Source organism: Miscanthus floridulus, chromosome 6, assembly GCF_019320115.1.
Source record: "Miscanthus floridulus cultivar M001 chromosome 6, ASM1932011v1, whole genome shotgun sequence".
Taxonomy (NCBI): domain Eukaryota; kingdom Viridiplantae; phylum Streptophyta; class Magnoliopsida; order Poales; family Poaceae; genus Miscanthus; species Miscanthus floridulus.
Genome location: NC_089585.1, coordinates 21497828 through 21628030, shown reverse-complemented (window position 1 = coordinate 21628030; position 130203 = coordinate 21497828). Strand labels below are relative to the sequence as shown.

Genomic DNA, 130203 nt, shown 5'->3' with positions numbered 1-130203 from the left:
TGGTGATTTATCTAGATGGGCCTAACACAAGCCTCTTAATGGTCTCTGTATCTTCATTAGGGCATCCTTCAAGGGGTATGTGTTGCTCTTTGAGCCACTCTATGAAATTGCTCTTGTGATGGTTCTAGACCCATGCCTCCGTGCGCTGTCCGTCATTAGCGGCGCGGATCTCTTCCAGGTGCTTTTCAATGTATTTCTCCATGCTCACTAACTGATGGAGGATGTTGTAATGAGCTTCTTGCACCGTTCGGTTTGCCACATCGATGCGTACTTTTCGGCCTGTGCACCCCATCCCTGAGGTTTTGCCTTCGTGGTGATGGACAGGCAGCCCAATCACCCTCCCATCTCTTATGTACCTCATACACCAGTTCACGGCCTCCTCTGTTGTGTATGCCTCGATCATAGAGCCCTTCGGGTAAGTGCGGTTATGGACGTATCTATTGAGGGTGGACATGAACCGCTCGTACGTCCACATCTGGTCTAGGTACATGGGGCCCAGTTGATGGATCTGATCGACCATATGCATTATTAGGTGTGGCATAATATCAAAGTAAGATGGTGGAAAGCACATCTCGAGCTGGCAAAGGGTCTCCGCGATGAACTCCTTCAGGGCAAGCAGCTCAGCCTTATCAATGACCTTCTGGGTGATGCGGTTAAAGAAGTATGACATCCATGTGATAACCATCTTCACGTACTCTGGATAGATAGCCCTAATCGCAATTGGTAGGAACACCGTCAGCATGACGTGGCAGTCGTGTGAGTTGTAGACGGTCATTATGAGGTCTTTCATGGAGATCAGGCTCTTGATGTTGGAAGAGAAACCAGTCGGCACCTTGATACCCCTAAGCAACTTAAGAAAAGCCATCCTCTCGTCTTGCGTTAGGTTGTAGGCCGCACCCGGGATATCGACTTTACTGTTCTAAGGCGGTCCCGGGTGAAGGTCCAGCCTGATGCCCAGATTAACAAGATATGTCCGTGACTTGATACCATCCTTTGTCTTGCCCTTGATGTCTAGTAGGACACCGATCGTGCTTTCGAAGACATTTTTCTCCAAGTGCATGCAGTCGATGGCATGGGGTGTATTTAGTGTTTTCCAATACGATAGGTACTTGAAGAAAATTGACTTCTTCTTGAAAGGAATGGTGGTGGGGACTTCCTCCGTCTGGTCCTGCTTTCGCTTCCTTGTCTGCTTGGTCCCCTCTTCAGGTGGCTTCTTCTTCTTTCCAAACTCCACTTGATCCATATCCTTGACCATCTCATACACCTTTGTCCCCCAACTAGTCTGCATCGGTTGATCACGCTGCGGCTCGTCCTGATTGTCAAAGTATTTGTTCATAATACTTCTTCTATACCTGTGATTTTTGGTGAGGAACCGTCTGTGCCTCGTGTACACCATCTTATTGGATCCCTTAAGGTAAGTGTAGCAGGTCCTATCGATGCAAATTACATAGCCGGTCTTCCCTTTGATCTGCCTCGATAGTGAGAAGAGACCGGGGTAATCGGTGATGGTGACAAAGATGATTGCTTTTAGTGTGAACTTCTCCTTGCGAGATGCATCCACCATCTAGACCCCCAACATCAAATAGTATCTTCATTTCCTCCATGAACGGCTCTAGGAACACATCTATATCATTGTTGGGCTGCTTCGGTCCGGAGATAAGCATGGTCAGCATAAGGTACCTATGCTTCTGACATAGATGGGGAGGTAGGTTGTACATGGTGAGCACGACGGGCCAAGTGCTGTGCGAGCTGCTAAGCTCACCGAATGGGTTCATCCCATCGGTACTCAGCGCGAACCTAACATGCCTGGGCTCCTTGCCAAACTCCGGATAGGCCTCGTCGAAATCCTTCCACTGCTTGCCATCGGATGGGTGCCGTAGCTTGCCATCGTCTTTTAGGCGGTCAGCTGATGCATGCTAGGACATGAGCTTGGCATCGTCTGGGTTCCCGAATATTGCACGTAGGCGATCGGTCACGGGTAGGTACCACACTGACAGTGCTGGACTTTTCCTGTGCGTGTAACCCTCTTCTTCATCGTCTTGCTGAGCCGAGATCTGTTTGGCCACACTGCTCTTCTTTGCCCCCTTCTTGTTCTTCTTCCGACCACCCCACAAGCCTCCCTCGTCTTCTGCATCCACGTGACAACCAGCATTTTTCTTGTACCGACTAAAGCCGTAGTGTGGACAACTCATCAAATTCTCATACTCATTGCCCCGATACAGTATGCAGTGGTTAGGGCATGCATCAAACTTTCTAAGCTTCATCACCACTGGCCGGATCAGCTTCTTGGCCTGATAAGTATTGGCGGGCACCTTGTTAGCCGTTGGGTACATGGTGGCAAGGTAGCTTAACAACTCATTGAAGCTAGTGTCAGACCAACCATGATGAGCCTTCAACATCAACATATGGAGGTTAAAACGGAGCGCCGTGCACTCCTTCGGACAATCGCCGCCGTCCTTATAGAGAGGATCAACTGCCGCCTGCTTCAACTCTCTAAAATTCTCCAACCACTTTGGGCAACCCAACACAACGTCGTCTTCATTGAAGTGTTTGACTAGATCTTCAACAAGCTGCACATCCTTGGGTTGGCTCACAGTATCCTAACCATCCCCACCATCGCTGGCTTCGTCGGCCATGTCTTGCATTAGATCATCCACCGTGATGTAATCACGACAACTGTTGTCACTGTCGGCTGGCGTAGCTACAGTAACTTGTTTGTTTTTATTTGGTACTAATTGTCCAAACATTGACTAATTAGGCTTAAAACGTTCGTCTCGCAAAGTACAACCAAACTGTACAATTAGTTTTTAATTTCGTCTACATTTAGTACTCCATGCATGTACCGCAAATTTGATGTGACGGGAAATCTTCTTTTTGCATAGTATCAAATTCTAGAATTTGGAGGAACTAAACACCCCCTAGACCTATCTGCTAGTGAGGCTGCTGCCGACGGGGTCTCTGTTGGTGCCAGCTGGCTATTTTAGCGGGCGTCGACTGCCACGCGTGGGCTACTTAATCCTATCGGTTAGTGAGGCTGCTGCTATATGTTAAATTTTTGTATAACGGCTTCTAAATTTGTAATTAATTATTAAAATATTATTTTAAAAAAAATTCACCACAATCCCACTTAACAAAATAAAGCTGTTATTTTCAGAATTGACGTGTTGCCTCGACGTTACGTTAGGTTGTGTGGCGCACAAGTGTGAATCCTATTCTGGGCCCGCACGCACGCGACTCCTAACTCCTGAGTCGATACTGACAAACGCTGCAATTATTTATGCGTTTTACGGAAATGAAGCTTATGACCGCCGGAATAGAAATGTGGACTATTCAACATTCACACAAAGTTGCTCGCGCAACGGTTCGTGAGCTACATCCATGGTCCAAAGCTCCATCCCGACCGTTGAAGGCTGCCCGGTCGTGTACGCTGTGACAAGTCACAAGTGCTCGGCGGAACTGTCCTGGGAACAAATTCCAGTCCATGTATCTGTCCGGCCGTCAGGCCGTGATGCCAACGCCCTTCTTCTTCACAACCTGCTGCGCAGACGCGAACAAAGAACCACCTATTCTTTCTCCTCCTCCCGATGCAGACCGCCGTGGTGGTGGTGTTGGCGGCGCTGCTGCTCCCCCTCTCCGCCTTGCTGCGCTTAGGCTGCTTAGCCACGGCCACCGCCGACGCCGACGCCAACCGGACCAGCAGCGGCAACGACACGAGCTGCGCGCCGGCGACATGCGGGAACCTGAACATCACGTACCCGTTCACGCTCGCTGGCGTGCATCCGCTGGAGTGCGGCTACCCGGCCTTCGGGCTGACATGCGACGCTGCTGCTGGCAGGGCCTACCTCAGCAGGACGTTCAGGATGAACCTGTACCGCGTGCTCAGCATATCCTACGACAACCGCTCCATGCTCGTGGCAGTGGAGACCGCCTTCTCCGGTGACGGGGCGTGTAGAATCCCGGACTTCAACGTGTCCTCTGGCCTCGGCCTCTTCCCGGTCAACACCAGCGCCACCAACTGGGAGCTCACGTTCGTCTACAACTGCAAGATTCCTCACAACGAGCTGCTGACAGGGCCATGTGCCAAACACCCAATTGGGGCTTACATCTCCAAGAGGCCCGGCGACGTGGAGAACAACCGGCCGCAGTGGGTTCAGGCGAACTGCAGCTCCGCGAGCGTGCCGGTGCGCGGGTTCCAAGATGGGATGAACCTGACTCGTGAGTCCGTGTACGACTCATTGATCAGCGATGGTTTCCTCCTGGACTGGCCGACGCTTGGAGACTGCGATGCGTGCAAACGGAGAGCAGGGCTGTGCAGGAACTGGGAGCTTTCCTTCCAATGCGTCAATTCGTCGACTTCTTCTCGTGGTAAGCATCGTCTACTACCTTGTGCTGCAGTACTTTGGATTGGAGAAGCGATACATTAATACATGGATTTTAATCTCACCACTGCTGATTTTTTTTTTGGGGTCTAGCTGGTGCCTCGTATTTTACCCGTTCTTGTGAATATGCATTAAACCTGAATATGCACTCGACGCGAACAAGACAAACCAATCAATGGCTGCTACAATTAAGACGCAGCCTCAAGTTTGACGCTTTTGCTATTAGGGAACGGGGTAACAAGGGCACTTTCAATGGGTATTTATGATAATTTCTATCTATATTAAATAACTTATCAGCTAAGCAAAATGTTGAGGTTACTTTGAGCTTAGTATATTGAACTAGTGTTTACCCTTAGATATCAGAACTATTTTACCATCTTATATATTCCAGTTTTTACTACGGTGCTAGATCGTAGACAAGTCGTATCGGATTACTCGGCGATTTGCGAATCAATATGTCTAGGTACCCCGAAACACACGCCCCGTTTGTACCCTAGGCACAAGCAGGACCAACCCACCACTCTCCTGTCAAGTGATCCAGGTCCCCGTCCAAACTGACTCGAATCCCCCACACCTAAGTCCCGGACTCAATGTGGTGCTTAGACCTCCACCATCCCCACCTCCGATCAGTCGGTCCGAAAAGAGCTGGAACCCACGACAAGAGAGCAACGAGCCTTCCCTGCTACCATAAACAAGTACATGCTCAGCATAATAAGTCTGTGACCTGACTAGAACCCAATGCAATGGCCGGTCCTTAACCGACACGGACAGGGAAAACAGTGTAACCAAGCTATGCCCCGTTGACCGCGGGACACAACCTCTTACACCCACCAATACCCATACCATATCCATGCCTAGTCTCCAATTATCATTCATATATATATTCCATGTGATATAATAACAATAATAATATATTTCCTATCTCTCGCGAGTGACAGACAATCACTCGACTTCTATCGGAGTCCTGTTGCATAGCAATCTACACGATCCTGTCATTCTAGTAAGACTCATAGGATAAAGATATATATATGCAAGTAGGTTTCATTCAACTCCTTAAACTTAATGCACAAGCATAAGATAAAGTGCAGAATAATAGAGGTTATACACCAGGGCCTGTCTGGGTAAGATATAATCAAAAGTTAGCATTCCATCGGGGTGACATGATCATCAGACACCATCTTTTCCGCTACTTTGAGCATCTCCCCGATCCATCGCTGTTCCTGTTATGATATTCGTGGATGTAATGCAGAGACGTAAATGATCACGGCAATTGCAACTCTAAAATACGATTACGTTGCTAAACTAACGAGCTGGCTCTAGCGACTAACGTACAAGGCTATGTATCCATATTGTGGAACAAGTCACCATTTTCTCACAAGTATTTTAGTCATACAAACCCAAGGTTTTTCTTTATCCATTTCATTGATTTAATATATAATCGAACTAGGGCTCATTAGCTACCTTAGCAAACTAATTATTCTGGAGCTACGAAAATTACAGAGAGCACATAACAAAACTATGAAACTGCTGAAAATTTTCCAAAGCTAGCACTATCATCATTTTATCACAAAAATTCTTACAAGTTCATGTCTTATTAAACTACGCATTTCAAAATAATTATGGCAACCCTACAAATAATACAAAACTATATGAACAAAATACACTAACAAGTAGACCATGATTTTAGAAACTTAAAAAAATCGGTTTCACAATTTTTTGTCAGCTACACAAATTGATATTGAATTTACAAGTTTACCCTAGAAACTAATTTGGAAACGCTTTAGAAAAAGGAAAGCCGGTGGCCAACGATTTTGGCCCAGCAACCTAAACGGCTCGCGATGGGGAACCCGCACGTGTAGTAGGCCGGCCCAACAAGCGGCCCGTGACGGGGAGCCTGCGAGCGCCCCCGCACCTTTTTTAGAAAAACCCTCAGTGTAACAGATTATCACGTGGCGTCACTGAGCACTATTACACCAGAGAAAAGCTTTGCACTAAGGACCCTGAATGTTTTCGCCCCCACAATGGGGAGGTCCCTGCTCTACCCCGCACTCGCCATCATGGTGACCAGCGGCATGGGCGGCTGCGCTGGGCACCCCGAGCTCGCTACCACAGGGGTAAGGAGCCAACCTTTGCCTATCGATAAGCGCGCACTCCTAGGTAGCGGTGGGGAGCTTAACGGTGCACTACCGAGGGCTAGCCCCGGCGACGGGCAGAGCCGTGCCATGGCGTGCTCGTTCCGGCGACCTAAGGCTCTACCGAGGTGGTGGCGGTGATGGATGAGCACTAGTAGTTCACCAGGGTTCGCGCTGCGGTGGTGGTTGAGGCAGAGGAGCGATGAGGCGACCCGGCCACGTGCGCCCGCACCTCACAGCGGCATGCCGAGCGTGACACTGGTGCGCCGCCGCTCCGATGGCGGACTCCCTTGACAAAACAACACGAGCACCACGTGGAGGGGGTCAAGGCGAGTTCAGGGACAACACCAATTGGAGCTCTCTCTCCCCACGTATTGGGACTTACCCCTAGCCGATCTGTTGCGGCGGCTTTCAAGGCCGGCGGCGAGAAAACGCCAAATTGGCCATCGATAACACTTGGCCGGGGATGAGGAAGATGGAGCGCCTAATTGACTTCCTAAGCCACTCTCATGCGTGAAGACCCGGGCTGTAAACGCCTAGAGCTAGGTGGACCGGTGGGCGGCGGTGCGGTGCTTTGGCCGGGCTATGCCTTGGACAAGGCGCACGAGCGGGTTAAAACAGAGCGGCACGGCTCGGTTAGCAGCAGCACGCACACACGAGCACAGGAGACGTGACCTATAAGATCGGCGCGACACGTTTGAACCGAAGTGACTGAACACGAGCGGGGCTCACCCATGGCGGCTAGCGAGTCAAAGCAAGGCGCGACAGGAAAATGTCGCCATCACCGCAGAACCCGAGGGCCAGATGGTCCTGTCGCGGCGGCAGCGGCTCCTACGCGCGGTAGGTAGAACGAGCGGCGGGGTGAGCGCCACGTCGACCAACGGCGGCCACCAAGGCACTGGCCTGGCCCTGCGTGCAGCGCAGCGGCACGGCGACGGTTGCAACGGCACAAACAGGGAGGGACAGCGCTGGGGCGACACGGCAGCAGCGACGGCGTCGGCCAGGCAGCAGCTAGCCAGGGCCGGCCAACGCTGGCGCGCGGAACAGCTGCAGCCGGCCCCTGCACGGCACAGCCGACGCACAGCGTGGCCGAACGCAGCGACACTAGGGCAAAGGGCGCGGTGACCGCGGCCACAGGGCCGAATGGCTGAACTAAGTTGTGCACGAATTTTAAAGCTCCGATCAAAACCAACCTAGTTCGGTTGAGACCAAACCAATTTGCCAAGGCTCAAGAGGGTCCTAAAGTCTATCCCAAGGAGCATCAAACATAAACTTAGATGAACTATCGAGAGAGATAGAGACACGACAAAACAGGTTCATCAAGCCAGACATTGATTCACGAACGGAGCACAAAAACCTGTCCGCAACACGTTCTAACAAAGTTAGGGCAATTTTAGAGCGAACAACGTGACATCCAACACAACATCGACCTATGCTGTGCTCAAGCACTCAATTTGATGCAATCAACAATACCAAAATATACAACTAGTGTTTAAACATTTATTAAATGCTAAAATAGCATTGTCTACCACCCTTCGTACTTAGAAAACGTTAAGGTTTTCAGTTAGAACTAAGTAACCATCAAATCTTTTGTCACAATTTTTAATAGATCTAAACCTTGCTAACCTCAACCGACAAATACTTCGTGCCATAGTCCATACCTTACACTAACCTGCGGGAGCAAAATTTTTAAGCACCATTTAACTAATTTGCTCAATATAATTCGCCAAAAATGGTATTTTAACGATCGTTCAAGTGCTTGCCGACTTAACGAAAAGAGCTTATCTAAACGTCAAGTTTGATTTTAGAGCTCCCAAAACCTTAGTTAACAACATCTATTTTCCAAAAGTTAAAGTTGCATTGTCATCTATCAAGTTTGTACTTTCAACTTTATTTAAGTGTCACATACATGTTTTATAGTACTTTTGCTTAATAAAAATTGGTTTTAAATCCTAAGTGATATAACATGACTATTGAATCGACTTTTGTTTAGCATTTCTGTTGATCGTTTCGAGTTACAGAAATTAATCTACACACTTTATCACAAGCATAGACACATAAACATGAGGCTCATGACATAGCTTAGCAAGTTGTTTAAGCGGTAACACCGAGGGTGTTACATCACGTACCCCGTTCCTCATACCTATGTACCAGGAATTTTAATGACTGGCAGCGCTACATGGTTGCATGGATGAGGCAGGCGTGTGCGGTGTGGCAGGGGCGAGGACAATAAGGTGCAGGGTGGATGAACTAGAATGGTACAATTATGCAACTTTAGGGAGTTGAGTGTGCAAAGCAAGTACTAGGACTGGGATGAGAACTCTGACATAAGTTTAGGGATCCTAACATGCAATTTTTAAGTACCACGATCAGAATGAGAACTCGATACAAGTTTAGGGAGCCAAAGTTGCTATTTTGCAAGTATCAGGGCCTGGATGCGAAGTCAGGATAAGTTTAAGGAGCACTAGTGAAATTTATTCTAGTTTTATTATGTATCTAGATGTAACCAATATGTAGTTGCATAGCAATAGAAAATCCAAAACTGATATATAATTTGAAACAGTGGGATAATTCATTAGTACATTTTAGAAGTGAGTGTGCGGAAATAACTTAGACTGTACTTGTCGACTTAAGTACTCCTAGCTTCCAAATTATGTCTACATTAGCAAGCACTCCCAAGGCAATCTCTGCGAGCTTTCAGCAACTGGGAGACTTGTCCAGATGTGTCAATGATGCTATTTAGACTTTAGAGGAACCTCTCTGTGTAAAAGAAACATATGATTCTCTCCCTCACACAATTAAAAACATAGAGAAATGATATATCATTAGTCAAGAGAACCATTTGAGCAGCAACAATTTTAAGCAAAGACGATAGTATTTTAATGGTATTATCCGGTGAGATTTAAGACACCAAAGTACCTATTAAATCTAAAATTATGAGGAATAAAATATGAATTCCAAGAGATTATCTCAAATAGTAGTCGACGTTGAATGAAAAAAGAACATGTTCTTTATATTATCAGTTTATCACCGTTGCAACTCTTGCTAACATTACATTTCCTCAATATAATAAAAAATAATTAACTTAGCCTTTTTCCTCAAAAAGAAAAAAACTCTTTTCAAATGTTTTTATGTCCTTCTCGATGGTTTGATACTATTTTATAATTTTTTAGCAGATGCAAAGAAGAAACAAAACTTGAAGTTAATTTTAATAGGTATGTTTTTTAACAGATCAATTTATTTGAGCATGTTATCACTGCTGCGTTCCTTTTTGCTACAGCACTATTCCATTTCCATATATATTTCTTGATTATTATTTACTTTCTCTGTCCCAGAATGATAAATGTAGTTTGTACAGGGCAAAGTCAAATTTACAAACTTTGACCAACAATAAGTCTAGTCAATGATATAAAACTTGTATCAATAGATTTGTGTTCAAAATGACTCGGAAATTCTATTGGTTCTTTAACAAGTGTTAACATATAGTAAGAGAAGCTAAGGGTCAAAATCTAATCAGTTGATTTTTCCCTGATCAAAATACACTTATTATTCCAGAACAAGGAGATTAGTATTGATGCCATTAACAAATAAGATAACCAAACATAAGAATGTGTGATGCATCTTATCATTGTAATGTTGATAAAACAAGCATTTGCGTTTTGCCAATACAAATTGGTGTGTAATAACATGATATATCCTGTTTCAGTTGCCTTCTCCTCTACAGCCAGCTTGATTCTTACGTCCCTTGTTTGGATAATGTACCGCCAGAAGAGAAAGGAAAAGCACATTACATCCAACCAAAAGTACAAAAGCTATGAATCAAATATAGAGGAAATACTAAAAGGATATGATTATCTCGTCCCAAAAAGGTACAAATACTCAGAGGTAAAGAAGATAACCGGATCTTTCAAAGATAAGTTAGGAGAAGGCAGCTATGGCACGGTATTTAAGGGGAATTTAGAAGATGGCCAGAAGGTTGCTGTGAAACTACTGAAAGGATCAAAAGGAAATGGAGAGGAGTTCGTGAATGAGGTTGTGAGTATCCGTAGGACATCTCATGTAAATATTGTCAATTTACTTGGTTTTTGTTTACATGGACCTAAGAGAGCACTTATTTACGAATACATGGCTAATGGTTCATTGGAGAAGTATATACAATCAGAAGAAACAAAAAGGGCCATTGGATGGGAAAAGTTGCGAGAAATAGCAACAGGAATTGCGCGAGGCTTGGAATATTTGCATCGGGGCTGTAATACACGGATCATCCATTTTGATATCAAGCCAAATAACATACTTCTAGATGAAGACTTTTGTCCCAAAATAGCAGATTTTGGATTGGCAAAACTGTGTCATCTTAAGGATAGTGCCCTCTCAATGGCTGAAGCAAGAGGTACCATCGGTTTTATTGCTCCAGAAGTATTTTCAAGGGGTTATGGAGTTGTGTCCACCAAGTCAGACGTATACAGCTATGGAATGATGTTGTTAGAAATGGCAGGAGGAAGGAAGAATCTTACAGAAGACACTGAGAATTCTAGTCAACAATATTTTCCAAACTGGGTTCATGACCGTTTGGTTAAAGATTTACAAAGTCATGAAGTCACATGCAAGACAGAAGAGATTGCAAAACAGATGACCCTTGTTGGCTTGTGGTGCATACAAACGACTCCAGAGAATCGTCCATCCATGAGCAGGGTTATATAAATGTTGGAGAAGAACCTAGATGAATTGGAAATGCCCCCGAAACCATTGCTTTCGTATCCCTCGGTGCCGCCTCATTTTTCATCTGAACTTGGATTGTTCTGCCGAGACTCAGGAGAGACCTCCCTTTCAACTATCTTCCACAATCCAACTCAAAAGCAAATGATTTGAAGAAGTGGCAGTCTGGCAGAGCCAGAAAAAGTTTGTACAGCCTGGGCAATCCTAAGGAGGACTTCACGTCCTCGCTGCTAATATGTAGAGCTTGCCGCCAAGATCCACCTTGGCCTGCCGATGACGAGCATGGGCAGCTGCCCTGGGTGGCTCCGCCACTAATTTGAAGTACAATCTATACCTTCGAATTCATCACACATAAAAAACCATTAAAAGGTTGTAAAACAATTTGTTGCGTCACATTTAGAAAAGGTGTATATATAATACATATTGTTTATGGACAGACCAATGCAGCCATTCCTATTGGCGTTCTGGAAAGCTAGCTCATGTCACTGACATTCTTGGTCAATTGCTATATGTTCGTGTAGATTACAGCTTTAGGAATGATGATGATGAATACTGTATCACTTATCTTCTATGGATATATGCAATTTCTTGACTGTTCAAGACGGAAGTTTGCATCAAGGACTGCCCTCATCCTATGTACTGGGATCTCAAGTGAGCCCATTTTATGCTTAAGAATTGACCTTAGAGATGGCAGTGTAGTTTATCAACATGTATTTGGCACTTACTGAAAATGTCACTTCAATTATCTTGCAAAATGAATTTCAGAGTGGCTTCTTCTGTCTGAATCTTCAGTTCAGTCTTGCAGATCAACATGTATTTGGCACTTTACTGAAAATGTCACTTCAATTATCTTGCAAACTGAATTTCAGAGTGGCTTCTTCTGTCTGAATCTTCAGTTCAGTCTTGCAGGATTTATTTGGTGTACACAATCTAGAGATCAACATTGATTCATTCCGAGTCAACTTACAACCTCCTCTACATTATTCTTAATTATCAGTGGTGCTCAGCAGTAGAGTAAATATGTACAACAATTTAATCGTTTTCATGCCTTTTGGGTAACCACAAAACCCAGTATCTTTTTTTGGGTCAACTCATTACCTAGATTTTCCACATTAAGTTGGAGTGGATTGGGCAGTAGTTGACTCAAAATTGACCTACTTACCGTTCATCGACCAGGAACTGGAAAACCAAATCCTTCCGGTCCGCAGCCATGTATGGACAAGGACAGCTACTGCAACGACTGTGCGGGGACACCTCATCTGAAATCTGATCCAGACCCTGTTCATATTTGACCGGTACTACTCTCTTGCGGCCGCAATGGTTGAACTCGTTTCGTCATCATTTAATTGCACTCTCTCGGCCTCACCTAAGTACTAACTTCCTGCATCTTCTTGCCTAGGAGTGCAGCAGTACTTCAGTGACCAATCGTGCAGCTGCTGCGATACTACTCTACTTTCTTAAAAGTGAATGGAACGAACAAGTTTTTGGGAACAACTACGGTTTCATTGATCTCTTTGAACTATATACAAATGAAGGGTCACGTTGTACGGACGTCGTATGGACGTGACTGTTCGGGAAAGTTAACTACTAATCTAATCTCTAATCCTAACTGCTTGTACGGACGAATGAGATCATCTGTAGAAGGACGTCGGTTGGTGTACTGGCGTCATTTCATAACACTCCCCCTTGATCGAATCTTTTTTGAGATCAATGCAGTTGTATGATTGGATTTCTCGAAAAACCCTGTGGGAAAAAACTGAGGAATATGTATGTATAGATATGCTATAAAAACTCCTTTAAACCTTATAGGGAAATAAGGAGAAAATAGCATATACGATTATGATTTAAATAAATCACTATGTCATTGGTATCCCATTAAAAACCCGAGTGGGGAAAAGTATTGGAGATACGACATATAGATTACTTTCCCAAAAACCATTTCAGAAAAAATATGAGGAGCAATATAAAGTAATATGTCGCTAAAACTCCTGTAAAAACCCAGTGAGAAAATTAGGAGAAAATATGACAATATATTATTGGTATTGCCTCTTGGATAACTCACATGAAAAATCTTTTCAGGGAAAAAACCATGGATGAGTTGTGAGGGCAATATATGTCTTTGATATTTTCTACAAAAACCCCGGTGGAGAAAATAGGAAATATGACACATGCTTATGTTAATATTATCTCATTAAAAACTTTAACAAGAAGCCTTATAAGTAAAACTTGTGAAAGAAAAGACTATAATATGATGCTGGTACAGGTCAACATTTAGGAGATGTCTCCCCCTGATTCTGGTAAATCTTGAAGTCGCCGCATACCAATTCCATGTACCAATTTTTGAAACACAGAAGTTGGTAAGGACTTAATAAATAGGTCAGCGAGATTATCACATGACTTGATTTGCAAGATGTTTATTTTTCCGCTTTCTTGTAATTCATGAGGATAAAACAGTTTAGGAACAATATGCTTAGTGAGATTGTTTTTTATGTAACCTGTTTGCATCTGTGTAACACAAATGAAATTATCTTCATAGATAATTGTAGGAGATTCAATTGAACCAATACCACATGACTGTTGTATGTGGTTAATCATTCTGCGAAGCCATACACATTCTCGTCATGCCTCGTATAGAGCAATAATTTCAGAATGATTAGTAGAAGTCGCTGTCAAAGTCTGCTTAGAAGACTCCAATGAAATAGCTGTACCTCCATGTAAGAATACAAATCCTGTTTGGGTTTTTTCGTTATGAGGATCAGATAAGTAACCTGCATCAGTATAACCAATCATATTGGGATCACAATTTTTTTTGAAGAACAAACCAAGATCCTTTGTGCCATTAAGGTATCTAAGGATACATTTCGCTCCCGTCCAATGACGGTGAGTTGGGTCCGTACTATGCCTAGCCAGTAAGTTAACTACAAATGCGATATCAGGCCTGGTGCAATTTACAAGATACATAAGTACGCCAATGACACTGAGATATGGGATTTCTAGTCCCAACACCTTTTCCCCAATATCCCGTGGTCTAAATGGATCTTTCCCTATTTCTAAGGAACGAACAACCATCGGAGTTTTATTAGGGTATGATTTATCCATATTGAATTTCTCCAATATTTTCTGGATATAGGCTGATTGATGCACTAAAATCCCTGAAGGATGGTGCTCAAGTTGTAAGCCTAGGCAATACTTGGTCTTACCAAAATCCTTCATCTCGAATTTCCTCTTTAGATGTTTGTGTGATTCATCTATATCCTTTGGGCTGCCAATGATATTTAAATCATCAACATACACGGATATAATACAAAATCCCGTTCGAGATTTCTTAATAAAAACACATGGGAAATCATCATTGTTAGTGTATCCTTTCTTTAGAAGGAATTTCCTCAGTCGATTGTACCACATTCGTCCCGACTGCTTCAAACCATATAATGACTTTTGTAGTTTTACACAATACATGTTGCGATTTGCGTTTGGATTCAGAATTTGGATTCCATCAGGAACCTTCATGTATATGTCCGAATCAAGTGGCCCATATAGATATGCTGTCACCACATCCATCAACTATATAGATAGATGATTTTAAACTGCCAATGATATTAAGTATCGGAAAGTAATTCCACTCATTACTGGAGAATAGGTTTCATTGTAATCAATACTGGGTCTCTGCGTGAACCCTTGTGCTACTAGCCTCGCTTTATATCTCACCACCTCATTGTTCTTATTTCGTTTTTGGACGAAAACCCATTTAAAGCCTACAGGAAAGACTTTGAAAGGTGTAGGTATTGCAGATGTGAATACCCCTCTTCTAGTGAGCAAAGCTATCTCAGCTTGAATTGCTTCTTTCCATTTAGCCCAGTCCGAGCGCTTTTTACACTCTGCCATGGTCTTTGGATCTGGATCATTGAGAAAGATTTCTGCAATTGCTGCGGAGAAGTACATGTCGACAACAGTAGTCTTACGATCGTATGATTCTCCAAAATCTATGTAATTGATGGAAATTTCTTTCACCCCATTATTTGACTCAACATTTCCTAAAACTATGGATTCAGGCTGTTTCGATATCCCAGGATCAGAATTTGGATGCACCGTTGGTCCGGGTTGTGGATTTGGTCCTGATGTTGGATTTTTATCCACTATTGGGTGTCTATCAACTTGAGGTTGGCTTGGATTTTCTGATTTGGAGGATTTAGCCCTCGATATCCTCGGACGCTTACTTATAGCATTATCCTTAGGAGCGGCCGTACTTCTCCCCCTCTTCTTTGGAAGTGGGAGTTGAATGGTTTTTATTGGTACCTCCACTCTTTCGGGCGCATTGCGAGCAGGATAAGAGGATTTAGTGATACCCTTATAATCAGTAAATATTTCTGGCAAGTTATTTGCAATATGTTGCAAGTTTATGATTTTCTGAACTTGTTGTTCAGTCTCTAGAGTACGTGGACCTGAGGGGAGAATGCCTTGGGCATTCCAGATGATTTCCTAGCATTCGTTTTGGTACTTGAAATCTTCCCCTAATGCCGGAAAATGGTCCTCATTAAATATGCAGTCAGCGTATCGGGCCGTGAACAAGTCCCCTGTAAGAGGCTCGAGGTAATTGATAATTGATGGAGATTGATATCCCATATAGATACCAAGTTTTCTATGTGGGCCCATAGAAGTACGCTTAGGTAGTGAGATCGGTACGTATATAGCGCAACCGAATTTTCGCAGATGAAAAATATTTGGCATATTCCCACGTACTAATTGCAATGGAGAGACTACGTGATATACAGTTGATCACAATTGAATTAAGTCAGCAGCGTGTAAGATTGCATGACCCCAACATGAAGTTGGTAGGTTGCAATTTTGTAATAACAGTATTGCAATGAGTTTAATTCTCTTAATAAGAGATTCTGCTAAACTATTTTGTGTATGGACATATGGGACAGAGTGCTGAACTTGAATTCCCAAAGCCATAAAATAATCGTTGAAATCCTTTGAGAAAAATTCAGCAGCATTGTCCATTCGAATTGATTGAATTTGATGTTCAGGACGATGTGCTCTAAGTCTAATAACTTGAGCAATAATTTTTGCAAATGCATGGTTACGTGTGGACAAAAGACACACATGAGACCATCTAGTAGATGGATTTATTAGAACCATAAAGTACCTGAACGGTCCAGGCGTTGGTTGTATGGGGCCATAAATATCTCCTTGAATGCGTTCAAGAAATTTTAGTGACTCATTTTGGATCTTAACGGGCGATGGCCGTACGATCAATTTTCCTATAGCGCATGAAGTGCACATAAAATCTAAAGATTTTAGGAATTTAGCAGTATTTAACTCATGACATTTAGAATTGCTGATAATTTTTCGCATCATCCCTATACCAGAATGACCAAGGCATTCATGCCAAATTTTGAATGCATCAACATTATGAAAAATTACCTTGTACGCAACATGCGGTACGGGTTTGATGTATGTGTAGTACAATCTAGACGGAAAAGTGAGAATTTTCTCAACAATTCGTTTTGCCATACCCGCTATTTTTAGTAACGAGGAGTATTTCCTCATTATTGTCATCACGGGTTTCAATATGAAAACCATGTTTACGGATATCTTTATAACTTAATAAGGTACGCTTTGAATCGGGATACAATAATGCATCCTCAATTGTAATTTGGGTACTCATGGGGAGTACAATAGTGGCACGACCAGAGCCAACTATTGTAGCATCGCGCACGGCGATTGTCAAAACATTTCCTTGTCTTTTTGTGTAAGAGTTTGGAAATATTTTGTTTCTCTAAGTATATAATTAGTGGTACCACTATCCACTATGCATAATTCCTCCTCCATCGGATTGACCCCGTAGAAACTATATATAAATAAAGAATTTGATATGAAAATCTTTGATGATATATAGAATACATACTTTATTTATTGAATATCAAATGTGTACAATACATCAAATGTGTACAATACATTTATTGGGTATTCAAACTAAATAGTGATGACATTATTAAATATTTACAACACATAGGACATAAATTATTTTAACTATTATAATCAGTAGGACATAAAGACATGAGAATATAAGGGATTCAGAGCCTATTCAAAGTCTCCAAATATGTCGTTGGATGTATATTCCACGATCATATTCCCCGTATCAGCAAGATTCTCGCCTCCTCGTATGTTGGTGTTGCTTGGTTCCATTGGAACTTGTTGTGAACAACCAACCTCATTCCTAGTGGTGTCAGGTCGAATGTTGAAGTGGGCTTCATACTTTTGTCCTAGTGCAGCACGTCCGTGACCCACATACTTTAAATAGAGATCAACAACATGACTTGGGGTATGACATTTCTTTGTAATATGATTATAACAACCACACTTCTGACACATAGGTTTGTCATTCCTGTGTTTGGAAATGTTCTTACCCTTGTTGGAAACACGAGTTTAGGATTTCTTATTGTGTCTACGTTGTTTTTTACCTTTCTTAGAATTTCCCTGAAGATGGGTCTTAGAAAGTCCACCATCAAATTTGGGTTTATTCTGAATGTAGGCATGTACTTCAGGCAATGGAGCAGACCCTATGGGGCGCTGCTGATTATTCCAAACCATAAGTTCAGATTGTTTTTCGGTCTCAAGTAAAGTTTGTATAAGCTCAGAATAAACCTGGAAACGCCTTTCACGGTATTGTTGTTGAAGAATTCTTTTAGAGAGAAGCATAGTAGATAGAGTCTTTTCTATTTTATCCGCATCTGTAGGTTCTTTCTTGTAGAATTACAACTTTGAGCAAATCCTATGAACAGCATGGTTGTAAGCACTCACAGTTTTGAAATCTTGTAAGCGAAGTTGCGTCCACTCATAGTTGGCCGCAGGCAGGACAAGTGCCTTTTGTTGTTTATAGCGTTGCTTAAGAGAATTTCATAGATTTCATGGGTTCTCTTCCAACAAGTATTTAGTCTTAAGGTCAAAATGAATATGGCTCCTAATGAGATATAGGGTCGTGTATACATGTTGATCTTCAAGTGGTGCAACACCCTCTTCTGGTGCTAACACAGCTCGATAAAGTCCACGGGATGCACGACTAACCTTTACGTCCACCGTCCATGTGGGATAATTGTGGCCGTCTAGAGCAAGCAAATCAAACTCTTTGACGGTCATTAATCCGGTGATGGTTCAGAGGCATTTGTTGCCTCAGCGTTCTCCTACTCTCTGTCCAGAAGAGCGAAAGCGCAGATTATCAGTGGCTCATGGAAGGAGGGTTTCTGCTTAATTACCTCAATGAGGACTTCTCCCAGTGCGACGCTTGCTCCGTCGGACACGGACACGGCCAGTGTAGGACAGTTGTCAGCGACGATGGGTTCCAGTGCTACTGCTCTGACGGCGTGTACTCGACGGCGGCCTGCGGTGAGTTCAGTTCCAAATTTTTTTTCTTCTTTTTTCTGATGAGGGGAACGCTCCTCTTTCTTTTGCTAAATATAATTCATTTCGTTGAGCATGACTACACCTACAATACTAATCTTGAGAAAATTCACACGTTTGTACTTTCCATCAAGCCTAACATATACCCAAACTAACTCAAAGGCACATATAGGCAAAAACGACATAATTTTCAATATTGAAAGGCAAGTATTTGGGAAAACACGCTATTAGAGAAATAGGAGTGTAACCCATGATCTAATCTAGTTAACGTAAACACATTAGTGGATTAATAGACTAACCATAGTCGTAAGGTAGTACGCCGCTGAAAGCATCTAGGCCCCTAGTTGGGTTTTAGTGATTAATGACAATACAAGATTACTATGACTAACGTGTGTTTTGCAGAGGCAATTAAGTTAGGTCATGGTAATGGAGATCTATTGGGCAAACAAGGTTGTCATGCCCCTACGATAGAAATCGTTTTGGTTTTCAAAGGATGGACGACAAGGTTAAGGATGACTAGTTTTAAGTGTCGATTGGAGTTAGAGAGACACTTAGAGTAGTTTAGGACTTTGTTTTTCCTTTGGCCATACTATTAAGGGGGGTATATGGACGGGTAGCTTGACCTAGGTGAGTCTAGTGAGTTAGGTGTGGTGCACACTAGTTAAAACTAGCTCTCGGTAGCTCCTATGAATGCCTAAGATCCTTTGGAGCAAACTTCATTCACATATGATCGAGAGTTGGAAGTGAATGGAGGGTCAAATGCTGACCGGACGCTGGCTCCGGTGCGACCGGACGCTGGCCGCAGGGTCCGGTCAGTTCATTTGATCAACAGTCTGCGTTCGGTGTGACCGGACGCTGGAGAGGTCAAGTGACCGAACGCTGAGAGGCAGAGTCCGGTCGACTCCAGTAAGGTTCCAGAGAAGGGAATCTGTGACCGGACGTGTCCAGTCAGTACTGACCAGACCCTAGGGGTTCAGCGTCCGGTCGAGTATAGTACGAGTATAGTAAGGTTCCAGTAAGGGTTTAATGCGACCGGATGCGTCCGGTCAGTGGTGACCGGACCTTGCCAGCGTCCGGTCAACACATTTTCACTAGATTGCGGGTTGAACTGACCGAAGCGTCCGGTCAACCTGACCGGAGTGTCTGGTCACCCCATAGAAGCTCATAACGGTTCGTTTTTTAGGCTGCCTTATAAATAGAAGCTCCACTCGTGTGTGAAGCCACTTTTGCTCATTTCAACAGCTGAGAAACACGTTTGTGAGTGCCAAGAAGAGAAAGGTCCTAGTGAGGTGATTGAGATTCGTGAATCCAAGAGAGTAGCTTCATTAGTGAATCAAGAGTAGACAAGTGTGCATCCATCTTCTCATTAGGCTTCACGTGGTCAAGTGAGAGTTCATGCTTGTTACTCTTGGTGATCGCATCACCTAGACGGCTTGGTGGTGATTGGGAGCTTGGTGATCACCCAGCGGAGCTTGTGGGTGACCCAACTCAAGTTGTGAGCAGCTTTGGGTGATTCACCGCGACGAAGTGTCGAAGAATCAACCCATAGAGAGCACTTGATCCTTGCGCGGATCAAGAGAGAGCTACACCCTTGCGCGGGTGCTCCAACGAGGACTAGTGGGGAGTGGCGACTCTCTGATACCTCGGCAAAACATCACCGTATTCCTCTCTCTCTCTCTCTATTTACTTTGAGCATTTACCTTGAGCATTTACTTTGAGCAATTCAATACTTGTCTTTACATTCATAGAATTGCTATGCTAGAGTAAGTTTAGAACATAGGTTGCAAGTCCGTTGTGTGTTAGTTTAATAGAAATACTTTTCTAGGCACAAGGGGTTAATTGGGTTAACCATAGGATTTAATTATTGCAAGAAAATTTATAATTAGCCCAATTCAACCCCCCCTCTTGGGCATCTTGATCCTTTCAATTGGTATCAGAGCCTCGTGCTCACGTTTTCAAGCTTAACCGCTTAGAGTAAGATGTCTCACGAGGATGGACCTCCTCCTATCTTTGAGGGAGATGACTTTCCATATTGGAAAATTTACATGGAGACGTACTTAGAAGCTCTAGACGTTGGTATTCTTAGAGCCGCCTCACAAGGCTTTCCAAAACATCGGGGTGCTACTAACCTACAAGGCAATGAGGTTAATTATGAAAAATGGAATGCAAAGGCTCGCAACACCATCTTTAGAGGTCTTTGCAAAGATGTGTTCAACCGTGTAAGGAACCACAAAGACGCCTATGCACTATGGTCGGACGTTTGTGCGCTCCATGAGGGAACCAAGAGTGAGCGTGAGGAATGCTATCATCTTGTGATTAAAAAGCTAAATTCATTTGAAATGCTTCCCAAAGAAAGTGCTAATGAGATGTATTCTCGTTTAAATGTTCTTGTAGAGGAAGTTAATGGGCTTGGACTTACTCAAATGTCACCATCCGACGTTGTGAGAAAGATCTTGAGTGTCCTCCCCATTGACAAATATGGGCACATTGTGACCATGCTACATCAAGGTGATCTTTCCGCCGCTACACCGACACAAATCTTGGGAAAGATCAATGCTCATGAGATGTACATGCACATCACGCCACAAGATGGCTCATCCTCTACAAAGAAGAAAGAGAAGGACTTAGCATTCAAAGCTAGCCAAGATAAGGGCAAAGCAAGACTTGAGTATGAGAGCTCAAGTGATGAAGAAGATGATGAAGAAAGTCTTGCTCTCATGGTGAAGAAGACCGCCAAGATGCTAAAGAAGCTAAACAAGAGTGGCATCAAGTTTGACGGCAAGAAGAAGAAGTTCTTCACTAGCTCAAGAAGAAAGCCAATCTCCAAGATGGATTGCTATAATTGTGGCGAACTTGGCCATCTAGCTCATCAATGCACAAAGCCCAAGAAAGACAAGTTCAAGAACAAGAACAAGGGCAAGAAAGATGACTCAAGCAATGAAGATGAAGATAAGAAGAAAAAGAACAAGCCATACAAGAAGAGAGATAGCAAAAAGAGGGACTTCTACAAGAAAAAGAAGAGTGGAAAGGCCTACATTGTTGGTGATTGGCTCACGGATATTGATTCATCAAGTGGATCATCCGATGATGATAGTGACAATGAGAAGGTGGCCGCCATTGCTATTGATCTTGCATCTTCACCGCCACCATTGCCATCATCCTCTACACACCTATGCCTTATGGCCAAGGGTGAACGCAAGGTAACTAAGAATGATGATAGTAGTGATGATGAGCAAGCTAGTGATGATGATGGCGATAGCGATGATGATGATTCACCTACATATGATGATCTTGTCAAAATACTAAGAAAATACACTAAGATCATTAGAAAGAGTAGAGCTACTGTCGGGTACCTTAGAACAGGGTACCCCGAGCGAACATCAAAGAGGTCACTTAAGTTCCATCAAGAAACAAAGCAAGAAGGTAAGCCATGGGCCCCTCACCCACCACGTCCGAGCCCACTAGGCCCTCCGCTTTGCCTCGAGCCTCGCGTAGGAGGTCTTAGTGTCCTGACACGATCTCCGCCTCACGCGAGGCTCCACAGGAGGCCTCGGTAGGGAACACAATCTCTGCCTCGCTTGAGGCTCCCCACGGAAGGCCTCGGCAGGGGGTGCATTCTCCGTGTCGCGCGAGGCCTCTCACGGAAGGCCTTGGCAAGGAGTCCGATCTCCGTCTCGCGCGAGGCCTCATTCTCCATGTCGCTCGAGGCCGGTTCGTCCGCGGCCCGTCGCCCCCCCGCCTCGGCCAACCTTCCCAACAGCACGTCATGTCTCATTAATACTTCAACCACTCCCGCAATCTCAGCTGGACGATGGCTCGATGCCACAGAATGGCCGACAGGACCTGAGGTCGCATCAACGCCATACCAGCTGGGACAGGGCACGGCGGGGGTTACCGGCCACTGTGTTCCGACGCCGTGCCCATGGTCAGCGCCCACACTACACTGTGTCCCACGATCCCCGCCTCAAAAACAACATCGCACAGACAACTTGGCCCGGGTCATCACCGCCTCCAAGCCGAAGCACCGGATCAGCCGCCCACTCGAGGCCTCGGCACTGTACACCAAGGTCTCGGCTATCTTGGGGTTCGTGCCTGTTGAGACCCCCCCATTGCGGTGTAGCCTCGGCACCTACCAAGCCTCGGCCTCACGCACAGTCCGTCCATAGTGATTTGCACGTCCTCCGCCGCACCCACTCCGAGGTAATCCTAGGGCTCCCACGACGCATAGGATCAGATGGGACTACCACGCCGCCCTAGTGCTCCAAGGACGGACCACTCCGATGACCACGCCGCCACAGGAACAGGCCACAGGGCTCGAACATGCCGCCCCTGTTGGCACGACGCTGCATAGTTAACACATGTACTGTCCTTGTCTTCCCTTCAACTATAAAAGGCGAGGACTTGGGCCGCTTAGAAAGGGGGACGGAGGAGAACACCTTGTAACACACACACGCACGCACATTCCAGTCGTCTGAGAGTAGTGCCTCAAGCGGCCCAGACGACACCCTGCCGAGACCTAGGACTAGCTCCCTTTCTCCCCTAGCTTGTAACCCCCTACTATGAGCACTTCGGTGCAAGGAATACAAGATCGATCTCTCAGACTGACGTAGGGCATTGACTGCCTGAACCAGTATAAACTTTGTGTCTCTTTGCATCACCATCCGGAATCTGGAGCACGCAGTTCAAATTCACTAGTTGGTTGAGGATCCCCCGGTCCGAAACACCGACAGTTGGCGCGCCAGGTAGGGGCTTCTACGTGTCAGTTTCGTCATCCTATCAAGTTCTAGATGGCAGATCCCATACGACCATTGCGTCTCGGCATGGTGGTTTGGTTTGGGAGCCTAGAGTTCATGTCTCTGGGGCATGAGTTCGACATGGTACTCCTCACTCCTCGAGCCCCACCAACCGACGATGAAGCCACGCACCAGTAGCCCAGGCACAGGCGGCGCCCGGGTGGCCGCTCTCATCGCGCTCGCCAGGCATGACGCGAGCAAGACCACCCCGATGCTACACAAATCCGGGGCGGCACGCCACTCCCTGCTGATATCCTACGACCAACTGTTGGCATAGGGTCCCTGGCTAGGGACCTGTCTAGCCTGAGCTTGGACAAAGGAAAATCGCTGGTGGCGCGCGGTGATGCCCAATCGTCAAGATCCGCTCCACCACTCCCTGAGGAGCCGATCCCGGTGGAGTAGAGTCGGGCGACGGCACCGTCCCCATACCCCTTTGGGTTGAGAAATGCCGCCGCCTCTCATACCCACGCTTACACTGCCGCTCACGAGGATCCCTCGGAACGCCACCAGCTCTTCGCCCTCGACTTCGGCATCACCGAGTTGACCCACGCCTACGTCGATTCCTCGGAGGAGGATGAGGCATGGGCTGGGGTGGATTTCTCTAGACTCCGTGACCCCGAAACCATGCGCCGCTTCTTGACCACAAGCGATTACTGCTTTGGCCTACTCCGACTCCGACGACGAAGACACCTACGACCCCACTCGCGAGTGTTTCCACGTCGGGCTCAGGATGCCAAGAGCGGGCGAGGAGGATGAGGGGGTAGGTAGCCGTTCCCCGCTTCGCCTAGGTGCGGGCGCCACCACACCTCCACGCATTGTCCCACCGGCCGCACAAAACGAGACCCCCGCCCTTGCGCGACCTCAACACCCAGACCTAGAACAACTCCGTGAGCTCCAGGCCAAGGTCGAATAAGACCAACTCCTTCTGCAGCAGCTTTGAGACACTCTCGAACAGGAGCAGCAAGGTCACGGTGAAGGTGGGGGAGCCCGACGGAGGGCCCGCGACGTGCATCACCGCATCCATGACGACGAAGGGAGTGAGCAACCTCATCTTCAATCGCGCTAGCCAGAACGTTGCGGCTGCGGCAATGCTGGTCCGCGCAATGCCCGAGCCTTCTACCATGGAGGGGCGACGGGTTCGCGGCGAGCTCCGGGATCTCCTAGAGACCGCCGCGGTTTAGTAGGCCGAGAGTTCTGCCTCTCGACGGCACGGGGGCGCCACGAACCTGCCCACGGCACCGCCTCGGTAGGACAGGGAAGCCCCGGCTCATCCCGAGCCTGACCGAGCGCCGATAGCCCACAGGGTCCCCATGCTCCTGGACCGCCTCGGCAATCGACGCAAGGTATAGGGAGACCATGAGGTGGTCAGCAGGCGACGACGCCACGACAACAAGGGGCCTGCTCGGGGCTACCACCCACACCGAGGCGGTCGCTACGATAGCGGGGAAGACCACAGTCCTTCCCCTGAATCGCCAGGCCCTTGGGTCTTCAGCAGGGGCATCCACGCTGCTCTTTTCCCCGCCCGGTTTTGGCAACCAACCAACCTCGTGAAGTACAGCGGCAAGACCAACCCTAAACTCTGGCTCACCGATTACCGCCTGGCCTGCCAGCTAGGTGGCGCGGACGATGACCTGCTCATCATCCGCAACCTCCCCTTGCTCTTGTCGGACTCAGCATGAGCCTGGCTCGAGCACCTTCCTCCCTCACAAATCCACGACGGGCGTGACTTGGTTAGGATCTTCGTCGGGAACTTCCAGGGCACATACGTACGCCCTAGGAACTCCTGGGATTTTAAGAGCTACCGCCAGAAGCCGGACGAGTCTCTCCGAGACTTCATCCGGCGCTTCTCCAAACAGTGCACCGAGTTGCCCAACGTCGGCGACTCAGAGATCATCCAGGCTTTCCTCTCCGGCACCACCTGCCGAGACCTAGTTCGGGAGTTAGGTCAGAACGTGCCGCACACCGCTGCTACGCTTCTCGACATCGCCACCAACTTTGCCTCGGGCGAGGAGGCGGTCGGAGCCATCTTCCCCGACAGCGACACCAAGGGAAAACAGAGGGACGAGGCCCCCGAGGCTTCAGCCTCCCACCTCCCCAAGAGAAAGAAAAAGGGGCGCCTAGGAAAGCAGGAGGTCCTGGAGGCTGATCTGGTCGGGGCCGTAGAACACAAGAATCCCCGAGGCCCCAAAGGCCCTAGGCCTTTCGACGACTTGCTCAAGAAACCATGCCCTTATCACCAAGGCCTGGTCAAGCACGCCCTTGAGGATTGCTCCATGCTATGACATTACTACACCAGGCTTGGGCTCCCCGATGACGATGCCAAGTAGAAGGACGCCGGCCACCGGGACGAAGACAAGGACGGCGGGTTCCTCGAGGTACGCAATGCCTTCATGATCTTCGGTGGACCCTCGGCGTGCCTTATGGCGTGGCAACGCAAGAGGGAACACCGAGAAGTCTTCTCGATCAAGGTGGCCACCCCCAGTACCTTGACTGGTCTTAGGAGGCGATCACCTTCGATTGAGATGACCACCCTGACCATGTTCCAAATCCTGGGCAGTACCCACTGGTCGTCGACCCGATCATCGGCAACACCCGACTCTCCAAGGTGTTGATGGACAGAGGCAGCGGCCTCAACATCCTCTACGTCAATACCCTAGAGCTCTTGGAGATCGATCTGTCAAGGCTCCAAGGCGGCGTTGCCCCCTTCCACGGCATCATACCAGGGAAGCGCACGCGACCCATCGGGTGCATCGACCTTCCCGTCTGCTTCGGCACCCCCTCCAACTACCACAAGGAAGTCCTTACCTTCAAGGTAGTCAGGTTTGGGGGAGCCTACCACACCATCCTGGGGCAGCCATGCTACGCCAAGTTCATGGCAGTACCCAACTATACCTACCTCAAGCTCAAGATGCCAGGCCCTAGCGGTGTCATCATGATTGAGTCCACGTACGAACATGCATACGACTGCGACGTTGAGTGCATCGAGTACGTCGAGGCTCTTGTGGAGGCCGAGACCCTCATCGCCCACCTCGACCAACTCAGTGGCGAGGTGCCTGACTCCAAGCGTCGCGCGGGGGCGTTTGAGCCCACGGAAGCCATCAAACTCGTCATGGTCGACCCCGCCTGCCCCGACGACCGAGCGCTGAGGATCAGCGCCACCCTCGATATCAAATAGGAAGCCATGCTCGTCGACTTTCTCCATGCAAACGCCAACATATTTGCATAGAGTCCCTCGGACATGCCGGGCATACCGAGGGAGGTCGCCGAGCATGCCCTGGACATCCGGGCCAGATCTAGGCCGGCGAGGCAACGCCTGCGCCGCTTCAACGAGGAAAAGCGCAGGGCCATCAGAGAGGAGGTACAGAAACTCTTGTCGGCCGAGTTCATCAAGGAAGTGTCCCACCTAGAGTGGTTGGCTAACCCTGTGTTAGTCAAGAAGAAAAATGGGAAATGGAGGATGTGTGTAGACTACACCGGTTTGAACAAAGCCTGTCCAAAGGTCCCCTTCCCATTACCCCAAATCGATCAAATCGTTGATTCCACTACAGGGTGTGAGACTCTGTCTATCCTTGATGCGTATTCTGGTTACCATCAAATCAAGATGAAAGAATCTGACCAGCTCGTGACTTCTTTCATCACACCATTCGGCATGTACTGCTACGTGATGATGCCCTTCGGCCTCAGAAATGCAGGTGCCACATACCAGCGGTGCATGACCCTGGTCTTTGGCGACAACATTGGGCGGACCGTCGAGGCCTATGTAGATGACATCGTGGTCAAGACCAGAAAGGCTGAGGGTCTCGTCGATGACTTGAGGATAACCTTCAAATGCCTTAGAGAAAAGGGCATCAAGCTCAATCCCGAGAAGTGTGTGTTCGGGGTCCCCCGAGGCATGCTCTTGGGATTCATAGTCTTGGAACGCGGCATTGCAGCCAACCCAGAGAAGGTCTCGGCCATAACCAACATGGGACCAATCAGAGACCTCAAGGGAGTACAGAGGATCATGGGATGCCTTACAGCCCTGAGCCGCTTCATCTCATGCCTCGGTGAAAAAGGTTTGCCTCTGTACCGACTCTTGAGAAAATCTGAGCGTTTTTCTTGGACCCTCGAGGCCAAAGAAGCCCTCGACAGACTCAAGACACTGCTCACAAATCCTCCCGTCCTAGTACCCCCGGCCAGGGACGAGGCCCTCTTACTCTACGTTGCCGCAACGACCCAAGTGGTCAGCGCTGCCGTAGTGGTAGAGAGGCAGGAAGAGGGGCATGCTCTACCCACCCAACGTCATGTTTATTTCATCAATGAGGTGCTCTCCGAGACCAAAGCACGTTACCCCCACATCTAGAAGCTGATCTACGCCGTGGTCCTGGCCCGGCGCAAACTGCGTCACTACTTCGAGTCTCACCCAGTGACTGTGGTATCATCTTTTCCCCTGGAAGAGATAGTTCATAACCGGGAAGCCTCGGGTAGGGTAACCAAGTGGGCCATCGAGCTTATGGGGGAAACCTTGGCTTTTGCACCTCGAAAAGCGATCAAGTCTCAGGTCTTGGCTGATTTCGTGGTTGAGTGGACAGACACCCAACTGCCACCTGCTCAAATTTAGATGGAGTGCTGGACCCTGTACTTCGATGGATCCCTGATGAAGACCAGGGCAGGCGCAAGTCTGCTCTTCATCTCGCCCCTCGTAGTACACATACGCTACATGGTGCGACTCCACTTCGCCGCCTCCAACAACGTGGCCGAATACGAGGCCCTCATCAACAGCCTACAAGTCGCCATCGAACTTGGGGCACGATGCCTCGACGTCTGAGGTGACTCGCGGCTCGTCATAGATCAAGTGATGAAGGAATCAAATTGCCTCGACCCCAAAATGGAGGCTTACTGCAAGTTGGTATGACACCTAGAAGACAAGTTCGACGGTCTCGAACTAAATCACATCACGCGGAAGTACAACGAGGCCGCCGACGAGCTGGCAAAGATGGCCTCGGCACGGGCCCCGGTTCCCCCGAACGTCTTCGCCAGAGACCTCCATAAGCCTTCCATTGACTACACCTTGACGACAGAGGTGGGCCCACCGGTGGGACCCATGACAAAGCTCGACGCCCCCTCTGCTGCCGAGACCCCCTCGACCGATCCCGAGGTCATGGAAGTCAACACCGAGCCTCCGCAGACTGATCAGGACACGGATTGGCGAATCCCGTTCCTCGAGTGGCTTGATCGGGGGGAGCTTCCTAACGACAGAATCGAAGCACGATGGCTTGCGCGTCGAGCCAAGACCTACGCCCTCTACAATGACGAATTGTACAGGCGAAGTCCCTCAGGTGTCCTCCAACGATGCATCACTACCGAGGCGGGCCGAGCCCTGCTTTGGGACTTGCACGCAGGCGTCTGCGGGCACCATGCGGCGCCTCGGACGCTCGTGGGGAACGCTTTCTGCCAAGGGTTCTACTGGCCGACGGCGGTCGCCGACGCTACCAAGCTAGTATGCTCCTGCGAAGGATGCCAGTACTATGCTCGGTAGACACATCTCCCGGCCCTAGCCCTGCAAACCATCCCCATCACGTGGCCGTTCGCCGTATGGGGGCTCGACATGGTTGGGCCTCTGCAAAAGGCCCCGGGAGGCTACACCCATCTGCTGGTATCAATCGACAAGTTTTCCAAATGGATCGAGGCTCGCCCGATCAATCGAATCAAATCCGAGCAGGCGGTACTGTTCTTCACTGACATTATCCACAGGTTTGGGGTCCCCAACACCATCATCACTGACAATGGGACGCAGTTCACCAGCAAAAAGTTCCTGATGTTTTGCAACGACCGCCACATCCGTGTGGCCTGGTCGGCCGTAGGACACCCAAGGACCAATGGCCAAGTAGAGCGTGCCAATGGCATGATCCTACAAGGCCTCAAGCCAAGGATTCACAACCGGTTGAAAAAGTTTGGCAAGAAATGGCTCACCGAACTCCCGTCGGTCATCTAGAGCCTGAGGAACACTCCAAGCCAAGCCACGGGGTTCACGCCTTTCTTCCTGGTCTATGGGGCTGAGGCCATCCTCCCCACCGACCTGGAATATGGTTCCCCGAGGCTACAAGCCTATAACGAACAAAGTAACCGCACCACCCGAGAGGACGCACTTGATCAGCTGGAGGAAGCCCGAGACGTCGCGCTACTACACTTGGCCAAATACCAGCAGAGCCTACGGCGCTATCAGGCCCGACGCATCTGAGGCCGAGACTTGAAGGTAGGTGACCTGGTGTTGAGGTTAGCACAGAGCAACAAGGGCCGCCACAAGCTGACCCCGCCATGGGAAGGACCGTACATCATCGCCCAAGTACTGAAGCCCGGGACCTACAAGCTGGCCAACGAGAAGGGCGAAGTCTTCACCAACGCTTGGAACATAGAACAGCTACGTCGCTTTTATCCCTAAATTTCCAAGCATTGTATATGTCGTTTCTCGAAATACAATTAAAGAGCGTTCTTTAGTTGGTCTAATTTTTTAAGAAACCCCCCGAGCCCATTGTAGGTCTCGGCAGTACAGTAACACGACAAGGGAGACTCGGCTCTGCCTCGGCAGAACCAAGCCTCCCTCGGGGGCTAGATGGGGGACTTCCCCCTAGGTCCCACACACCATTCTTCAGTTGTTTTTCACAAAAATTCCTACGCCAGGACTCTAGCAGGCTCTGACGAATTAGTTGTAAAAACTCCTCGGACCAAGGTCTGTTTCCTAAACAAGAGGCTGGTAGAGTCGCGAGATGGCCTACGCCTCTGGGCTACGACACTCCCTCACTACCTCTCGCTCCAAGGACGGCTTAGGCCCCAAGGGGGTGTTTTGCAAACGAAATCCGATCAGGGGCAACAGAGGGCAGAGGCTCGGAAACATAAGAAAAACAACTAAGAAACACACACACCATTCTTTAGTTGTTTTTCACAAAAATTCCTATGCCAAGACTCTAGCAGGCTCTGACGAATCAGTTATAAAAACTCCTCGGACCAAGGTCTGTTTCCTAAGCAAGAGGCCGGTAGAGTCACGAGACGGCCTACGCCTCCGGGCTATGGCACTCCCTCACTACCTCTCGCTCAAGGGATGGCTTAGGCCCCAAGGGGGTGTTTTGCAAACGAAATCCAATCAGGGGCAACAGAGGGCAGAGGCTCAGAAACATAAGAAAAACAACTAAGAAACACAAATACTTCAAAAATAAAGGCCTCGACGGCCACAAGCATTACGATGCAAAAAATAACCCCTATTCTACTTTTACATAGCCTCCGGGGCATAGATCAAGGCTCAGGGCCTTCAGCACCTGCAGATGGTAAGGGAGGAACCACCTCCTCTTCGAAGAGCGTCGCCAGCGCCGTGCCAGGGCCTTCCGCCACCTCCATCAGGTTCGTGACCACCGCGTCTGCCTCCTCGTCATCATCAGGCAGGACATACCCATCGCTGATGGCCGGGAGGTCGACGCCGATGTAGTGAGAAGAGATGACGGCCAGCGCGCACTTGACACCCGTGTGCAATGCTCCTCGAAGCCGCTCGTGCATCTGGTTGCTTAGCGCGATCAGACGGCTCCCCAGGGAGCTGCCTGACTAAACCCCCTCAACCTCTAAGGCCTCGCAGGCGGAAAGGGCAGCACGTTTCAGCGCCTCATGCTCCCTAATCTCGGTCTTGAGCATCGTCTGCACCGCACTGGAAGCCTCGGTGGCCCGAGTGATCTCCGCCTCCGACTCTGCACCGAGGAAAATGGAATGAGGCCGAGCGAGGGAAAAACAACCTAAGTTAGGGACGGAAGCCCACGGAACTCACCCTTGGCCTTCTACTCCCAGCGTCGGGTCTCGACCTGACAGGTCTCGGCTTTCTCCTTCTAGCGTAGGGCCTCGGCCCGGGAGGCCTCGACCTTCTCCTTCAACCGCTGGGCCTCGACCCGAGAAGCCTCGGCCGCCCTGGAAGCTTCACTCCCCAGCTCTATGTCACGCAAGGGAATTAGGGAGTGAACATAAGAAAAAGAAACAAAATAAGGGGACTAAAACTCACCCTCGACCGTCCACCTCCAAACCACAGCCTTGGTCCACGAGGCCTCAGCTGCAGCAAGGGCCTCATCCAAGGCACCTTTCGTCAGCTGGTGTGCCCTCTGTTCTGCCCCCAGCTACCCCACGAGATCCGCGGCCGAGGCCGTAGCTTCAACGGCTCGGCCTCTGAAGGCATCCCAATCTCTGGCCACGTGGGTGAGCTCCTCCTCCAACTCCTTCACCTGTGCCGCCAGAGGGGCGAGCTGCGTCTGGGCCGTGGCCGCCTCGACCTTCACGTCGGCACAACGAAGGCGGAGGTCCTCTACCTCCGCGCTTCACGCCGATAGGAGCTCGTTGGCGCCGGCAAGAAGGCCCTTCTGCCGCTGAAGCTGGTCCCAGACGCCCCTCTCCCGCCGGAGAAAGACCGACTTCCCAAGGGACCGGGTCTCGAGCTCCTGGGCGACTCCGGGCAGTTCGTCGGCCACCACGGACAGCGCCGTCCGTAGCGACCGCTCTGCCAGCTGGCGGTACTGCTCGAAGGTGCCCCAGCGCCCGCCCTAGGCTGCGTCCTCAAGGGCGAACAGAGGCTCCCCCTCAGGATCATCCCGACTCCGCCACAGTACCCGCGGGTGATCCCACCCGCGAGGCTCGAGTCGCACCCGCACAAGGGCTGAGCTTCCCTCGTCCAAGAGCAGCGCTGGCTGCTCCACGGCATCAGTCTCCTCAGCGTCGACCACCTCCCGCGCCTAGGAAGTCTCGTTGGAGGAGATCGGATAAACCTCCGCCTCCCGGGCGCTCTCTCGCAACAACGGCGGGCCCTGAACCAAGGGCGCCACCGAGGCCTCTGCCGCCTTCATCTCCGCCTCCTGGACAGACGGCCTCGCCGCCATCATGACGGCCTTGGTGATCTCGGGGGCTCCGGCCTCTATAATTATGGCCTCGATGGTCTCGGGGGCTTCGGCCTCCGCCATCGTGGCCTCGGCAGACGCAGAGACACCGACCGCGGCCACTGCGGTCTCGGCCGTCGTGGGCGCCGTGGCCTCCGTCGCCTTAGCCTCAGAGACCCCGAGGGCCTCAGCAACCAAGGGCACGTCGGCCCTATCCCTTGTCTATGTAGGGGCCGCCTCGGCAACCCCTCCTTGGTTGGCCGGCCCCTTTGGGTCGACCCTCGCCGACGCCGCACCGCATTGGATAGTGGCTTGTGCCTCTGCCACCCAGTGGGTGGAGGAGCCGGGGCTCGCCTTAAGCGCCTTAAGGGGCGCCAAGGGGAGCTCGTCCGTAGGCCGCTTCTGACTAAGGAAAAATAACCTACAGGGTCAGCGCGAGACCAAAAAGGCGAACGGAATGCACTATGACCCCCGCCAAAAATACACTAACCTTGAATGGGGCGGCAATCGTTTCGCCACGGCGAATCTCATCCGCAACGGCGGAGGCGGCGGCAGAGGCGTCGCCTCTGTATCCATCGGCGCCGGTCGGTCCTCAATGGACCCCGCCGCCCCTTCGGTCCTCTGCGGGGGCGGTGGCGTCGTCTCCACCGCCACTCGCTCCACCACAGTCGCCGAGCCCACTGGGCTGACGGCGCATTTGCCCAACGCCCGCGCCTCGGGTGTGTCGGCCTCAGAGCGGGCAACCACCGACCCCGGGTTCGCTTCTCCTCCTCCTCCCGGGAGTGCTAGGCTGCTGGCCAGCGCCCCGGGCACCACCTCCACTACGTTAGGAAGGTGGTCCAGGGGACCTCGCCTCGCCTCGCCCCCGTCATCCCCGTCCGAGGCCTCCGTCGACAACGACGTCGACGGGGATTCCTCCAGCGGGAGACCCTCCTTCCTTTGTTGACGGCGGCGCTTATCCAGCTCCTCACGCGTGAGGAGTTGTTTCGTGCGTTTCGCCGCCTTGGCATCTTTCTGTTTTTTCTGCGCGTCGGCGTGCGCGTGGTTGATCGCCCGCCGCCTCACGTCCTTGAGAATGGGTGGAGGAGAGGAGCGCACGTCTCTCATCCCCTGCAGGAATGACGGACGCACATAAGGAAACAAGGGGTAAGGGGAGATTGAGGAGGCTCGGAGGCTACAGCGACGCACGACTTACCAGCGAAAGGAACCCCCGCGACGGCCGCATCGTGATAGGGGTCAAGTTGCCGCCCCTCAGCTTCGCCTCTACCGTCTCCCCCACCCGATGAAGAATTTCCTCGTCAGAAAGGGCAGAGGACATCTGGGTGCCCTCAATGGGCTCACCCGACTTCATCTCGAACAGCCGCCGACGCCGAGCCTTCAGCGGCAGCACCCTCCGGCGGTGGAAGGCGGCCACAACCACAGCCACGGTGAGAACGTGGCCCCGCAGCCTCGCCAGCCCCTCTAGAAGCGGCTGCAGCTTGGGCTGGTCGTCCTTCGGGACACCGTACTTCCATCTCTCTGGGCAACTCTCCACAATCCACCCAATGTAAGGGGAAAGTCCTCCATCGTCGTTGCGGAGGTAGAACCAACTCGTGTACCACCGGCGATTGGAGGACACGAGTTAGGCTAGGATATAGAGGTGCAGGCGGTCCTGACGCACTTGGAGAGTGTAGCCGCTAGCCCTCATCGCCTTCCTCTTACCCGATGTGCCCGTTGGCTTGGTAGTATGCCCCGCCCGGAATAGGTGGAGCCACAACTCCCAATGGGGAGCAATCCCCAAATACCCCTCGTAGACGACAACAAAGATAGCCGTCTGAGCGATGGAATTAGGATTGAAGTTGTGCAGCTCCACGCCATAGTAGTGCGGGAGGGCCCGCATGAACCGGTCCACTGGGACGCCGAGGCCACGCTCGTGGAAGGAGATGAAGCTCATGACGTAGCCGTTGTGAGGCCTCGGCTCCAGCTCGCCGTACGGAGCAATCCACTCTGGCCTGCTAGGGTCTGTCACCGGGCGAAGGAGTCCACCATTGACAAGCGACTGAAGCATCTCCTCGGTGACGTCCAACGAGTCCTAGGGGTCCGCCTCGACAACAACAATGTCGCCGGCCATGGGTGCGATGGAGGAATCGGGTGCGGCGGTGAGTTTTTTCTCTCTCTCCCACGCTCTCGCTTTTTTCTCGCTTTCTCCCTAGGCTCGCTCTTCTCTCCTCTTCTTCCCAGCACCCGCTGCTCTAGCGATGGCTCGACGGAGGCAGTGCTAATGCAGGCAAGGTAAGACGAGGAGGGGCGAGACTCCTTAGGTATTTATGCAGGGAGGAGGCAAAACGAACGGGTGACGAAATCGGGGAGGTTTTCCCCGATCCGGCGCGGTTAACCACGAGTCGGTTTCACCGGCCCACGCGCCCACATCTCCCGCATTAAATGCGAGGATAGTTACATCCCATCCACCACGTCATGCTCGGCCACTACGACAGCAGGCGTCGTTTCAAATCCCCATGAAACCGCCTCAAAAGGCGCGCCGCCCGTGCCGAGCCAATAGGGAAGATATTCCCTACGGCCTATTCCTTTCGTATGAAGGAACCGGGCTCTAAACCTATTACGATCCAGGGGTTCGAAGGTTAGGCCCCAAAGGGTTTCGACAGCCACCCCAGGATAACAGAGTTAGGGATGACCGCGGGCGAGCCTATACGGGGCCGAGGCCCAAGCAATCGAAACGCTTGGGATGCCCAAAGTCGTGTCCGAGACTAGGGGAAAGTCTCCGAATGGGATCCCACCGTAGGGAGGCACCGAGCCACTAAGGCCCAGCGAACGACCTCGGCACCCACTAGAGAAATCCTCTGGTACTCTTAGAGTGTGTCTCTTGACCGCTAGCCGTCCCCTAGCGAACGGGGTACGGGCCTCCACTCGGACTACCCGATAACAGCTCACCGGAAGTGCCACCGCTCGTGCCCACCGAGGGTAGCGAGGCACATTCCACCCCTCCTTCCGAGTGAAAAGGAAGCGTGAGGGTCGCACAAAAAAGTTAGGGGAACCCCCGACAGCCTTCTCGTTCAATGCAGAGGCTAGGGGGCTCTTCCTGCAACCTTGCCGAGACCCAGCGACCCCAACTCGCACTCAAAGGGGCTCGGCAAAACAAACCCTCCTTCCGAGCGAAAAGGAAGCATGAGGGTCATACAAAAAGACAGGGGAGCTCCTGACAGCCCTCTCACTCAGTGCAGAGGCTAGGGGGCTCTTCCTGCAAATACGCCGAGACCCCATAACCCGGGCTCGCGCCCAAAAGGGGCCTCGGCAAACAAACCCTCACGCGCGAGGGGCGTATAAAAAGCTAGGAGAACTCCCGATGGCCCTCTTGCTCCGCGTAGAGGCTAGGGCTCTTCCTACAACCTTGCCGAGACCAGAATGGGCTCGGCAAACAAACCCTCTGTCCGAACGAAAAGGATATGTGAGGGTCAGATGAAAAAGTCAGGGGACCCCCGACCGCCCTCTTGCTCCAGGCGAAGGCTTGAGGGCTCTTCTTGCACCCAAGACCAAGACAAACGGTCCCAGCCCATGCTAGAGGTTTAATTACAAAACACGATAAAGGGCACCGAGCCCGTTATGGTCCAAGGGTTCGAAGGCTGGGCCTCCAAGAGGTTTCGACAGCCGCCCCATGGCAACAGAGTCAGGGACGACTTCAGGGCGAGCCTACGAATGGCCTAGGCCTGAGCGAACAGTCGCTTGGGGCATCCTAAGTCATGTCCGAGACCGGCAGGGAAGTATCCGAATGGGATCCCACCGTAGGGAGGCACTGAGCCACCGAGGCCCAGCGAACGGCCTCAGCACCCACTAGAGAAACCCTCTGGTACTCTTGGAGTGCGTCTCTAGACCGCTAGCCGACCCCTAGCGAACGGGGTTTGGGCCTCCACTCGGACTACCCGATAATAGCTCACCGGAAGTGTCCACGCTCGTGCCCATCGAGGGTAGCCTGGCACATTCCACCCCTCCTTCCAAGCGAAAGGAAGCGTGAGGGTGATACCCAAAGTCAGGGGGGCCTAACGAACCTCTCGCTCCATGTGGAGGCTAGAGGGTTTTTTCCTACAACCTCGCCCTGACCCCCGCAACCCGAACTTGCGCCTATGGGCTCGGCAAATGCAATAAGAACTACTTGTTCAAACACGAAAATAAAAAAGCCCCCGGAGGAGTAACTCCACTCCTCCAGGTCCTCGGGGGCTACACCCGGTGGGTGCGCTCGTGCGCACCCACCGGAACCTCAAGATACAAAACCCAATTCCTACAGGAGCGGGTACGAACCAAGTCTCGGCAAACCCTCAGGGAGAGTGCACGCACTCCCCCAGAGGCTCGGGGCTCCTATCGGTTACCTTAGAACAGGGTACCCCAAGCGAACATTAAAGAGGTCACTTAAGTTCCATCAAGAAACAAAGCAAGAAGGTAAGCCGTGGGCCCCTCACCCGCCACGTCCGAGCCCACCAGGCCCTCCGCTTCGCCTCGAGCCTCGCGCAGGAGGTCTCGGCGTCCTGACGTGATATTTGCCTCGCGCGAGGCTCTCCATAGGAGGCCTCAGCAGGGAACGCAATCTCCGCCTCGCACGAGGCTCCCCACGGAAGGCCTCGGCAGGGGGTGCATTCTCTGTGTCGCGTGAGGCCTCTCACGGAAGGCCTCGGCAAGGAGTCCGATCTCCGTCTCGCGTGAGGCCTCATTCTCCATGTCGCTCAAGGCCGGTTCGTTCGCGGCCCATCGCCCCCCCCCCCCCGCCTCGGCCGACCTTCCCGACAGTACGTCATGTCTCATTAATACTTCAACTATAACACCCCTGGTGTTTGCCTTACATTGGTGCATCTGCATTGCATCACATAAGCACATTCATATCATTACCACATGTGCATCATTCTATGTTTCCATGTTGCAACACGGTGTTCTTTACTGCTCATGTATGTTTGTACCTTCTGTGGTGTCTGTGTGTTATGCCTAGTACCCTAGAGGGGTTGTACATGTCCCATGTACTAGGGTCCAGTGTTTCAACGGATTGTTTCGCTTGTTTCAAGTTAACATTCCATGTGTTGCAAATGCATGTTTAAATTGATTTGAGAAGCTAGAGCAATTGCATCACATGCAAATGAATGTGGTGACCCACCAAAACACCCTAGCTACATTTATAATGTCATTAGGAACAATGTTCATAAAGGTCATTAGTCCAAATTAGGTTTCTAAGCCCTAGTTGACTCATGTTGACCCTAGAACTAGTTTTGTTTAACTATTTAAAAAGTGCAGCTTGGAGTGTTTGCATGGAGGAGCACCCTTAAGAAAAGTTGTAGTAAACTTGCTAAGGAACAAAAGTTGTTTTATGGTCATCTCATGAAAATGATCAGAACACCCTCAAAAGTGGCCCACATGGCAGAATTGGGGCTGTTTTAGACTTAGCAAATTTTGCTAAGTGTTAAGCTGTTTTACAGTTTCGGGGTTCATACTTTGGAACAATGTAACTCTCAATCTAGGTCGATCCAGCTCTAACTCATGTTGACAAAGTTGTAGTTCCCATGTAGCTCTACATCTTGTATTACTGAAATTGTGGCAAAGGATGAACATATTTGGAGTTATGGATCGTTGAAAATGGAGTTTCAGTCGGAGAAACGTGGACGTTGATTCAGACGCAAGCCAGCTCGGTGGCCGACCGGCCACAGACCGGCGACGCCGCGTGGATGCGCCGTGGTGCCCGTACGTCGTCGCTGGCCCCTCCGGTCAGGGCTCGACATCCATAAAGACCGCCCCGACGCCCTCAGTTCGCTGCCCTCTCCAATCTCTCCCTCTCCCTTCCCCTTCCCTCTCCTGCTTCCAGGAGACGGCACCATGCCGCCGCCATGAACGCCGTGCTGCCAGACTCCCTCCTCTATGCCGCCAAGCGAAGCTCTGCCGCCAGCGCTGCTGCCCCTCGGCCTCCCCATGCCCAGCTCCGCGCTCGTGCCGTACAACGCCACTACCGCGTCGCCTCGCCGCTGCCATAGCCGGCCGTCGCCGAGGCATGTCACCCATGCACGTGGCTGGACCTTCCTAGGACAATGCCGGCCAAGCCGAGGCCACCGGCGAGTGCGCGCGGGCCTCCCGGTGCTCCGCCGCCGCTCCACCGTCGCCGATGAGCCCCCTACGACCGTCACCGACGAGCCACAGTGCCTCCTCTGCTTCCTAATCCCGTCAGGGACTTTTTACTAGAATTCGACGAAAGTCAGGGGCCTAACTGCAATGTCATTGACTCAAGTGAATAGTGCTTTCGAGGACCTATTTGTTGTAAATCGGGTAAAACTTTAAAACTTCATAGTAAATCATAGGAAATTTGTAAAATAGCAAATGAGGACTTTTTGGAATCCTTGTGAAGTTTTCTATGCAGTAGATCTATAATCTTTCATGTTTTAGTTTAAAATTGTAGCTGTGAAAATGGATTTATGCATCTAGGTTTTCAATTCTAGTTGTATTTGTCTTTTTCATAACTGCAGTTGTAGGGCTCCAAATGAAGTGAAATTTTTGTGGCATGCTACTCATGTGATGTGTGATGTGTGGTAAAAATTTCAGGATTTTAGGCTTGATCAATTTAGAGATATGAAAAATAACAAATGACATATGCTGCTTTGCTTCTATTCTGGACAGTTCTGCATGTATGCATTGTTTGGCTCAGTTAAGTTATGAATCATGCCTTGTTGATAATAAATGAGTTGTAGTAATTTTCATAAGCTTTTCAAAAAGCTAAAGAGCACAATTTTTGGTTAAGTATGTGTTTAGCTATAGTTGTTTAAAGTACTGTGGCAGTTTCTGCCCAAACCCAGACAGGGTTGCTTTGTGTGCCATGTGTGACCTTGTTAGTAGCAGAATTAGTTCTAGATGTTTATAGCAAAGTTGTTCAAAATTTGTTAAGCTTTCCAAAAATTCCAGAACCATATTTATTGGACATGTGGAACTCAACTTATAGCTGTTTAAAGTAGCATATCAGTTTCTGTTCATGTTTTGGATATAGATGTCTTCCTTGGTTTAATTGACCTTGTTAACTATGAAATCATCTTAAGATGATAATAAGAAAGTTGTAGGTAACTTTATAAGCTTTCCATAAAGTTAAGAATCATGTTTGTCGGAGGTCTAGAACTCCATTTATGCTTCTCTAAAGTTCCTATAAGTTTTCTGTCCATAGCTGTGCCTCTGTTGTTTAGGCTGCTGGTGCAAGTGTTACATGTGCAACTAGTTTCATGGTGTAAATGATGTTTACTGTAGTTTTGGTAAATACAAAAGTCGTAGATGATTATCTTATCTTGCTTGTGTTAAATTTTCATGATCCTAGGTCTGATAGTTTAGGAGTTGCATGCTTAATAAGTCTACTGTCAGATTTTGATTATATTCTACGCAGACTTAAAATATTAGCATGTTTGGTCATGATAACTTGGGAATCATGCTGAGATGATTAAAGATGAAATGTGGATAATTTCCTAAGCTTTCCAGAATGTCTTGTTTTATATCATTTGGATTTATAAAACTCCAGATATGATTGATTTATGAAGCTATTGTTTGCAAGTCCAGAAATTGGCATATTCCGGTTATAGTTGTTGCTTCACCTTGACTTGCTTTGCATGTTGCTAGGTGTGGTTCACGTCCTTGGTAATTAAGTTAAATACACCTGAGATCTTGTGAGACTTATGTGCCATGTATAATATTATTTGTTATCTTAGCATGATAGATTGTGTGATGTTAAGTTAAGCATCGCAAAGTACTTAAGTGTGTTTAGTGTAAACGATGCTTGTCTTGCTTGCTATTTGTGATGCGTCTCATGGTACTATTCTTCATATTCATGCACTTGCATCTTGCATCTCATCTAGGCACGCTAGATGCACCACGTGAAGGACGAGATGTTGGAGCCAAACCCGAAGATGGTGTCGGTGGATCCCTCCCGAGGATGGAAGGACCCTGGAGTGCATGCCTAGAGTGGAGACGTCATCAAGACGGAGCAAGCTAACTTGACTGATTCGTGTCGGATCCCAGGCAAGCCCCGAAGCATATTAAGCCTCCTAATTTTTGAAATGCAGTTACAGTATTATTGTTACATATATATATTGTTGCATTAAGTTTAGGTGTTGGATGCAAACAATTGCTGCATTGGTTACCCAATCCTTGTCCAGATATTGTTACCCTGAATCCTATGTAGCTCAGGCTCGAGTAGTGCTTAGCCCTGCTTAAACGCGGTAGAAGTCGGGTGATTTCCTGTCACCTGCGAGATATAGGAATATACATGTGGCACGGTTGGCTATATTTGCTATCATGGAAAAGAACCAGTCTTAATTTGAAATGAAGACCGGACGGAGGCTTGCCGGTTTGCAGTGACTCTGTCCGTGTCGCTTAAGGACTGATTCTTGGAGCCTTTCCTGTTCATGTTGAACGCATGCCTCTCTCTTAGTTGGCCGGGTCTGGAGACCGACCGCGAAGCCGAGTAGCTCAACTCAGGCCGGGAGTCGATAAGTATAAAGTACGCCTCGGAAGGGAGCCATAGGCGTGAGTCCAAGGGCAGGTGATTTAAAAGTCCTGATCATCCTGGTAGAAGGGTAATCCCTAAGAGCGCTGGCGCTGATTGAACCCGCGAATTTGGTTCCTGAGTTGTACCAAAGGTAACCCACAGCTACCCTTGCTAAGTATGCCAGGGTGAGAGTTAGGAATACCCCCTCAGCTGAGTTGTAATTCGATTCGAATCGCCGTCTCTCCCGGTTAGTGAGAACTTGACGGGCTTATCTCCAATGTAGATACACTAAATAACATAATGGTTCGGAAATGATGATATGATGATGACAGCCTTATTATACCTGCTATGGTTAATATTGTTTGCTCCTAATAAGTGAGTGCTCTAGTACAGGTGCTAATCTAGTGGATAGGTAAATGATGATAAGCTTGATGCTAAGTTTAAATTGGTTACTATAATCATAAGCTCTTTTATGCAACTGTGTCAAGCTAGCCCACCTAAAAGGCCTTGCATGATCCTTGGTGTCTTTTATTCTGGTTTCGACGGGTAAGTCTGGCTGAGTACCTTCTCGTACTCAGGGTTTATCCCACCATGTTGCAGGTGAAGTTCTCGGCCTGTTGAAGATGGTGGCTAACCGCCGATGGGCTCGGTGATTCTATAGTTACTTCTCATCTATATGCTTTTGTCGGATGATGTCACTTATGCTAGCAAGGTATTTGGAACATATATTAATGTAATCTTTTGAAAGCTATGTTGTTTTCACTAATCGGTTTTGAAACCCAAACTTGTACTATTATTTGTGAAACCATGTGTAATATTATTTTCCGCTGCAACCCTGCGTATGTGATGTGTATTTGCTTAATCACGCGATCTTGGTTGTGATGTTGATTTACCGAGGTCTTTAGGGACACTCGGCGGACTACCGGGTTTATATGAGTGAAAGTATGTGTGTGTCAACATGTTAGCGGGGACAACCGTACTTGATCTTGTATAAATTGGGCGGTTCTATTACATCAACCACTCCTGCAATCTCAGCCGGACGATGGCTCGATGCCACAGAATGGCCGATGGGACCTGAGGTCGCATCAACGCCATACCGGCTAGGATAGGGCACGGCGGGGGTTACCGGCCAGTGTGTTCCGACGCTATGCCCACGATCAGCGCCCACACTACACTATGTCCCGCGATCCTCGCCTCGAAAACAACATCGCACAGACAACTTGGCCTGGGTCATCACCGCCTCCAAGCCGACGCACCAGATCAGCCGCCCACTCGAGGCCTCGATACTGTACACCAAGGTCTCGGCTATCTTGGGGTTTGTGCCTGCCGAGACCCCCCCATTGCGGTGTAGCCTTGGCACCGACCAAGCCTCGGCCTCGCGCACAGTCCATCCACAGTGATTTGCACGTCCTCCGCCGCACCCACTCCGAGGTAATCCCGGGGCTCCCACGACGCACAGGATCAGATGGGACTACCACGCCACCCTAGTGCTCCAAGGACGGACCACTCCAACGACCATGCCGCCACAGGAACAGGCCACAGGGCTCGGACATGCCGCCCCTGTTGGCACGACGACGCATAGTTAACACAAGTACTGTCCTTGTCTTCCCTTCAACTATAAAAGGCGAGGACTTGGGCCGCTTAGAAAGGGGGACGGAGGAGAACACCTTGTAACACACACACACACACGCGCACATTCCAGTCGCCTAAGAGTAGCACCTCAAGCGGCCCATACGACACCCTACCGAGACTTGGGACTAGCTCCCTTTCTCCCCTAGCTTGTAACCCCCTACTACGAGCACTTCGGTGCAAGGAATACAAGATCGATCTCTCAGACTAGACATAGGGCATTGACTACCTGAACTAGTATAAACCTTGTGTCTCTTTGCATCACCTTCCAGAATCAGGAGCACGCAGTTCAAATTCACTAGTTGGTTGAGGACCCTCCGGTCCGAAACACCGACAGCTACAAATGAAAAGCTTGATGCTAAAAATGATTCACTCTTAGCTAAGTACGATACATTGGAAATGGCTAATGATGAGCTTAGAGAAACTAATGATGTTATATCATCCAAACTCAAGGAGCTCAAATCTTCTAAGAAAGAGCTTAAAGATAAACATGATAAACTTGAGTGGGTGCACAATGAGCTCATCACTAGTCACAATAAGCTAAAAGATGAGTATACAACTCTTAAGATCAATCATGATACTCTTGTCATTGCTCAAGAATTCTTACCAAATGAGCCACATGATGCTACTAACCATGTTGTTAAGATTGATATAGCTACATCATGTGATGATTTGATTGATGAGAGCATTGAGCAAGGATCTAGTGGCAAAGGCAAGCAAGTGGTTGAGTGCAATGACTATGATGAATATGTCAAGCTCAAGAAAACAAATGAGAAGCTCATGAAAGATCTTGAAGAAATGAAAAGCCACAACACCATTGTGCTAGAAACTCTTGATCATGACAAAGATTTGATTCTTAAGAATGAGAAGCTCAAAGAAGAAAACAAGAAGCTCAAAAAAGAGAAGAAAGATGATGCTCTAAAGGAAGAAAATAAGAAGCTCAAGTTGAAGAAAGAGCATCTCAAGATTGGATTGAGCAAGTTTGCTAGAGGCAAACATCTCCAAAGTGAGCTACTCATGAACACCATCATGAAGATGGATAGAAGTGGCATTGGATATGTGGCAAGTATAGAGAAGAAGGCTCAAGTTCAACAACAACAATCAAAGCCAAAGCCAAAGCCAAAGAGATGTTTTGAGTGTGGACAAGAAGGCCACTTTGCTCATGAGTGTCAAACTCCACCGCCACAACCCTTACCCAAGCATGCTAGACCCTTTGCCTTCAATGCTCACTACATGCTTCGAAAGGACTCTAGTGAAAAGATGAAAGTCATGTTCTTAGGTCCCCCTAACAAGAATAGGCCTAAGAAGATTTGGGTGCCTAAGTCACTTATTGAGAAGGTGAAGGGCCTTCAATAAGTTTGGATTCCTAAAGCTTGAATCTCTTGTGTGTAGGTGAACTATAAGACCGATGGAAATCATTGGGTTATTGATAGTGGTTGCACTCAACATATGACCGATGATCCTCGTATGTTCACCTCACTAGATGAAGAGGTAGATGGACAAGAGAAAATAACATTTGGAGATAACTCAAAGGGCAAGGTTAAAGGATAGACAAAGTGGCAATATCAAATGATCATTACATCTCCAATGTGCTCTATGTTGCTTCATTGTGCTTCAACTTGCTATCCATTGAACAATTGTGTAATCTTGGCTTCCAATGCTTGTTCACCGAGAAAAAGGTTGTTGCATCCAAGGTAGATGACAATTAAGTGATATTCAATGGATTTAGATACAACTTATATCTAGTGGAGTTTACCTCCGAAGATGTAAATTTGAAGACTTGCCTATTCACCAAAACAACACTTGGGTGGCTATGGCATAGAAGACTTGCTCATATTGGGATGAGCTCACTCAAGAAGCTTATGAAGAATGATTTGGTGAGAGAGTTGAAGGATGTGAAGTTTGAGAAGGACAAGCTTTGTAGTGCATGTCAAGCCAACAAGCAAGTTGCAAATACTCATCCAACCAAAGCTTTCATGTCAACCACAAGAGTGCTAGAACTCCTACACATGGATTTATTTGGACCAACAACATACAAAAGTTTGGGAGAGAATCTCTATTGTCTTGTGATTGTTGATGACTATTCAAGGTATACATGGGTATTCTTCCTTCATGACAAATCCAAAGTTGCATCGTGCTTCAAGAAGTTTGCCAAGAGAGCTCAAAATAAATTTGAAGTGAAGCTCAAGAAGATAAGAAGTGACAATGGCAAAGAATTTGACAACACAAATATTGAAGCCTATTGTGATGAAGTTGGGATCAAGCATGAAGTCTCCGCAACTTATACTCCTCAACAAAATGGTGTAGTTGAGAAGAAGAACTGGACTTTGATCACTCTTGCAAGGACAATGCTAGATGAGTACAACACCCCCGAAGCTCTATGGGCAGAAGCAATCAACACTGCATGCTATGCATCCAACCGCCTATTCCTTCAAAAATTCCTTGGCAAGACACCTTATGAGTTGCTCAATGGGAAGAAGCCGGACGTCTCCTTCTTTAGGGTGTTTGGTTGCAAATACTACATCTACAAGAAGCAGCAACACCTAGGGAAGTTCCAAAGACATTGTGATATTGATTTTCTTGTTGGTTACTCATCAAAGTCCAAAGCATATAGAGTATTTAATTATGCCACCGGCTTGGTTGAAGAAACATATGATGTGGAATTTGATGAATCTAACGGCTCCCAAGGAGCACATGAGAATCTTGATAATGTAGGTGATAAACCATTGAGGGTGGTTATGAAGAATATTTTGGTGGAAGACATCAAGCCAAAAGATGATGAAGATAATGTATAAGTCATCGATCAACCTTCTTCATCAAGTGTGCCACAAGATGGTGAAAAAGATGAGAGAAAAGAAAATAAAGATACGCATATCTCCCATGAGCAAATGGTGGTACAAGCACAAGATGTTGATGCTCCACAATCGCCTCCTCAAGTGGTCAATAGAAGAAATACACCTCTCCTACAAGATCATCCACAAGATCTCATCATAGGGAGTCCATCAAAAGGTGTAATGACTCAATCTCAAAAACTTACTTCATTTATTGCTTATCACTCTTTTGTCTCTTGCTATGAGCCTACCAAGGTAGAAGAAGCTCTCAAAGATCCGGATTAGATCAATGCCATGCATGAAGAGTTGAACAACTTCACTCGCAATGAAGTTTGGACTCTTGAAGAGCGACCAAAAGGTGCAAGAGTCATTAGAACAAAGTGAATGTTCCGTAATAAGCAAGATGATCAAGGTGTTGTTGTGAGGAACAAGGCAAGACTAGTTGCAAAGGGATTCTCCCAAGTTGAAGGTTTGAATTTTGGGGAGACCTTTGCACCGGTTGCAAGATTAGAAGCCATCCGTATCCTACTTGCATATGCATCACATTATGAAATGAAACTATATCAAATGGATGTGAAAAGTGTATTTTTAAATGTCTTTATTAATGAACTAGTTTATGTTGATCAACCTCCTAGGTTTGAAGACCCTATAAATCCTAATCATGTTTATAGGTTGTCCAAGGCGTTATATGGGCTTAAGCAAGCCCCGAGAGCTTGATATGAGCGTCTTCGGGACTTCCTTATTGAGAAGGGTTTCACCATTGAAAAGGTCGACATCACACTATTCACCAAGAAGCTTGATGGGCACATCTTCATTTGTCAAGTATATGTTGATGATATCATCTTTGGATCATCAAATGAAGACTCATGCAAAGAATTTGGTGAATTGATGTCGAAGGAGTTCGAGATGTCCATGATTGGTGAGCTTACATTCTTTCTTAATTTTCAAGTCACGCAAATGAAAGAAGGCATCTTCATCTCTCAAGAGAAATACACAAAAGATCTTCTCAAGAGATTCAAGATGGATGAATGTAAGCCAATCAAGACACCAATGCCAACCAATAGACATCTCGACCTAGATGAGAGAGGTAACCCGGTTGATCAAACTCTACCGTTCTATGATTGGTAGCTTGTTATATTTAACCGCATCTAGGCCCGACATTATGTTTAGTGTGTGTATGTGTGCTAGATTTCAAGCTAGTCCTAAGGAAACACATTTAATTGCTGTAAAAAGAATCCTTAGGTATCTTAAGCACACACCAAGCATTGGCCTTTGATATCCCAAAGGAGCTATATTTGAATTAGTTGGCTATTCCGATTCGGATTATACCGGATGCAAAGTGGATATAAAGAGCACATCCGGAGGGTGCCATTTGCTTAGTAGATCACTTGTGTCTTGGTCCTCCAAGAAACAAAATAGTGTGGCTTTGTTCACCGCCGAAGCGGAATACATTACCATGGGTGCTTATTGTACACAAATTTTATACATAAAACAAACTTTGCTAGACTATGGTGTAGTTCTAGAAAAGGTACCTCTTTTGTGCGACAATAAAAGTACAGTAAAACTTACAAATAATTCGGTTCAACACTCTCGCACCAAGCACATAGACATCCACCATCATTTTCTAAGAGATCATGTTGCTAAAAATGATATATCACTAGGTGTAAGAACCGAAGATCAATTAGCGGATATCTTCACTAAACCGCTAGATGAGGCTACATTTTGTAGATTGCGGAATGAGCTCAATATACTTGACTTTAGCAACTTCACTAAAAATTAAACTTATGTTGTCCCTTGCATTCATTGTAATATACAACATATTTAATTTTTGGCAATGCACATAGGGCTTGTCTAACATGGTTAAGATAACCGCCAAAAAACGTGTGAAGAAGCTTAACCTTCGATCAAACTTGACAAGCAACTAGATTTACTTACAAGTATTGCATATGCATGAATGTTGTTTTGTCGTTTTGTTCCATTTGCCCTCTTATTGCCTATTTTCTTAAAAAGAATTATAGCCTAAGGTAAAATATTTTGAAAAATATGAGGGTTTGAGAGAGGTCACTCACATCAGTCCCAATTGGTGTTTATTTGGATCTTATTCAAATTGGGACTTGATTGGGAACAGGCAGCGCGAAGGAACTTTGAAGATTTGTTGGAAAAGGACCACCGGACGCTGCACCGGATGCTGCTATCCAGCGTCCGGTCAGTTCACAGGAGGTGAACTGCTGCTGAAGGAGTGACCGGACGCTGCGTTTGCGCGTCCGGTCAGGAAGGGATCCAGCGTCCGATCGTTTGAAGAAGAAACAAGCTGTACCGATCGGACCCTGCCTGCGTCTGGTCATAGACCACCGGACGCGTCCGGTCGCAATTCTAGAGGAATTGGACCTCTCTGGAATCGACCGAACGCTAGGTGGTAGCATCCGGTCGCTACCACCGGAGCGTCCGGTCAGTGGATCTCGTGCGGCTTTAGAACTCTTTTCCGTTTCCTTTCTTGTCGCATTGGGGGACCCTCATATAACCGGTTTTAATCCGTTTGACTTAACCCTAGCCGTCGCTAATCCCAAATCTCCAAAGAACTCGCCGCGCTCGTCCCTGCCCACGCCGTCGTCTTCACGCCGCTGCAGCTCCTCCACACCTCCCGCGACCGTGCGCCACCGCATCCACAGGCCTCCCGCAACCACGCCGTCGTAGCCGAGCCTGCACCCCGAGCACCTCACGCTAGCCTCGCACAACCACCACGCCTCCCCGCGGGCCCAAGCCACCACGCCTCTCCGCGCGTTCAAGCCCTAGCCCTTGCCTCCTTGATTGGTTGGTAAGGCCTAATCCTTGTTTTGAATTTGCCTTGCTTGTGACCTAAATCCATTGCAAATCACATATTTCAAATAATCTAGGGCCGCCGTTTCATCGCAGGTCTTCGCAACCCTAGCCCCAGCCGGTTCCGAGGTTTCCCCCGCGTGTCATGTCTCTTCTTCTCTCGGATCGCCGGTTCATCAGGTAGCATGCCCGTCGTCTCAATTTCATACCTACATTGCTTGCTTCCTAGGTCTTTCACATCTATTAGATATATTGTATTCATTTGTATATCCATCGTGCAGCGAGTCGGTGCCATTAAGGTTCTTGTGGCAGTTGTCAAACAACTCAGAGCCAAGCTCGCGAGTACGGATCGAGGCCAAGCCTCGAGAGTGTCAGTTTGTCAGTTGATCTTCATCAACGGTAGTTCATCTTCTTGTCAGATCAGATGGCTCGCAAGAAGAATGTTGGTGGTGGTCCAGGAGATGACGATCGGAGGCCCCCGCCTCGCCAGCCTGCAGGATCGAAAGGCAAGGCAACGAAGCAGGTGACATCCAAGAAGCACAAGTACCCCGACGCAGAGACAGCGAGAGCAGCAGCAGTCGCTGAGGCTGCAGAGCATGCCGAGAGAGGAGGTGCCCATAGTAAAGTTGTCATAGCAGATCAGCTGGCACCAGACGCGCAGGGCAGACTGAGGGAGATTGAGCGACTTCATGGTAGTCCACCTAGGACTGTCATGATGGTAGGACGTCATCTAGATATTGAGGAGCCTCAGCGCCAGGGGGAGTCTTAGCAGGAGCCACAGCAGCAGCCCCCACCAGCAGAGCCTCAGCTAGCTCAGGAGACTCAGGAGGGTCAGCAGGCCAAGGAGACCGAGCCGGCACCCCAGCTACGCCGCTCTAGTCATACCTATGCTACAGTTCCACCGAGGCCAGCTACTCAACGTAGGGGTTCACACCCACCGCCTAGACCACAGGGTCCGCCTCCAGTAGTATATCTTGACTTGAGGGCCACCACAGCCAGACAGGTTCGCCAGCTGAGGTTTGTTGAGTTTGAGGTGTGGTTTCCTCTGAGGAGGGATGAGAGAGCAGCTGAGGGTTTCTACATACCACTGCAGGAGGATTTCTACAACGCTTATCTCAACAGTGGGGTAGTGTTTAGATCTCAACAGGTATGCAGTATAGAGTCCATTGTGGCAGCAGCCGGAGAGCATATCCGCCCCTACTTGTCATATTTGCCGGGGTTGTCAGATCTGATTGGCCGAACTGGACTGTATGTGCCATCTTGGGTTCGGCAGTTTTATGCTTCACTCTATGTTGACCCGCAGCACAACTTTATACACTTTGTATTCAATGGCAGAGACTACAGGGTGATGAGTTTTAGGGCCCGGGAGATACTGAGGCTATAGGATCAGCCTGTCAAGTTGCATGAGGTATGTTATGGACAGCAGGAGCCTCCTAGGCGTCCTCATGAAGGTTTAGTTCCCCCTACTGATCTTGTGCAACATTGCTTCAAGAAGCCCTTTGGTGAGGGGTCGAGGAGGAACCCCAGTAACCTGACTCCTACAGCTCGTGTGCTAGAGGCCATTATCAGGAGGACACTACTTTCTAGGTTGGGATATAGAGAGGGTCTGACTCGCCTACAGCTCTGGCTCCTTAATGCCCTAATGCAGCAGACCGTGTTCGACATTTGGGACCTCCTTCTATCAGAGATGGAGGATACTATTGCTGAGGGCTTCAAGGGTCGCAGGCAGCTTCCTTATGCACATTGGATCACATTCTTGATGCTTAAGTCTGTGCAGGTCAGGACCCCTGAGATGGTTGCAGAGTATAAGGGTGCCACCACTGAGTTTCCAGCTTATAACATGGCACAGAGGATCAGACACAGCACACCACAGGCACCCGCTCAGCCCAGTCGTCATCCAGATGTTCTAGAGTCAAAAGCTCAGTAGGACGAGATCATTAGAGGCATAGCCGCTACAGAGGAGGAGCAGCTTGAGGCACAACAGGAGGCGACAGAGTCTAGTGACAGCTCGGATGACGACTATCTACTGATTCCTCAGATGCCTCCACACAGACATGATGCAGAGGTCGGCAGTTCCAGCTCAGCTCCTCCTGCACCGTAGACGGACCCTGCCTTGATTGCTATTCTTGAGCGGATACAACAGGATCAGGCACGACAGGCATAGGAGACTGCTGCCAACTTCGCACAGTTTCAGGCTCGTGAGGACGAGTTCCAGCGGCAGTAGCAGCTTCTTCAGCAGTAGCAGCAGCAGATGCATCAGCAGCAGATACATATGTAGCAGCAGCTCATGGGATTTATGCAGCATGTAGTAACAGCTCTTGGGGCCCCACAGCCACAGCTTTTGCCCTAGCTTACTCAGCCTGCCACCACCACCACGACTCCAGCTGTACAGCCCAGTGGGCTTCAGAGTCAGGGACAGCCTCTAGCTCCTTTTGCTTCACCCACAGTTCAGGTGTCCCAGTGGTTGTCCTCACCAGTGGTAGCCCCGCAGTTCACTCCATATCATACGGGCTTCTCATCGGATCAGTCTTCCTCGCTTTTTATGCCTGACACTTCAGTCTCCAGGAGTCTTGGAGCATCCTTTAGCGAGTTGACCGACATGCCTACACCGTATCATATGCATGATGCTGGTCCTTCTATAGTAGCTCCAGTTGTCATGACTACTTAGAGGCTCCCCTCATCTGTCGCCTCTTCAGATCCTACGACAGATATTCTTGCAGCTTCACAGGCAGCACCTGCTCCAGCTCAGACCCAGACCGCTTCAGCGACACTTCCTGCTATAGAGGGTCAGTTAGTACAGAGCTCAGGGTCAGATGATGATGGCACCTAGTTCCAGCTTGCCCCTCGTACCTCAGCGCCCGACTCGTCCGCTGCAGCCCCGCCGACCGACCCTTAGGTTTTGGTGTTTGACGCCAAAGGGGGAGAGGGTTCGAGTATGTAGACTCAGGGGGAGCGACTTTTAGGGGGAGCTAGTTATCTAGTATTAGCTTACTATATACATTTGGAGTTTTATCTGTGTGATACACTATTACTATTATGCATTCGTGTGTTACTTTCATGCATATTATTATATCTATGTGATAGTGATATCTACGTGATTGTGATATATGATATGTGTGCTCTCTACCTTACATTATTTATATGTCATATCACTTGTGTTATGCTCATTTGCCATTGCTTCTGCGTTTATACTCCGATGCAAATGAGCTTTGTTACTCATATTCATGTTTAATTCATATCCTTTGAGTACATTGTGTTGGCTTGGGTCATATAAGCTTGACTAACACTTTTGTTCTTATCGACAAAAGCTTATATGAACCAAGCCCGTCAAAAACCTCACTCTTTCAAATACTCGAGGTGGAATTGTCATCAATCACCAAAAAGGGGGAGATTGAAAGCATCTAGGCCCCTAGTTGGATTTCGGTGATTAATGACAATACAAGATTACTATGACTAACATGTGTTTTGCAGAAGCAATTAAGTTAGGTCATGGTAATGGAGATCTATTGGGCAAACAAGGTTGTCATGCCCCTACGATGGAAATCGTTTCGGTTTTCAAAGGATGGACGACAAGGTTAAGGATGACTAGTTCTAAGTATCGATTGGAGTTGAAGAGACACTTAGAGTAGTTTAGGACTTTGTTTTTTCTTTGACCGTACTATTAAGGGGGGTATGGACGGGTAGCTTGACCTAGGTGAGTCTAGTGAGTTAGGTGTAGTGCACACTTGTTAAAACTAGCTCTAGGTTGCTCCTATGAATGCCTAAGATCCTTTGGAGCAAACTTCATTCACATATGATCAAGAGTTGAAAGTGAATGGAGGGTCAAATGCTGACCAGACGCTGGCTCCGGTGCGATCGGACGCTGGCCGCAGGGTTCGATCAGTTCATTTGATCAACAGTCTGCGTTCGGTGCGACCGGACGCTGGAGAGGTCAAGTGACCGGACACTGAGAGGCAGAGTCCGATCGACTCTAGTAAGGTTTCAAAGAAGGGAATCTGTAACCGAACGCGTCCAGTCAGTACTGACCGGACCCTGGGGGTTCAGCGTCCGGTTGAGTACAGTACGAGTACAGTAAGGTTCCAATAAGGGTTTAATGCGACCGGACGCGTTCGGTCACTTAATGCGACCGGACGTGTCCGGTCAGTGGTGACCGGACCTTGCCAGCGTCCGGTCAACACATTTTCACTGGATTGCGGGTTGAACTGATTGGAGCGTCCGGTCAACCTGACCGGAGCGTCCGGTTACCCCGCAGAAGCTCATAACGGTTCGTTTTTCAGGCTGCCTTATAAATAGAAGCTCCACTCGTGTGTGGAGCCACTTTTGCTCATTTCAATAGCTGAGAAACACGTTTGTGAGTGCCAAGAAGAGGAAGGTCCTAGTGAGGTGATTGAGATTCGTGAATCCAAGAGAGTAGCTTCATTAGTGAATCAAGAGTAGACAAGTGTGCATCCATCTTCTCATTAGGCTTCACGTGGTCAAGTGAGAGTTCGTGCTTGTTACTCTTGGTGATCGCCATCACCTAGACGGCTTGGTGGTGATTGGGAGCTTCGTGATCACCCGGCGAAACTTGTGGGTGACCCAACTCAAGTTGTGAGCGGCTTTGGGTGATTCGTCGCGACGGAGTGTCGAAGAATCAACCCGTAGAGAGCACTTGATCCTTGCGCGGATCAAGGGGGAGCTACACCCTTGCGCGGGTGCTCCAACAAGAACTAGTGGGGAGTGGCGACTCCCTGATACCTCGGCAAAACATCGCCGCGTTCCTCTCTCTATTTACTTTGAGCATTTACCTTGAGCATTTACTTTGAGCAATTCAATACGTGTCTTTACATTCATAGAATTGCTATGCTAGAGTAAGTTTGGAACATACGTTGCAAGTCCGTTGTGCGTTAGTTTAATAGAAATACTTTTCTAGGCATAAGGGGTTAATTGGGCTAACCGTAGGATTTAATTATTGCAAGAAAATTTAGAATTAGCCCAATTCACCCCATCTTGAGCATCTTGATCCTTTCAGCCACCATGATCGTAGTAGCAGAGGCCGTGGCGCTGCCCTCCTCATTGTCTAGATGTCGAAAGACACAAGGAAGATGCCGATGACTCCTAATTGTCGGTGAGGAAACAGTGATGGTGGCGTGACCAACGGTGGCCTATCCGTCACTCCAGCACCTTGATAATCACACCACCTTCCCATGACTCTAGCACCTTGATGATTGGATCTTAGGAGATGGATACGTGTAGCTAATCCTCGGAATGTTGGTTTCTCCAGCAGGAGTCTGGTCCTCTTATTGGTGTTAAGTGACCGGGGACCACAACCCTTGGTCGATTTGGGTGTCGCCTCGGTCGCGGCACGTACCAGTCACGTACTCCCCTTGACTCACCAGAGGAACCGGTCTAGGAGTTGGCCCATCCCAAAACCTGGCCTGGGATCACTTATTCCAACATTCTTCTCTTTAATCAAAAAGCTAACATCATAGTCCACACTAAGTAAAAATAGTACATAGGGATAATATGTTGTAACAGTCAAGAGAACGCCACTGCAACAACAATACCCATACCAATCCACCTGATAGAATGTCACAATCGTAATGGGCGTTGGTTATCTTATGGCCCTCATGCCCAGAATCAAAGGCTCTCCATTTAAATCTATATGCACAACATATAATCATATAATATTTTGGATGGTAAGCCTTACAGGATCCATGATATATTAACTTAATGCTCATATGCATAAGATGGGCCCACGAGCTGGTGGCTTGCGCAAATTGGCAGCCCAGGCACGGGACCTTAGGCTTCAAGCCCATGAGAGAGTGTGCGGGAACATGATGGACTAGGACGAATGCAGTCTGGACCTTGGGCTTCAGGCCCATGAGGGAGCGTGCGAGACCATGATGGACTAGGACGAATGCGGCCTGGCTCGGACTCATTGCTCAGTCCGTTATGGTTTTATTGTTTTCCCATATATTTTGAGCATATGGGCTAAACAGCATGGACCAAATTCATCAAGTTTCTAGGCTATTTTCAATGCATTACTTACTGTTTAATTTTTGCTAAAAAAAAACTTACTGTTTAATTTTTTTAGCAGCACCGTTAAATAAGTCACAATGTTTAATGAGCTAAGTTGTGCCATAACTTTATTAATTTGGGATAATTTGATCCATTAGAAATTATGCAGTATCTATTTTCAGTATTATGGCTGTTTGAAGGGCATAATTATAATTTTAATGGAGCACTAATGAACGGTTATTTGCTTAAGAAAATTCTGATTATTTCTTAATATAATTTCTGGGCTATTTTAACATGGGCCCTTTATTGCTTTCATGGGCCAAATTTTGACCTATGTTTTAAACTCATTATTTTAATGCATCTCATTATTGTTTAGAGAATCATGGCATTGTTTTATGATGTCTTACGTATAATGTTTATTTTGCCCATATAATGATTATTTTCCCTGCTAAGTTGTAATTATTTTCCTAGTTAGAATGGAAGGAATGGAAAATTCTAATTAAAGATTTTGTTGTGGCTTATGCATGTATCTTTGACCAAAATTAATTTATATGTACATGTTCACAAGATTATGTTTTAGTTTATTTTTTGGTTCTACCCAACAGTGATGCAAATTAAAAATGATAGTAGCATATTTTAATCAGACCAACGTAGGATTTTAATTTATGCATGACATAATGTTTACATATACTTACTAATTGTTATTCTAATTTACTTTGAGTTAGTGTTACATCCTTCAGAGGTTATGGACAGGATCAAAGAGATTCCTCTCCTGGACCAACTTCCCATTATGGAAAGAGGAAATTTAGTTGTCTCTCTTAAATTTGAATTGTGATCATGTTACGTGAGCACGCTCCTACTCTTGTGTTGTTGGGAGAGTAGGAAAATACTCATGTATGGCATGATCACAGTTGAAAAATAACAGGCCAACTAAATTTCTCTTTCTATAATAGAAAATTGGTCCAGACAAGAAGAGAAATCTCTTTAATCCTATCCAAAACCTGTGAAGGACGTAGCACTGACTCAAAATAAATTAAAATAACATTAGCAAGATATGTAAACATTACATCACGCATTAATTAAAATCCTGCGCTGGTCTGGTTAAAATAAGTTAATGACATTTCTAATTCGCATAACTATGGGCAGAAACGAAAAAGAAACTAAACATAATTTTGTGAACATATTCATATAAGTTAGCATTGGTCAAAGATATATACATAAGCCACAATGAAGTCTTATGATTTCTCGTTGGTTCCATCTGACTAGAAAAGTAATCATAAGCAATAGAAATAACCATTATGTGGGCAAAATAAACATCATACATAAGGCAGTGCTATGATTCTCTTAATAATAATGAGATGCACTAAAAATAAAAAAACTTAAACTTAGCTTAAAATGTGGCCCATGAAAATAATAAAAAGACCCACATTAAATACCCCAGAAAATAAAGGAACCATCAGCTCCCACAGGCCCATGTTCTTCGAACGCGATCTCGGCCGTCTGATCCTAATCACCTTCGCCCAACGTCAAACCAAAACGGCATGTGGAAAAAAACACTAACCCTAATCCCCATTACGCTCTTCGTGTCCCGCATTTCACGTGCAGACGCTGCTAGAGAGAGGTGACGGTACGGACTCCTTGGCGCCACTGTGAGCCCCTTCATTGAAGCACGTGCGCGGCCAAGCTGCACGTGGGCTCGTCAAAAGGCCTCTCATCAGCACCCATGAAAACAACGCAAGCACGGTGGGCCTTCACCCCGCGCGCGTGGAGTGGCGGTGGCGGGCGGTTCCGGCTCATGCGCGGAGTAGTTAGGGCACTAATTAGATTAAACTGCCCTCTAAATTGAATTAATCCGAGGCAAAGTCGACACTTTCGGGTTTCATGAACTAGATTAGTTGGCTCTTGGTGCCACAATATTAAAGAATTAGGGGCTTAACCATAGGGTCTTCTAGTTTAGTTAGGGCCTCTTTGGCACGACTTATGCCGGCTTCGGCTTCATCTATTTTACGTAAATCGAGGCACTGTAGCGTGAAGTCGTTTTGTAAGCCGGAGTTAAAATGAACTAGAAGCCGGGAAAAGCCAGTTTTTCTGGCTTCACCGGCTTTGGCTTCACCGGTGAAGCCGTTTTGGATGAGCCGTGCAGGGCTTTAATGTGAACACATTGGCGGTGCCCTCCTCCACATCTGGATGACGGGAGACGCTAGGGAGTCCGACTCCTGATTGTCGGTGAGGAAAAGCAGGGATGGCGATGGCCTTCCGTCATCTTAGAAGGAGATAGGTACATAAAGCAGGCTAATCCTCGAAACGTTGGTTCATCGAGTGGGAGCCTATGGTGTTGTGTGAAGGGGCCACAGCTCACGGTCGGTTTGGGTGCTCTCGATCTCGGCAGGTACGGGAGTCGCGTATTCCCCTTAACTTGGCTAGAGGAACCGGTCTGGGCGTTGTTGGCCCATCGCAAAACCTGGCCTGAGATCACTTATTCCACACTTCTAAACATATTAGAAAGCTCCAGCATGGAAATCTAAGGACTATGGGGGTGTTTGCGCAGGCAGCACGTCTAGATAGCAACCTCTTTTCCACATTTGTTGAAGGCGTGATTTTTGTGATTTCCACCAAAAACCAATTTAGGGAGTAGATTTAGCAAGCTCTTGACCTATACAAGAGTAATCCCGAGATTTTTGTTATTTTCCACCAAAATCCAATTTAGAGAGTAGATTTAGCCAGATCTTGACCTATATAAGAGTAATTCCGAAAGAGTACTAAAAATAGTTGGCTGGACAAAACAAAAGGAAAAGGACATTGATATAGATTAAAAAAATGTGACTTGTGCAGCCTTGTACGAGATTAATTGTTTACCAACAATACAAATAAGCATAGTTAGTATCACCCGTGTTTATGGCAAGGCATATAATAATATATTGAGTCCCGTCAAATTAACTTCGCAATTTTCCACACATAGATATCTATTTTTTTATTAAAATTCCTTTTAATGACATTGGAGCATATATATTCATCCGTGTGCATCATAAAGAATTATAGCAGAATATATATTTCAACTTAAGTAATGTAATATCAAGATTTCTAATATCAGCTATGGCAATTGCAGGAACCAAGAGGGCTAACTGGAAGACAACAATAATAGGTAAATATTTCCATCGAGAAGAAAACTATAAAGTACTCGGTCAATGCAAAAAGATATGACAACAAATGTGGCAGAAGTGATCTACAATGGTATGGATAGCTAGGGCACGTATTCTAACTGGTTTTGTAGACTGCCGCAAAAATTAGTGCACAAAAAACTATGGTTCAAAAAAAAATAGAGCACAAAAACCTCATTCGTTACAAAAGAAAACAAATAATTTAGGATTTTGATTTTACAGAAAATAAATAACACATACTTAATCTCAAGTTCGACAACAGCAGCTGCAAGTTTGCTTGTTCTATGTATTTGCATGTTGATATGGAAGAGCAAGGTGAAAAACCTATGGTTTCTCCTTGCCAAAAAGACTAGCCGCAACAATGAAAGGAACGCTGAGGCTCTAATAGAATCATACGGATCCCTAGCTCCAAAATGATACAAGTACTCAGAGGTAGTGAACATAACTTCCTCTCTCAACAATAAGCTTGGACAAGGTGGTTATGGAACAGTTTACAAAGGAAGGCTACATGATGATTGCCTTGTTACTGTGAAATTCTTGCATGAGTGCAAAGGGAATGGGGAGGAATTCTTGAATGAAGTTATGAGCATAGGAAGGACATCTCATGTTAATATTGTTAGCTTATTTGGGTTTTGTTTAGAGCGCTCAAGAAGAGCTCTTATATATGAGTACATGCCAAATGGTTCTTTGGAGAAGTATATTTACTCTGAGAAACCCAAAGAAACTTCAGGGTGGCAAAAGCTCTATTCAATAGCAATTGGGATTGCTCGTGGCCTAGAATACTTGCACCACAGTTGTAATACACGAATAGTGCACTTCGATATCAAACCTCAAAATATCCTTCTAGACAAGGACTTTTGCCCAAAAATTACTGATTTTGGTTTAGCTAAATTGTGTCATGCAAAGGATAGTAAGCTTTCAATGACTGGTGCTAGAGGAACAATTGGATTCATTGCTCCTGAAGTTCACTCCCAAACCTTTGGAGTTGTCTCAACAAAATCAGACATTTACAGTTATGGAATGATGTTGCTAGAGATGGTTGGAGGCAGAAAAAACGTGAAATCAGTGGTTCAAAAGTCTAGTGAAAAGTATTTTCCACATTGGATTTATGAGCTGATAGGAACCGAGGTTCCTCCTCTGACCGAGCGTAGGTTGTAGCGGTGGGTGATCGGGGGTCGAGGCTTAAACCGCGATGGACCACGGCGGGGCGCCGTGATCTCGCGAAGGCAGAGGGTGGCGGCGCTACAGTACCGTCGCTACAGTGCCGCGGTACTGTTCACGGAAGGAAGAAGAGAGAAGGCGGCTAGGGTTTCTCCCGGCTCCCTGAGGAAGCCGGAAACAATAATTGTTTCTGCTTAATTTCCTCAATAGAGTTTACAGGTATTTATATGTCTCTGAATAATAATAGAAAATAACTCTAATATTATGTAAAATATGATAAATATGGGCCTTGAGCCCCCTAACCCGCCGGCATCCTCTAGCCACTGCTGGGCCTTCGCCTGGAGTACTGGATGCCGGTCATAACATCTCTCACCGCCTTCTCAAACAGCTCGTCCTCGAGCTGGAAGTCGGGGTAGAAGGAGCGGAACTCGTCAACGGACTCCCATGTCGCATCCTCTTCTGGAAAACCATGCCACTGGATCAGCACCTGCCAGGTGTCACGGCGCCGCTGGACACGTAGCGCCTTGGCCGGGGCAGGAGTGTAACGGCCGTCAAAGGTCGGCGCCAGGCTGGCCGACGTTGCTGGAGCGTCACCGCGGTGGCGCTTGAGCAATCCCACGTGGAAGACATCATGAAGACGGGCACCCTCGGGCAGCTAGAGACGATACGCCACCGCTCCAAGACGCTCCAAGACGCGGAACGGCCCGGCATAGCGAGGACCGAGTTTGCCCTTGGCCCCTGGAGAGAGTGCATGGGCTGTATGGTTGAGCAGCCGCAGCCACACCCAGTCGCCCACCTCGGCGAGGATCTCATCACGGGACTGAAGAAGCGCATCTGCAGCCTCGGTCCGAGCTGTACCCGGCGAATAGGGCAGCAGCGGCGGAGGAGGGCGACCGTAGACGACCTCAAACGGTGTGGCACGAAGAGCCGTGTGAAAGGAGGTGTTGTAGCAGTACTCCGCCCACGACAGCCAATCCACCCACGCGCGGGGGCGATCCCTCGTCACACAACGGAGGTACATGGCGATGACCTTGTTCACCACTTCGGACTGGCCATCCGTTTGCGGATGGAAAGCTGTGCTCATGCGCAACTGGACACCCGCCATCTTGAAGATGTCTCGCCAAACGTGCCCGGTGAACATGGGGTCCTGGTCGCTGACGATGGACAGCGGGAACCCGTGAAGGCGAACGATGCCGTCGAAGAAGGCACGAGCGACAGACGTAGCAGTGTAGGGGTGGCCGAGCGCGATGAAGTGGGCATACTTGGAGAAGCGGTCCACCACCGTGAGGATGACTGACTTGCCCGCAACCTTGGGCAAGCCCTCGATGAAGTCCAGCGAGATATCCGCCCACACTTGGGTGGGGACATCGAGGGGCTGCAGCCAGCCCGTGGGCTGAACCGTCTCCGTCTTATTGCGCTGGCATGTGGTGCAAGAACGCACCAGGTCCTGCACCAACACATGATCACGGGGGATGTAGAAATCCGCACGGAGACGGTGTAGTGTCTTCTGGGTGCCCTCATGGCCAGCTGAGTGAGCCAAGAGGAGCACTTGCTGGCGCAAGTCCCCTTGGTCCGCCACGTAGACGCGGGCGCCATGGAGCAGAAGGCCGTCAGCCAGGCGCCATGGGGCCGCCAGCTCCCCTGCCTGGAGCTGCGCCAGCAGTTGCTGGGCGTCAGGCGCGGCTGCTGTTGCCCGCCGGATGGCGTCCAGAAGGTCGAAGGATGGTCCCGACACGGGGAGGGCTGCTATAGCCGCGGCCACCAGGACTGCTGCCCCCCCCATCTGCCAAGTCCCGGCGAGAGAGAGCGTCTGCCACGATGTTCAAGCGGCCCGGACGGTACTCTACCGAGAAGTCGAAACCAAATAGCTTGCTGATCCATTGATGCTGCGGAACTGTAGACAATCGTTGATCAAGTAAAAATTTCAAGATGTAATGGTCAGTGCGAACCAAAAAGTGGCGCCCCCACAAATATGGACGCCAATGACGAACGGCCTGAACCAAGCCGATCAACTCCCGCTCGTAGGCCGCCAGGTTGATATGACGGGCCGCGAAGGGACGGCTGAAGTAGGCGAGGGGCCCGACGCCCTGGTGGAGGACGACGCCGAACCCTACGCCCGACGCATCGCAGTCGACCACGAAGGGCTTAGTAAAGTCTGGCATCTGAAGAACAGGTCATGTGGTCAAAGCGCGTTTGAGCGCCTCGAATGCCCCCGAAGCATCGTCGTCCCACACAAACGCGTCCCGCCGCAAGAGACGCGTGAGTGGGGCGGTGATGATGCCGAAGTCCTGAATGAATTTCCGGTAGTAGCCCGCGAGGCCGAGGAAACCACGCAGGCCGCGGGCAGAGCACGGCAGGGGCCACGCAGCCACGGCGGCGACCTTGTCAGCGTCCATGGCGACGCTGCCCTCAGAGATCACGTGGCCCAGGTAGGCCACCGACGACGCGCCAAACGAGCACTTGGATCGTTTCAAGTGAAGGTGGTGTACCCGAAGCGCGTGGAGGACGATGTTGACATGCTGCAAGTGCTCGGCCCATGATGGACTATAAATTAATATATCATCAAAAAATACCAGCACAAACCGCCGCAGGTAAGGCCGAAGGACGTCATTCATCAGCGCCTGGAAGGTTGCCGGGGCATTGGAGAGCCCAAATGGCATCACCAGAAACTCGAAGTGGCCCTGATGGGTGCGGAAAGCCATCTTGGCGATGTCCTCCGGGTGCATGCGCACCTGATGATAGCCGGAACGAAGGTCAAGCTTGGTGAAGAAACGAGCCCCATGGAGCTCATCCAGCAACTCGTCAACCACCGGAATCGAGAATTTGTCCTTGGAGGTCTTGGCGTTGAGGGAGCGGTAGTCGATGCAGAAGCGCCACGACTTGTCCGCCTTGCGCACCAGCAGGACGGGCGCGGAGAACGGCGAAGTGCTCGGCTGAATGATCCCTTGGGCAAGCATCGCTGCACATTGGCGCTCGAGCTCGTCCTTCTGCAGCTGCGGGTATCGGTACGGCCGCACCGCCACTGGGGCCGTCCCGGGCAGCAGGTGGATGCGGTGGTCGTAGGGGCGCGCCGGAGGGAGCCCAGTAGGCTCGTCGAAGATGTCACTGTGCTGCGCCAACAGGCGATCTAGGAGAGGTAGCCACGGGTCAGTCGTGACCGCGGTCACCGCCTGCTGTGGGGAGGGCGTCTGAGGGCCGGGCACGCCCTGCCAGGTGACGCGGCGGCCCTCCCTCCAGAACGCCATGGTAAGGGCGTCGCAGTCCCACAACACGGGGCCCAACATGCGAATGAAGTCGAAGCCGATGATGAAGTCGAAGGCGCCCAGGTTGAGGCCAACACACGTGATGGTGAAGTCCTCGTCGCCGATGCGGATGGGCACGTTCCGAGCAATGCCCTCGCACGCCACGTGCTCACCATTGGTGACCGTGACACGGAGGTGGTCACCACCAGCTGGAGACAGGCCCAAACGGCGCAGCACAGCCCCTTGGACAAAATTATGAGTGGAGCCGGTGTCGAGGAGGGCGAGGAAACTCTCGTCTTTGACGGTGACGGGGAGCAGCATGGCGTTGGGCGGACGGATTCCTGCAACAGCATGGAGAGAAACGACAAGGGCGTTAGCAGCGTCTGCTGCATCGCCGGCCACACCTTGGCCGGCCGGCTCGTCTGGAAAGGCAGCTGCGTCGGCGTCTGCAGCTTTCACCTCCCCGGCTTCCTCATTGACGAAGTCCGTAGACTCGAGGTAAAACAACCGGGGGCACACATGGCCTCGGACATAGGGCTCATCGCAGTTGAAGCACAGCCCTTGACGGCGGCGCTCCAACTGTTCCGCCGGCGTGAGGCGATGGAACTGACGCACGGGAGGGGCGCCCTGCCCGCCCGCGAGGCCAGCGCTCGGCTGAGCTGGAGCCCCCGCTGCTGGTGGCGGGGCACACGGGGGCAGGCCGGGACAAGGTGGAGGCCGGGCACCCCACGGGGGTGGCGCCGTGGGCATGGCCGCCGCCCGACGCTCGAAAGCCCGTGCCAAGTACATGGCCGTCTGGATGTCCTGGGGATCGCGCATCTCCACATCCACCCGAATGTACTCGGGAAGGCCCCCGACGAAGAGATCGGCCTTCTGTTTGGCCGAGACGCCACGTGCATGGCAGGACACCGCCTGAAAGCGGTCGGCGAACTCCTGGACCGTAGATTGGAACGGCAAGCGCCCCAACTCCGCCAGCCGAGTACCGCGAACTGGCGGTCCGAAGCGTTGGCGGCATAGCTCGACGAAGCGCTCCCAAGAAGGCATGCCCTCATCCTGCTCGAGGGCGTAGTACCAGGTTTACGCCAGGCCCCGGAGGTGGTACGATGCAATCCACGTTCTGTCGGAGGCCGGCCATCGTTGGCCCCGGAAGAATTGCTCGCAGTGGTTGAGCCAATTCAGGGGGTCTTCCGAGCCGTCGTAGGTTGCGAACTCGAGGCAATGCGTCTTGGGCGGCAAGCGGTCGAGACCACCCCCATGGCCTGCGGAGGGCGCTCGTAGGGACCCTCCTGGTCGGCCGCAGGTGGCACGGCCGCGTAGGCCGCCACGGAGGCGCTGGTGTCGTGGAACAGCGTCCCGTCCACGCCGCCGTACAGGGTCCCTGCTGCATAGGGTCCCCCATGGGCGACCGTCGATGGAGCCTGAGGGATGGTGGACCGAGGCGGCACCGAGGAGTATAGTGGCGCGGTCATGGAGTGGTGCGTCGCCGAGGATCCAAGGGCCCAAGCCGGAATCGACGACGGTGAGTGTGGAAGTTGCAGCATATGGATCGGGACCTGGGACACCGACGGCTGAACGGAAGTCGACGGCGACGGCATGGAGTCCGTAGGCATCCCGTAGGGGTAGGTGATTTGCGGCACCGAGACGGATGAGGGCAACGACAGCGGCAGAGGAGGATGTGACGGTTGCGGTGGTGGAACCACGTACTGGCTGCTCAGAAACGCCTTCATCATGTCCTACAGCTCCTTCACGCCATGGCTGAGATGGACGATGGAGGTCGTCACCTCCTCGGGCGTTAACACCCGCCGCGGCGCGACGGTGGTCGGCAAGGATTGGGAGGGCGGCACCACCAGAACGGCCGACGTAGCAGGGGGCGCGGTGGAGGTGGTCGGCACCGGCGGGATCGCCGGCGATGGCGCGGCGGAGGAGACAGCGGGGGTGTCCATGATCGACAAGGTCTGTGATACCAAGCTGATAGGAACCGAGGTTCCTCCTCTGACCGAGCATAGGTTGTAGCGGTGGGTGATCGGGGGTCGAGGCTTAAACCGCGATGGACCACGGCGGGGCGCCGTGATCTCGCGAAGGCAGAGGGTGGCGGCGCTACAGTACCGTCACTACAGTGCCGCGGTACTGTTCACGGAAGGAAGAAGAGAGAAGGTGGCTAGGGTTTCTCCCGGCTCCCTGAGGAAGCCGGAAACAATAATTGTTTCTGCTTAATTTCCTCAATAGAGTTTACAGGTATTTATATGTCTCTAAATAATAATAGAAAATAACTCTAATATTATGTAAAATATGATAAATATGGGCCTTGAGCCCCCTAACCCGCCGGCATCCTCTAGCCACTGCTGGGCCTTCGCCTGGAGTACTAGATGCCGGTCATAACATGATCACTTTGCCCAAGAAGATGGATTACATGGTTGTGATGTCACAAGTGAAGTGGAGGAAATTGCCAGAAAGATGACTCTAATTGGTCTGTGGTGCATCCAAATTGTACCTATGCATCGCCCTACCATAACCAAGGTTTTAGAAATGTTCGAAAGAGACTTACACAAACTGGACATGCCACCAAAGCAGAACTTCAGTCAAATACTGTAAGATGTTCTCTCTAGACATTTTCTGCACTTGTCATTTTTAGTAATTTTACATCTACAACTCCTTTCTCGTTTTTCCAGCGAAGATTCATTTAATAATTTGAATACAGAAAGCATGAGTCCTAGCAGCTCTGCTGAAACACAAGGTTCTAGTGAAGGACTGAAGGCTGAGGAGATAAAGCATGTGAATTCAAATATTATATGACAGTCCTCCCCATGGTCGAGAATAAACATCTTGTGAGAGTAATCAACTTTGTGAATGACCCCTACTCGAGGCATATTAATGGGGTTCAAATCAGAAGGTACTATGATAGCTTTCAAAGAAAAAAGGCTACTATCTTATTATAGTATCTTGCATAGGACCTCATACATAGTAAAACCCAAAGGGAGCTTCTTTCACATAAATTACTAAATACTACTATCCATATATGGTAGCCCAATATTATCAATTTATAAAGGCAAAGACTTTAAAACGGGCGTGCGTTTTAAGTCCGCACCGTACACGCGCCCCACCACCCCTATCTCCCTCCCCACCTCGCGCCCGCACGCACAGGTCGTCTTCCACCTCCGCACCTTGCGCCCCACCTCTCTCTCTCTCCCGGCACCCGGCAAGCTCCTCCTCCCCCTCCTCCTCCTAGATCCGCTTTCTAGGGTTCCGGCGAGCCTCTCCCCCTCTTTCTTCTCCAACTCCAGTGGGTATAGAAGGGGCCGGCTGGGGGCAGGCATGCAGGCCAGGCGGTGGGGATGGTGGCCGGACGGTTTAGGGGCCCTAGCGGTGGTAGCTGCGACCGGGCTAGGTCGGGGCGAGGGCGCCATGGCCATGGCGGCGGCGGCAGGGGCGGGAGGGGTGGGAGGAGGGGAAGAAGGTGGCGCCGCCGCCGAGCTAGGGTTTCGCCGGAGCTGCGCAGCCGCGGAGCTCTGGCAAAATCCTAGCTCGCCGGCAGCGGGAGCAGTGAACGCGGGGCAGTGGGACCGCAGGAAGGAAGAAAAGAGGACCACGCGCCTGTGCTGGTCTGCTGGAGCGGCCGTGCGTGCGGCTGGCCTAACCACACGTGCGCTAGCCGCGTCCATTTATAAAATACTAACTACTGTGGGTGCCCACGCTTCGCGTGGGAAGGAGGGCGGGAAAAAAAGGGAAAAAGATGAAACGGGTGTGTACTGTTCCGTAACGGGTATGTGGGAAAAAAATCTAATTTTTTTTATCGGGCTGACACTGTTCCTTTTTTTCGGGTAAAAAAGAGGGCGGAAAAAAAAAGGGAAAAAGATGAAACGGGTGTGTACTGTTCTGTAACGGGCATGTGGGAAAAAAAATCACCAATTTTTTTATTGGGCTGACACTGTTCCTTTTCGGGTAAAAAAACTTATCGGGTTGATACTGTTCATCCGGTACCCGGTAATGTTGCTCGGCAGTGTCCTGTGTCTGCGAAAACGCCGGATGAGCGGTACACGATGATGTGAAAGGCCTCAAATTTAAAGTTCTTATATAGATATAGATGTGGACATCTATATTGGTATCAAGTTAGGTACGCATATTATTTTTAGCTCAGGCAGACATTTTTTTCATACTAGAGTTATGTAATGATACATCTCAGGACGGCAAGGAGCATCAAACAAGATACCGGAGCAGAGCTGTCAGAATAAGAAGATGAAGCTGAAATGGTCATTCATGTACAATGGGCCAGGAAAGAGGCACAATTTTTGCTTGGAATTGAGTTTGGTTATTCCCAACAGCACCAGACTCTTCCTCAGAGACAGATGAATATAAATTGCATAACTAGTCCTTCAAAATTCTCACCGGAGGCCGTCCTGGCAATCCAGGTAGCAGTGCATATATCTGAAGTCTGGCAATAATAATCCTATGGCTGTACACCCCGGCTTCAAAGGTCGTATAAATGAATCCAGATAAATAAAATCCACCCAGTCCAACTGGTAATGGTTCCAATTCAAATCAGAGCACAGTTTCCATAAACTTATAGTCAGATTGATGGCTTACGGCTTACGAGAACAGAAACTGGCAAAATCAGAGCAAAGCTGCAAATCTACTTACTTGGTTCGTGGATGCCACTGCTTGCCGGGTCCTGCACGGCCGCAAATCCAGGCGACCCAATCATCCCGTGGATTTGCGACCTTCTGCCATGGGCGACGTAGTCGAGACGTCTGCCGCCATGGACAGATCACAGAAGTACCGAGCCCGCGCCGTAGCGGGGGCGGAGGTTGTTCGGAAATCCAGCTAATGCGACGGCAGTCGCAGTGGTGGTTCGTGCGTTCGCGGTCGCCGCCGCGCGGCACGGCGAGACTGCAGCTGCTGCACCGCCGCGATACGGCCCCGCCGCCGTCGGCGCTCGGGCGGAGGAACCTCTGGATGAGAGGCCTGTTCAGATTCGACCCAAATATGAGGGGAATGTATGTATTGTCCGGGTCTTGAGGCCCAAAGCCGGACTGCCGAGCCTCAACTCGTGTAGCTCATGCGGGCTTGAAGCCCATGAATCTTCCGTCTCGGAATTATGCGCATACGGCCCAACTTTTACTTGTTAGTATGGTAGTGTAATTTCTAAAAAATAATGTAGATGTGTATTTTAGCTTCTTTGTAAATCCTTATTTTTGTTGATGTATCCCTGATGTTCTCTGAATAGCTAGGTTTCATTGTAAAACGGAATCTGGCTGTCATGGTTCAAGACCACAAGCCTAGCTCAAGGCCCTCCCCTCGGCCCCACTACTAGAGAACAGACTTTCGGTCTGTATCGGTTTTTGGCTTTAGGCTCAACCATATTTGGACCCGAGACTAAAGGTAGGATTAATCCCGGTTGGAGCCACCAACTGAGACTAAAGTTCCCTGCCCAATAGCTAGAGTCATAGGCTTTTGCAGAAGGGGGCCTCTAGTCCCGATTGATGGCTCAAACCAGGACTAAAGGTCATCCTCTAGTCCTGGTTGGAGCTGTTAGCCGTGATTAAATCTTTAATTCTGGTTTGAGGCTTCAACTAGGACTAGAATTCCACCTATAGTCCAGGTTTAAACCACAAACCGGGACTACAGGTCTTGGGTTATATACTTTCTCCTTATTCCTCACCCAGCCCGAGCCATTTCAAGCTCTCTGTTTCTTGCTCGTCTCCGGCCATTTCAAGACTTCATTTGATTCATCCATCCATTCTTCGGTTCTAAAGGTTAGCAACTTCATCCTCTCATGTTTCATCACTAGCATGGCTCGTTTCGTGGTCTAGAAATAGAAAAATTTGTGGTTTTTTAGATTATAAATAATGATGGATTTTTTTATTTATATGCCATTTGAGCTCGAAATCACTTGATAGTTTGCATATGTAGATGAAGTAAGCTTATAGTAGTTCATCAAAACTAGTATGCACCTTTCATTGCCTCATTTTATGGTTTGGAAATAGAAAAAAATAAAGTTTTTATATTAGAAAGAATGGTGGATTTTTTTAGATTTAAACACCATTTGAGCTCAAACTCACTTGATAGTTTGCAAATGTAGAAAAAGAAAGCTTAAAGTAGTTGATCAAAATTAAACGAGTTCCTTATAACCATGCTTCATTGGTTGGTGATGAATCTTTTTCTCGTAAAGTGGTGTCTGCGGCAGGAACTAGGGAACAACTTATGTGGATACTACATTTGCGAGTTCCTCGTGCAGTACTCGATGAAAACAAGTGAAGAGATCCTCGGAGTACGTAAAAATATATACAATTTATTTATTACCATTGTGTTGATATATATATCCATCATACTTTTCCTTTTTCATTCTAATTGAAGCATGAATGTTCGAAGCAAAGGGTCATATGAAGTGAACAAATCAAAGCAATTCAAGATGCATTAGCAAGATTTCTTATGGAACAGGTCATAAATCCCAGTGGCGCGTACCACTATGACAGAAGAAGAATATCTCCTAGCCATGATTGAATGAAATCTCAAGGACATGAGTACAAGCTTTTTGTTACTTTATGTACATATTCCATGAATGTACAAGCTTTTGAAATATTTGTATATATATTTTTTCATACACTTTAGTGTATTATTTTTGTATAATGCTCGAACGGAACCTTATACATATGAACGTCGAAGTGAAGCGCCTCCCTCACGATCTCACACGCTCGATCCGTAATTCGAATGGCGTGAACCGCGTACGAGCTCGTATTTGCCTCCGAGGCTAGTTCGAGGTCGCCGAGGACCAGCTGGACGGCGACGCGTAGGGCATCGTGCTCATCACTCTCTTTCAGGAGGGAGGCCTTCACCTCGTTGTGCTCCTTTAGGATGTGGCTCTTCATCACTTCCACTCTAAGCTTGTCATCGAGACCTGTCCAAGTCACATACCGACCGTGTCAAAAGGCCTACCACAGATTCTAGGGAGAAAGACAACAAGAGAAACCGGAGGCTTACTATCCATGTTCGTCGGAAGCCTATGCACCTCATCGTGCTACCAGGACACCGAGGCCTCCAGGCGCCAGACCTCTTCCTAGCGCTGACTAAACTCCACGGTGAGCCTAGTGGACACACCGTCGACCGTAACCTTTAGGTCCCTCTCCCCCTCAAGCTCACCCTCAAGGTGGTCGATCCGCTGCTAGGCGTCGGTGCGCTCCTAGTGAGCCAAGTCACGCTCCGTGCGGAGCCCCTCTACGGCCTAGAGCAAATCATCTCACTCCTTCTGTAGCCGCTAGGCCTCCACGGCTTCCATGCGCGCCCTCTCGATCAGGGCCATGAGCTTCTCCTCAGCCTCACGGGCATTATCACGAGCGTCCTTCTCCCAAACTCAGAGGTTGGCCAGCTCTCAGGTGGTGGGGGCAAGCTTAGTCACCTCCTGACGGGCGATAGCGAGCTATGCTGCCAGCCCATCACTCCATCGCGTCTCCTCAACAAGGAATTGGGACTCCTCCCGACTACGGATCATAAGGGACTATAGAGAAGACAAGACTTAGAGGCATGGAAAGGGAAAATGAGGATCAAAAGTATGGTCATATCATACCTAGCCAATCGGGGTGATAATGTCGCGCATCGAGCTCGATACGGTGGTCAAGGCGTGAACTGTAGTCCCAACCTCTGAGTGGATGCTTGAAAGGTCCTTGTGTGATTTTGGTAATTGAGTAACAATCTAGGTGGACTAATTGTGTTTATGTGAGATACACAGGTGATTAGTCCACAGGTACATGTGTGTGAGCAGCATATGCCATAAAGGTGAAAATGGCTTAGAGATGTTGCAAAGCTCACATACGTGATGATGAAGGAGCTCATTGTAAATGAGACATGACATTGAGTCATGTGATCAAGGTAGAGAAGATCAAGACAAAACTTGGCTTGATGGACCAGTTGCCAGCGTGAAGGGCAAGTCGGAGGTTTTGGAGCGATGGACCGTGTGGCGGTGAAGCTTGAGCAAGACTTGGTGCCAATGGACGAAGGCAACGGTGAAAAGCAAGTGAAGTCAAGATCGATGAACCAATATGATCATGTGATGATATGAAGTGGATCATATCATTGTTGATTGTGTTGGTGCATGTGTTGCATCGACATTAGAGGAGATGGAATGGAATGCGCAAGGCAAAGGTATAACCTAGGACATTTCATTTCACCGGTCATAGGTGTGTAGAGAAGTTAATGACCAGGTTTAGGATAGATGGTCGTACTATCAAGAGGGGCAAACTTGTTTGTATATCGATCATCTAAGTGCCACTCGAATAATCTAACTTTGCATCGGTGCTAAGATTGAGTGGCGTGGCAAGTTGAGTGGCTAATCCTTTGGAAAAGATTTGTGAAAATACTAACACACATACACATGGTGTTGTACACTTTGTGGTGTTGGCACATTTACAAAGGAGATGAAGTTGGAGTTGATGTGGATCAACTCGGCGAAGGAACGGAGGCAAGGGTTTGAACTCCACCGGCGGAGTGTCCGCCCGTAGAGTGTGGACAGTCCGATGGTGCCACCGACACCCTATATAGAAAAGATAGGGTCTCATAGAGTGGACCAGACACTGGTCATGTGGTGACCGGACGTTGGGGTCCTACGTCCGGTCAGTGGCTGCAGAGAGCATGTAGGCATCGGTCTTCGACCGGACGCTGGCGCTAGAAGTGACCAGACGCTGATAGGGTGTGTCTGGTTAGGCTGATGTATGGTGACGTAGGTGACATAGAAAAGTTGGAGAAGGACCGGACGCTGACGCTGCGTCCGATCGTGACCGACCAGACGTGTCCGGTCGCGACTGGTACCTTACTAGAAACTACCGGATGCTAGGGTTGCTACTTCCGGTCAGTTTGAACAGCTGCGTCCGGTCATCACTTGACCATTAAGATCAAGTGACTGAGGTTGAATGGAGGCGACACATGGCGAGCATCCATTGACCGAACGCTGAGGTTCTACGTTCGGTTGATACGACCGGAGCGTCTGGTCGTCCTGAGTTTTGCCCAGTGAAGGGGTAACGGCTAGTTTAGCCCGTGGGGCTATAAATAGAAGGGGTCTCGGCCTTAGGCCGGTAGCTGAGCACACTAGAGCCTTGGTGGCTTATGTAGTAGTGCTTGGGAGCCCTCCATCTCACATATGCTTAATAGTGATCATCCGATTGTGTGAGAGCGATTCTAATGCGATTACATCGTGAGGTTGCATCGAGTGGCATTAGGTGATCGAGTTGCAAGCCGGTGGTGCTTGTTACTCTTGGAGGTTTCCACTTCCTAGATGGCTTGGTGGTGGTCTCCATTGAAGCCCGCAAGAAGCTTGTGCGGTGCTCCGGAGAAGAGCTTTGTGAGGGGTATTGTGCTCGCCCCGTGAGAACCGCGAAGAGCAACTCTAGTTGAGCGTGTCATTGAGCTACCATCACTTTTGGGGTAGGTTCTTGCGGTGCCCAATGTGCGGGCTTGGCTGGTGATGCCAATTAGCCGCCGAACCACCAAGTGAGCGGTCGACACAACGGGGACTAGCGTGTTGGTAAACACGTGAACCTCGGGAGAGAAATCACCTTGTCAACCTTGTTCTTTCCATTGGTTTGCATTCTCGTTACACAAGCTTGTAATTACTTTTATATACATTGTGCTTGTGTAGTTGCTCTTGTAATTAGTTAGCTTGTGTAGCTCACTAATTACCTTCTTGCTTGTGTAGCATAGAAGTAGCTCCCTTGCGTGGCTAATTTGGTTTGTGTAACCTTATTAGTCACATTGTTTAGTTTGTGTAGCTAAGTATTTGCACTTTCTAATTTGGCATTGGTTGCCTTGTTATTGAGCATTGCTAGTGAGCTTAGTTAGCTTTGTGCTTTTGCTTACTAGTTTATATAGGAGCTCCCTTGTTGCTTAAAGTACTAGTGGCATAGGTTTGTGTGACCTTGCTTCTAGAATTGGTTAGGTGAGCTCTAGCTAGCCTAGCACCTTTGTTGCTTAATTAGTATCTTTCGAATATGCTAGAGAACATAGATAGAGGGGTGTAGTCTTGGCTAGATCGATAGTTTTAATTCCGCACTTATTTCGGTTAGCCGACGTGATTAATTTTAGAAAGGGCTATTCACCCCCCCTCTAGTCTACCATCTCGACCTCACAATGCTCCCCCATTCCCTCTCCTCCGCTACGTCATCGAGAGCAACCACATGGACCAGAGACTGGGATGGCTCCGCACCGATCCCAAGCAGCGTTGACCCCTCCTGTGGTAGCAACTCCACCGGAGCGGACCCTCCGGCGGTAGAAGGGGCAGGTGATGTGGATGTGAAGGCTAGCCCTGTTGCCACATCCATTAAGGATGCCTCGAGTGCACCCTCTTCCATCTACCCCACCGTAGGCGTGGCCACCCACACGGCTGAGGGCTTCGGCTGCATTGCCTCCTCCTACGACATCATGGCCACACCCAAGCGTGCCACACCCGCCACGAGCACTCCATATGCGCCCTCCTCTGTCTGCTCTCCTATGGATGCAACCATCGTTGTGCCTCCCCGATTAACGCCGTGGCCGCCCCAGCACCACTCCCGCTCACCTCTAGTGCTGCACCAGCCGACTCCTAGCGCATCTGTCGGAGGAGGCCCTTCTTCGACGCAAGCCTTAGGAGAGTCCCATGATCTCTGATGCTGCAAAGGACATGACGGTCAGTTTATGGCAAAAATTCATTACAACAAAAGGACAATAAAACTCTTGACTCACCCTAACGCCATCGGGCGAGGATGTTTTGGGGTCGGCCCACCCAACCCCAGCTGCTCCTCATCGGCATGTTGCTGCTTTGAGCCCTCCCTCTGCTCAGAGGGTCCAGATGGAGTAGAGCGGTCGGTCCCCGCCGACTCTAGGGGCACTGTGGGAGGCTTAGACAGAGCAGGGCGGCTTGATTCTGTTGGCTCCAAGGGCGCGTCCTCCCCCTCCTGCCTCAGGGCATGCCACGGGAAAGGCCCCACCTATGGCAGAGATAGATCCCTGTCCTCGCCGCCTAGGTCATCCCATTGGATGGGCGACCCAAAACCATCCCCACCGCCCAGCTCATCCCATTAGACGGGCGACCCAGAACCATCGCCTTCTTCTTCTTCTTCCTCCTCCTCCGAATGTTGTCGCCGCTTTCCCTAGTTCAGCCTCGCCCGTTGCTTTGCCTACTACCTCACCTCCTTATCGTCCTTATCCTTCTTCCTCCGCTCATCTATGGTGTGGTTTGCTGCCCTCATGGTCGCGTGCTTCGGCAGCAGCGCGACGGAGGCCCAAAATCCCAAACCCACCGGTAGCTCGACGAAGACCACGTTTGGCCACATCACGAGATGTCCCGGGACTCCTCCATCACCTCCTTGATGCGCTACATGACCTCGCTATTGCAGAGCGGCCCCTAGGCAAGCACCGCCCTATCAAGCTACATGTCGGGCGTCATCCTATACAGCGGAAGGGCATACACCATCAGCGGCGACACCCTCCTCGCATGATATGCCCCGATGACATCGGCCCCGCAGAGGTCGTGGTTCTTTAGGAACATGATGACGTTGAGGATATCATGCATCCTCTTCTTCTCCTTCTCGTGAGGACCCCACAACCACACCAGCGGCGCCTCTTTGATGAGGCATCTGGTGAAATCTGATAAGGGGATGGCATCGTCATTCTTTACATAGAACCACTACGCATGCCACCCCTATTAGACCTTGACTACTGATATGGCATGTACGCGGTGGACCGCTGCCTCGGAGGTGGATGCTTGCATAGACCATCGGCACCGGTAGGTCCCCAGCTCTATCCCTCTTCTTGTGTAGGGAAACAGAGAAGAAGTACATCTATAGTTCAAAGTGGGGTTTGATCCCCAGGTATCCCTCACACAGCATGATGAAGGACATGATGTGCTAGATCCTATTGGGGTTCCCTCGACTTGGTAGTGCTGTAGTGGTCCCTAGAAGAATGGATGGAGAAGGATCGTGAGTCCACGTTCGTGGAAGGGCATGAAGGACACAACATAGCCATTGGGCAGCATCGTAACATCCTCACGATCAGGCACAAGCCACTCCTCCACGTTGGTCCTCCTGTGGAGAAGATCGCACTTGACGAGGCCCTCCATGCGCGCGTGGGTGATGTCGGAGCGATACCACATCTCCATGGGAGGAGCAAGGGCTTTTTGGCGGTGGTGGAGAAGCGAAGGCTACGGATCTAGGACACTAGTGGTGGATTAGCAAGGGCAGCAGATCCGAACGACGACGGTAGAAAGGCAAAGAAGGCAAGGTTGCGGTTTAGAGTGCCAAAATATGAAGGGGGAGGCCACTATTTATAGGGCGAGGTAAAGCGAGAGGCGAACCATCTGCCTAGATTTATGCGCATGCCGTGCCACGTCACATTGCCTCTCTGAGAAACGTGCGCACGCCACCTCTAGTCGCTTCCTTGAAGGACACGCCAGATGATGGTTTGCCCCAATCGATAGGCCAAGAACTGCCATAGGTAAGGAGGGATACCAAGCTGAAAACGCTCACATGGCCCATTCAGGCCTTGGAGTTCGAAGGTTGGCCCACCAATGGGTTCATAACCGCTCCGGGGTGCCCTTAGAGTGAGGGGTGAAAAGGGATGGGCCTACCAACAGCCAATACCTAGGCACACGAGTGTTGTAGGCACCCCGGCCCATGTTCAAGTCTTGGTCGGATCCCAGTCCATGGTTTTTCCTCGAAGAAAGGCAGCGAGCCCTTTGGACCGGTCGAATGGACCTAAGAACTATATGGATTGGCCGCCAAAAATCTAGAGTCGGTCACCACTAACCCATGCTAGGCCCTCATGAATGGGAATCCGGGCCCCACTCGGACTAGCCCATTAACAGCTCACCGAGCACCATGATTCATCCAGCGAGGAAAACATAGCACGGCTCAGCCCCTCCATTTTATCAAAAAACACTTGAGGGAGGACGATCGCAAGATGAGCCGACCACTCGACCGGACCCCTGCTGTGTGGGGGGGGGCTCAAGGGAAGTTGGACTTGCAAGGAGACTGAATACGTGGTCACATGATAATGACGGATTTATTGGATCCTAGGAAGGGATCAGAATCAAGAGAAATCTCTTCTGGGGCCCAGAATCCTGCAGCTATGTGTTCCCAAGGAGTCCAATCGCAACCCACCAAGGCATCTCATGAGCAGCAGAAGATTAAAGCCCTTGAAGTCCCTCCATCCAAAAAAGCCTATGAAGGAGCACCCTACTCCTCCGTAAGCTTGGGGGCTACTGTCGGGTATCAATATTAGGGATACCCAAAGAGGGAATCTAAGGACCACAGACGATGACTCGCCTAGATAATCAAGGACAATCTCTGTCTCACCCAAACCCAAGGGCATGAGCCCCGTGTCGCCTGACCCCAAGGGCACGGGCTCTATCTCGCCTAGCCCCTTAGGCATGGGCCTCGTATCGCCCGACCCCAAGGGTACGGGAGCTATCTCGCCCGACTCTAAGGGCATGGGCTCCATCTCGTCTGGCCCCTTAGGCACAGGCCTCGTGTCACCTAACCCCAAGGGTATGGGAGCTATCTTGCCTGACCCTAAGGGCATAGGCTCTGTCTTGCCCGCGGGGACCTGTACCACCTCCAACCACTACGGGTCAAAAGGTACGACCCCGGAGTCAAACTTCTGACACCGAGAGGGAAGCAGGCACATCTCGACATGACCTATGGCCATGTCAGGCCACGCCCGAGGGTTCACATCACCAACAGTGATGGGTGCGTGGTCACTGCACTGCCTACTCCCCGTACGGCCGCTAACTGGCACGTCGGTTCACCATGTCATCCGTCGGGACGGGATGGGACACCACAACTAGCTGATGACGCTGGCGCATGGTACCAGTGGTGAACAAGAGCCCAATGTGGAGCCATCCCCGTCACCATCTATAGTGTCGGCAGGACCCACCTAAAGGAGAAGAAGGACCCAGTGGCCCTGGAGGTATTCTTCTCCCTCGCTTTTCTCCTTCCTTCTCTCTATAACCTGTGTCTTCCCCTTCACCTATAAAAGGGGAAGCAGGATGCCCCAAGAGAGGGCGAGGGGAAACGAACACATAGATGAACGAGCTCAGCAAGCCTCGACTCGATTTGATCTTTTTGCCAGAGACTTGGGATCTTCTCCCTCTCTCGCCCATTTGTAACGCCTACTATAAACTAGTGCCGGTAACACGAGCATCAACACACTGGATGTAGGGACATTCCGCCCGAACTAGTATAAATCCTTGTGTCCTCCGGGCATACCATCCGGGCCAGACACGTAGATACAAATTTACTAGTCGGTGGTTCAAAACACCAACACTGAGTGTGCAACCTTAGTTCATTAAAATGAATCAAACTTTTTTATCAGTATAAATATAGAATTCTCCCTATAGAAAATAGTGCCTCCACTGTTCCACAGCAATCAGAATAGCCAAGTACTCTTTTTCATAGGTAGACAACCCTTGATTGCGTGGGCCTAAAGCTTTACTAATGTAAGCTAGAGGGTGACCATTTTGGAGCAAGACAGCACCAACACCAACTGCACAAGCATCGGTTTTAATATGGAAAGGTTGGGAGAAATCAGGCAATGCGAGGCAGGGAGCTATGGTCAAGGCATGCTTGAGGCTTTGGAATGCCTGATCATGAGCATCAGTCCACTAGAAAGGCACATCCTTGCGAAGAAGATCATACAGAGGTCGAGCAATGATTCCAAAATGCCTAACAAATTTCCTATAGTAATCAGAAATGCCAAGAAAACCTCTCACATCTCGGACAGTCTTGGGAAGAGGCCAATCAATAATAGCCTAAATCTTAGAACTATCAGTAGAGACACCTTGACCACTGATGACATGTCCTAAATAAGCAATGGATGTTTGTGCAAACTTACACTTGGAAAATTTGATCTTCCAGTTATCATCAGACATCCACTGCATAACTAAAGCTAGATGCTTGATGTGTTCTTCATAAGTTCGACTATAGATCAATATATCATCAAAGAATACCATACCAAACTTCCTGAGGCCTGGGGATAAAGTAACATTCATTGCACCTTGAAAAGTCCTAGGTGCTCTAGTAAGGCCAAAAGCCATGACCCTGAACTCATAATGGCCCAAATGAGTTTGGAAAGTTGTCTTGTGTTCTTCCCCAGGTTGGAGCAGGATTTGGTGGAAACCAACCCTCAGATCCAAATTAGAAAACCATTGAGCATGGGCTAACTCATCCATCAACTGATCAAAGATAGGGACTAGAAACTTGGACTTAAGAGTAATGGCATTGAGATGTCTAAAGTCAACATAGAATTTGTAAGAGCCATCCTTCTTAGGAACCAGTAGGACTAGAGAAGAAAACAAACTGGCACTCGATAGTATAATTCCTTGTTTCAACATATCCTGCACCTGAGTTTCCAACTCATCCTTGAGCTTAGGAGGATACCTGTATGGTCGAAGTGCTACAGGTTTAGAACCAGGAACCAGTGGAATGGTATGGTTACAAGCTCTAGATGGAGGCAACTAAGTGGGTGACTCAAACAAGTGGCCATAAGTGTGCAACAATGGCTGTATTTCAGGAGGCAACTCAGACAACTGTGGCTCAGGAATATCAACAGTGGAACAACAAAACTGAAGGAGCACTGAATCAACAGACTCAGAAGGCACGCCATGCAACAACACAATTTGATCCCCATAGGAAAACTGAAGCCACTGCTGTTGCCAGTGAATATGCAGTGGACTGTGATGCTCCAACCAATCCATACCCAAGATGACATCATAACCTTTGAGAGGCAACACTCTAAAGCTAGAAGAGAAAGACACACCTTGGACAGTCCATGAAAGATTATGCAGTATACTAGTACTAGTCAATAGTCCACCTCCAGCGACCTGAACTGATGAAGGTATAGAAACCAGAGTCTGAGAGCTCAACTGCTTAGCTAACTGCCTGAATCCACTAAAATATGCACAGGCACCAGAGACTGCAGCCTTGGACAATGCCAAAACAGCTATTTGGGAGCATCAGAATCAGGAGGGGTAGGCACAGGTACCTCAGAATCGTCTAATGACAGGGACTCCCAGAGGTCATGAATGGCATGCAACACCTCCTAAGCACACTTATGATCCTTGGACCATTTAGCTGCGCATTTGTAGCAGAGCCCTAGAGCATGTCTGTAGGCTTTTAGAGCTACCAATGCAGAAGTGTTACCAGGTGTTGGCTCTGGAGCAGTAGGGCCAATCATCGGCTTGTCCTGCTTAGGCGATGGAGGTGGCAACGGGTGTGCATTCTTGAACGCTGGCTTCGGAGCAGAGATTTGCATTGGCCGCCACAGAAGGAACAGCACCACCAGCTTCTTCCTTTAACAAAGCAAGTACACAAAGCATCGAGTGTTTTCGAACGCTAAACAATGACTATTGCTTTAAGGGTAAAGTATACGTACTTTAGGACCTCCAACTATGGTAGAAGTATGGATTTCAACCTCCAACTTCAAAACCGGATAACATTGGCCCTCCAACTCTCGAAAAAGTTCACTTTAGGACCCTGGCCGGTTTTCCAGGCGGTTTTGCATGGCACTGTAGCAGTGCTGACGTCAGCGATGACGTCAGCACTCCTTTTTAATTTGCAAAATTGATATCTTTTTATTCGGAGCTCCAAATATAGCAAATAATATATCAATTTTGATCGTCTCGACGAGCTCTTTGCAATGGTGTACTCCGTTTTGTTGTTTGAGATAATTTTATTTCATGAAAAAATAAATATTTCTACAAAACAAGTTAGAATAACAGAACTCGTTGAATTTGTTAGATAAATAATATTTTTATTATTATGTAACACGAAAGAGGTTCATTTGACCATAGAATATATAAGTTGACCATTTTTGAAATGCAATAATTCAAAACTTGTTTTGTAGAAGTATTTCTGCTTCGTGTCGGCCCGGTCCGCAAATATTTCTGCAATAATTCAAAATATTTCTGCAATAATTCAACAAGGGCGCCGTGTCCGTCCGGTTCTGGCTGCACGACACGAGCTTCTGCTTCGTGTGCTGCCACCTCGCGCCGGGCGGGCGCGAGGGCGACGAGGCGCACCGCAACGCCGACGCCACGGAGATCCTCGCCCGGACGACCTTCCCGCGGGGGCACGCGCTCAACTTACCGATGCCGCACAAGATTCTAGACCACGAGTAAGCCACTCACTATTGCTGCTACCTGCTCCCTCAATTCAATCTAGCTATCCACTGCCACTTCATGCGGTCATACTCATGCCATGCCAGCCAGGAAGCAGATACGTACAGGTCGGCCGAATGGTCGTCCAGTTCCTGTGTGCTGCAATAGTAGCCGTAGGAAAGGAAAAAGGACAGGTGTACACGAATCGTATACTGTATCGGATTTGGGTACAAGATAAATATAATACTACTACTACCACTAGCTACTTAATTTCACCACAAAAACAGAAAAAAACTACACTAGGAGCAGTAAACATATCGTTTGATCGTGTCATATGTTGATAGTTAGTTAACCGCAGCTAGGGAAGGTTAATTCAAAAATATCTAAGCGATCGTGGCAGGTCTGATTGACCGTCCAACTCCCTGTTTTATATACTGACTACGTTGGTGTTGTACATATACAAATATACAAAGTATATAAAATACTTGCATACGTCAGCTTAATTGCATAACTTGTTTTGTAGAAATATTTATTTTTTTATGAAATAAAATTATCTCAAACAACAAAACGGAGTACACCATTGCAAAGAGCTCGTCGAGACGATCAAAATTGATATATTATTTGCTATATTTGGAGCTCCGAATAAAAAGATATCAATTTTGCAAATTAAAAAGGAGTGCTGACGTCATCGCTGACGTCAGCACTGCTACAGTGCCATGCAAAACCGCCTGGGAAACCGGCCAGGGTCCTAAAGTGAACTTTTTCGAGAGTTGGAGGGCCAATGTTATCCGGTTTTAAAGTTGGAGGTTGAAATTCATACTTCTACCATAGTTGGAGGTCCTAAAGTATACTTTACCCTTGCTTTAATGTCTAGACGGAGACCATTAATGAAACGAGTAACATAATACACAGGATCAACGGTGGTGGAATAAGAACGGAGGCCATCCATAAGACCGGTGAATTTGGACACATAATCAGAAACGGTAGATGTTTGGCGTAGGTGAAAAAGCTGTCGGATCAGCAGCTTGTGTTGATCACGATCAAAGCGAGAGTGGAGCTTAGCACAAAACGTATCCTAGGAAGCAGTGGCTAAGGTAGACTCAACAGATTATCACCAGCAGGCAGCATCTCCCTCAAAGTGCATATGAGCCACACGAACCCACATGTGAGGCTCGGTTTGGTACATTTTAAAGTAATTGATGCAGCAAGCACGCCACAAACGTGGGTTCTCACCATCAAACTTTAGGAATGGGAGCTTGGGGATGCGACCGGGGTTAAGATTATGGGGAACTGGTTGTGGATGGAAAGGATACAGTGGTGGTGGCTGGATTTGGGAAGGAAGATGAGTCATAGGAGACGTCACTTGTGGTGTAGGAAGGTGTGGCTGTGGATTGGGATACATCAATGGCGGCATGGAGAGGGGTGGCGGTGGATTGGTATATGTCAACGACGGCATGGAAAGGGATGGCGGTGTATTGGGATACGTCGACGGCGGCATGGAATGGGATGGCGGTGGATTGGGATACGTCAACGGCGACGTGAAAAGGGGTGGTGGTGGAGTGGGTAAGGTAAAGGAGGGTTGCGAATTGGGCAGTGGTGGGAATGGATGAAGAAGCGGTGGCGGGGGTGAACGGGGCGGCGGATACAGACGAGGAGCACCAAACGGGTGAGGGGGAAGGTTCGTACCATTGGCCGAGACGAGAGGATGAGTCTGTGATGATCCAAACACTGCATCCCATGGAGAGGTTGCGACGCCATGCCCCATGGGTTGTTCGGTGGTGACCAGCGACGAGGAACTCGCGTTCGTCGAAATCGGGGACGTGGCCACGATCCCGAGGCTGTGCAACATTGTGTTGAACGTCGCGCCATCCAAGCTCTTGACAACGTTCTTCACCTAGAGCTTCAGGTCGTCAACGACGCCTTCCAACTCTAGTCACCATACGCCGATGTCGGCCGCCACCGCCTCCAGCTTAGTCACCCTCGCGTCGCGGTCGCCGGTGGAGTCCACAACATGAACCGACTCGAGCATGGCGAGGCGCTTGGTGATGTCCGAGGCCTGGGTGGAGTACGCCAACTCCAGCGCATCGAGGCGGTCGAAGACGACCGGATCCACGGTCGACGAACGGGACGACTCCAGATCGGCGAGGCGGCGATCAACGACGCTGTCGCGGGCAGAGAGGTCACGGTCGAGGCCGGTGAAGCGCTGATCTAGCCGAGCGTCATGGTTGTCAAGCGGCTTGCTGAACTCATCGAGCTTGTCGAGGATGATTTTCAGGTTGGGATCCATCACGCCGAGAGATTATTGCCGGCGAGTGAAGTGGTCGTGGGCGGCGGCAGCAGTGGGATCCAGGGCGAAGAGGAAGAATAAAGGAGGAGCAGAGTAGGGTAGATCGAAGAAGACGCTGTGATACCAGATTATTAGCACGAGGAAAAATTGGAATTGGATTGGAGAAGAAGAAAGCAATAGAAGCAGATAGGATAGGCAGCACGAAGGAGTTCTATTGCAATTCAGAAAATTAGTTCAGAGTTTACAATTTTCATATCCAATTCCTCTCCCTCTATGATACTTATACTATCTCTTAAGCAAGCCACGTTGTGCCGGTGAATCGCTCATTGGGCTTCCTTGCGTGCTTGGGCCGGGCTTTCGCCAGGATGCAGCTGTTGGGAATGTGCCGGAGTAGGAACAGTGCTGACAGGACCAAATCGCACTCAGGGCATGCGCTTCTAGGCATCCAGCCAATAAAACCGACGGAAAGCCAAATCAAGTTCACACGTACACGGCACCCAAAAAAAAAAAAGTTCACACGTACACGGTGCACCCAGAAGGTCGAAGAAAGAGACCATATGCAATCAAATATGAAATTTATTTTGAACTCCAAGCTCAACCAAGTCAAACGGCCCCTCCTGTTCTTGTCCAGAGTACACAGACGCCTTCCTCCTCGCCCCGGCCACCACCAACCATCATTGCCCGATCGCCGCCATGGCCGCGCAAGCCCGGCTGCTGCTCCTCTCCACCCTAACATTCCTAGAAGCCCACGCGGCGACAGCAGCATCTGCCGCGACAAGCTGCGCGCCGAGGACATGCGGCAACCTGACCATCGCCTACCCGTTCTGGCTCCCGGACCAGCAGCCTTCCTCTTCCTCCTCGGCGCCACCGTGCGGGCCGAGCGCCTTCCAGGTGGACTGCCGCGGCGGCCGCGCGTCGCTGGCGCGCTCGTTCCGCGGCGCCTACAAGATCCTCCGCGTGTCCTACGCCGACCGCACCGTCGTGGTGGCCAACGACAACGTCCAGACCGACGCCCGCGGCTGCCCTGTGCCGCGCATCGACGTCTCCGCCAGCCTCAGCTTGGCGCCCTTCACGGCCAGCAGCGCCAACGCGCAGCTCGTCTTCCTCTTCAACTGCACCGGCAGCCCGCCGCCGGCCGGGTTCGTCAACGTGACGTGCCCGGGGGCGCAGGCCGTGGTGCGGCTCGACCCGAGGTACAACACCACCGACGCAAGAGCGGTCGCCGGGGGCTGCGACTACTCGGTCGTGCCGGTGATGGTAGGGTCCTCCGGCGGCGCGAGCGCCGGGGAGTATCCGCGGCTGCTGAGCGGCGGGTACCTGCTGGAATGGCGGGCGTCGCCTGGGGACTGCACGGCGTGCAATGCCAGCGGCGGCCAGTGCGGGTACGACTCCGACGCGGATGCGTTCGCCTGCATTTGCGACGACGGGTCTTCACGTCCGGCAAGATGCGGTATGCGTATAGTCTGTACTTCCTATTCCTGAGCTTCTTTTTAATTTCATTTCTTATTATTGCAGTTTGCTCGTTTCCGAAACTGAAATAGTAGCATTCTGAATTTTTTGGTATTTGCTACATACGTGAAATTTTTGCATGTATGCTGCATTCTGAATTTTTTTGGTATTTGCTTTCATGCTCGCAAACTAACTTTAGCTTGTGACTTGGAAACTGGAAAGAAATAAAGTCTCAGCCCCTGTTGGCGTTTAAGTAAATGATGAACTGTTAGCTTTTCAGGACGATGTAATTCACATGACTAGCAATAGTTCTCATCAGAAATGACTATCAATGTACTGACATGACATATTTGACGCAGCTGTTTGACTTGTTTAGTACTCAATCCGTTCTAAATAATAAGACGTTTATAAGCCAAAACGTCTTATAATTTGGAACGGATGGAGCAGTGGCCATGGGTCCATGCTACCCATGTGTGGTCTTATCGCCGTCGATCAATTTATCCAACCAAACAGAGAATGGATCCCCAATAGGTCTATTCGGGTCACAAAATTTTAATCCGAAATAGCATCCTGACAGAACAACGAACAGGTCCTCTCCTCTCGCCCGTCGCCATCACCATTCACCAAACCACATATTGACTTGTGGAGGCTTACCTTCTTATCCTTGACTTTACAATCAAATCACAAAGGATCAGAACAAGATTGAACTAACTACGTGTCTCTGAAACTGTCCTTATATTGATCTGATTACGGCCATTTTCAGCATGCGTTCATCGTGTGAATTGGTGGAATTCACGGCAGTCATGTCTTTTCACCTAATTTAAATTTTGTTCGTCTACGCGTTCCTGCGATGCAATGCTTCTGGCTCTGGGTAGGTTAGAAGTTAGCTATCAATCAGTTTATACGTACGTCTCTGCCCACTTACAGTTTGAATACGAGTATACGACATGCGTGCATACGCATGCCAGCTTTTATACCGATTAATTTGTCGTCTGGTGTTTGCCTTCGTGTTAGTGTGTTACTGGCTTGGAGAATTGTAGTGTTAGTTGGAGATTAGGAGTTGAAATGCAGATTAGTCGTACCAGCTCCGTGTTTTGGTTACGAAATCAATGACGCAAGTGACAATAGTCATCTATATAATTTTGTCATACATGCTTCCTGAGCACGACAACTGTGTCACTGTCAGTTTAATTAGTCTCTTATCAGATCTATTGGCTTGGAATTGTCAGAGAAAAACTTCCATCAGTTTCTTAATTGATGACATTGTTTATTTACTGAAATCAAAATCAAATGACTCTTCCTTGCAGATGCAAAGAAGTCCAACAGGAAGGTGATTCTGATAGGTACGTATATATCTTCCAGCAAACTACACATAAAGTACATGCATGCATATGCTTTGCATGTGTTCAAATACACGTCATGATGAGTTCAAGATAAATGGATACTACAAATCATGATTACTGTATATTCCTAAAAAATATATTGTACTGTTACAAGCTGCCTTGCAATTGCAACCCACTGATACAATCTGGTATCCAATTTCAGTGTCTCTGTCGATCACATTCGGCCTGTTGCTGGCACTCCTCGTCCTAATCCTCAAGTTCCATCGACAAATACGCAGTTTCAGCATATTCAGCATCATGGACAGAAGCAGCAGCAGAGACACTGCAAACGTGGAAAAACTGCTGCAGAAGTACGGATCACTCGCCCCCAAGCGCTACAGGTACTCCGAGCTGAAGAGAATAACCAAATCTTTCCAGCACAAGCTCGGGCAAGGCGGCTACGGAGCGGTGTACAGAGGCATCCTGACCGCCGGCGCCGGCGGCAACCGCGCCCGCGCGCGAGAGGTCGCCGTCAAGTTCCTGCACCACTCGAGACCCAACGGCGAGGAGTTCCTGAACGAGGTGATCAGCATCGGCCGGACGTCCCACGTGAACATCGTCACCCTCCTGGGGTTCTGCCTGGAGGGCTCCAGGCGAGCGCTGGTGTACGAGTACATGCCCAACGGCTCGCTGGACAGGTACATCTACGCCGAGGACCCGGCGGGCACGGCGGCCGCGGCGCTGGGGTGGGAGGCGCTGCAGGAGATCGCCGCCGGCATCGCGCGGGGGCTCGAGTACCTGCACGAGGGGTGCAGCACGCGGATCATCCACTTCGACATCAAGCCCCAGAACGTGCTCCTGGACGCCGACCTCCGCCCCAAGATCGCCGACTTCGGGATGGCGAAGCTGTGCAACCCCAAGGAGAGCATCCTGTCGATGGCGGACGCGCGGGGCACTGTCGGGTTCATCGCGCCGGAGGTCTTCTCCCGCGGGTTCGGGGTCATCTCGACCAAGTCCGACGTGTACAGCTACGGGATGCTGCTGCTGGAGATGGTCGGCGGGAGGAGCAATGCCAAGGCCTACGCTGAGAATAAGTCCAGCGGCGACCTCTTCTTCCCGCTCTGGGTGTACGACCACATGCTTGAGGACGGCGACGGCGTGCTGCAGGGCAGTGGCGCGGGAGGCGCCGGAGAAGCAGGCGAGGAGATCGCGAGGAAGATGGCGCTGATCGGGCTCTGGTGCATCCAGACCGTGCCCGCGAGCAGGCCGTCGATGAGCAGGGTGCTGGAGATGCTGGAGAGGAGCATCCACGAGCTCGTCATGCCGCCCCGCCCGTACCACACTTCTCCGTCCAACTCCCCGTCGCCGTCGCACCCGTCGAGCTATCCGTCCTCCACCTCGGATTTCACCCAACGGTGAGCGTTTGTCTGCGGATCGTGCAATCAATGTCGATTGTCTGTTGTTCGTGATCACTGACAGAATTAAATTTGCTTCGTCAGCAGCTCTAGATTGCGTACACCGGAGAGCACAGCTTAGCGAAAGGATTGGAGTCTTGGAGAAGAAAGGAAGAAGCAAGATAGGTTGGCAACACGTTGGTTTGTGCAGTTTGGGTAGAGGAGCAAATACGGAGCATGAACATGATGTAGTACAAATGTAGGGTGCAGGTTAACGATAGATTTACATAGGTTAGCATCAACAATATGCAAGCAACGAAAGTCAATATGGTCGGACGGCCTGGTATGGTTAATTTGAGCAAAAAGATGCACAGGCTCAATTAATAGTAACTGTAAACTTTCAGGATCAATGTGCCCCAGCCCAAACAGCCCAAAACCTGCAAACTGGCCCAAACAGTGCCGAGATATCCAACTCAAACGACAGAATAAGGACCCATTTGGTAGAGCTCCGACTCCAGTTAAAACAACTTCAGTTGTGGCTTTACCTACGGAGCAGATTGACTAGGGAAGCGGAAGCTATTTTCAGCACCGTTTGGCAAAACAACTTCTCCTGGTATTCAAAAGGACAAAGGCCTGTTCGGCTGGTATTAAAGTCGGCTGATAAGGCGGCTGAAGCTGTTTTACTGTGAGAGAAAAATACTATAGAGAAAAATACTATAGATTCTAGCTGATAAGCCGGCTGATAAATTCAAACGAACATGCCCTGCTCGTTTGAACCGCACGCGAGCCACCTGCATCGAGCCATCCACATCTCATTCCTCGCCCGTCTGCTCCTCCATCGTCCGTCTGCTCCGCGTCTTAGCTCCACCGCGCCCACGCGAGCTTGCCCACGCGCGGCCCGGCGAACCGGCGACCCAGCACGTGTGCGCCGCCTGCGCTCTTCCCTGCGAGGGCGCGCCGCCTGTGCTCGTCGCCGCGCGGCTGCGCCACCTGCGCCCCTCGCCGCGCTTCCGCGCCGTCGTCCCTTCCCGCGCCTGCCCCTACCGTGCCTGCGCACCTCCGCAAGGGCAATGACGGCCATAGCTGCACGTGGGGGGGCCACTAGTACCCGGCGAAGCCGGTGAGGCGGTGAGAGCTTCTCTTTCCTCGCTTGTCTCATCGTGATTTCAGGAGCTCCTCACGAGGAGCCCTTCTTGTTGAGGCGCTTGGTAGAGGGAGCCACAAAATAGCTCCGTGAGCCAGCAGAGAATCTCTAACAAACGGCCCCTAAGGCCCAAATGAGGATCTCGTGTCCTCTTATCGTCCGTGCTTTTCATTTTCTTTTATACGGGTACATATATAGACAGATCTTGTATAACATATACTCTTTTTTGCGAGAAGACGTTAGCATACACACATGCAGACATGCATATGGGCACCACCGTACATCACAGACGTTTTGTATAATGTATGAACGTCCAGTCCCTTACAAATTTATAGAAAAAAAAGGATTTTTTTATTCCAGCCTCTGCATAAGTTACGCACATAACCATATACCTTACTACAAGTCCACTCTCTCATAAGTAATGTACGTATGCTAGTTTTATAAGCACCCCGAATGCTAATAAACGCTTTTTTTATGAGCATGTCGTCTCAAACTAAAAAAAAATAGCCTAATTGATTCCTATAATAAATTAAAAAACCATATCAACTCAAGAATTTAACTCAAACCTAATACATTTAATTATGAACAGGGAACCTAACCAGCTCACTCGTCGTCCACACCTCTTCCCATTTGTCTACAGCAAATCCTATTTTCTGTCACATGCTTCAAGCATATCAAGAGAGTCCAAGATTTTTTTCGTTGCAATGATATGAAATTTTCCAATATAATAAATTAGCAACTTGACGATGGCATATACTTATTCTAGTCGCAAATAAAGCCACCCCATGTGCCTTTTTATTTTACAAAATTATAGTATACTAGGTAGCGTGTCCGTGCATTGCTACGGGATAACTAACCATTTATATTAAAAACACACGGATCGCACGATAAGATAACAATACTATAAAAATTAAATACCAACGTTAAAGTGACATTTAATCCAAAAGGCAAAGTTTATGAATTTAACACAGTCACGGAGTGCACGGCGTCGCAGGTTCATACACTCTACTTTATAGACCTTTCTGTGATGCGGCTAAGATGATGTTTTATATTGGCAGGAATAAATCTCTGATATCCATTTCTTTCATTGTAATCCATTTATCTGGATAATGTTTGAGGTGAGGGCACGGTTACAGTTTTTAGTAGCTTTGCGATATTGTCCGAAGCTATGAGATGATTGATGTCTTGCAATGATCCTTCCAGAGATTGGGTTGAATCCAACCTAGAGCCTCGGAACTCTGCATCTTTTCCTAGACAGGCTTCACTTCGGATGCGCCGGTAGCAATATCAACGATCTCCAATCGATGGACCAAGTCGTATGGATCCCCATACAATGGCTCAGACATGTAGATTTTGTTCTCCTTGTACTTGGATATACTTGTTCCACTGAAGCTTTCATTGAAATGTTTATACATGAATAGTGTCTGATCACCGATGTCTCTCACCCTAGACCACTCCAGTGTACGGTCGTGGAGGTTGCACTTGTAGATCGCGCTGCTGTAGGTGAAGCTCTGTGTCTCATGGAACGTGCTCACCATGGAACCCACAATGTGCAGCTTACCGTTTGATTCTAGGTAGCTATGGTCGTAGAGCCCCGCAAGTGGCGACAGCGATGGCAGCAGCGTCGTGGTTGGAGTAGTGCCGGCGGTGTTGCTGCTGCAGACGGAGATTTCTCTAGTGCAGTCGATCGCCAAGAACTTGTCTTGGCAGTGGACCATGGACCCCACGAAGAACTCTAGTTTGGTGTCGAGCAGCGTCCATGCGCTGTTGACTTCAACCCGGCAGAACGCGACCTCCATGGAGCACCCAAGCATGGCCATGGCCACGCACTCGCGGTCGGGGGAGTCAGGCGGCGTCGAGAGCACGATCTCACGGAAGAACATGTCCCTCATGTCTTCTAGCTTGATGGCTCTGCCTATGGCATCCACGTCCCCGTAGCCGTTGATGGGATGGAGGACCCACTGGTCGTGGATCCTAGACACGCGTTCCGATGAGGACGCCGCCACGACGTGTTCGCCTGCTGGCGGGAGCTCAACACGGGGGGCACGGTGAAAGCTCTAGTTTGGTTTTGGTTAATTGATGAAACCCTAAGTGCTAACCTAGTTTATCAAAGTGATTATGAGATAGGTAGCACTACTCCAAGTGATGAAGCAATGACGAAGATCATGACAATGGTGATAGCATGGTGATGATCAAATGCTTGAACTTGGAAAAGAAGAAAGAGAAAAACAAAAGGCTCAAGGCAAAGGTATAAAATGTAGGAGCCATTTTGTTTTAGTGATCAAGACACTTAGTGAGTGTGATCACATTTGGGATAGATAGCCGTACTATTAAGAGGAGTGAAACTCGTATCGGAATGCGGTTATCAAAGTGCCACTAGATGCTCTAACTCATTGCATATGCATTTAGGATCTAGTGGAGTGCTAACACCCTTGAAAATATTTGTGAAAATATGCTAACATATGTGCGCAAGGTGTTTGCAGGGTTGAGATGGATTCGGCGCTTTTGGAAAAAATGAAATGTCTATTTTCTATTGCGCCGGATGCAAAATTCTTGGTGGTTGGCACACTTGAGAAAGGGTGAAGAAGTTAGAGTTGAAATGGAGTTGGTCCAAATGATGCTGGCGTCGGTCTACTGACCGGACGCTGGGTCACTCAGCGACCGGACGCTGAAGGGCTGCGTCCGGTCGAGCGGTCAGACGGCACAGTCACTGGGATTGAGCACCGGACGCTGGTCTGCGTCCGGTCAAGATGGACCGGACGCGTCCGGTCGGAAAAACATGCCTCGGGGAGCTTACTGGAAACGACCGGACGCTGGGGCTTCAGCGTCCGGTCAGTTTTGACCGGAGCGTCCGGTCAGCTTTATAGCCGTTGAAATCTGACGAACAGCGTTTGAAGCTGGTGACGCGTGGCGTCCATCGGGCGACCGGACGCTGAGGGCCAGCGTCCGGTCAGTATGACCGGAGCGTCCGGTCAGAGCGCGTATTGCCCAGTGAAGGGGTATAACGGCTCTATTTGATGGGGGCTCTATTTATAGCCCCATGGCCGGCTCAAGGGATATCTCTTGCACATTTTCATTGACATAGCAACCTTGTGAGCTTAGCCAAAGTCCTCCCACTCATCTCCATCATTGATCCATCATCATTGTGAGATTGGGAGAGAATCCAAGTGCATTGCTTGAGTGATTGCATCTAGAGGCACTTGGTATTCGTGTTGCGCTGCGGATTTCGCTTGTTTCTCTTGGTGGTTGCCACCACCTAGACGGTTGGAGCAGCGGTGGAGGATCGGCACGAGTTGGTGATTGTTCGTGGCCATCTCCGGTGATTGTAAGGGGAGTTGTACCTTCCCCGGCGGAGTGCCGAAAGGTAACTCTAGTAAATTGCTCGTGTCATTGAGTTACCTCACTTGTGGGTCGGTTCTTGCGGTGTCCAATCGTGTGGACGAGGTTTGTGAAACACCTCTTAGCTGCCGAACCACCAAGTGTTGGTCGACACAACGGGGACGTAGCGTGTTGGCAAGCACGTGAACCTCGGGAGAAAATCGATTGTCTCTCTTCTTTGACATTCTCCCGGTGATTGGCTATATATTCATCTTGTGATTGGTTCATCCCCTACACGTCGGTATAATCACTCTACTCACTCATTTACATTCTTGCAAACTAGTTGATACAAGCTCTTTAGTGTAATTAGAATTGAGAGCTTGCTTTATTATTTACATTCATCTAGTTGAGCTCTTTAGAGTAGCAAGGTTGAGAGCTCTTAGTGAGTAATTACATAGCAAGTTTGTGTGCCTAAGTATTCATTGCAACTAGAATTGTTGGATAGGTGGCTTGCAACCCTTGTAGAGCTAGAGCAAGTTTGCATTACGCTATTTGTCACACTAATCAAATTGCTCTAGTTGATTTGTAGATTTTTAAATAGGCTATTCACCCCCCCCCTCTAGCCATATTAGGACCTTTCAAGTGGTATCAGAGCCGTGGTCACCGTTTGATTGAAGGTTTAACAACCTCGGTGTCAAATTATGGCTCAAGTTGTGTTCAACCATGTGGGGGGCAAACCACCATTCTTTGATGGCACAAGCTATGATTATTGGAAGAGAAAGATAAGTGTGTATCTTGGTTCAATCAATGATCAAGTATGGGATGTAACCGAGAATGATTATGCTATCATTAATCCCGACAATCCCACCAACCAAGATAAGTCTAACAAGCAATGCAATACAATGGCTCTCAACACCCTATACAATGCCCTTGATTCAAAGGTGTTTGAGCAAATCAAGGATTGTGAAAGAGCAAATGAAGTGTGGAGGAGATTGGAGGAAACCTATGAGGGCACACCGGAGGTGAAGAGTGCCAAGTTATATATTCTCAAGGACAAGTTGATAGGTTTCAAGATGAAAGATGATGAGAGCATACCGGAGATGTTCCATCGCTTGCAAGTCATTGTCAATGATTTGAAGGCTTTGGGAGAAAAGATCAAGAATGATGATGTCTCTCATCGGTTCTTGATGAGTCTACCTCCAAGGTTTGAAATGTTGAGAATGCTAATCATAAGAGGAGGATTAAAGGAGATCACCCCCAACCAAGTACTAGGTGAAGTCATGACACAAGAGACATACCGTGTGGAAAGGGAGGGGGATGACAAGGAGGACAAGAAGGAAGATGAGGACAAAAAGAAGAAGAGTGTAGCATTCAAGGCTAGCTCATCATCATACAAGAACAAGGGCAAATCAAAGAAAGAGTCAAGTGATGATGAGGATCTTAGTGATATTGATGATGAAGCTATGGCTCTCTTTGTGCGCAAGATGGGCAAGTTCATGAAGAAGAAAGGCTATGGTGCAAGAAAAAGAAGAGATCATACCAAGAGCAAAGAATATGTGAGAAGATGCTATAATTGCAAGAGTCCCGATCATGTGGTAGCCAATTGTCCTTACAATAGTGACAATGATGAAGATGAGAAGAACAAACACAAGAAAGACAAGAAAGAAAAGAAGGAGAAGAGGGAGAAGAGGATGACCTTTCAAAAGAAGAAGAAGGGTGGAGGCTATGTAGTCACTTGGGATAGTGATGGCTCTTCGGATAGTGATAGCTCTAGTGATGATGACAAGAAATCTATCAAGAGAGCTCTAGCAAGCATCGCCATCAACAACAAGCCCTCTATCTTCGATACTCCATCGACGTGCCTCATGGCAAAACCTACCAAGGTAAAATATGATGTGAGTGATGATGATGAATGTGAAAGTGATGCTTGTAGGAGTGATGATGATGATGATGAGTACTCCAAGGAGGAGCTCATGGACATGTGTGAGCAAGTGCATACTTGCTTTGAGATGAAGAGAAAGGAATGTAAGGAATTGAACAAGAAAGTCAAATTTCTTGAGCAATCCTTTGATGAGCTCAATGCCACTCATGAGGGGCTAATGGATGCCCATGAGAAGCTTGGCAAAGCTCACTCAAAGCTTGAAAAAGCTCATTCCTCTCTCATTGAGCAAGTCAAGAAGGTGGAAGCCAAGGAGGAGCAAGTGATAGTTACATGTGATGTGGGACTAACATGTGATCTTATTAATGAATCTACTTATAAGCCTATTGCTATTGCTCCCACTAACACTTCTTGTAGCACTACCACTTTCACTCCACCTATGAATGATACATCACTAGCGGTGGAAAATGAGACCCTCAAGAAGGAGGTGAATGAGCTCACTCGTGCCTTAGGCAATGCCTATGGTGGAGATGCCCGCTTGCTAAAGTGCTTGGGTAGCCAAAGGTTTTCTCTCAACAAAGAGGGATTAGGCTATACCCCCAAGAAAGGCAAGGCGGCCTTTGTCACTCCCAAAGCTAGCTTTGTGAAAGGCAATGGTCGGTTTTGCAATAGATGCAAGCAAGTTGGGCATATAGAGCAAAATTGCAAGACTAACAAGAACAAGCTACCTAATGTATCCTCAATCAAATTTGATTCTTGTTACATGCTTTATAAGGGTGCCAATGGTGTGAAGGCTAAGTTCATTGGTACACCAATTGTGGGCCCAAAGAAGAAGGCCATTTGGGTACCAAAGACCTTGGTGACTAACCTACAAGGACCCAAGCAAGTTTGGGTACCTAAAAAGAATTGATCTTCTTTTGTAGGTAAATTATAAAGCCGGAGGAAGGCATTGGGTGCTTGATAGTGGGTGCACACAACACATGACCGGTGATTCAAGAATGTTCAATTCAATCAATGAAAGCAAGAGCAATGGGATTGATAGTATCACATTTGGTGACAATGGCAAAGGCAAGGTCAAAGGGCTTGGTAAGATTGCAATATCCAATGACTTGAGCATTTCCAATGTACTACTAGTAGAGAGCTTGAACTTCAACTTATTGTCGGTAGCTCAATTGTGTGATCTTGGTTTCAAGTGCATATTTGGTGTGGATGATGTAGAGATCATAAGTGTAGATGGCTCTAACTTGATATTCAAAGGATTTAGATATGAGAATCTATACTTGGTTGATTTCAATGCTAGAGAAGCTCAATTGTCAACATGTTTGATCACTAAGTCTAGCATGGGTTGGTTATGGCATAGAAGGCTTGGTCATGTTGGAATGAAACAATTGAACAAATTGATTAAGCATGACTTAGTTAGAGGCTTGAAAGATGTCACATTTGAGAAGGATAAGCTATGTAGTGCATGTCAAGCCGGAAAGCAAGTTGGTAACACACATCCTAAGAAGAGTATGATGAGCACATCTAAGGCATTTGAGTTGATGCATATGGATTTGTTTGGACCAACCACATACACTAGCATTGGTGGAAATAAATATGGATTTGTGATTGTGGATGATTTCACTAGATACACATGGGTGTTCTTTCTTGTTGATAAGAGTGATGTGTTTGCAACATTCAAATCATTTGTCAAAGGCATTCACAATGAGTTTGAAACAACAATCAAGAAAGTTAGAAGTGACAATGGTAGTGAATTCAAGAATACAAGAATTGATGAGTTATGTGATGAATTTGGAATTAGACATCAATTCTCGGCCAAATATACTCCTCAATCAAATGGGCTAGTTGAAAGAAAGAATAGAACCTTGATTGATATGGCAAGATCAATGTTGAGTGAGTATAATGTGAGTCATTCATTTTGGGCCGAAGCAATCAACACGGCTTGCTACTATAGCAACCGACTCTATTGTCACCCCATGATGGAGAAGACTCCTTATGAGCTATTGAATGGAAGAAAGCCCAACATAGCATACTTTCGGGTTTTTGGTTGTAAATGCTATATATTGAAGAAAGGCACTAGATTGAGCAAGTTTGAAAAGAAATGTGATGAAGGTTTCTTGCTTGGTTACTCCACTACTAGCAAGGCTTATAGAGTTTGGAATTTGGCTAGTGGTACTCTTGAGGAGGTTCATGATGTGGAATTTGATGAAACAAATGGTTCCCAAGAGGAAGATGAGAATCTAGATGATGTAAGAGGCACTCAATTGGTCAATGCAATGAAGAACATGGACATTGGTGATATAAGGCCTAGAGAGGTGATTGATATTGAAGATGACAAGAATCAAGTGTACTCTAACTCAAATGTGCAAGCTAGTGGTTCTCATGATCAAATCCAAGCAAGTACTAGTAATGGCAATGTGCAAGATCAACAAATGGATAGTTCATCATCTCAACCAAGTGATCAATCAAATGCTAGCAATCAAGTGCAAGTGCTTCAACCAACCAATGTTGCAAGAGATCATCCATTGGATACTATCATTGGTGATATTTCAAGAGGTGTGCAAACAAGATCAAGATTGGCATCATTTTGTGAGCACTTCTCATTTGTGTCATCCATTGAGCCTAAGAAGATAGATGAAGCCTTGAATGATGTTGATTGGGTAAATGCTATGCATGAAGAGCTAAACAACTTCACAAGAAACCAAGTATGGGAGTTAGTTGAGAGGCCTAAGGATCATAATGTGATTGGAACTAAGTGGGTCTTTCGGAACAAGCAAGATCAAGATGGGATAGTAATAAGAAACAAAGCAAGATTAGTGGCTCAAGGTTACACTCAAGTTGAAGGTCTTGACTTTGGAGAAACATATGCCCCGGTTGCAAGATTGGAAGCAATTAGGATCTTGCTTGCTTATGCATGTGCCCACAACATCAAGTTGTACCAAATGGATGTGAAAAGTGCATTTCTCAATGGGTACATCAATGAGCTTGTGTATGTTGAGCAACCTCCCGGTTTTGAAGATGAGAAGAAACCCAACTATGTCTTCAAATTGAGAAAGGCTTTGTATGGATTGAAACAAGCACCTAGAGCATGGTATGAGAGATTGAGGGATTTCCTACTCTCTAAGGGATTCAAGATGGGTAAGGTTGACACCACTCTCTTCACCAAGACGCTTGGAAATGAGTTGTTTGTAATGCAAATCTATGTTGATGACATCATTTTTGGATCAACAAATCAAGAATTTTGTGAGGAGTTTGGCAAGATGATGGCAAGTGAGTTTGAGATGTCTATGATTGGAGAACTTAGTTACTTCCTTGGTCTTCAAATCAAGCAAATGAAGAATGGCACATTTGTGAGTCAAGGCAAGTATATCAAGGACATGCTCAAGAAGTTTGAAATGGATGAGAGCAAAGCTATTAGTACACCAATGGGGACAAGTGGAAGCTTAGATAGTGATGCTAGTGGCAACATGGTGGATCAAAAGATGTATCGGTCTATGATTGGAAGTCTACTCTATGTGACCGCATCAAGACCGGATGTGATGTTTAGTGTATGCATGTGTGCAAGATTTCAAGCCTCACCAAGAGAAAGTCATTTGAAGGCAACAAAGAGAATATTGAGGTACTTGAAGCATACACAACATGTTGGATTATGGTATCCCAAAGGAGCAAGATTTGAGTTGATTGGATATTCGGATTCCGATTATGCGGGATGCAAAGTTGAGAGAAAGAGCACATCGGGCACATGTCAACTATTGGGAAGATCACTCGTATCTTGGTCATCAAAGAAGCAAAATAGTGTAGCACTTTCAACCGCTGAAGCGGAGTACATTTCGGCCGGTAGTTGTTGTGCTCAATTACTTTGGATGAAGGCTACTTTGAGTGACTTTGGAATCAAGTTCAAGCAAGTGCCATTGCTATGTGACAATGAAAGTGCCGTCAAGCTCACCAACAACCCGATTCAACACTCAAGAACAAAGCATATTGATGTCCGCCATCATTTCATAAGAGATCACCAACAAAAGGGGGACATTTGCATAGAGAGTGTGGGCACCGAAGATCAACTTGCCGACATATTCACCAAGCCACTTGATGAGAAGAGGTTTTGCAAGCTAAGGAATGAATTGAACATACTTGACTTCTCCAATATGTGTTGATGCACCCCCATTATATGACATGCCTCTCCTTCGAGCAAAGCAAGGTAAAGTTGATTGACATGTCATCCATTCATTACTAAGGACTTGTTTAGTGCATCTAGTCATTCCTATCATGTCCTAGGCTCATTCATGAAAATCAAATGAATTCGATGCTTATATGGTACCACTATTGCTTGTATGTTTGAAATGATCTAGTGGTAGCATATGACTTGTTTGTGGGCTTGTAAACCTAGTGTTTGATTTAGAAAATGAGCTATAAGTGTTTAACTCAACATGGTACAAGATAACCCTTATTTGGAGGTGTGAAGAAGCTTGTCCTTGGATCAAACCGAGTTAAATATCTTTTGCAAGTAATCTAGATTGAACCAAATTGGGAAAATGATCCTCATTTCACATGATTTCACCCCAACCTATCTATAATTTAAGCTCACCTTTTGTGCTAATTGTTGACAAAGGGGGAGAGAAACAAAGATATGAGTGATAGGGGAGCATTGGACATAAGGGGAGAGATATGCTAAAGGAAAGGGATCAATTAAAATTTTGAGCACACAAGTAGGGGGAGCAAGCTCATAAACTTATATGATGCATTTGAATGAACATTTCATATATTTGCTCACATGGTACAAATTCTAAGTTTCAACATCCATGCTTGTGTGGTGTATGCTAGTTATAGGTTTGAATGATGAAATGAAAAACTAGCATGCATAGGCTAAAAGTAACTAGACTCATGCTCACATTATGAAAACTAGACCCTTACCTTTAATGTTGATCTCATGGGGTATTCTAGTTTTTGTGTATATCTAGTTACTAATGATGCTAAGGATGGTATATTGGTGCACTCCGATTGGTATCACGCTTCAAAGGTCCATCTCTTATACCTTAGCATCACTTGGTAGAAATTGACTCCTATATTTCCTATCTAAGCATATGTGCAAGCTTTTAATCCAAACTCTTAGCACATATGTAGGGGGAGCAATTACTACCATATGGAGTTCATGAAACTTGCCTATACCCTTTACACATGGTAAATATGCTTGGGCAAGCAACATGGATTCAAATGAACTTTAATTCATATCTTTATATAAGGGTTGTCATCAATTACCAAAAAGGGGGAGATTGAAAGCTCTAGTTTGGTTTTGGTTAATTGATGAAACCCTAAGTGCTAACCTAGTTTATCAAAGTGATTATGAGATAGGTAGCACTACTCCAAGTGATGAAGCAATGACGAAGATCATGACAATGGTGATAGCATGGTGATGATCAAATGCTTGAACTTGGAAAAGAAGAAAGAGAAAAACAAAAGGCTCAAGGCAAAGGTATAAAATGTAGGAGCCATTTTGTTTTAGTGATCAAGACACTTAGTGAGTGTGATCACATTTGGGATAGATAGCCGTACTATTAAGAGGAGTGAAACTCGTATCGGAATGCGGTTATCAAAGTGCCACTAGATGCTCTAACTCATTGCATATGCATTTAGGATCTAGTGGAGTGCTAACACCCTTGAAAATATTTGTGAAAATATGCTAACATATGTGCGCAAGGTGTTTGCAGGGTTGAGATGGATTCGGCGCTTTTGGAAAAAATGAAATGTCTATTTTCTATTGCGCCGGATGCAAAATTCTTGGTGGTTGGCACACTTGAGAAAGGGTGAAGAAGTTAGAGTTGAAATGGAGTTGGTCCAAATGATGCTGGCGTCGGTCTACTGACCGGACGCTGGGTCACTCAGCGACCGGACGCTGAAGGGCTGCGTCCGGTCGAGCGGTCAGACGGCACAGTCACTGGGATTGAGCACCGGACGCTGGTCTGCGTCCGGTCAAGATGGACCGGACGCGTCCGGTCGGAAAAACATGCCTCGGGGAGCTTACTGGAAACGACCGGACGCTGGGGCTTCAGCGTCCGGTCAGTTTTGACCGGAGCGTCCGGTCAGCTTTATAGCCGTTGAAATCTGACGAACAGCGTTTGAAGCTGGTGACGCGTGGCGTCCATCGGGCGACCGGACGCTGAGGGCCAGCGTCCGGTCAGTATGACCGGAGCGTCCGGTCAGAGCGCGTATTGCCCAGTGAAGGGGTATAACGGCTCTATTTGATGGGGGCTCTATTTATAGCCCCATGGCCGGCTCAAGGGATATCTCTTGCACATTTTCATTGACATAGCAACCTTGTGAGCTTAGCCAAAGTCCTCCCACTCATCTCCATCATTGATCCATCATCATTGTGAGATTGGGAGAGAATCCAAGTGCATTGCTTGAGTGATTGCATCTAGAGGCACTTGGTATTCGTGTTGCGCTGCGGATTTCGCTTGTTTCTCTTGGTGGTTGCCACCACCTAGACGGTTGGAGCAGCGGTGGAGGATCGGCACGAGTTGGTGATTGTTCGTGGCCATCTCCGGTGATTGTAAGGGGAGTTGTACCTTCCCCGGCGGAGTGCCGAAAGGTAACTCTAGTAAATTGCTCGTGTCATTGAGTTACCTCACTTGTGGGTCGGTTCTTGCGGTGTCCAATCGTGTGGACGAGGTTTGTGAAACACCTCTTAGCTGCCGAACCACCAAGTGTTGGTCGACACAACGGGGACGTAGCGTGTTGGCAAGCACGTGAACCTCGGGAGAAAATCGATTGTCTCTCTTCTTTGACATTCTCCCGGTGATTGGCTATATATTCATCTTGTGATTGGTTCATCCCCTACACGTCGGTATAATCACTCTACTCACTCATTTACATTCTTGCAAACTAGTTGATACAAGCTCTTTAGTGTAATTAGAATTGAGAGCTTGCTTTATTATTTACATTCATCTAGTTGAGCTCTTTAGAGTAGCAAGGTTGAGAGCTCTTAGTGAGTAATTACATAGCAAGTTTGTGTGCCTAAGTATTCATTGCAACTAGAATTGTTGGATAGGTGGCTTGCAACCCTTGTAGAGCTAGAGCAAGTTTGCATTACGCTATTTGTCACACTAATCAAATTGCTCTAGTTGATTTGTAGATTTTTAAATAGGCTATTCACCCCCCCCCTCTAGCCATATTAGGACCTTTCACACGGGCACCGGCAAATGGATTCAGCAGCGTCATGGATGCCGCCTCGTCCATGAGCACCAGCCACCCACACGAGGAGCCGCACACCACCTTGCCGCGCATGTCGGGCAGCGTCTTGGACAAGACCTTCTCCGGGACGCAGTAGAAGCCGATGCGGTCCGAGTCAGGGTCGAACGGGAGCAGCAGGAGCGGCCCGAAGGTCGCAAACGAGACGGTGGCACGCCATGGGGAGAAAGCGGATCGGAAGGACGTCGTGTCATGGCCTGACACGAGACGCTGCCCGATGGACTCGAGGAGATCCTCTGGCAGGCCGAATCTATAGTCAGGGAGAGGTAGGGACCTTCTCTTAGGATTGGGAGGCTGAGCTATGGAAGACAGATGACATCAACTATGGTTCACACAAAAAATGGTGTCTGGTGTCTACTGTCGCGATGGACCATGGATTAGGGAACGGGGATATGGGGAAAGAATTCAAAATGAACAGACCCAAGGGCAATTTCAGCAAGAAATAGCAAGCAAGGGCGATGGAACATGTGAGCGTGAAACCAAACGAAAGGAGGAAAAAGTTATCCCTTTTGCAAATGCAAAGAGGGGAAGTAATTAAATATAGGCAGATTTAGCAAGGTTCTTAGAAATGTAAAGATGTTCTTTTTATCTTAATTATGTTTCCTTCTGTGTTAATTCTCTTTCCTTTTGCTCGTTGTCATGTATGCTAGTGCATGCAAACATGCAATGTGTATATGGATAGCATAATAATTTTCTACTTCCTATTTTGCCATGATTCCTCTATCACATGGTAGGCAATATTCAATCAAGCAGCATGCGGGAGATGTCGTGGGATCGTAGTCGTGGGCAGACGGACGAACCAAAATAAATATCGCTCCAAAAAATACCCACACTTTGTTCTTTTTAGTTGTATAGTAGGAGAATATAGGTAGCGTGCACATACGTTGCTACGGGATAACTAAATCTTTTGTACTAAAAATATACGGATCGCACGATAAGATAACAATACTGTTAAATTAAATACCGACGTCAAAGTGACATTTAATTCAAAAAGCAAAGTTCATGAAATTAACACAGTCATGGAGAGCGCGACGTCGCAGGCTCACAAACTCTACTGTATAGACTTTTTCGTGATACGGCTAAGATAATATTTTATATCGGCAGAAAGAATTCTACGATATCCATTTCTTTCATGCGCCAATAAATCCATGAATAAGTTCCACTGTATCTCCATATAATCATGTACACATATGTTCGAGTATATATGTAAATAGGTTCGTGCCCGTACGTTGCTATGGGACAGCTAAACTTTTGTACTAAAAACACACGGATCGCACGATAAGATAACAATACTGTAAAAGTATATGGCCGACGTTAAAGTGATATTTAATCCAAAAAGCTAAGTTCGTGAAATTGACACAGTTACAGAGAGCATGGCGTCGCAGGATCACAAACTCTACTGTGTAGATCTTTCTGTGATGCAGCTAAGATCATTTTTTATATCGACAGGAAGAGATTTCTGATATCCATTTCTTTCGTGCGCCAATAAATCCACGAATAAGTTCCACCACATCTCTATACCATCCTGTACACGGCGCTGACAAGCGAATTAGCCATAATTTATGTAATTAGTTTTATAATTAGCTCATGTTTAATCCTCCTAATTGATATCTAAAAATTTAATGTGACATGAACTAAAGTTTAGTCCTAGGATCCAAACACCCTTAACTCTCGACTCCTGCTGGCTGCTCACTCGCACCACCATGCCTATGTGTCTGCACGTATATACTCTAATGCCAGAACGTCTAAGATGGTCTTTAAGGTTGCCATTTGTGTATGCTGTAGGATTGTGATGCTTTGTACTGATCCATGAGGGTGTCTATGAGAGTCGAAATTTTTTATGTCATTATGATGTCTAAGCTTACCAATCAGACAGAGACGAATTTGATTGTTAAAATATTTTCAACACTGCTTTCATATACTCCATCTGTCCCAAAATAGAATTCATTCTCGCTTTCCGAGAAGTCAATTTTTTTAACTTCGACCAATTATAATATAGGTATTTTTTACATGCACGTGGCCTCAGGAGTCGACCAATTGATTGTTAAATGTTGCACGTATTTTTTATAAATCTAGTCAAAGTTAAGAAAGTTTGACCTGCACATATCCCATAACGACTTATATTTTGAGGCAGAGGAAGTATATGCCAATGAGAGTAGTCAACTGAAAGTCATAATGAACATAACAATACTTTCATATTATATGCTAATTGGAGCACAAAGAAATACAGGGGAATGGACCTATATAAGAATGGTGGGAATATTTGTTTAGAAAATTACAGAAGGTTCACCAGTCTCACTATGTATAACCTGCACATCTTTTATTTGGCACCACTGATGTTCTTAAGGAGCAGCCACTTTTTAATTTTAGGTCTGCATACTGAAAACACTAAAATTAAGGGCCAACCTCATTGAGTCGTCTTGCTTGATCTTTGCCAATTGTTTCCTTACATGCATGATTATTGTTTCCTTCCATGCATGTGGCCTCAGGTGATCGATTTGTTTCCTTCAAAGCAGGCGAAGATCGCAGGGATGACAGTTTCTTTTTTTACCGCGCGGGGTATCGCATGGCCGGAAGGGAGGAGTCTTGCTTGATCTTTGCCAATTGTTTCCTTCCATGCATGATTATTATTTCCTTCTATGTATGTGGCCTTAGGTGATCGATTTATTTCCTTCAAATCGTCTTGCTTGATCTTTGTCAATTATTTCATTCCATGCATGCTTATTGTTTCCTTCCGTGCATGTGGCCTCAGGTGATCGATTTGTTTCCTTCAAAGCAGGCGGTGATCGCAAGGATGGCAGCTTCTTTTTTCTATCGCGCGGGGTATCGCATGGTCGGAAGGGAGGAGTCTTGCTTGATCTTTGCCAATTGTTTTCTTCCATGCATGTGGCATCAGATGATCGATTTGTTTTCTTCAAAGCAGATAGGGATCGCAGGGATGACAGATTCTTTTTCTATCACATGGGGTATCGCATAGCCGGAAGGGAGGAGCGACCCCAAAAAAAAATCGCACAAAAAATTAATCTTACTTTTAGTCTTTTTAGCTGTATTGTATGTAGGAGAATCTTATATCGAGTAGTAGTGGAATCATATTCAAGGGGGACGTGGGACGTCCAAATGTACGTACTCCTATTCTTTGACCAGAAAATCGAGGCGAGGTGCTGAGAGCTAACGAGTGGGCCCGGTGTTACGTTCCCACTTCCCACGTCACGGGCGCATAAACTAAGCCCACGGGCCACGGCCACGGCCACGGAGCGCACCGCTCATTGCCTGCTCTACCGCCCAGATTAAGGCCGGTCCAATCCCAGGCCTGAGGACCGCACGAGTCAGTCCGGCCAATTGAAGAAACTGGGCCGGCGGGGCAATGATAGTCAGACTCGTGCGAGATGTGCATGGGCCTCAAAGCCCGTAAATGGTGTGTTCCGCTCCGCCCTGAGCCGAAGGCGGCTGATATGCCCCGTCCCGGCGGCTCCGGCTCCTGTCGGCTGTCGCCGCCGTCAGACGCGACGGCAGCTACATAGCGGCATAGCGCGACTTCGGCTAATTACGTCGCAATGCAGGAAATCGTTGAGCAGTCTCGGTGCCGGTGGTGATGGGGTCACCGATGGATGACGCATCCCGGCATCCCGCGCCCACGGCCCGCCTGTCAACAATGGAGGTATGTGCTTGCTTCTTCACTGGTTGTCAACAATTGGATTGATCTCTGTCGGGTACACACTTGTATCCCTAATGATACGTAGATCTATCACATACTGTGGTTTTGCTAGCTGTCGCCCTGTGGATCAATTTGATTATTAGTTCTCAGGCCGATAGAAAGCGTGTCTCATTTTCAATTGAATCGTCACGAGTACACTAATGTTACTGGGAAACGGTCTGCTGTAACTGTTGGCGTTCGGCCTTTGGATATGTGGGTGTTCTTTATAATTTTTTTTTTCTGGGACACGCAAAAGGTTTGCCTGTATTTGCATTAAGGAAGAAGGTTTTTGCAATACAAACGCTTTGACAGCGCTAGGGGGGGGGTGGGGGGGGGGGGGGGGGGGGGGGGGGGGGACTATAATAGATTACTATGAGGCTCAAGCGCCCTGCCTACAGATCAATGTACTTAGGCTATTATACCAAACAAGAGATAACCCAAATGTTTTGCGCCGGCTTGTACCCATTGCTCGGCCTCGTGTTTGATTACGGCGAGCAGCTGGTGAAGTTGGGTGGCGGCGCCACAGAAGCATCTCCCGGCATTCCTCTCCTTCCACAGCTCTCAAGCAACCAGGGCGAAAACGGTGTCTGCTCCTATTCTTTATAATTTTTGTATACTTATTTTTGCAGTCTCTTCTAGCTCGCATGTGACTTCATGGCTTTGCAAATCCTTTACCAGGCAGTCATAAATCCAGTCGGTAAAATACGTTTCACTAGACTTCTCAGTATTTCCCGGGCTGCTTACCATTTGTAGTACCATCATTCCATTGCTGTAAACGTCTGACTTAGTTGATACAGCTCCAAACCCTCTATAAAACACTTCTGGAGCAATGAAACCAATGGTGCCTCTTGCATCAGCCATTGAGAGAGCACTGTCCTTGACATGACACAGTTTTGCCAATCCAAAATCAGCAATTTTGGGACAGAAGTCTTCATCAAGAAGGATGTTGTGGGGCTTAATATCAAAATGAATGATGCGGGTGCTGCAGCCCTGATGCAAATACTCCAGGCCTCGTGCGACGCCAATAGCTATTTTCCTCAAGTTTTCCCATCCAAGTGCCGACTTTAAACTCTCTGAATAAATATACTTCTCTAAAGAGCCATTGGCCATGTACTCATAAACAAGGGCTCTCTTAGATCCCTGTAAACAAAAGCCAAATAAACTGACAATATTGACATGGGAAGTCCTACCAATGCTAGTAACCTCATTTAGGAATTCCTCTCCATTGCCTTTGGATCCTTTTAAGATTTTCACAGCAACCATATGGCCATCTGGTAGAGTACCTTTGAATACTGTACCATAACCACCCTCTCCTAATTTTTCCTTAAAACCTCTTGTTATTTTCTTCAGATCCGAGTGACTGTACCTCTTTGGGGTCAGTGATTGATATCTCCTTATTATCTCTTCCATATTTGATTGACTCGGAGCATGCTTTTGGAGAATGAAGAGACCGAGCTTTTGTTTCCGACGGTATATGAACCAAAGAAGACATGTGAAAAACAACCCAGCTGTAGCAGACATGGAACCTAGAAAATTAAAACCAAAGAATGAAACCCAGCCATGGAAATATACACTACTATAGAAGATTTCCATCTATGCATATGCAAGTTCTTGAGGATGCTATAATTCTATAAAGGGCGTACCCAGTGCAGAGAGCTCCTGCTCTGTGCGGGGTCTGAGGAAGGGTGTCAGTGGCAAGCCTTACCCTCGCCTGTGCAATGCGAGGAGACCGCGGCTTGAACCTGGGACAGGCGGTAATAATCTTCTCCCTAGAGTTCTTCTGTAATATCAGATATAGATATCTGCAAAACTGATAAGAATAGCAGTAGACCCTATTCCGTTATCACATAAGAGCACGAGGCTAACCTGCCAGCTGAAACTTTAGATGGTAGTACAGTACGTATAGCTAGCCAAATAAATACATAGAGATGTTTTAAATCAAACTTTTCTAAGTTTGACCGCATTTATACAAAAGAGCACAAAGACTTATGACACCAAATTAGTATCGTTACATACACCATAAAATGTATTTTCATCATGTGCTTATCTGATTTCATAAATATTTATGTTTTTTTTCTATAAATTGGGTCAAACATAAAAAAATTGACTTCCAGGAATTGATTTATTCAGGGATTGAGGGAGTACCTATTAGAATTAATCTGATGATGTGCCTCCCGTCTGCAATATATATTGATTATAGTTAGCAACATCTCAATCACAACGAAAAATTATCCAATAATGACAGTTATTCACGTGCCTGAACTTTTATGCTGGGTTTCAACTCTAGCCTACCCAACTTATTTGGGACTTAAAGGTTTTGTTGTTGTTGTTGTTGTAACGACAGAGATAGCATTATTGGAGAAAACCGAAGGGAAATGCAATATGACTAGTGATTTTTTCCGTGACAGCATGACACTGTCTATTTTTTCTTTAACATTTACCTTTTTTTACAGGCGACATGTTTCTAAAATTAGTGTTTCAAGTTTCAACTGTTTTACTAATGGAGTAAATTTCCTGTTGCAAAATCTTCTCATGTGCATTCACTACAAAAGTGCCATAACCAGTTACTGAGTCATGTTTTTACCTCCCTAGGAATGTAAATGTAAATAAATGATGTCATGATGAGATGTGTCAGATGTCCTACTGGTGTGCTAACTGACTGTGACTTTGGTTTTCAATTGGACTAGAAGAATATAATCTGACCTTTTGCACACCAAATGCATGATTCAATTTATTTGATTGTAATAATCTTACAAGTGAATTTACCAGATGTTGGCTGCCATGTCAAGAGGAAGCCATCGCTGATGAGTTGCTCATAGCTGCTCACGTTCGCCTCGCCAAATGCCTCCGGCACTGGCACAAGAACAAACAAGCTGCTGCCACATTTCGTCTCCACAAGCCCCCTATCCGGCTCTGGTGTCTTGGTGCACATGTAGAAGATGAGGTTCAGATTGACGGGCTGATCGAGAATGGAAGGCCGATTTTGGAGGAGGTGTTGGCAGTCAGAACATGGCAGACCTTGGAGTTGAATCCGATGAAGTCCTCAAGCTTGTGGATGTCAGCGACAAGCAAGGAGCTGTTGTCGTAGAAGATGTTGAGGATCTGGAATCTATACTTTCGCCGATAATAGCCGAGGTATGGAATGCTGTTGTTGCAATGGACCTCGAATCCCAGCCGACCGCATTTTGTGTTGGTTGCCTGCTCCGGAACAAATCCAAATGGCTCTGAGATAGTCAGGTTGCCGCACAACTTGGGCGAGCAGCTAGCCTCTTGGTCATCAGCTGGTTCGACGGCTGCTACAAGAGAGAGAGCTAGCCACAGCAAGGCCAAGCTAACCGGGGACATCGGAGTGAGGTGAACAATTGCGTGGAGGCAGAGTTCAGAGATGCATACATGGAGGCAGCTAGTAGAACAGAGTAGATACGAAGAACTTGTTGGTTGGCTGAGAAGTGGAGTGCCTGAAGGGCAAGTCTTGACTACATAGGTGACACGACCCACCTATGTAGTCAAATTAGGTGATGGGTGAATGAATGTACTAGTGGCATCTTTTGTCAAAAGTTGTCAAATTAGCAAAGCAGTATCATTGATCCCGTGCAAACCGATCCCAACTGTATTATATCGATGCTTGTATGCACGTCCACTCTCTTTATAAATAATGTACGTATATACGTTTTATAAGCACCCGAATACTAATAAACGCTTTTTGTTGACGAGCATGTCGTCTCAAACTAAAAAGATAGCCTAATTAATTCCTAAAATAAAATTAAAAAAGCAAATCAACTTGAGAATTTTAACTCAAACCTAATACATCTAATTATGAGCAGCGAACCTAACCAGCTCACTCTTCGTCCACGCCTCTTCTCATTTGTCTACAGCAAATCCTATATTATGTCACATATGCTCCAAGCTTATCAATAGAGTCCATGAATTATTCGTTGCAATGATATGAAATGTTAAATACAATATATTAGCATCTTTTTTTTAAAGAGTAATATATTAGCATCTTGACGAAGGCATATACTTCTAGTGGCAAATAAAGCCACTCCATGTGCCTTTCCATTTTACAAACATGTAATCTTATATAGAGAGTAGTGGAGTCACATTGAAGGGCAACCGTCCAAATGCACGTACTGTACTATTATTTGACCACACAACAGAGCCGTGCGCTCTGATCGTTTGGCTTATAAGCCATATTTTTTTAGCCAACGAATAATATTTTTCTCTCGCAACAAATCAGCTACTAATATTTTTAGTCATGACTTATCAAAGTGTGAGGGGGTGACAAAAGGTGCTGAGAGCTGACGAGTGGGCCCGTTGTTACGTTGCACATAAACTAAGCCCACGGGCCGACGGCCACGGAGCGCACCGCCCATGGTCTGCTCCACCGCCCAGATTCAGGCCGGTCCAATTCCTACCCGTCCAGCGCTGCCAGCCTCATCCGCGCCGTCCACGTATCCTCCCGCCTCGACACGCGCCGCCATCCCGCGCGCTCGGGCAGGTTGAATTTTTTTTTTCTCTCTCATCAGGCTCCAGCGCAGGCGCGCCACTTTTGGAAGCCACTGGCCATATTAATAGCAAAGATTAGCTGTGTCAACTCGTCATTGAACTGCTCTGAAACCACCCTGTAAACATCTAACATCCACCACCACGAGGAGAAGGAGAGATCCCTTGCGAACCTCGATTTCCAAGCGCGAGCGGAAGGAAGAGATCGGGAGATGGAGGCAGGTTCTGGCGGAAGGTTCGCCGCCGGCGATGCTCCGGCGAGACGATGCAACCTGGAGCGGTTCCTCGAGGCCACCACGCCCGTGGTTGCGTCCAGCTGCTCCTCCAAGGTAATGGCAGTTACGGTTTTCATTTTGTCTAGCTTTGTTGATTCAACCAGTATGTTCTTGAGATCGATATGCCTTCATGCTTCATGTGTGAGATAGTAATAGCCTTCTTTGCTTTCTAGTTGAAAAGATCGCAGAAATATTTTTTCTTTTCACAAAAGCAGGGAAATGTAGCAATAGAATCATAAAACAGAGCATTGGTAGTCTTTTCTATAACTCACGGAAATATAATAAGCTTTTAGGAAATTTAGCTCATACTTTCAGTTTCAGTAGTTGAAAACTACATTCCTTGTTCTCTGAATTGGCATGCAGAGTCTGAAACTCTGAATCACACCTTCTGAACAGAGAGAGGTTCTTTCCCAGCCTCTGTTCTGAATCTCAGAGGTGCCATTCAGGCTGTTGGTGTCATTTCAGAAGTTATTTGCCTGCTTCTTTTGTTATATTGTATTTGGACTTCTTTTGTTATATTGTATTTGGATTGGGATTCTGGAGCACGCGATTGAAGTTTGGCCCTGATTACAGGAGACCGTGAATGGTTGGGGGCAATCAGATGCAGATGACTCGTTGCCATTCTTCACTCTGAGCGACCTCTGGGATTCATTCAAGGAGTGCAGCGCGTACGGCACTGCTGTACCCCTTGTTCTGAACAGTTGCAGTGATGGCGTTGTTCAGTACTACGTCCCTTACTTATCTGCAATCCAGCTTTATGGAGGATTCAGGAGGCACATCGGCCCTTTGAGGTAATACACAATTATTCTTGTTAAGATCACCACATTTTGATTTTGCACACATCACAAACCTCTCGTTACAAACATGTTCTGGACAACAAGAAGTAAGCTGGAAGCTGAAGCAATTGGTAGAATTATTTCTTACAACAAGTTCAGAGTCAATTCAATAGTCAAGTGCTCAATTGGTAGAGTCATTCTGATTCTTATAATAAATTTAGAGTCAATTCAATAGGCTGAAAGTGCTGAACAGTGCGTTAAGTCAAAATCTAGATTAAAGTTACTGAAAAGTCGCTCATGGGCAACACGTAGATTTGCCAGCACGCTGATTCAGAGAACATGCTGTTCCTCCCTAAAGGAAACACTTACATGCAGTTTATCTGCTTATTAAGTCACCAATGTTTCAAGAAAAGGGAGCACAAAGACAAACCAGTCTTGAAGGCTCGTCTACCTAGCGAGTAAAATAGTGAACGTTGACCTAGAGGTTACAATCAAAGTACACGCGTTAGCTAATTTTAGAAGCTTCACTACATGCAAAGACTATGTTGTGATTCATTGATTCCTCGTTTTAGCAGTAAAGTTGAGGTGTCTTCAGAAACAATTTTGGACCGCTCAAACTTAGAGGTTCATTCATTTTATTTCTTCTGAATGTGTCAGTATGCTCACGAAACTTCTCTGACACGTACACATACACACTTACCAAAACCTACGACACCCGTAGAACATTACACAGCTGTACGACGATGTGCCTTTTTGGGGTCACGGAATCATGGTTGGCAACTAACCCTGCTGCTGTTGCTGAAATTGATGTGCAACGCCAACGCAGGACGGGTGCAGAGGAGAGCGACAGCGACGTGGAGCGCGAGACGAGCTCCAGCACGAACACGTTCTCCGCCCAGGAGGCGAGCGAGAGCAGCACCAGCAGCGGCAGCGAAGCTTCCAGCGACGAAGGCGGACCAGGAAGCTGGTGCCAGGAGCGGCTCCTCTTCGAGTTCCTGGAATCCGAGCCCCCTTACCAACGTGAACCGCTGGCTGATAAGGCACGTCTTCTGACAGAGACTCACCTCGTCCATCACTCACACACCAGGCTCAGTAGTCACTTCTGCTTGTCCGAATGCCTATCTGACGAAGTGGGTTTACATGCTCGGTGCAGATTTGTAGCCTCGCCCAGCGGTTTCCGGAGCTCAAGACTCTCAGGAGCTGCGATCTGTCGCCGGCGAGCTGGATCTCCGTTGCATGGTATGGCGGTACTAGATCACTCTGCACTAATAAGATACTTGCCCCATGGCTTCTTGTTCAAGTTCTTGATGTAGAATGGTTGCTCAGAATTCAGAAACCGATCTGCTGCTGACAGCAGCTTGCATTGCGCGCGTCATTTCAGGTACCCGATCTACCGGATCCTGACGGGGCCGACGCTGCGCGACCTGGACGCCTGCTTCCTCACCTACCACTCCCTGTCCACGCAGTCCGCAGGTGCGGGCAACAGCAGCCCCAAACCGACGGCGGCGACCGCCACCACACGTAGTGCGCCCGTGACGGCGATGTGGCTCCCGACGTTCGCGATGGCGTCGTACAAGGTGAAGGCCGCGGCGTGGACTCCGGGCTGGCGCGACCGGCAGATGGCCGCGTCCCTCGCGCAGGCCGCCGACGCCTGGCTCAGGCTCCTGCGCGCGGACCACCCCGACCACCGCTTCTTCGCCGCCCGGCGGGCTCCCACCAGGAGATGGTGATCATTCAGTGTAGATAGAGTTGGCCTGTGAGACCGGCTGTTTAGTCACATGCACAACTGTTACCATGCAACCTTTTGCTCTCTCTTTGGCATGTCTGAAGGTAGTTGTCCTCAAAAAACGTCTGAGGTAGTTAGGGTTCGCTAGCGGGACCGGAGTCACAAAGTGTGTTCATCCTGTCGTTTCAATGTTTTTTTTTGGTTGTATCCGTCAAGTTCTCGGAAAAAAAGTGTATCAGAAAACGTATGATAGGTGTAGAGAAATACACTACAACACACTTGACCTTCTGCGACAATCGGCTTTTGTCGTTGAAGGCTAAATTTATGTCAAGTTATGGATTTTGCGACGTGAGCGCGACGAATTCCCATTTGTCACCTATCTGACATGTCTTTGGTGACGAAAACAAGTTTTTTCGTCTCTAAATTTTTTACGATACTGCTTTGTCACAAAATTTGCAACACTTGCGTATTGTCATTGCTTGAAGAATTGTCGCTATCAAGTGCCATGATGCCACGTAGCAAGATATTGTGACGAATTTTATTGTCATAATTCATTAAAAGGCCTATAGGCTCATCAATATAGGTTGTTCCCATAGACCAAAAAGAACTGATCATATCAACACAAGCAAACACATAATGTACTGATGGATACAAGCAAATACATAATATAATATAGGTCACAAATTGATCATATCATTCAGCAATTAATTAAAGTTCAAACTCACCCACCAAAGTTACAGCAGCAGGCCACAATACATGTTTCAGTGAACATATCCAGTGACAACAATAGCAGGCCACAATACTAGTTTTGTTCACAGACCACAATACATCTCACAGATCATATGATGCCTGACCAAAATTATAGCAGCCACAAGTTCCAAAGTTTATAGGCCGCACAGTACTTCTCAAATGTCGCAAAACAATGCATCGAGCAGCATGGTTCAAAAGTTAGAGCTACTAATACTAGGTGTAAACAACCAATAACCAAACCAAGTTCAACCATCTCTAGGACCTGGCATTTGATGAAGGACATGGTTTCTTGTGATGCCTTTTTTATATTTTCGATCTCCTCAGCCTCTTTTGCCCTTGCCATTTCTGACTCTTTCTTTAAAGTCTCCATTGCCATTTCTGATTCTTTCTTCATGGCGTCGAACTCATGCCTAATGTCTTCTTTTGATTTTTTTTTCAATTTCAAGCTCAGCCTGAAGCTGTTGCACCTGTGCATAAATACCATAAATATGTTGGTGTCTTTACTATGAAATAAATCATCTATTATTCTCTTAGAAGCAATAACCACTCAAGGCAGCAAGGCAAAATATTTGTTTACCGGATATTATTATGTGCAAACTGAACAACTAAGTACAAGTAGGTTCAAATTGAGTTTACTATTTCATGTGCAGGACAACTAGGTACAAGTTGATTTAAACTGAACAACTAGGTATTTATTCCTAAGTCAAATGCAATGCCCAACTAAGAGAAAACAATTCATGTGCAAGAGCAGGACAACTAGGTACTAGAATCAAACTGAACAATTAGGTATTTATTCCTAAATCACAACTAGGTATATATCTTGATGAGGCACAAATCTAGTCTATGTCTTGATGAAGCAGAAATCTGTACAGAAAATAACTTTAGAGCATGCATGGTAGGGACTTGATGTACTTGTACCTTTGAGGAAGTGCCACCTTTAGAGCTATTGTTGGAGTTTGGTTGAATTCCTGCAACTTGAAGAAATGTAGTTGATTTCACAACTTCAGAAACAACATGTTTCACTGACTTTGGTTGCTCTTCATCTTGTTCTGGTTCAGCCATGATCGTTTCCATATCAGCCTAGCAAAAAAAAAATTCCAATAGAGACTTAAATCTTGTATGCAGTTTATTTTTTTCAGTTGCATGTCCTATAGCAAAGAAGAAAACAATATGCAACATATACGCAAAACTATGGGAACAGAACATAACTACTACGTAACATGATGCACATTTAAATAGAACTGTGTATGAAGTATGAACTGTTTTATACATGTCACACAAAGCTATTTTTTCATATGTACATGTAGCAGAGAAGAAAAGGAAATCTCACTCATAATAGCTTTCTTGATAGGCTCACTGGATCCTTTGTTCTTGCTGCAGTGGAAGTCCTTGAAAAGATCAAGCGCAGTAGGTTCTACATCTTTGTATTTCTCTTGTCTCTAAATTATTTGCAAAGAATTACAAACAACTAGGCTGATACAAAAATCAATATATATTAGTCTACCCCAACTTGCTTGGGACTGAAAGACTATGTTGTTGTTGTTGTATCCATTACTGATCATTGGTTGTTAAGTTTCTTACCACGACATAGGCTTGTTCAATGTAACACCGAGATCCTATACAATGCAGCAACTGTACTTTCTCTCAATTTTGTTGGTTTTTCAAGCACCTTTCCAAATTAGATTGGCTGCTTAAAACTGTGTTGTTTCTTTAATTAATTTTAAGCTATCCCAAAATGAGTATTTGTAGTATCTAAGGCTAAAATGCAAACTGTTAAGAGCTGCTTGTATGTGGGTTATGAATATGAATAAATGAGAATAAAGAAAAACTATTTAGAAGTATCACTAAATTTAGAAGGCAGTAAATTTATGACAATGACATATATATATTTAGCATTGCAAATTGCAAATAACAAAAAGTGATTTGTTTGCACAAGATAGATACAGTCACTTGTCTTCATCTGTAATGTCAACCAAGTCCTGTTGCAGGAAGGGATCACTATCAGAAATCAACACATCATGTGTGGGTGTGGCATTTGGCAGGCCTAAGTTGATCACTTGTTGTGGGTGTGGACGTGAAACCAAGGCTAGATCCCTTGTTTTCTGCCTAATGACTCTGTTAGGCACATCTTGTTCCTGAGGTGCCACCACTCTCTTAGATGCTTTTGTTCCTCTAACAGAGGTGTTCCTAGACATTGTTGGATTCTTTGTATGTGCAGCATTAGCAACCTGCAAAGCCTCATTAGGCAAAAAAAAAAGCAGAATTGGCACCAAATTTGCTAAATAGCATACTGACATATAATAAGAAACAATAAAGGACAAACAAACATATGCTTAGAAGACTTGGTATCTTGCTAATTACCTCCTCATCTTCACAGTCCTCACTCTCCTGACCACTCTCCTGACCTGTATACAACAATCCAGAAACTTTATGGTCTTCACCCTTTCTCTTCACAGATGTATTGTTCACTATGGGCACTAATGTCTTATACCAAGCCTCTCCAGCTCTCGGTTGTTTTTCATTATTTATTCATTCCTTGAATGCTCATATTCAGTAATAGGCACCTCTGTAAAAATCATTTGAGAATAGTTAGAAGGTTGGAATTTAATGAGATTATATGCCTCTGTAAAACCCAAGAGCCTACATAAATGTTGCATGTTTAATTAACTTTTCATATTAGACACTGCAAGTTGTATAGCAAGGATCACTTGCTGCATGCACAAAAAGATGTTCTTACATGAGAAGTTTTGCAAGATTAAACATCTAGCAAATATAAACCCAAAGGAGAATTTAGTTAACCTAGCTACCTAATCATTCATCTATTTAAAGGCTATTACATATCAGTACAAATTCAACCACATAAACAATTTTTAAAGGCTCAAAAATAACTCATCCTCCTGCAAACAGCAGAAACCAAGAGTTATTGTTCTCTATTTTTATTTGGACAGAACATGACTGCATCTGTTTCTCTTAAACCAAGAGACCCAATATTGTCAACAAATGAGAAATCGAACCATAAGGATATTTCAAGTCTAGTGTAAGTCTGCACTTAGATGCATGACATAAATAGTACTCGGAATGCAGCTTTGCTTTAACAGGTTCTCTATATCAACAGGCTAAAAATTTAGCCAATCAGAATGCAGCTTTGCTTTGCTTTTCCATGAAAGAAGTGCAGGTTCTTTTTTTCAGATTGATAGCAATGCACACCAAGTTCAGACTAATAGCAATGTACACCAAGTTTAGATTGATAGGATACACTGAACCTTCACATGAAAAGGCATGAAATCTTTTTTTTCCATGACATACACAGATGCAACTGACGTTTCATGGTCTGTACAGATGCCAACCATCATGTCTTAGGTATAAAAAATTGACAAGGTAGGCATCAACATTCATGGCACCCATGCATATAACACATAGTGGTGATATTCAGTAGCTCCTACGCCACCTCTCTCTTTTCTACTGGGCATGGGTACTACATTGCTTGACCAAATTAACAGCACACTGTGATTCAGTTTAGTTGACACTATCAACGCGTGCATAGTGAATGAGGGAGTTCACACTCGACCAAAAAACAACATTCAGTTTAGTTGACTCTATCAACAGGATACAATATTCTGCAAAAATGAAGGAGTTCAAACATTCCCGGACAAAGAATAGAACTAGGAATTTAACAGAACATTTAGAGAAGTCTGCTAGCACCTCAAAAACCATTTACAGAAGCTTAACTGATCTACAAGTGGATAATGCTAAAACAGAGAGACAAAACTTCTGATTTGCAAGTATGAACACACATAAAAGTGACATGGAACATTGATTTTGTAAGGTCATTGACATTAGAAAAAAGTTCAGACCCAATTCACTAGCAGGAAAAAAAAGTTGACATTCAATTCGTTTGATCAGTTTTCCATTCTTTTGTCATCTGACCAAAATCAATGTTCCATTCTCTAACCATCTAAATTGATGGAAGCAATTGACCAAAATGCTACCGACTATAAGCACTAAAAAAGCAAGCAGCAGGCATCAACTACAATCTATGTATTCTTCCTTCTCTCTACTCTCCTCTCCATGAGCACAGCAACCATTGAGGCACTAGATGAACAGGAACACGAATAGGAGCTAGAATTTGTCTATCAGCAACTCCACACACCTCATCCCCTACCGAAAAACTGAAATCCCACTCCTCCCCATTAGCTCCATGTCACCACATGGTGGGCTGGCAGCCCCCCTCCCCATGGGCCACCCCTGCGAGTGCTGCTCCTCCTCTCAGGCTGGAATCGGTTGCTCCCTGCTCGCTTCTACTGCGCGCTGCCAAGCAGGGGCTGTCCGGCAGGCCACACCGTCAGCAGTGCAGGGGCAAGCTGCAACCCCGCACTCCCGCAGGGGCAGCCGGCAGCCTCTGCAGCCGTGCAGGGGTGCCGCGCAGGCAGGGCCTGCCTATACACCTCCCCTAGCCTCAAATCCAGATCCATGGTGAGATGGGTATGGTAGAGAAATTACCTATGAAGTTTCGAGTCCCTGAGGGCTTCCTTCCTCTTCCTGGAGCCATGCCGGTCTTGCGGCGGGGAAGGGACTTGGCGCAGGGAAGCAAAGGCGACGGAAGGGAATGAGGAGCAGGATGCGGCGGTAGAAAGATGGGGCGACGATTGGAATGAGGAGGACACGGTCAGGGTAACACGTGCAATATATGTGTGAAACATTTTACTCTACTGTCCTTCGAACTGTATGCACCATATTTACATTCCCCTTCGTTCACTAGATATATTTGGTATTTTATCTCAAAAGACTTCACAGGAACAAATGGGTAAGCCAAAAAAAATCTGCTGGAGTACGTGCGCTTATGGAAAGAGTGGCGTGCAGGGCCAAAAAGAGTGGCGCGCTGGGTGGTTGATGTTTTTTTTGCTCCGGTTTGATTCACGCTGCTTTCCCCTTTTTCTCTATTTTGGTGACTTCTTTTTTACCCCTTTCTCTATTTTTTAAGTAACAATCACAACAAGCAGGAGTAGGTTTACTTGGCCCAAAACAAATTGTGATTGGCGTTTTTATAAGTGAATTCAAATATGTATTAACTAAATTCTGCACAACGAATTTATGACGATAGAAAACTGTCATATGCGAAAACATAAATCTCAATGGCAATAGAAAGTTTATCGTTGACAACAAATGAACTCTACAACAAATCTAATTCATCAAAACAATTCTATGTACCAGCTTACGACAATATTTAATGTTATTCTCTTGGTTTGCGACGTTTTCTTTGACAATTCTTTTATCGTCGCAAAAATGTAGGTCATGACATGTTGCGACAATTTCTAGAGAAAACATCGTAAATGAACGACGAATTCTTCTTTTGTCACGAGAAAAACGTTACAAAAGGCTAGATTTGTTGCAGTGATACAGTGGCATCATGTCCGTTCGTACAGTGTTCACATGGGAAAAAATGACTTGTCTTTCGTGCACTTGCGTGAGTAGTGGTGCTGCTCGAGGTGAGCCGATCGAGCGACAGGTAGCCGCGGCGGATAGGAGCCTTCTCGTGCGTGCACGTGCGGCGCGTGCCGGTGAGCGTGTCATGAGTGAATTACTAGTAGGCCGGTGCAGCTGTATTGAGCTGTGCTTGTTGTTGAGTAATGGCCTAATGGCGTCACCGGTGACGACGCGCCCTCTACTACAGGAGTACAGTTGCAAATGGCCTTTCATGCATCTTCTCGGGCAGCCGGTCTTGCGCCCGCTATCTAGGTCCAGTTTAGTTCCTTCTAAAATGTCAAAATTTTCAAGATTTTCCGTCACATCGAATCTTTGGACGCATGTATGAAGTATTAAATATAAATAAAAAATAAAACTAATTACACAGTTTAGATAAAATCTACGAGACGAATCTTTTAAGCCTAATTAGACTATGATTGGATATTAATTGTCAAATAACAACGAAAATACTACAGTGTCATTTTGCCAAAAATTTCGGCATCTAAACAGGCCCCTAGTACATGTGAGTTGTGAGGTACGATGAGTTGTGCACTGCTACTTCTACAGCAGTTGGACGTTTTTGGTAGCCGACTCAGAATGCCTGCTGAACCTTTGTTCCAGAACTTCTTTTCATTCATTTGAACGCGGCACATTTGTCCTGTGCCGCAGTCCCAGTAGCATACATGAATATCCTTGGCGAAGACAGCTTCAGTTTTGAGAAATCTACTGGTCTTCCCTTCTCTTAAAAAAAAGACCAAAACGAATTTACACTCCATGACGATTTTATTCGGACGTGCCAAGATTATTACTTGTTACTCCCTCCATCTAAAAAAAAGATGCAAATATACAAGAGCGCTATATATGTTAAAGTATGTAGAATTTGACTAAATTTATTTAAAAATATTCAGCGTACTAAATAGATAATAATAGATTTTTCATGAGACATATTTTGATAATATATTTATCCGATGTCATAAATATTAATATTTAATTTGTATATTTGATAAAAACTTTAGATACTTTATTCGTATAACTAGATTTTTTTTTGGATGGAGGTAGTACAAGCTACAGCAGTAGCAAAATCATAGGCGTATCATAGGATATACTACCCCAGTGTATATATATCATGCACCAAAAATGCGGTAGATGAATTCTCAAAAAAAAAAAAAATGCGGTACATGAGCACCAAACCTCTGGTAAGGGCAGTGGCGAAGCTAGGATAAATAGTCGTCGGGGTCAATATTCACGCTACTAAGTGCTAATTCATAGGTTACAATGTAATATAATATTATGTTATCAAATTGATAAGGTTTCTCTCTACGGCTATGATCCTTCATCTTGTGAAAGCAAACTATCACAACGTTAATTGGAACTGTGGCTAGAAATACGGGTTCTACAAAGCATATAATACAAACATTCATAAATTCATCTTCAATATAACTTCTCAGTATAGTCTTCACAATTTTCATTGCTGAAAAAACACTCTTAACCAATGGAGTGGTGTGCGGTGATAGGAAGAACTAGTACTGAGAAGCCGAAAGACCAAAGGAAAAGCTAATGTTTTTTTTACCAACCATCAACCTGGCAAGATGTGATTGCCTATCAAATTAGCCACGTATAGACAAATAGTATACTAAATTAAAGCTGATGCATACTAATGCACGGCCATGCCTATATTGTTAAAAGTCGCCTAGATACCTGGCATCTGGTTGAATAAAAGAGCACGTTCTTTACTGCTACTGAAGAAGCAACACAATGTAGTAACTGTTTTTTGAGTTCAAATTGTATAGCTGAAAAAAAAAACCCCTAAAACCTCACTGTTCATACTTTATCGTTAATTACCAATTGAAGATTGGGTATCAAAACTTACATCAGCTCCTCCAGGTGCTTGAGACACATGAGATGAGTAGAGAACTTCTCTCTAGAGGCCGCTGCCAAGTCGTCACTCGTTAGGCACTCAGGCTCATCACTGGGATTCCGTACGGCGGCCGCCAGGAATCCAATCGGCAATCGCCGCCACGAGGATTTGCGCTGGGATTCCGTCTGGCGGCCAGCCAGGCACCCTATCGGCAATCACCGCCACGAGGATTTGCGCTGTGAGAAGATGAGAATCGCGAAGTCGGAAGGGCGACCAGCGACAGCCTGTAGCGGCGGCCGGAGGAAAGGGCAAGGAAAGTACGTATGCACGTATTGGCTTCTGGGCTGCTCTAATGGGTTGGAAAGCCGAGGAGATGGACTTTCGGTGGTGTAGCCTGCTGGGCTGCCAATCTACCGGGGTCTGATATATTTTTTATTGGGGTCTTTGCCGGTAAAAAATACCTGGGTATAAAGAGCGACGGAAGCCCGTCGGGGTCGGCCGACCCCAATGAGTTCACGTAGCTTCGCAAGGGTCGTTTAAGAAATCTCTTTCTTTAATGAATATATGCCCCCAGTTGTTTATATTTAATCTGTACGAAAAGAAGCCATGGATGAGTGCAAGCTCGGAAGAATTGAACGGGAGTAGTAGTGGAGTATGATCCGCATTTGAAGCGTCCTAGGAGGACCTCCCCTAGATGGCAACCGGCCGATGCGCGGCGGGGGCGGCACGCCCAGAAGCAGGCCAGACACTACCTTCTCTCGGACAAGGGCTACGTGCACCGTGCAGGAAGACTGCACTGCACTAGCAAGTCCACCGCTTTCTTGGAGCCGGGAGGGACCCTGGGCGGCATTGCGGCAGGCTGCCCCAGCCCCCATGGCCTGTTAACCCTGTCGGAAACGGAGCCAGTGGACGATGATGCCTGCTCTCGCTGCCCCGCCCATCACCAAACACCACACTGGCCTGTGTCCTGTGGCCTCTCACTCGATCGCGCGGGGCCGCGGCAACAAGTCAACAGCCAAAGGTGCGGGCTCCGGGCTCCGGCCATGCGTCCGCCATGCACTGATGCACGTAGATGTGCGCGCAGCTGGCCGTGTGGTGGCACCTAGAGCTCTCCATCGGCATGGGAACACATGCAACCTACGGTACCGTCGCTACCGGAAACCTTATTTTACCGAGGGCAAAAATCTTTACCGAGTGTATTTTATCGAATACACAACAAAGAAAGTCGTTGCCGCGTGTTGTCAGAAAAACACTCGGTAAATATAATTACACTCGGCAAAAGAGCCAAAAAATACTCGGCAAAGCCTGGCACTCGGCAACCCAGAAAAAACACACTCGGCAAAGAAATATGATTGCCGAATGTAATTATTTGGCACTCGGCAAAGAAATAAATTTGCCGAGTGCCGTGATCTAACACTCAACAAACTTAGCTTTGCCGAGTGTCCTAGATTTGACACTCGACAAACTGGGCACCTTATAAAAGTCACCCGGCCACCGCCCCCTCCCTCCCACCCTCCCCTCCCTCTCCCGGCGCCGCCCCCTCCCCTCCCCTGGAGCGCCGCAGCCCGGAGGTCCCTGCAGCCGGCCTGCGCGCGAGGCGGAGCGGCGGCGCTCGCTCGTGGCAGCCAGAGCACGAGGCGGAGCTGCTCTCGCCTGCGGCAGCCTACGCACGCTGCCCCCCTCCCCTAGAGCGCTGCAGCCCGGAGGTCCCTGCAGCCGCCCTGCGCGCGAGGTGGAGCGGCGGCGCTCGCTCGTGGCGGCCAGAGCGCGAGGCGGAGCTGCTCTCGCCCGCGGCAGCCTACGCACGAGGCGGAGCAGTGGCTCTCGCCCCACGGTGGCCGTACGCTTGCTGGCGTCGCGCGCTAGCCCGTGGCAACCGGCCACCACCGCCGTCGTGCGCTCGAGCGAGGAAGCCAACGCGCGGTCGACTGAGGAAGTCGTCCCCACGCTCACCCACAAGACCACCGCTGTTGGCGCGCTTGCCCGCGGCCACAGCCGCAACGCCGCTTGAGCCTCCTCTACCTGGCTGTTGTCGAGAGCTGTGCTGATTGCACGCCACTGTGGCATGGTGTCGCCAGTGGCGGCGTGGTGGTGGCGGTGGGTTCGAAATATTTTTTGTCGAGCGTCAGTTTAGCACTCGGCAACGTCTTTGCCGAGTGCTCTACAAAAAATACTCGGCAAATACAGCTTTATCGAGCTTTTTTTTTACCAAGTGCCGTTTGCCGAGTATAATACTCGACAAACGATTTGCTAAGTGTTTTTTTGCCTTCACTGTGTGCCGTGGGCACACAGCAAACCTATGAATTCCGGTAGTGCGTGTGTCAAGCTAAGGCCTCAAGCAAGATGTAACGTCGACTTCGTCAGTTACGTACGCACTAGTGCTACACATGAATCATCTGTGGAAGCTGCAGCAGGGTCATGTAATTGGATGGCGGTCGCCGTCCATCCATAATAATCCGCATGGCGGTATTAGTTAGCTGGACGGTCTCATTCTAATCACATTTGTGTGTATCGTGTTACATGCTTTCATATAGGAGTAGCATATATATGCGCGACAAAATACATTTGGCAAATACTAATAAACTAACCATACCCGTCGTCCCGTCCTTTGTTCCTTTCTTTAAGCGGGAATGGAAAGCTAAGGGCATTGTTTGATATCATGAGCTAACTGTTAATAGCTAGCTTTAGTTTAAATTAGCTCTAGTGCATCCAAACAAGAAGGCTAACATGTGGGTTAATTTTTTAGCTAAAGTTTTCAACTAGTTGTTAGCCAACTAGCTAGACAACCATAGCTAATTTGGGTTAACTTTTAACCCAACTAATAACTAGCCATGTATACCCAACATGACCTAAGTTGCATTCTGATAAATAAAGGTTGTGTATGGTTTCAACGCCCTGTTTGGACCATTAACCGCTAACAACAGTTAGCTAGCTAATACTATTAACTGCTATTAACTAGTGAGATAATTGTTAGTTTGGTTAACTAACAATTAGCTAACCTATTAGCTGGATCGTTTAGCTCTAAAGGAGATAATTATTAGCAGCTAACTGTTAGCTGCTCGGATCCAAACAGGATCGTAGATAGCTAATCGATCACTCCTCCATTAGGTTGTTTCAAAATTATAGGTCACTTTAAATTTGTCCTGAATCAAAATTGTCTTATTTGTTCAAGTTTTTTTTAGCATGATTGTTCAAGTTTTTAGGGAAAAAAAGGTAACGGATGGGCATGGCTTATATTCTCCAACTATGAAAACTTATTAGGTCCTAGCAAATCAACAGTCTTGACCACTTTCTACTGAACATAGGAGCATTATCTATCAGGGGAATTGGGGAAAGAACGCCGACGGATTATCCGGAAGAACACTCAATACGTCTACAGTACTCCACAATGCATACGTATGTCGATGCAGCTTCTCTTTTTAGAAGAAAACATGCAGACCGGATCAGGATTTCGGCACTGTAAAATATGCTTGAAATCTGCAACTAATAAATGAGTAGTGTGGTCGTGCTACTTGAGTTGAGTCGGGTTGGCAAGGCGATTAAAGAGGAAGGCAACAAGAGATGGGCTGAGCATTGACGCATGCATGCGCGCTGCCTGCGACACATCAGCAGTTTGTCACTGGCCGTATCAGGCTCCCCTGGATAACCACCGAGCACAAGTCAGCACCACCCGCAGTGTCCAGTCCACATCAACTACTCACAAACAGGTTTCTCAAAGCGAGTAGCACACATGTTTCTTGCTAATCACATGCATTATGCATATGCATATTATTATCCTGTGATTTGAACCTCCAACCAAGTTGGGATGCAGATGAGTCCGGTCCACATCTTACAGATTTCAGATGTTGATTTTTGTCAAAAAAAAATCACTTAAACAACATGCCTAGCCCGGCGAGATCATCATGCATGTCCAAGCAGCGAGTATGAAGCATATGCGTATTGCTATTAAGCATATGAGCATATTGCACTTGGACCTCAGTCCCCATCTATTAGCGATCTTTGCTGTCCAGGAGCTAGCTAGTAGGTACCACCGTGTCAAGACTCGCTTAATACAAGAAGTCTGTTTTTTTGTCTTCAAAATCAAGCTGAAAAAAGTAGGACATATGCTTCCTTCCCTAGCATATACTTCTTGTCCTTTGACCCTCCAACCTCCATTAACTTGAAAATGCCGTGCTTAAAAGAAAACATTATCATCACAATGGAATTGAAAATTTATTTGTGCTGATAAGATTAGTGAACTGGACTAGTGTGTGCAGATGAGACTTGTTACTACTTTGTTAGCTTTGCTAACGTGTTTATTGTGGTTCTAACAGAATAGGTGCTTTGTGGACCAGACAACTAAACAAGTCAACAACGCGGGTGTTTGTACGGAGAATTGATTCTTTTACGTATTTCTTTATTGTAGAGTTTTGCAATGGGATCCGAACAGAGCCTTAACTCTGAATAATGCCAACAGGCAAGTGTTGAGCCTACTTTTTTCAAACGGGTTGAGTTGTCTGCTCATTTTTAGTTTCAAAATTAATTAAACAAATAATTCGAGCCAACTCATTTTTAGGCTTGGTCATCTTTGTCAAACTTGGCCCTAAAACAGACACAAGCCTGACCATATTTGGTCACGTAATAATCGGTATAATAGAAGGTACAACAAGTACATGGGAAAGAAATCTTTTCTTTCAAGTTGAACAAATAATCTATGTCATGAAATCCACTTAGCTATGCCTACCAATTTTGCAAGTACTCCAATTATGCTCTCTAAAATTCCTAAAAATCTCTTCATCAAGGTTCTAATCGGCTAGCCTTTTCTTTTAGCTTCTATATAGCGAAAGTTTTGGATTCCCCCAGCTCCCCTCTTCATTTGCTACCATAATTCAAGGTTCTTCCATCTAATGTGACAATTTACATGTGATAGGTGGTCCCTTGAGCTATATATAGCAACACAAGAGATGAACAGTATATCATGAGAAAAATTCCAATAACTCCAGCCTTCACTTTTTTCCACTAGTTGGATAAACATACATCATGAAGCAAGGCAGTACTTCCTCCATTCTCTTTTATAAGGCACGTAGATACATCAAAATTTAAACTTCACAATCTATGATCAATAATTTAGCTAATAATTTTTATTTATTATAACATAAACTTAATATGATTATATTTGTAATAAACATATTATTCAATTATTATAAATTTATCAATACATAAATAATTAAAAATAAAATAAATAGGTGGTTGGAGTATAATTTGGGAGATCATATTATGTCAACCTGCGGCTTATAAAGAGAATGGAAGCAGTAGTATAGTAGTATATTTCGCCAAAAAGAAGCATATATATATAGATGAAGCGTATATCCACTTCCATCTATGCTTCTGCTTCTGCTTCTGCTTCTGCGGTTCTGCCAGATTGGCATCCAGCTAGCATTCAGCCTGGTTTTGAGTTTTGACAACATGTAGGCATACGGAGTATATATTTTGAGGGGAGGTAGCAATATTGCAGTGGGTTGCCCCCTTTGACCTTGGGCAGAGCTGACCAGACCCCTGTGTAACGCGGCGCCCAGGCGGGGCTGCCTGCCGAGTTGGATTGCGCACGTCGCCATGAATTAGGAAACGTTCGGCTCGGAGTCGATTTCGTGATAAGGCTGATCTCGGCCACCTAAACACCCTTGATCGCCTTCTATAAATATCGCCACCCTTCTTCCTTCCCTCTCACCAAATCCAACAAACCAATAAGAACTCTCTCTCTCTCTTCTCCACATACAAAGGGACGATCGGAAGTAGCAGCCCACAGCTCATTAATCTCGCTAGGCTAGCTAACCACAAGAAAGATCGGGATTGCTTTCAGAGGCGCCGGCCATGTCTTCCTCCCCAGACCTCTCCCGCGTCCTCCCCCGCGTGCTCATCGTCTCGCGCCGCACTGTCCGCAAGAACAAGTTCGTCGACTTCGTCGGTGAGTTTTCCTTTCCGATTGCCGCCGGCGGCATCACGGAGACGGACATGTTTCGTCATTAATTTAGCCTGGTATAGTAGAACAAATGGTCATGGGTTTCGTTGGACGTTACTCGTATGCGACTGACGACGCCCCTGCATGGCGCATGCGTGCGCTGTTTGTCTGTGTCCTCATCAGGTGAGTACCACCTGGACCTCATCGTGGGCTACGGCGCGGTGCCGGTGATCGTGCCGCGCGTGGCGGGGGTGCACGCGCTGCTGGACTCGTTCGAGCCCATCCACGGCGTGCTCCTCTGCGAGGGCGAGGACATCGACCCGTCCCTCTACGACTCCGCCGACGCCGGCACCGGCACCGACGGCTCGCTCTCGCCGGAGCAGCTGGAGGCCGTGCGGCGCCTGCACCCGAGCGACGCGGCCATCGACCACGAAAAGGACTCGATCGAGCTCCGCCTCGCGCGCCGCTGCCTGGAGCGCAACATCCCCTACCTGGGCATCTGCCGCGGCTCGCAGGTGCTCAACGTCGCCTGCGGCGGCTCGCTGTACCAGGACGTGGAGCACGAGCTGGTCGGGCCCGACACCGTCCAGCACATCAACTACGGCGACTACGACGGGCACCGGCACCCGGTGCGCGTGCTACCGGGCACGCCGCTGCACGAGTGGTTCGCGGGCGATCTCCTCGCCGGCGGCGACGACGGCGCGCAGCAGCAGCTGATGGTAAACAGCTACCACCACCAGGGCGTGCGGCGCCTGGCGCAGCGGTTCGCGCCCATGGCGTTCGCGCCGGACGGGCTCGTCGAGGCGTTCTACGACCCGGACACGTACAGCCCCGGCGACGGCAGGTTCATCATGGGCCTCCAGTTCCACCCGGAGCGCATGCGCAAGCCCGGCGGCTCCGGCGACGAGTTCGACTACCCCGGCTGCGCCAGGGCCTACCAGGAGTTCGTCCGCGCCGTCGTCGCGTACCAGGAGAAGACGGCGGTTCCGCACTTGCCCCGTGGCGCCCCTGTCCCTGCACCGCCGAAGCTGAGCAAGGAGATGGAGAGGCGGCGCAAGGTCATCTCCCGCAGCTTCTCGCTCGCCAAGGACATGTACCTCTCCGGCGGTCGCATCAAGCCGGCGGAGCAGCGCGACCTCGACGCCGGCGCCGAGTTCCTCGAGGTACGGTAAATCGGTAATACGTCGGTCGAGCCTCTCAAATTTGCTTGCGCTCGCACCAGGCAAAGCCAAGTCCGAACGGTACGCGTTGCTAACACTGCTGACACCTGTGTGGACGTTCGTGCGTGCAGTCGAACACGGCGTCGCTGAGCGTGCAGCAGGAGAAGCGGCTGAAGCAGATGGGCGCCACGGTGCGGAACGCGTCGGGGTACCTCAACAGCCTCAAGGTGAGCGGCGTGCGCGAGGCGGCGGCGCGGGCGCTCATGGCGGAGATGACCGTCAACCAGCTCTCCGACCTCGCCGCCTTCTACGGGACGATGGGCAAGATCTGCTCCGAGGTGCTCGACACCAAGCTGCAGGCTTTGCATGTCAACGTGAATCTGCACGAATGAAGACTGAGCGTGCAGTGTATCCACCCATGTCGGTGTCTCAACTCCTGCTTGCCAGTAGCAGCATTCTGAATTCCTGATGTTATAGGGGTGCTGATAAATCAATTGTCGTTAAGGCAAGTGGCTATTTGGTTATTACTTCGCGATGCTGTTCGAGAAGTGCTGCGGTTTCTCTGGGTCCCGCTTGTTCGACTTCGCGTCTATGTGCAATGCACCGATCGGGTTCGAGACTTGAGCTCATCTCCTGTACTGACACAGGCATGACGGACGACGAGCAGCCGAGGTGACGAACTGTGAATATACACTAGCGGATGGCGCGCGCAAGGTGCGCGCGAGAGTAAAGGATCTTAGATTGCTTCATGGTGGCGACAATAACATGTAACATCAGTATGGTGATTTGGAACACGACAGCTGTAATGGTGGCAAGCATGATAGTGCTTATAGATTGAAGTACCATGTAGCAGGCATAGCTATATATACAGAATATTACATGGCTAGCAGGTTTGCCAGATGGCAGATTTCAGTGCATATAGAAAAGCATTACAGAGTGCTGCGTAGTGATATCATACAAGATTAGTACGATGTGCACTGCATGCCCTGTCAGATGCAGTATCCAAAAGCATGATAGAGCGTTGAGTAGAAATATTATACAAGGTTAGGAGGCAGTGGACTGCGGTCTCTGTTGGGCTTCGACATGGATGCAAGGATGATCCGAACTTCCATCTGCGGTCAGATTCCCAGCCATGTTCATCGTCGTCGGAGATGTCCAGCGAGGAATCTGTATCGATGTCTGGAGAGTGTTTTTGATATCACTAATAGGTTTGCTAAATAATGATAACTGAGGATGAGGAAGAAACAATTGGAACCAACCAAGCTGAGAAGATGAGGACGAAGCAAGAAAGAGATAGGAGTGGTACCTGAAATTTTGGCTGACAAAGAAAGGCTTAAAAGACAGTCTAGGGACCCGTTTTTTTTGTCCTAACATAGAGAAAACTGAATTAATTGTACATAGATGATGCAAGCACAACACCTAAGAAATTTGAACTCCTATAGCAAAATAATCTTTATGGGTTCTCGCTAAGTCGGAAATTTTTCCCAGATCCTAACTATCTGTAGGCATTGTCAACCAATATCATCGTATACATGAAAAGAATGGGAGATGCCCAGACTAAGTGCCTGTTTAGTTCCCAAAATTTTGCAAATTTTTTCAAGTTTCTCCGTCACATCGAATCTTTAGACACATGCATAAAGCATTAAATATAAATAAAAAATAAAACTAATTACACAGTTTAGACGAAATTCACGAGACGAATCTTTTAAGCCTAATTAGACTATGATTGGACACTAATTGCCAAATAACAAAAGTGCTACAGTACCATTTTCCAAAAAAATCACCAACTAAACAAGGCCTAATAAACTTGCACAATTCCAACCGAACTGTAGACATCATAGTTTGTACGCTAAAAAAATATTAATTTTCAACACATCAATGGCAGGAATTATATACAAACGGCAAAGTTGCATCTATGTCAAAATGATATAAAGTGTCTACAATCAGACTTGCACCTCCTTCCCATAAAGTATCTATGAAGATTTTATATAACTGAATTTATTTATCTATACGCTTCGATATGTCTAAATAAGTTCTGAAAATAACCATGCTTTCTTAATTTACAACTCAGAATGTAGGTGGCTGAAGGAAGAACTTACAAAGCCGAGAAGGAAGCAGATAGGTCACTTGTGGATGGATACATCAGTATATCGGAATAATAATAATGAGGAGGCTCATCAATTTACCTCCGATTACATAGTTTCTCACAAATGTCTCAACGGTATATATTAGAATATATAATACGTTGGTCCAGCTAACTTCCGAATAATCACATTAGGGTATTAAAAAGCAACCATTGTGAGGTTTCATTATTTTACTTTTGATAGACTGGGTGTACACAAATATTTTCAACGATGGTCATGGGAGCTTGTCAGACTAAGGAAGTGGTTTGCAAAGTACCAAGGCTTGGGGAAAAGAATTTTTATTTGTTTTGCGGTTACCATCCTGCAGGAAGGCAGATTCCAAGAAGAACACCTGTTCCTTGCGTAGTTGAACTTTTTAACCTGCAACAACTATATATATTATGAAACACAAAGGAACAATTAGGCCATAAAAAACAACAAATGGAAATAGAAGGGTTTCTGAAAAATGGGAAAGAAAAGATGAGTTTGGTTTAAGGGGAAAAAACACATAATGGAAGCTGTAGACTATGAATCTGAAGCAGCATCATAAAAGAACAGGTAGAAGAAAGAACAGAGAACAATGGCTTGAGCTGCATCTTTTTTAGCAGGAAATGAGGGACCAAAGATGAGTCCTATGTAGTCTCCTAGATCATGGTAACAAACAACACAACATTCTAAAATACAGAATATTTATGTTTCATCCCACAAGACCATAGATGGATAACATAGGTGCAGGAACTCGACTATCAGTTACCATGATCAAATCCAAGAACAGGAGGCTGTTAAAATGTTCTAAATTTTGGGGGAAAAAAAAGAGGTCACAGAAGAGGGAAACCATTATTGTGCATACTAACACACATAGTAGAGCTGTAGACCATGAAACACATTGAAGCTGATATCAAGTGCAGCGCCACAGTGCTAAACTGCAAATTGATCTATATAATACAGAACTCATTCTGGGAATAATAACAATAAGCATTGGCTAGGTGCGTAGGTATTTGGATGAGAAAATATTAAGAAGGAAAATTACTTGAAATGGTTAGCAAGCTATGTTCTTTCCTGGTCTGAAAATGCAGGCGTATTCAATATTGAATTATTTAGTTACTGATGATAGAAAGAAAATGGAAAACTGAAAACAATTCACTTTGTATAGTGTGGCACAGAAAGCTTGCAGCACAACAATTATAGGGGACTTACCGTACAATAAATACAAAGGAGTTGCTATGATGCTATCAAATAAGCAACTAAGAATCTTATCAGCATATATGACACCACTGACTATAAAAATATGCAAAATACGCAGGAAGCACATTTTCAAAATGATTTTTTTGCGGTAAGCATCGAATCAATCAAATTGATCTTCATGTGCATCAAATCGAATAACACACTTAGCACGCAAGCTGCTCCAAGTAATTGGTTGGCCGCTGCACTGGTGCTCAGCTCTGTTGTGTCCCTTCACCATATCGGCTCATATTGCTACAGCAACCAGCAACTCCCTGGTAAGTAAGGACGGAAAACAACAACTTATATAGGAGCATACATAGAAACGGGAGTACCTAAGAGACGGTGCCGAGGCCGGTTAATACCAGGGGAAAGGAACTTTCCATGGTTATGTAAATCTTGGAAGGACCAAGCAAGGAAACCAATACATCAAGCACTATGAAACATTATTATGGTTGGAGGTATATACCGTAAGTCAGAAGCAGGCATAATGGAGGTGGAGTAAAACAAATGGGTATTGGATTAACTGGCTTAGGTTTCTTGGATTAAAAAAAAGATTAAAAAACCACACATTTTTTCTGAACTGTTAAAACATAATGTAGTACATAACTCTTGATCAGGTAAAAATCACACCTATGAATTAGCATGCCAAAAAAAAGTAAATTGTTGCTTAGTACTGAGGTTTCCTTTAGACAGTTAGAGCCTACAGTACAATAGAACTAATACATGAAATTCATTTTGTTTGAATTCAACATATAGGTGTATTTCTCAAAGGCAATTTCCAAAGCATCAAATTTCACAAATCAGCTGACATGCAGTACAAATGTTTGGTAGTATAAATCAAATCATGGTCGTGCTATTGTAGAGTTAAACGCCTATGCATTTGGATTCATATTATAGATACCCTGATTCAGCAACATATGAGCTGGAAACCCAACAATCAACCGGCACCTTCATGTTCCCTGCTATGGAAGGTACTGTCTGCTTCAAATTTCTACAGGAAACGGGCCTGACATTAGTAACTCTACTCAATACTGAAGTAACTTTGATATGGTAAAACCCTAAGCATGTCTTGATGGGAAATGTACTGGAACTTATTTATATGTCAGTGAAAGTACAAGAAACACTTGAGTGACCAATTTACTTGCCAAAGTCCAAAGATGTTAATCTATTGTTGCCATCGCCAAAATAATCAAGCCTTAAAGAAAGGGGGAAATAATTAAGAAAATAGCAAGGCTACATGAATCTTTTTTCTCTGTGCTGTGCAAGCACCTGATCAACCTTAAAATATGCACAACACGACATTGACCTTCATTAGCATTCTGAACTGAAGTATAGGAAAAAAAAACTATAGAAATAATATTTTTGGTCCAATAATAAAAAGCAGTATTATGGAGACAATTGTAGATAATAATCGATTTTTTAAGCAAACACAGAGGACTAAATAGCTAATCCCTAACTCAATTGTCCATAGCTTCTCATCACGGACTAGCATGACCACAAGCAATCATGGATTGATTCTATAGTCAGCATCTGCAATTGGCCAATCCGGACTATATTAGGTAGAAAGGGGTGGGGTGCAGTGCCAGCCCTGAGAGGAAGCTGGAACATATACATGAACATGCCCTTTGCTATTCCCACAGGGCAAAAAAAAATTCCCATTTGAAGATCACTGCCTATATTCCCAACCTATGTAAGAATTCATTTTCACCATAGGCTATAGAGCATAGGAAAATTTACATCAGCTGCACCAAGCATCAGGGAAAAAACATTTGCTTCCAGACCTGACCGACGAAGTGCGCCGCAGCTGCTGCAAATGGAGAATGAGAGGCGTCGTGCCGCGGCAGCCACCAGCGAGGCACGCTCGCGCGACGCCGTGCCGCAGGCCGACGGCACCGTCTCGCCCCACTAGCGCCTTGCGCGGTGAGCCGGCGGCACGGGCCTG

General features: G+C 47.4%; 4 protein-coding genes, 1 long non-coding RNA gene and 2 pseudogenes across 6 annotated transcripts; 5 read left to right on the top strand and 2 right to left on the bottom strand.

The window, feature by feature from the left end:
- Positions 1-3505: 3505 nt before the first annotated feature.
- LOC136461832 (LEAF RUST 10 DISEASE-RESISTANCE LOCUS RECEPTOR-LIKE PROTEIN KINASE-like 2.5) lies at positions 3506-11958 on the top strand. The gene is made up of 3 exons (XM_066461158.1): positions 3506-4365; positions 9685-9726; positions 10218-11958. Exons 1-3 carry the CDS (start codon positions 3585-3587, stop codon positions 11210-11212), a joined length of 1818 nt encoding a protein of 605 aa, XP_066317255.1. The 5' UTR covers positions 3506-3584; the 3' UTR covers positions 11213-11958.
- A 45518-nt stretch (positions 11959-57476) lies between these two features.
- LOC136461835 (LEAF RUST 10 DISEASE-RESISTANCE LOCUS RECEPTOR-LIKE PROTEIN KINASE-like 2.5) lies at positions 57477-64215 on the top strand (annotated as a pseudogene).
- Positions 64216-81635: 17420 nt separating this feature from the next.
- Positions 81636-85489, top strand: LOC136461827 (LEAF RUST 10 DISEASE-RESISTANCE LOCUS RECEPTOR-LIKE PROTEIN KINASE-like 2.4). 2 transcript variants are annotated; one of them, XM_066461149.1, is made up of 4 exons: positions 81636-82470; positions 83777-83812; positions 84015-85206; positions 85294-85489. In XM_066461149.1, the coding sequence occupies exons 1-4, from the start codon at positions 81714-81716 to the stop codon at positions 85325-85327; spliced, it is 2019 nt and encodes a 672-aa protein (XP_066317246.1). In that variant the 5' UTR covers positions 81636-81713; the 3' UTR covers positions 85328-85489. The 2 variants fall into 2 exon arrangements, with proteins under 2 accessions (XP_066317246.1, XP_066317245.1); XM_066461148.1 differs by having other exon boundaries at positions 85291-85489.
- Positions 85490-98672: 13183 nt separating this feature from the next.
- On the bottom strand, positions 98673-105973 carry LOC136460335 (LEAF RUST 10 DISEASE-RESISTANCE LOCUS RECEPTOR-LIKE PROTEIN KINASE-like 2.5; annotated as a pseudogene).
- Positions 105974-107017: 1044 nt separating this feature from the next.
- On the top strand, positions 107018-110021 carry LOC136461836 (uncharacterized). The gene is made up of 5 exons (XM_066461160.1): positions 107018-107297; positions 107817-108034; positions 108846-109059; positions 109173-109258; positions 109401-110021. Exons 1-5 carry the CDS (start codon positions 107181-107183, stop codon positions 109747-109749), a joined length of 984 nt encoding a protein of 327 aa, XP_066317257.1. The 5' UTR covers positions 107018-107180; the 3' UTR covers positions 109750-110021.
- A 403-nt stretch (positions 110022-110424) lies between these two features.
- Positions 110425-115168, bottom strand: LOC136461846 (uncharacterized). The gene is made up of 5 exons (XR_010760466.1): positions 114996-115168; positions 112857-113061; positions 111826-112723; positions 111414-111575; positions 110425-110962 (listed from the first exon to the last, which is right to left on the bottom strand). It is a non-coding gene; the product is annotated as an uncharacterized lncRNA (long non-coding RNA).
- An 8367-nt stretch (positions 115169-123535) lies between these two features.
- LOC136461833 (putative glutamine amidotransferase GAT1_2.1) lies at positions 123536-125306 on the top strand. Its single transcript, XM_066461159.1, has 3 exons — positions 123536-123760; positions 123938-124917; positions 125046-125306. Exons 1-3 carry the CDS (start codon positions 123667-123669, stop codon positions 125304-125306), a joined length of 1335 nt encoding a protein of 444 aa, XP_066317256.1. The 5' UTR covers positions 123536-123666.
- The last annotated feature ends 4897 nt before the right edge of the window (positions 125307-130203 follow it).

Excerpts from the sequence above, each read along its gene's own strand:
- LOC136461836 (XM_066461160.1), top strand. The coding sequence starts at position 107,181 with ATGGAGGCAGGTTCTGGCGGAAGGTTCGCCGCCGGCGATGCTCCGGCG. Across the intron at positions 107,298-107,816 it reads CGTCCAGCTGCTCCTCCAAG|GAGACCGTGAATGGTTGGGG; the intron begins GTAATGGCAGTT and ends CCCTGATTACAG. Across the intron at positions 109,060-109,172 it reads GTGAACCGCTGGCTGATAAG|ATTTGTAGCCTCGCCCAGCG; the intron begins GCACGTCTTCTG and ends TGCTCGGTGCAG.
- LOC136461827 (XM_066461148.1), top strand. The coding sequence starts at position 81,714 with ATGGCCGCGCAAGCCCGGCTGCTGCTCCTCTCCACCCTAACATTCCTA. Across the intron at positions 82,471-83,776 it reads TTCACGTCCGGCAAGATGCG|ATGCAAAGAAGTCCAACAGG; the intron begins GTATGCGTATAG and ends TCTTCCTTGCAG. Across the intron at positions 83,813-84,014 it reads CAGGAAGGTGATTCTGATAG|TGTCTCTGTCGATCACATTC; the intron begins GTACGTATATAT and ends ATCCAATTTCAG.
- LOC136461832 (XM_066461158.1), top strand. The coding sequence starts at position 3,585 with ATGCAGACCGCCGTGGTGGTGGTGTTGGCGGCGCTGCTGCTCCCCCTC. Across the intron at positions 4,366-9,684 it reads TTCGTCGACTTCTTCTCGTG|CAGATGCAAAGAAGAAACAA; the intron begins GTAAGCATCGTC and ends ATAATTTTTTAG. Across the intron at positions 9,727-10,217 it reads CTTGAAGTTAATTTTAATAG|TTGCCTTCTCCTCTACAGCC; the intron begins GTATGTTTTTTA and ends ATCCTGTTTCAG.
- LOC136461833 (XM_066461159.1), top strand. The coding sequence starts at position 123,667 with ATGTCTTCCTCCCCAGACCTCTCCCGCGTCCTCCCCCGCGTGCTCATC. Across the intron at positions 123,761-123,937 it reads CAAGTTCGTCGACTTCGTCG|GTGAGTACCACCTGGACCTC; the intron begins GTGAGTTTTCCT and ends TGTCCTCATCAG. Across the intron at positions 124,918-125,045 it reads CCGGCGCCGAGTTCCTCGAG|TCGAACACGGCGTCGCTGAG; the intron begins GTACGGTAAATC and ends TCGTGCGTGCAG.